Here is a 128,288-nt window from a genome sequence, read left to right as displayed (position 1 = left end):
GTTTTTAACAGTGTTCTATTATTTGCTGTTTAATTATCAAGAGCCATTTCAAATTAGAATGTGTGTTTAAAATGAATCTAGTCCTTTAATTCTTATTTCGGTATAATGCCCTTTACAGCCATGAGAGTCATGGTTGAGACAAGTGCAAAGTGGTGTGAACAGCACCTTCAGTCTTTCAGGCTGCCTTAGTTCTTTTGTTCATTAGGTCATGCAGAGAAATGGTAACACTGAGATATTTAGAGGTGAAAAAAGCTGGAATACAACCGCTCTTACAGAAACAGAAGTGCCAGTTGCAGGACTATGGCTTATTCTAATACAGGAACAAGTGGCTTGCAATGAAGTAGCAGCTATAGACAGGTGGGTTTTGGCTGTCCCATGGAAAGTGCACAGGGAAACAGTGATCTGAGCTAAGTCTTTTCTTGGACCTGTGCCCTTCCCAGTTAAGATGAGTGGAAGGGAAATAATACAGTAGTTTCTGTTAATTCTCTGTTTTTAAGCCATTGTGGGAATCAGTGTGTGCTGCATTCCCACAAAACATGTAGGAGACTTGCACAAGAAGACTCACTGTATACCTCAGCTTGGTTGGTATTTCTTGTTGCTCTGTGAGACCATCTGCTGTGATGCTTCAATGCAGTTGTACTACTGTGGCTGATTAACTATTGAGCCATAAGATATCCCATTTTGTTTACAAACTTTTAAATAGCAAATCATTCAGCATATGTTTTGTTGTCAGGCTTAGCACAATGAGCAGGATATGTTGGCCAGAGAGATTGTGAACACTGGTCAAAAACTACAGAGTTACTAAAAATACTAACTTGAAGTTTCTCCACTTCTGTATACATTTATGAGATGGTCTGTTTTAAATACTTGCTGTTATGTTTGATAATTCAGCATGTCTTGACTACTACTTTAAAAAAAAGAGAATGTAATGTGAGTGGCACTTTAACTTTGCAAAGACACATTTTGAGGTTAGTATATTAGTTCCAAAGTTGTTAGATTAAAATGCCAAACTGTCGTTAGTTGATTTACTGGAGACACATAATGCCAGAATATTTTATATTTGCTGGTTTTAAAAGGTGGTTTTCTTTTGTGAACAGCTCACCACATCAGTAAAACACACCATTTAACCATTAAACAGAGGAAACCACTTGCTCCTAAATTTTGATTCCAATTATTAAAAACCTCATAATTCAGGTGGTACATATATTTTTCTTTGTGAACACCTGTTTTAAGCCTTAATATCTTAATGTCTTCTTCCAGACTACAAAGTAAATTAAATCTCTAAGGATTATGAGAATGCTTGATTATAACACTCTTTTTAATGATTTCTGTTTTGAGATGGTGAATCAAAATGTGGGCAGACACACTGTGTTAAGGTTTCCAAGTACTCTGCGAACCTGAGATCTAGGTATTCAGGTGAGCAAGTAGTGGGTTAGTCATAGATATTATCTGCTTGTAGCTCATCTGATGGTGTTTGGCCTGACAAGGAATTAGTGTTTTTTAGCGAAAAGAATGTCTCTTCAAGGTGACTTGATTTTCCAGCAGAAAGCAGTGGAGACCTAGAATGAAGCATGAAGCTGAATGCTTTATATGGGGATGAATCTGGAGTTCCTCTGATGAATGCTGATGACTGTTCAGAAGAGAAAATTGAGATGAGGCTATGTGGCTAGAAACCAATGGGAATAAATGATGAGTTATGTTTGCTGCAAGTATTTAGTCCCTGGCCATGGGAGGGCACCACTGAAAGTAAGAAAAAATGGTAAGCATTTCAAATAGTTCTCTTGGGAGGGGAAGTGGAAAAATAATGCTTTCATATAAAAAAATTGTTACATATTTAGTCAGTAATACACATCTTACTGGACTTCAGCCATAGTTTAATAGCACTAAGTTTCTATCTACAAGAAAGGTCACAGTCTTCCAAAGCTAGCCTCTTGAATACTGCCATGTGGCTTCTCAGCAAAAGAAGGGAAAGGTGGTGCTGAAGAAATTCTGATTTATTACACTATTGGCATCCTAAAAGGATTTTTTACACTTAGTGATCAAGCTGAAGTAATGTTGTCCTAAGGTGGCAATTAGATCAAGATGGATCTTCAGGTGTTTTGCAATGAGAAGATTTTACAGTGAGAATGATAGGGAAATTATTTTTCCTTCTTTTCAAACTAATGTGCAAGTTTTTTTTGCTGTCTGTTTGGTTGCAGATATGAGGAAGTTTTTTTCAGTTTTGACGTTATGCTGTGCGTCTAATTCAAATGTATGAAGCCAAAAAGAATTGTCCTGGCAAGCCTAATTAATCCACCCATGGCAATGTGAACATTCAGAACTAAAATTATGAAGCAAAAAAAAAGTACCTTAGATCAAAATTGAAAGGAAGATGAATCTATATAATTTGTCAGCAATATTTATATGAGGAAGAACTTTTTACTACCTTGCACTTGGAGCTACATAGAGAAAACAAGCAAAAGTTCTTCCTTTTGTGAAGATGAACAGGGAAAGATATGTGCACCTAAGCTATCAGTTGTGGTATGTGTATGTCTCTGCTCATGTGCTGCCTCTCTATGTGCACTGTTCAGAGGATGAATATAGACGAGAGAATATCGATATCCTCCCTGAAATTGTAGACAACAGCTGTTCTCTAAACTGCAGCACTGTTTTATTCTCAGAAACAGTTAAGTATGTCCCGATCCTGGAGGAACATTGCAAACAGGAGTAAATCCAATACTGGCAGATTTTTGTATGAGCAAAGCACTTAAGCATAAAATTACATGTGATCCAACCTGTCTTACCTTTCAAGTAAGGATAATTCCCTGGTGCAAACCCTATTTGTATGTGTGGTGTCCAGTCTTACTTCCATTAGCTGGCATAAAAATGCATTCTGACTGTTATAGCCTGCTGCTGCTACTAGGTGAGGCCAAATCCCTGAGTGTGCTGCTGGCGTGCTTTCTTGACATATTTATATTCTGACCTATCTAGTATCAGCTCAGAGATCATCCTATACATCACTTCTTTTGAAGTGTGGTTTAATTTTTTTTTTTTCCCAGTGATGATGTTGGCTTTTGCTTCCTGCATGGGGGAGTTTTCTGAGCTTTAAATATAGGGACTCTCATTTACCTTGATTTATCAAAATCCCCAAATTTGAAACTTTTAACCAGTCTAATACTTCTTCCAAATAACAATTTCCTTGAGTAGCCACATTCCACTTCTTATTAAAATCCTGGAATAAGACACATAACGTGCTTGTGTCTTTCTTCGTGTGCTTTGGAGAGCCTTGTATGGTTGTTCCCCTGTGTGAACACTGTGTTATCACTGTGTGAAATCTATTTAGCTAGGAGTTAGATTCAGGGCCTATGACAAGACAACCTTCAGGGAAGGAAAAAGAGGTAATTTGCTGCAGCTGAATTTAGATGAAACACAGAGTTAGGAGAAGTTTCATACCTGTTCAACTGAGCAACTCACTCTGTCTGATTATTCAGATCAGATTTGGAAAATAAAAATACTTCTTTCTGGCATGTGTAAAGGCATTCTTGTACACTTGTGTAATTCTCAAACCCAGCACAGCAGCCAGGTGGGTATTTCTAATATTTGCTACCTAGTTTCTGGGACGCTGATAACAGAATTTTGGAAGCCAACACATAACTAGTACATTAAGGAATATATCAAACAAGACTACATGGGAAAACTTTACTTGCAAGAATGCAGAAGTCCTTGAAGGCATGTGTAAACTCCCTGGATGACTTGGGATATAAACAAATCCAATAGTGGTTTAGGAATCACTGTAGGGCTGGTTGGCTTAGTTTCTTTTTCCATAGCTCAGGGCTAAGGCACTGACGAAAATTCATTCCATGGAAAGCTGGACAAAATAGGTTTGGGGAATTATACGTCAGATGTAGTTGATTTGTGGGAGAAGAATAGATTTTAAATTTCCAGTTTAACATTGATAGAAAAAATTAATAATTTAGTATCAGTGATGTCCTGGGAGAGATTGTCTAAGTGGAAGATGGGTTTAACTATATGAAATGTTACAAGTAGCATTTGTGTGTGATATTAGGAAAGGTGAAAGTTGCTTGACTTTAGTGTGATATAGACTAGTCTACATTCTTTTCTCAAAAATTTTGTAGTCTGATGGTTAGACTCTTCTGTTACTTGAAGTGTTTAATTTGGTTACAATACTCAAATGGACTCCAACTATAACAGATACCTCCATGTTCATTGTGCTAATGCTATCTTACCAGTGTTTATTACAGGAAATTCACGTGCTTGTCTTGTATAACTATGCACATTTGATGTATTAGAAGTGACCTGACCTCAGCTAGTTTGTTTTGGGAGACTAGTCTAATCTTCTGTGAAAGGACAGGAAATGTAGTGGTCCTGCCTCATTTACAGATGGTGTGTTGTGATGATATCACCGTCTCATGGGTAATTTGAACCTGGCCTTCATTTATTTGAAACAAGAACATAAAATTCAAGAATCGGAAGTAAAGAGACAGTTTAATTCCTCTTTTGTCTATGGTTTATTCTTCATTTGAAAACTAGATGTCCCTGAGATAGGCTACAGTAAGAGCTCTTATAATTATTTCTAAATGAAAATATCAGGGAGCTGTATCAAGTATTAGTAATCCTTTATTCATAAAACACATGGGTCTGAATTATTGCTTTTTATAAAATGTAGATTTTTGTTGACATTTTTATATGTACTGATTTCAGTTGTGTTTTAATTAATTGTTCGATTACTTGTCAAGATTAAATGTTGCTTAGAGATTTAAATCTGCTTCCCATTTTCATCTTTTATTGCATAGTTTTTTTCTTCCTACTGACAAGGTTGCTTCACTGAACACTGGCTCTGAAAGGATAGATGTATTTAGTGTTTTTCTCCTTTACATACTTCTCCAGGATAAACTATTGGTGTGCCTAAAAATATTCTTGTGACTCTCTTGCATCAGTCTTTTAACATTTAAACTATCAATATGAGACGTGTGAATTAGCTTCTTACAAAGTGTGTATGGAAGAAGAGAGGACAACACCCACTGATATTTAAGACCTCTTTCATTTTAAAAACATACATGCCAAAGGCTGACTTGGCCTTTCTCTGTGAGTCTCCCATGGAGGTCTTCTGTGCACCAATCAGTCCTACTTGTTTCTTGAACTAGGAATGCTAGGTCCTGTCTTTCATTGTGAACTCATGCTCTTATGATAAAACTAGGAAGAGTTTTACCTAAAACAAAACAGTTCTAACAGTTTAAAACACAAAAATAGTTCCCAAAATTCTGTTGGCATCTTAATTTCTTATACAACTCTGTGAAGAAATGTCCTATATTCCTCCTGCATTCAGATACAGGCTGCTGCTTCTGTCAGTTATCTCTTCAATAGATAAGAATACAGAAGGATGTAATTCAGTGCTCAGTACAACTAACAAAGACTTGAAAATGTTACCAGGTCTCTATATGAGGCAATCTGCAGGTAGACATCTGATTTGCCATTGAAAAGTGCTGTAATCATGAAAAATGACATGCAAAAATTGTTCATTCTGATGTCTCAGATACATTTGATGTTAGGAGACCTCAGAGCAACAGAGCATAGAACAAATTTTGGTTTGTGGGCTTTGAATGAACCTGAACAGGACTACAGATCAGGCCATGCCAGCTGCTTGCTTTTTGGCAAGGCACATAGTTTCGTCAGAAGAGCACAAAGAAGAAGTTTTCTCTTTACATGCTATATTCAGTAAGGACCTTGCCATCTGAAGTTGAGTTAATATATTTCTTTGTAGGACCCATATCTTACTGAGTATAGAAAATAAGGAGAGGTCATGCAAATAGAATTGCATTAAGAGCAAAGTTTTGTACTGAGGCTTAGATTCAGCATCTGGGAAAGTATTTTGTAGTAAGAGCTTCAGGTTTCATTCTGTGATCAGCCGAAAGAACAAAATGCATCTGTAGGCAACTATTGCTATCATAAGGAAGAATACTACTGCTTCTTGCAGCATATCCTAACTGGGGTTACTATGGTCCAGCTAAAAAGAGAATCCAGCAGTTGATAACAGAACATGGGTGGCAATGCTATTCAAATCCCAAGACATTGACCTTGGGATGACTTTAGGTCTGCCCCAATCTATTTATGCATGGACTGAATACAGTCTTTGTGATCAGGTCCACACCTCCTTCTGTGCAAACAATGACCAGGATATTTTTCAAATAAGACTGTTACCTTCCTTTTTATCTTTAGTGTTTCATATGAGACACTGAATGGTGTTCTGAATGTTGATTGGTTATCAATGCAGTTATTAAAAAAATCCCAGTGGCCTATGAAAAAGGCTAGTATGTTATTACCATTTAAAGATAGATTGCAGAAAATTTTCAAGGATCCACTGATGACTAGATGTTCAGCTTAAAAAAACAAAACAAAAAACATCACCCTGGGCTTCACTTTTTCTTTCTTTTTAGATTTAGAGCACCTAGACTAGCACACTCACGGTGGGTTCTAAATATTGAAGTAGGAACTGTGGTAATAATACTAATGGATTTGCTCATAGATACATATATATATTTGTGTATATATGAGAAAGCAGTAGAGAGAGAATACAGATCTGGTGCTCAGTCTAGTTTATTAAAGCCATTTCATCATTGTCATTTGTTATATACCTGTTAGATCACAACAAAAAAAAATGTTTTAGGTGCCCTACAAATCTACTTTCTTCCTCTTAGGAGTGTTAGTCCATTTTATTATTAATTTATTGGTTTTTAGGGTGAAAATATGAGAAAATGATCTGTTTTCCTGCTGTGAGGAATGGCTACTTTACAGAGGCTTGTGCACAGTAAGTTACACTAAAAAATGATGTAATGTAGCACTCTTTTGCCCATATTTTCTTTTACAATTGGAATCACTTAAAATGAAGTATTTACTGTTCTTAAAATAGGCTTACTTTACTTCAGCCAATATGCCTGACTTAAGTGCAGCTTGCCTGTAGAGAACCAGCTCACAGAACTGTGTATCAAAACCAGAGAAAGATTTAAATTAGAAAGGATTTTTGGTGCCTATCTAATTCAATCTTCTACTCAAAACAGGGGTAACTTCAAAGTTGTATGAGGTGGCTTAGGACCTTGTCCAGATGAGACAGTCTCTGAGGATGGGAAAACCAGAACCTGTTTGGGCCACCTATTCCATCCCTTAATTTGTTCCAGTGCTTAATCCAATCTGATAGTATGGAATCATACCATGAAATGAATTAATTCAACGTTTATATTCCACTGCTGGATTAATAGTGCTATGCTATTTTGAAAGTTTCTCAGCATTACGAGAGTTAATAGTTACTTTTTAAAATGTTTGAATAGTTTATTTCATTTAATTCTTCTGACTATTTATATTACCCACTAGTAAATGATGTCATATTTGATAAACCTACATTATTGTATGTTGATTCTATGTAGTGACTTATGGCTAAGCTCTTTCATGATTCCTTTTGACAGCTAAGCTTTTTGAGAGCTTTTGCAAAGTCAGTACTGCGCATTATATTTTTAAAACCTTGTCAAGTACTATGTAAAAAAAGTCATCTTAACCTGACAATTTTTAATCTAATAATTAGCATCAGCCAGATGAAATATTAATTTGTACCCCCCAAAATATTAACAAGATGCTTTGGGGTTGATCATCCTACACTATCTTAGTTGTAAAGAAAAACATTGAAAATGGATAGGAAAATTACCACTGCATGTAAACAAGGCATTGCTTCACATTGTTTTCAACCATATCATAAGATGGAGCAAGAGATAGCTGTCACATAAGTAGAATTTAAAATAAATTACATTCTATATTTAGTTGAAATCAATTGATTTTGAGAGTTCAGAATCAGATTTTCATCATAAGTCTATTGATGGGAAGCGCATTGGGATTCAATCAGCCTCTCTTATGTGCCTCATTTAAGCCACTTTAGGTTGTCATATGTTATATCAAGTGCTAGTGCTTGATACACATTCTTCAAATCACCTAGATGAATGACTTTAGAACACATATAATTGTGCATAAAATGCAAGCTGAAAAAATCTTTTTAGATCCACGTGTGTGTGTGTGGTGAGTAGAGCCATGTTGTGTAAACATAATGTCATTGCTGAAAGAAACCCAGTGCTCCACTGAGTGGCTTCAAAATACATTCTGGTGTCAGATTGTTGGCAGTTTGAAACAGTAGTTTTTTCATTGTTTATAGACTAAAAAGAATTTTTTTAGTGACCTGTTCTCATGTGCTAACACAGATTTTAGGCCAAATTTTTAAGGTTTGTCATAGACTTTTTAAGAAAGAATACAAATGTTAGCACCTAACTTCTGAGACTAATATTAAACATCATTTTGCTACAGCAACTTTGAATTTGGAACTAAATGTGGAAGTTCTTTTGCACTTATTTGGAAAAAAAAAAGTGCTGTGGTGGAAATTCTTAGACTGAGATTTTTTGACTTTTAAGTCATGATAGAAACACTTATTTCAGTTTTAAATGAGAGTGGATTTGCACTTCAGATTACACGAGAGAACCTAAAACAATATCTTCTGGTAAAAATATTACGGCTACAGAAGCTGGTTTATGGTTTTCTGTAACTGTGTTCCCTCTGCAGTTTCAGTTGGCATTGTTTACTGATGTACTTGCATCACTTGCTGTCCTAAACAGATTTATTTCTGCTTTACAATGTCCAGAAGTTGTTGCTTTCTACATTAATGATGGATGAATTTAATTTCAATCATGTCTGTATCTTATTCATCCCTTTACTAGCCCTATGTTAGGAACCCATTATGTGAGAACATTTTAAAATCAGATTTCAGTGAATAAATGTGTTACAGCTCTAGTTGCTGTCTGCATTGCGAAAATTCTGTTATTGTCTTTTCAATAGCAAGCGTATTTCTTCCAGTGCCCAGAATGGATGTTTACCACATGAATATAGATCTTGTTATTATGAAGGTATAATTTATCTTACAGAAGCAGGACAAACAAATGTCTATAATATTCAATTTCATGCACATACAATGGTTGAAATGAAAATAAAACAATTGTATCTGGTTTATCAGTCAGTAACTATGAATCCTTTTTTTTTTTTTCTTTTGATACTAAGTTTATAAGAGAACTTTCTTTGAAAATGGTTACAGTATTGGGTGATGCCTCAACGTAGGACATGATTTTAAAGAGCAATTGCATTTTTCTTTTCAGAGCATGTCAGCTATAACACTTTGAAATTGTCAGATTTTTTGGAGGTACTCATAGTTTGTTGCTCTTCAGCTAATCATTTTACATCTTCTCTGACCATGCCCTGTACGTGCTTCCATTTGTATTTCCCAGATTCTTCTGTGTTGAGGAGAGAGTAAAAAAATCAATAACTATTTTTCTGTGACATTTTCTTAAGCTTAATTTGTTCCTTTGCTTCTTGATGATGCAGTAGACCTACTGATTATTTTCAAGGCTTTTTGCTTCTAATGTTACTTAAAAAAAGTGCCCTTGCTATTGTTAATTTAATGATATATCTTAGTCCTTTAACATTTCTTAAGCATTTGTGTCTTGTGTCTTGGCTGATATGATATAAAATCTCTTAATAAATTTTCTGTATTCTGAAGAATTAGCTCAAGTAATGATTGAGTTTGCGATGCTGTCTTTTTTTTCCCTTTTATCCAGTAGTAAATAGGACATTGTGATCCTTAGTGTTTGCCTTAGTGCTATTAAATAGTAGAAGGCAATTCACATTTCTTTCTTTCTTAAATAGGTTTCTTAGGTTTGCAAAATATTATTTTCAGACATTGTGTTTCTGTAATAGAGAGACCTTTTTATCCTCAAGGATGTTGAAATTAATGTTGTCACTGTTGCTCATCTGTTTCATATTATATAATTACTACTTGAACCAGCTACTCTGTGTTACTTAGGATTTAACAGAGAATAATCCCTCATCTTGTGTGCTCTGGAATTAGCTGTTCCAAGAGCATTTGTTTAAGAAATCACTTCTTTAAGCCTTGTTCCATTTAGCAGAACATGAGATACATTATAAATGTATTTACAATATGCTAGGAAGTATGTTGCCTTATAAGCACATGTTGTGAGATATTAAAATGTCACTTACTTGGTTTTATTTACAGAAGTGATGTGCTTGTGTCACTCTATACTAACAAAACATAATTTGTGGTGATGTGGTTGACCTCATAGGAAGCATATAATATCCTTCATAGGCAGCTAAGACAAAACAGCTAAACACTGTGTTTCACTTGTAGAATACCTTACTGGAAGCACATCAAAGGTCTAATTTTGCTAAAAGGTCGTTTATTTCCCGCTATAACCACAGGTCTGATCAAACGTACCTTTCCCCTCCACTCGAGTACCCACTGGCCCGACGGACGCTGCCTGTGGAGATCAGCACCCCGGACAGCTCCAGCGCCGCCAGCACCTGCAGCTGCCCTACCGTGCCGCGACGCGCTCCGCCGCCGTGCTCGGCCCCGGCGCCTCGGCAAGGGCAGGAACGGGGGAACGGGCATCGGGAACAGCTCGTAAAAGGACAGCGGCACTCCCTATGCATAACTACTGGCAGAAAGAATGGTGTCAGAACCCGAGTGTACATGTGCCATGTATACAGCATGAGCCCTGGTACTTCCTGAAGCCATGACACCAATGACAGTGGGCAGAAACATCCCGGCTGGTGGAGGCCAAAGGAATTCTGTATGCCAGAGCTGAGTGCAAATGCAGGCAGAGTAAGGGGAGAAGGCTGGTCTCTTCTTCTCGCAAAAATAGATGCTGAGTGTACAAAATTTTGATTGCACCCCTTATGAGTTGGCATAAGGTTAGCAAACCATTGCAGTAAATAGCTTTCCTCTTGGAATTGTGTCTCAAGAATTTCCTCGTCTTAGAGATGGCAGTCAATTCTGGAACAATCAAAAGGAAATACTGGCTGTTTGCATGGTGTATGAGCTGCAGCTGTTCCCATACTCCCTGCATTGCTTATATGTCATTTTTCTGAATACAGTTTTGGGTTCTTCTGTTCATTACAGGAAATACGATCTGCAACTTAATAACTAATGTCACTACATACAAAAGTTTCTTCCTTATGGCTATGTTCTCAGTTTTAATGGGTAATATTGGCTGTTTTCAGTGTGACATTCCAGAAACAATTCACTTTCACGGACAAAATTTCCGAGTTGTGAATAAAACCATCAGATTACAATTTTAGCACCATTAAAGTTAATACCACACGTCAGTGTTGAACTCAAGAGATCTGGAATTTCACTTTAAGTAATAACCCAACAAAAGTATATGTTTATATAGAGTAGCAGCAAGTAGAGAGACCATAATTATGTTTTTTTTATACATTCATGATTAAGGATACAATAAATGACAGTAAAGAAAAAAGTATATTCTTTGTGTCACAAAAAATACTCCCACTGTCAAATGAGCTTTTACAGCAGCAGAGGTCAAATATGTATCATGCCTATATCTGCTGATAATCAGTCCAATTAACATTTAAAAGCTTGAAACAAGTTATTTCAGTCATCATGTACATTCAGTATTTTTCGAACCTACTTTCTCGTAGGCTTTGGCTTATGAACAGTCTTGCAGTTGTATTATCTTATTTTCAGTCTCAATATATTTGCAACTTTATGAAACTGCACAAAATCTTACAAGCAGTTTGATGAAATGTATATTGACATTCAAAAGAAATTATTTTTTTTTGTTTTGTTCCTTTTAAGGAAGCCAGTATTGATTTCTTTTGCATGTTATTTCCAGAATGAGGCTAAGAATCAGTTACAGAGTTTTTCTCTAACCACCTTTCCCGTGGAAATAGCTGGGACAGCAGTACAGAACAGCCATGCAGAGTTAATATCAGATTGGAAAGAACACATTTTGTACTTCTAAGATGAGCTAGTTGGGAATTTTCCAGTCTTTTTCCCTGGCTAGTCTCCCATCTTGGGGACTCCTGAGAAACTACAGCTACCCAATTTCCAAAGTGCTCTGGCTGTTTAGGAAATAGAAGGGGAAAAGACTGCTACTGATTTTTGTGAAAGTAACATCTGCTTTTTTGGTTGGTGATTATATATGACTCTTTTGTCCTGATCAAGGAAAAAGCTTTTTTTCTTTCTTTCATTTTTTTTTTTTTCATGGAAGGGGAAGTATATTTGAGTGAAGCTTCAGGCTGCCTGAGTGTCTCTGCAGACTTCTGATATGTGCCTTGTGTTATTTTTAAAAAAATGCATGGAACCAAAAACTGCATCTGACCCTGGTGTCATGAAAACCCTTATTGTCAGAGCTTGAGAAAAATAGCATTTTTCAGTATTCTAGACTGTGAAAATATGTTAATATAAAGCTAATTGACTACAACACTTAACTGCGTGTTGTTACAAAATAATTCCTTTTTTTAAACAATGAAAGGAATAATATTAAGTTACCTCAGAAAAGATTTAAGAGGAAAAACTCCCACTAATTAAAATGTAAATAGAGTAGTATGGAAAAATGTCTTCTACTACTTTGTAGAGTAATTGTAAATGTGACTAATAAAATAGAAGAAGGGAAATAAAGAAATGGAAATTTTAAAAGTCCCAACAAAATGCACTTGGAATGCCAGAACTGTGCTGAAAGAAATTGGAAAGCAATTGGGTTTATTTGCAATTGTCAAACCACAATAGTTAGACAGGAACCTTTTGAACAAGGATTCAAGTTTCTAGCACAAACCATTTGCACAGTCTTGTAATGTACATTTATTTAGCCAGCTCAAATACTCTATAGCGTGTCAAAGCTGGGAAAGAGTGTGTTGTCCTGACCAAAATATTGGAGGTGGCAGGGGAATTGCATGGCTGCTTCATGCAGCACAGAAAAGTTGCTTCCCCACCAGTGAAACAGGAAAATGGTGGCTTTTCCAAGTAAACTGCTTTTAGACCTAAGGATGACAAATTGTGTCATGGGGCAATTAAGGCATGGATGAGGAAGTGGCTTCTTTGTGGTGCATGAGGCAGGCGTTGGGATTACATTAGTCATTAAAAATTACAGTTGGGATTACATTAGTCATTAAAAATTACAGTTGACATTTTTTTCGTGGATGAAATGGAGCTGGTTTGCTGCTGGGCCCTCGGGGGCAGCGGGGTGGATGGTGGTTTCCACACAGCGGAGGGACTCACCCAGCCCCAGCGGCTGCCCTGAGCAGAGCGGCGGCGGGAGGTCGACGGAAAGGCAAGGAAGCACTGTATTCCCCGAAAGGGCATTCAAATATACAACTAAGCCTAGGGGAGGGGGAGAAAACACGGCCTCGCTTCAAAAGGAAGAAAACGCGTCCTCGCCTCCGGGCGCGGCGGCGAAGCCCGTTCCGCCCCGCGGCACCAGCGCCTCCCCACGCCGTTCCCGCCGCCGGCCGCGCAGGCCCGCCCCGCCGCCTGACGGCGCTGCTCTCGGCGCAGGCGCAGGCCGGGGCACGGGGGGGCCGGAGCGGCGCCGCGTCGCGCCCTCGCTCCGCGTCCCGGGCGGTGTCTCAGTGCAGCCATGTCTAGCGGCGCGAGGCGGCGAGGCGGGCTCGGTCGGCGGCGCCCTCTGTGAGGCGGCGGACGAGCGGCGGCGGCGGGCATCCATGTCGGCGGGCAGGGATTAGCGCGGCGGACACCGAGCCGAGCGGAGGGGGCGGCCGACCCGTCGCCCCCTTCCCGCGGGGTCTCGGGCGGGAAAAAGCCGTACCCGGCTGGCGGGGGCGGGGGGACATGGCTGACCGGAGTGCGCCGAGCTGCCACCTGCGGCTGGAGTGGGTCTACGGATACCGAGGTCACCAGTGCCGCAACAACCTCTACTACACGGCGGCCAAGGAGATCGTGTACTTCGTGGCGGGGGTCGGCGTGGTCTACAGCCCCCGGGAGCACCGTCAGAAATTCTACCTGGGGCACCAGGACGACATCATCAGGTACTGCCGCCTCCGCGGGCTGTCGGGCCGCATCCCTCCGTGGGCCTCGGACCCTCCGGGCGCCCCGGCACCGAGGCGCGGCTCGTCCCCTGCCCGCTGCTTCCGCCCCCACCCCAGAACGGGACGCGAGTTTCCCCCTACCGCCGCCTGCCCCAGGCGCCGTCCGGGGCTGCGCCGGTAATCCGCCTCCCGCGTCCAGTCAGCGCTGTGGGGATCCGGGTAGCGGATCGAAATACATCAAGGACAGTTACCGCTTCCACACCCCCTCCACCCCCCACCCGGGCTTCGCCGTGGGTAGAAACAGCGTGGGAATGGCTTTTGGCTGTCGCGTTTAACGGGCCGTGATGCGCGGTGCTGAAACTTGTACGGGCGCTTGTGCGCTGGAGTGTCCAGCGCGGCACGGCACGGCGGCCCGAGGGTCACTGCGCGGCCCCCGCCCGCCCCTGAATGTCAAAGGGCCGGCGGGAGGAGAGGGGGTAATCTCGTGTGTGCCCTGAAGTACTTGGGCTGCGGAGGAGGTTAATCTGCAGCAGGTAGACCTTTGGCTCACGTTTAAAAGGCAACGATTACGTGGGGAATTAGCAGCGTGCTCCGTAGCTCATGTAACTTTCAGGGCAATCTTAAAAGAGCAACCTTCCTTCCAAAATTTGAGGCTTCTCCTGAAGCTCAGTAGATCACTTGGCAGTGAATTGTTATCAGGTGCTGAAGTTTATTAAAAAAAAAAATAGCGCAAACGGATGTTGCACAAGAAATGTGCTGGATTTATTTCTTCAATGTGTTTTCACTCTAATGATGATTTTGTAAGCCTGATGGTGTTCTGAGATCAGTGAGAGAATGTGAGGAGTGTGAAGGGCAGACGGGAGCCTGAGTCATCAATCCTTTCCCTTCCAGTAGGTGTCATTGCGGATGGATTTTAAATTCTGATTTCCTTTGCTCTTCCTATTGGGGTAAGAGGTAGCAGTAGGCAGTTTTGTAAGTGATTTACAGCAGAACTTTTTTTTTCTTCTGATCTTAGTACTCCAAGGAGTACCCTTCTCATATGAGTAACAGGTATTACCTGCAAAGAGGAGAATAAATGCTGTGTCTTTAAGACATTGGTCATAATGGCCACTTTTTCTTTGTTTAAATCTTCTTGAAGAAATCATATAGTTTTGAAGTATGATTGTGAATGTCCCTTAGAAGGGCATCATGTCTATAGTCTATTTCGCCTTGTTGCAAAAAATGTGAAGAAGAAAGTAGGTAGACAATGTACTAGTGTATATTGTCATACTAGTAGTGTTGAATCAGAAGCTTGAGTCATTGTTCTTTCCATCATTTAATGCTTTATCATTCTCATTTTGATCCAGGAAAAAGTATTCCTTAAGAGCTGCTAGCTGTCTCTAATGTCAGTTATTGTGAGAAATTCAGATCTGCAACTTCACATTGTGCTCATTACTTGTTACAATCTAAGGTCCAAGGTTGATATACTGTAATATTACACATTTAATACTGTGTATTCGTGAGTGCTTCTGAATGTTACAGTTTGTTTCAGTAGGACTTTTTATAGTATAAGGATTATGTGTCTTGTGCTACAGCTGAGGAAGTTGTTTATGTTTTCCCGTGGTAACAGTTTTTTTCCCCACTCTCAGTTTTGGTACAATGTGCTACATTTGGCCAAAATGTGACAGAACTTGTTATTCAGAATAATGCTAAACAACAACAACAAAAATCTGTCAGAAGTCAGCAAATCAAAGAGAAAGAGTATAATGACTTTATCTAGTTCAAATAGGGATGTGTTTTTATTTGTGTGGTACCATGACCCAGCATACTGGAGTTTCTTCTTTTGAGAGAATATAATTCTAAATGTGTTAGAACATTGCAGTTTTATGGAGTTAGGGTTTTGTATGTTTCTTACATGCAAAGCTATACAGAAATGTTAGTATGCTTAAAGAAAAATGCTTTATTTAAAAGTAACATGGCTGCTTTTAAAAGTAAGATTAGACTTGCAGTTGCCAGTGTTTCACTTGCTGCTTTTTCTAAAAGCAAGGTGGTACTATTTAAATGTCATCATCCTGTACTTTTCCTGAATAAACCTGGGTACCTGGAACCTGTTAGTTCTCAAAATGTAAAGCAGTCATAGTAGGAAGGTCAACTATTAAGAAATGGATTTTTAGAATACCAGAAGCAGGTATATAATATTATATATATATATATATATAAAATATAATATTATATTATATAGTGCAGTAGCTGGTGTTATTAAATTTTGTCTCCAAAGATAGCAAACTCAAATCTATGTTGTGTGTTCTAATAGGCTCAGCAAGTACCATCCGAATGCTGAGGCATTTGTAGTGTTTTAGTGAAAGCAATGGGAGGATCAAGTATCTTTTTACAAGTATGGGATCTCATTTGTGAAAGCAGGTCTGGTGTCTGAAAATCTTACATATTTAAAGAATCAAGCCTTCATGAGCACAGCTCCATAGCTACAAAGACTAATCAGTATAAATTGCATGCTATGTGGTGATATTATTAGTACACTTCATTATGAGAACTTTTATATCATTAGCATGCTTTGGATGACATTCTAATTTTAAGCATCAGTCAGGAAGAGAGAAGTTGCAATTCTTAAGTCAGAGGCCATTTCTTTAAGAACCGAATACAAGATTACATTAACAGACAGAGATTATTTTCCTTTGAAAAATGTACTTCTAGCATTAGCAGATAGTTTCTCTTCTATAAAGCTTCACCTCCTTTTATTAAACAAAACCTAGTCCCACCCCCCTGCCAGAGCAGACCACCTAGAGTGGGTCACACAGGAACTCATCCAGGTGAGTTTTGAATGTCTGCAGAGAATGAGACTCCACAACCCATCTGGACAGCCTGTTCCAGTGCTCCCTCTCACCCTCACAGTGAAGAATTTCTTCCTTGTATTTCTTTGGAATCTCTTGTGTTCCAGCTTGTACCCATTGTCCCTTGTCCTATCACTGGCCATCATTGAGAACAGCCTGGCTCCATCCTCCTGACACTCACCCTTTACATATTTGTAAACATTAATGAGATCAGTGTTGAGTTTCCTTACTTCACTTTATCTTAAGGAAGGTGAGAAAATTGGAAACCATAAACTTGTTCACCTTTTAAAGTGGTTGCTGGTAAAAGCCTTTGACTGTTGACTATGCTGACATGCTCTAAGGAGACTTCTAGAAACATTTTTCCATTTGATATGTCTTTTTAATTCTTCAGTGTTGTGACTGACTTTTTTGTGAGCTTCAGAGTATTGAAATTTTACTGAGAATGAATGTTTCACCTGACATTGTTGATGCTATTGGAAAGAAAAAACAAAACCTCAGGTCAACCAGTGCATCTTTTTGAGGTCTTTAGTAGACTTGGCAACAAATACATACTTTGCCTTCCATTACATCTGTTCTTCAGTTCAAACTCTAGCACTCATTCCTGTGTCTGTCCTTGTGCACCATTATCTCTGTGCTGGTGCAAAACAACTGTACAACCGTGCAGGTCAAAGAAAGAGGAACAATTCCATTTCTCTGTCAAAGAGAGGCAAATTATAATCCCTCTATTTTTTTTTTTTTTAATATCCATCACGTGAGAGGTGGCAAATAATAATGCTGTTGAATATTCTTCCTAGAACTTTATCACCAGTAAACTGTGACTACTTGATTAAGATTTCTGTGATATATTTAGATTTTGTTGCTAAAGGTAATAACCGGTGCATCTTATGCCAGAAAAAATGCTTGAATTTCTGCTGATAATGCCAGCTCTAGCTTTGCTGTAGAGCACCCATAGCTGTGTCTAATAAGATAATTTCCCTAGAAATTTGTGTATTTTTCATTGTCTTGGACTAAACTGTGGGGAAAAAATGTGTTATAGAAAGACAAAGGAGAAAGAAATTGATACTACCTTCAGTTTGGTTAAAAACGTCTGGTTCTTTCCTCCTTTGTGCCCCTCTGTATCCAAGGCTGTAGAGAGGTAAAATGCATGCTTAGAGAGAGAAGAGTTATGTTCAAGAGAGGCAGAAAGAATGACAAAGCATTTCTGTATTCCAATAGAGATAAGACTTATTTGTTTTAAGTAAAAGAATTTACATGTCTAAACCACAGCTTTTCTTATTTGTTACTGTGAATTCTGTAATTGTTTTGGACCTTGTTTCCCAGGAACAAAAAGCAGCAGCCAAAACTGCCTACACTGAATTGTGGTCTTTCTGGGCATTTTATTTAAGATTGTCATATTTTTACGTTTTGGAATTTGGCTCTATCACAAGATATTGTTCTGCTTGAGACTGTGATCTTGCTCCTTTATTCAAAGGCATTATAAAGCATTTCTTTCCAGTGTCAACATTTCTGAGGTTCTAGTGAAAATCAAAATCACTAGAATCTTGTCTGCCCCCTGGTATTAGCACTGTCCAACTCTGTTTAAATGAGATTTTTCTCCCTATTGTGGCACCCTCAGCATTAGTCTAACAGCATCCAAGAAATTGTTGGGCTCTGTCAGCTGCTTTCTAGGACTGAATGCTCTCCAGGAGACAGATCCAGGCTTCTTCTATGTGGCTGTCAAGTGTGGTTTGCAAACAGAAATTCTAGCAGTGCAGTGGTTAGTTACGTGGTAGTTTTGAGTGATGACTCTGATCTTTTCCTCATCCTCTCTTTTTGCTAACTCTGCATGTCTCTGCATGGTTATAACTCTGGATGACCAGCTATTGGATGTTTCCTGTAAAGATGTGTATTTCTGCTACCTCATTGTATCATTCTGCCTTGCTTTGTTCCTTTTTCGTTAGATCCGTGTTGTGAGAAAGCTTTATGAAGAAAGAGAACACCTTTTCTCAGAAAAAGAGTCAAACAGGTGGTTTTATGAGAATGTAGAGGGAAATTATTTCCATCTTTTCTATTCCATCAGTAAACTGACATCCTAAGATCCATCCTAGTTCTCAAAGACCTCAACAAACAATTCAAGTAATTAAAAGTCAGGGTATCTGCTGTCAGGTTTATTGTGTTGTTCTTCACTGGAATAAATGTTGTATGTCTCTAACCTAAATTCAGGTGACAGTCAAGCACAAATGTTAAGCAGTAGATACTATGTACGGATACAAAATTCTATCAGATGGAATTGTATCAGTTGACTTGGTAGCAGAACTATGGATTTTCACCAGCAATTTCATGATTAGTAGTATATTTTTTATTCTAGGGAATGTAACCGAATTAATACCACAGTTGCCACATGAGGAGAAATTTCTTAATTTTCCCTCACATATGCAACCTCTTTGGTCTTTTAAATTACTAATGTTGACAGAGTTAATACTAGCTTCAATATGTTCTGGTGAGAAATTCTTCGTATGCTCTTGGAGTTCTATGCAGTCCAGATCTTTCTTTCTAGAACAGAACTCTGTTTTTTATTTATTTGCAGAAATATAATCTCCCAAAATGTTTCAACAGTCGCAGTCTTTGAAGAGGAGCAGTTACCTCCCTTTGGATCCTCTAATAAACTTACTAGAGGGAAGAAAGGAGTAAGACCCATCTTGCAGTTATGCCTCATGTGAAACGGGTTGTGCATAGAAACACCTCAAAATGTTTCTTGTACAATACTGGGGAAACCTAGAAGGTGTGTATTTTTAGGGATAGTCCTGGGAAGCCAGTCTTTGTTCTTCATTCCAAAATAAAGTCTCTGGTAGGAGTCATTCCCTTCAACTCAGCATTTATGAGGCCACGCCTTGGAGTACTGTGCTTGTTCTGGGCTGGTACAAGAAAGAGAAGGAACTACTGGAGAGAGTCCAATGAAGTGCCACAAAGATGATTAAAGAACTGGACCATTTCTCCCGAGGAAAGACTGGGGTACCATTTAGCCTAGATAAGAGAAGGTTCAGAGGGGATCTTGTCAATATATATAAATACCTGAAGAGAAAGTGTAAAGATGGAGCCAGCCTGTTTTAAGTGATGTCCAGCGACTTTCCAACCAAAAATAAAAATTGGAGTTTTGAGCTGAACAGTGAGGCCTTCCAGAATTGGAAAGTCTGTTCCAAAGCTTCATGATTTTGACTGCGAACGTCCATTTAGATTCTTATTCCCACATACAGATTGAAAGAAAAATAATTTAATTTAAGTCTAGTTATGGAAGTTACTTTTGAAGTTATTCTTTCTTGAAGAAAATGAGACATTGAGAATAGATTGTGGGGATTTTTATAGTATGCAGTGACAGCTAGGGTTCATTCTCTGCTCACATTTGATGAGGAAACTGCATTCTTGCTTCAGAGGATGAAAACAATGTAATACTGAAATTGGATACTGTGTGCCATTCCAAGAGGTTTATTGCAGTAACCCAAATCACTTGACTAGATTAATTCACCAAGCTAATGCATATCTTTGAATAAGGTGTTTTCCATTTCTGAACAAAAAATTTTGAGGGACTGATTGTTTTTTTTTTTTAATCACAGAAAGTTTAGATTTGCAACTTACCAAATCTTCTCCTTAGCTTATTCTTATGCTTACGTGGTGCCATGTTTGTTTTGTTTACACTAGAAATAAAATCCATCTATTATCACTTTGTCATCTCCATATGTTCTATGAGTGCATAATCCATTCATTTCCCTCCATTAAAGACCTTACGACTTAATGGGAACTAAATTATATCATAATTAAACTAATCAGTCCTCCTATGAGCTTCTAGCTCATTTTTTACTATCAGTCAAAATGACATTTCTTACAGCAAAAGTAATTGCTAGGACAAGGAGTGAGATAATTATTCTGTTGACCACTTCATTTTATGTCATGATTCACAAGGACAAAGTCCTAGTTAAGCTCTGTCCAGTGTTTCATGTTAAATGATTTCAAATTATCAAATATGTAAAAGTCTGGAGGTAAGATTTGTGTTCATATCCTAAACAGATCAGAGAGAGTGAAGACAGAAAGTAGTTCTGAGTAGTTCTAGAGCTGTGCTGGAACACTTGTTGTACCAGCCTAGAAGATGCTCTTTGAGAGATTTATTTTGAATTTTCATTACATGATTTGGTTTCTTTTTTACCGAGAGCTTTGTGTGTTGACTTATTTTAAAATATTTTTTGTTTGAATTTGGTTTGATAAAATGAAAACATTTTAGGAATAGAGAACAAAGTGTTTCCTGGATTCAGTTTTGAAATGAGACTAGAGTGTGTCTGTTGCTTAATATGCCTGCATATTAAAATTTATTTTTCCTAATTGAAACTACATGAATAGAAATACCAAAAATATGCAAATGGAACTGAACATCTAATATATACTAGAAGTTGATTAAAGTAGATCAATGCTGCAAGAAGCTACAGAATTATGAGCTTGCCTTCATGCATTGTGTTTTTCATAGCTAGCAGTCTCCTCACCTGATTCTGTCAGCGCTCACAGGCAGGGTCAGTTCAGGTCAATACTTAAATGAGAAAACATCTTGGTGCTGTAGAAACTGCTTTTCTCATTTTTTTAGTTGGCTCTTTATCTCAGAGCTAATGCGACAACTTGAGGCTCTAGGACAGCGTCGGACAAGAACAGGAAATAGAACCAAAAGCTTAATAATGTTTGATCATTAAAAATTTTACAGGATTTTCTGAAGAAATTTTGAGGTCTCCCTCAATCTTTTGGCTTATCCAAATTGCAGTCAAAGCAATTATATTTCTGTTTACCAATGCTTTGTTAGTCATCCTCTTGATATAGGTAGGAAGGTAGATTATGTTCCAGGCTGATATTTTTTTAACAGCATTATGAAGTTAACTTATTAATGTGTTTACAATCTTGTTATGATAGTGATAGGCAGTAGGTCAGCATATTTGAGTAAAATATTTCTTTTGGAGGATTTGTCTGAAGTTAAGTGTTTGGGTTTTTTAAATGAAAAGTTTGAGTTTCAGTTATGACATAAAATCAGCTTCAGGTTTAAAAGTTAATTAAGGATTGATTTATTTCTTTCTGAATGTGTTTTACATTGAAAAATGAGTTTACATTTCACTGTAATTATTAACACAGATAAAGTCTTGTCCGATTTTTAAAAAACATACATCACTTGAAACAAAACCTGAAATAATTATAAAACTTCTACCAAACAACAAAAATTATTAAAAAAGTTAATTATACTCTTATGTCATGTACAGTTTTTGATTTTTAATGTTGAAGCTGATATTGACATAAAATGAAAAATGCTGAAGAATTTACTATTACGTTTTATAACATCTCAAAGTTTGTTTTTTTGTTTTTTTTTTACTTAAAATGTTGTATCATGGAGTGTCTTTAGGACAGCATTTTTTGTCTAGCATCAAAGACTTTAAAAGAAAAATAATGTATTACTCATAAAAGTGGTAAAGCTGTCTAAACTGGACTGATAAGTACCAGTCATACACAATTTAAAATTTAGATTATTTTTTTTAAAGTACACTTAGTATTATAATGCTGTTACAGTATTATTGAGGGAAATGGGTTTATTCACAATATAGTTATATGACCTAGAATAATCTATTGCTTTTCATACATTAACATGGTAGACAAAGTTACTGAGCACTTGAAAGAATTTGAAAAGAAAAAAGAAGTTATAATATTCCTTGAATTTGTGGCAAAGTGTGAAAGTTTCCCTGGCTGTTTTAATAGTTCAGGTTGATGTTTCATCTGGATTCTATTGAATATTCTCTTCAAAATCCATATAGTCAAGGTTTTTGAGATGTTGAGATTCTGGTGTTAAAGCCATTTGATGTAGTATAAATTTCCTCTGGTGCATCAGTGAGGCATCTTGTAGAATGTTATAGATAGATATATATTACTTGTGTTAGGACAAAGATTGCTCTAATTACTCCATTGTCTCCAAAAGACTTTCATTTCTACAAGAAATAACTACTATCATTATTATTGTTGCTGTTGTAGCTATTACGACAGTAATATACTTTCTTGTGCTTGATTTACACAAAAAAAATCAGAATCAGACAAGATTGCCTTAACTCTTGGTAGCAAAAGCTATGATTGCATTTTTAAGCCAGGTTTATGATACCTATCAGTTATATATTGCAAAAGATAGAAGGCACAAAGAATTCCAGTGTGTGTGCCATCTGATAACGAATCCCTGGGACTTTGTTGGTGTTGACCACTTTTACTTTCATTTCAACTTTTTGTCTTTCTGCTTCAATTTCAGTCAGGAAAATGCCAAAATTGATGTCAGCATTCCTAAGAGAACAAACTTTGATTTTCTTTAGTAGCTGAAATCTGAGCAAAATTAGTCTTGGAGACATCTTCATTTTCATCAGCCTGTCTGTGAACGTGAAAAAAAATCTGTCTGTTGAATACCTCATGCTGACATACCTATTACTTTGACCACAGGTGAGGTATTGCACATCTGCCTTGGATTTAAAGCAAGATGTCTTGACCATTTCTGTTAGAATAGTATTTTTTCTTGTTATTTGCCTAGCTGCCAGCAGTTAGCTGTATTCTTAACTCTCTAGAAAAATATTGTATCTCTTTTTCAGAATAACTTTCTTTAGTCTAGTTGAAAAAGACTGCTTTAACTACAAATCATCATTACTGTTGAGAGACTTCCTGGTAGCCTCCTTTTCCTTTGAACAGTATCTGTAAGGTGATGCCTAATGCTTATCCTTCTATGAAAGACTTGGGTGTTCAGATATTACCTCAGAAGATACACTGGACAATCCTGACAGCCGTTTTTCAGACTTTTCTAATTTTGTGTCACTGCTTGCTCTTGCAAAGGTTTTCCAGGAGAGTTTTCCTTATAATGCCTATTGCTTTGGCCTGCAGACAGGATAGATCAAGACTCTGTTTTGTATGCCCAATCTGTATCAGTCTGATTATGTTGCTTCAAAACATACATTACTTCCTGATTTTATCTCCACAAATACCTTATTTTAACTCCCATCCTAACAGCGTTGTCCAACATTGTATTGCTTGAATATTCATTAAGTCATCTTTAACAAATATGTTTGGGGTCTCACTGTTTTTGAGATGTCTTGGTATTGTTTATCTGTGGATTAGATTTTTTTTTTGTTTTGTTTGCATCACGATGATATTCTTATGCTGAAAAGAAGGCAGAGAGTGGTGATCAGTGGGGCAGGGTCTAGTTGGAGGTGTGTAGCTAGTGGAGTCCCTCAGGGATTGGTACTGGAACCAGTACCGTTCAATATATTAATTAATGACCTTGATGAGGGAACCAAGGGCACTGTCAGCAAGTTTGCTGATGATACTAAACTGGGGGGAGTGACTGACACACCAGAAGGCTGTGCTGCCATTCAACGAGACCTGGACAGGCTGGAGAGTTGGTCAGGGAGAAATCTAATGAAGTTCAACAAGGGCAAGTGTAGAGTCTTGCATCTGGGAAAGAATAACCCCATGTACCAGTACAGGTTGGAGAATGAACTGTTAGAGAGTAGTGTAGGGGAAAGGGGACTGGGGGTCTTGGTAGGCAGCAGGATGAGCATGAGCCTTCAATCTGTCCTTGTGGCCAAGAAAGCCAATGGCATCCTGGGGTGTATTGGAAGGGCTATGGGCAGTAGGTCAAGAGAGGTTCTGCTCCCCCTCTACTCTTCCCTTGTGAAACCACATCTGGAATATTGTGTCCAGTTTTGGGCCCCACAGTTCAAGAAGGACAGGGAACTGCTGGAGAGTTCAGCACAGGGCCACAAAGATGATGGAGTGGAGCATGTCTTATAATGAAAGATTGAGGGAGCTGGGGCTCTTCATCTTGGAGGAGGCTGAGGGGTGATCTCATTAATGTTTACAAATATGTAAAGTGCGGGTGTCAGGAGGATAGAGCAGGCTCTTCTCAGTGATGTCCAATGATAGGACAAGGGGCAGTGGGTACAAGCTGGAACGTAAGAGATTTGAGAAAAACATAAGGAAAAATTTCTTCACTCTGAGGGTGACGGAGCACTTGAATGGACTGCTCAGATGAGTTGTTGAGTCTCCTTATCTGGAGACGTTCAAAACCCACATGGATGAGTTCTTGCGTGACCTACTCTGGGTGACCTTGCTGTGGTAGGAGGGTTGGACTAGATATTTTGAGGTCCCTTCCAACCCTTAAGATTGGGTGATTCTGTGATTTGCACAACAGGAGCAATAACTCCTTTTGTGCTGTGATTTGAAATGCCACTTCTTGTGAGCTGAGGTAAGACAGTTTGTTTGCAGAATTTTTTTACTTTACACTGTCCAAATATAAACAGAGTTGCTAGGTTCTAAGATAGGTATGTGGAAATAGAAGAATATTAGACGTGCTTTAGTTTAGTTCCAAGAGATTTCCCTGTGTTAAATTCAGTTAAGAAACTTTTGGAATGAATATCAGTCTCAGAACCAGGACCCAGTATTCAGAAAATTCTCAGCTACACATCCTTTAGAACAACCTGTGCCTCAGCAGTGGATAGTGAGTGGGCTTTGTGGCTGGCACCCCTAGCATTCTCTTCCTCATAAGGATTACTGTTACTGAAGTGGATGTTTCTTGGGGGTTTGAATTCAAGAGAAGTGGATCCAAAGAGTTAGTGGCATAACTTTGGTGTGAATAATGTAATTTTTAGCAAAGTCGTCAGCTTTATAGGTACCAGAAGTGGTACTTCCACTGGTAGGTTAGCCAGGTATGTGGCAGATGACATGCATGGAAATTTTTCTTTTGCCTTTTATATTGCATTTACTATAATATGTATTACAATTTAAACATTCTTTAGTTTCATACAAGGTATATTGTTTAGATATTTGTCATAAAATTATATGTAAATAAAGTACTTGATTCAGGTGAAGAATTCAACTGATCAGACAAGAAACAGAAATGAGACCGAGGACCAAACCTAATAATAACGCAAATGTGTTCAAACTGAAGATCATGTTTATGAAGTGCACATAGTTATAGTGAAGTCATTGTGTCCTCATCTGTAGCTCAGAGTTTTCACATATTTCTTTGCCAAAATTGGAGAATGAAAGCTGTAGATATGACATAACCAGTGTTCTAAAAATGAGATGGAAAAGGGTTGTGTCATTGTGTTGCTTCCTTCTGTTTGGGTGGAACATTTCTTATGACTGAACCTAGTTGGGATGCATCCAAGAGTGCTGAGGGAACTGGCTGATGTGATTGCTAAGCCACTCTCCATCATTTTCGAACACTCATAGAGGAAAGGCGAGGTGTCTGAGGTCTGGAGAAAGGCCACTGTCACTCCAGTCTTAAAAAAGGGCAGGAAGGATAACTTGGGAGACTACAGGCCGGTCAGCCTCACCTCCATCCCTGGAAAGGTGATTGAACAACTCATCCTGAATGTTATCACTGAACATACGAAGAAGATAGTTACCAGGGGAAGTACTCTCGTCAAGTTCCCTGATGACACCAAACTGGAAGGACTGGCTGATTCCCCAGAGGCTGTGCTGCCATTCAGCAGGATCTTGACTAGCTTGAGAGTTGGGCAGAGAGGAACCTCATGAGGTTCAACAAGGACAAGTGCAGAGTCCTGCACTGGAGAAGGAAAAACCCCATGCACCATACAGACTGGGGATTGACCTGCTGGAGAGCAGCTCTGCAGAGAGACCTAGGAGTGCTGGTTGATAATAAACTGAACGTGAGCCAGCAATGTGCCCTCGTGGCCAAAAAGGCCAGTGGCATCCTGGGATGCGTCAAGAAGAATGTGAGCAGCAGGTCAAGGGAGGTTCTCCAACCCGTTTACTCTGGCCTGGTGAGGCATCATCTGGAGTCCTGTGTCCAGTTCTGTTCTCCCCAGCTCAAGAGGGACAGAGAACTGCTGGAGAGAGTCCAGTGCAGGATGACTAAGATGATCAGGGCACTGGAGCATCTTCCTTATGAGGAAAGGTTGTATGAACTGGGACTGTCTGGAGAAGAGAAGACTGAGGGGGGGATCTCATTAATATTTACAAGTATATAAATGATGGATGTCAAGAGATTGGGGCATCCATTTTTCTATTGTATCTAGCAACAGGACAAAGGGTAATAGAAAGAAATTGGAACACAAAACCTTCTATTTAAACATAAGAAAAAGCTATTTCACTGTTCAGGTGAGGGAGCTCTGGCACAGGCTGCCCAGGGAGGGTGTGGAGTCTCCTTCTCTGGAAGTTTTCAAAACCTGCTTGGACATGTTCCTGTGCAATCTGATCTAGGTGGACCTGCTTATGCAAGGGGTTGGACTAGATGATCTCCAAAGGTCCCTTCTAAGCCCTGCCATTCTGTGATTCTGTGGTACATTAAAAGTAACAGTAACCCTTCAATTTTCTGAATTACAGGGTAACTTATTTTAATAATAAAGCACCTGAAAGTGTCAGACTGTGATATAGGTGCATGGGAACATTATATATACATACAATTGGGAAAAAAACCCAAACCATACTTAAGAGTGGAATAACTTAAAAACATTTTGCAGAATCATAGAATGGTAGGGGTTAGAAGGGACTCCTAGAGATCATCTAGTCCAATCCCCCTGCTAAAGCAGGTCCATGCACCCTGTGTCAGGGCTCCCACACCCTTACAGTAAAATAGTTTTTCCTTATGTTTAAATGGAACTTTCTGTGTTCCAGCTTTTGTCCATTACTCTGTTTATGTGTTTTAATTATTTAAGGTGAGTTTTGGTGAGATGTCTCCATTTTTTTTAAGATGGCATACATGCAGAATGAGTGGATTAATTCTATGTTTTTGTTAGCTAACAGCTGTATAAACCTTCTCCTGACTTTGAGAACTATGTTAATCCTCGTTCCCTGCTTATAATCTCTGTACAAGAGCAAGCAAGGTGAATGATGCTTTATCTTAGATCAAGACAAGACATCTGACAGTATTTGGAAATTACCTGGGGATTTATTGTGGTGAGTGGGACATTTTCCTCTAAATAGTCTTCCCGAGTACTTAGAGAAATAACAGGAAAATTTGAAAAACCGGTAAAAGTTTGGTTTGGTGTCTATTTAGATCGAGGTTGTACTTTAGATGATATTTGTATTTTTAGTTACAGGTTCCTCTTACTGCTTTATCAGTTGCTTTATTGCTTTATCAGTTGGTTTATTCTACCAATGAAATTAATACCATAAAAATGAATAACCTTTGAAACATTCAGTAATAAATTTATGAATAATTATAATTTTATGTTTTGCAGGTTAAAGCATATGATTATGATGATGAGTATACATTATATTACCTCATTGGGAATAGTCAACTGGATCAGTATTCTATAAACATAATTTTAGAGAAGAAGAGTTGTATTTTCTTGAAAGTGTTGCTCATAAATACTCTTTATACATTCTCTCCTCCTTAGTGATTTTTAGTGATTAAGTTCATTAGTGCACATGTGCAACAGCTGTCATTGCATATCAAATACAGATTGACCTTGGAGTCTCTTTAGTATCCTTGTATTTTCCCATACTTTTTTCCTGGTTTTTATCTGCTTCTGGTATATGTGGGAGTTCTGTTTGTTTTATCAGTCTCTCATGGAAATACTTCTTTGCCTTGCATTACATTTCTACAGTTTTTCTAAATGATGGTTCAAATGTTGTCCTGGCTTATTTCACGTTTCTGGGCATGAAGTTAGATGCTGAGTTGGTAAATTTGAGACAAGCGTTACAGATGTCCTTGGCTTTACTTTTCTGTAGGAAGGAACTTTGACTAACACCTGCAGGCCTGGTGTTCTCAAAAGCTCGGGAAGAAATCTAATGTATCTACACTATCCAAGGCTGGCAAGATTGTCTTAGTGCTCTCTTCTGCTCTAAACCTTTTTTGATTTTTAATGAAATACAGTTAATTGAAGCACAGAATAGTGTGCTTATGTCAGTTTGTTTCACTAGCAGCCCTGCCATTGCCTTCTTCCCACCATTCCTTATTTTAAGCCGGCTGTTATTTTTATCAGGATGACCTTTCTATATACAAGAAAAACCTTTCAAAAGATGTAACTAATTATTTTGTGACTCCACTCTTGAATATTCAGATGATAAGTTCTCACATATTCTGGTAAGTTTTTTGTAATATATCCTATGAAGACTGAACTGCTGTGTAATCTACCTGTTCAGAAATAGGAAAGAAAATGGTACAGTCTGTGATACTTTTATTTATATGTATTACTAGAAGATGTAGTATAAATTCAAAGACTAATACAAAGAAGGTTAATCTAGTAGCTAAAAACTATTGTAAATATCTTATGGAGAAGAAACAAAAAGTAATGACTGGATGAAGGATGTTTTGAAGGATTTTTACTGTAGTAGTGAACAGTTGAGAAACAATTCAGTTTTGTACCTGAAGCAAGTTCATTTAGTTAACTGGTGAGATCAGAACTATCCAAAAAAACCTTTTTCTTGAAATAATTTTTAAAATTTTTCCTGCCTAAAAGATGTGAAGTAAATGCTTCTTTGACCTTAAATCATTTATTCTGTATACTTCTATTTTAAGCAGTGCAGTGAGTTTTCATGTACTGAAAGATGAGTGATTTTTTTTTACTGTAATAAGATTTTTTTTTTCAACTCTGTTTCCCTTTCTAGCTTGTGTTTCATTGCAAATTTTATTTGAAATTAAATCAGTTTTGATTTTATAGCCATATTTATCTTGGTGTCCACTTAATCAAGTGTCTACAACACAGTAATCTTTACTTAAGCTAATTAAGTAGTTTCTAAGCTTGTAAACTGGTGAGAATGGAAAAAAATTGTTTTTTCCATTTCAATTTTAGACTGCCTCAGTTTTAAATCTGTGATAATTTTGTAGGTTTGTATACTTTTCACCACTTGTATTCAGGAGAGAAGAACTGCTTTCTAACTTTGTGACTGGCAGATCCTAACCAAATCACTTAATTGTACTTGCTGGTTTGTTAAGGAATCTCTTTTGAGTCATCAAATGTAGTCATCCATCTGAATAGCTGGACTGCCTTCCTCTTAAGGTATTGTCAGCTGAGTACAGTACCTCTTCCTTCCATAGATCTTACTTTTCTGCCTTTTTTTCTTTTTTCTTCCTCCTTTTTTGTTGTTGGTGCTGGGAGGCAGATGTATGTTTGACATTTTATATCTAATATTACTGTAAAGAATGAGTCTCAAGTCCTTGTGAGGAAAGAAGGAAGTTGGATTTTTTTTCTTTAAGTGGAATTCCATTTGCTGGTTACCCAGAGGCTTTAGTGTATTACTAGATTTTACAACCAGTCATTATAATCAGAATTGCTTCTTTTGTATGAATTGCTAGTAAAGGATAATAGGACATTGTCTTAACAATTTGGAGATAAATCTGTTATGGAATATGTGATATTTCTGACTTTTATGTAAGAAGTTTTTTGCTGGGAAAATACAAGTAATTTTGCTGCATTCTTTGTCAAGGGACATACTAGAATAACGTAGTGAAAACCTGGTCATGAAAGCATCAAGTTTAAGTAGAATTTGGACAATGAAAAGTTGGCTCCCTGCTCAGTCAAAACATGAGTTCTGTTGGCACTGGCAAAATCAGTCACATTTGGTGAGGAAGAACCTTATTTTTAATCTCTTTTCTAGACATGGCAACTCTTTACTAGAAAGCTTAAGCCAATCCTTTCCTCAGCAGTGGAGGATGTGGCTATGCAAGGCAAAAATGGACATCAGCTTGAGATACTCCCAGACTGTTTTTCCTCAGTTTTCATATTTGAAAAGGATTGTGCATCACTGTTATTGTATTTACTCTCTGCATCAGTGCTGCTGTACTGACTCTCCTTCTCTTTGAAGTTAATCTCGTCCTTTTTTATTGTTGTTGTTTCCCCTTCCTCCTGAGTTCTGGAACCGATGGGAAACCAAAGCAATTTTTTGGATTCTCTAGGTTGATGGTAAATGTTTCTTTTTAATCTAAAAATGTTCAGATACAAGAGGGGAGAATGTGGAATAGTAATGAGATAAACTGCAGCTGGGAATAATTAACGTGCAGTTTATCCATCCTCCATCTCCAGTTCAGACTCTCTTACTTTGAAGTTTACTACTTGTGCCATTTAAGGAAGCATCGGGAAGCTATATTGGACATTATTGGTGCTGCGACAATAACTATATGGAAGACCCAGTAGTGGTGCTCCGTTATGAGTACTGCTTTGTTTTGTATATAGGAAGTGTGTTACGACTTGATCTGTTAAACTTTCATGAGAGATGTTTCCTGATTAACAACTTAAATAGTATGACAGAAATGGTTTGTAGTTTCCCCTGTCATTCCTTCTGGGGAAATACAGATATTTGCTGGGATAAATGGTAGCAAATAAGAAAATATCCTCAAATATATCTTAGAGTTTCTTACTGTGTGTAAGAAACATACAATGAAAATATTTTTATTTGTTTACTCACAGAAACAATTTCACACTTAAATCTTAATTAATAGATCTTTGAGATGCTGTTATTTTACTGCAGTATTCTTTTCTGCATTTTTACTGGTGCCCTAGTTTTAAGAAGCTCAGGAGCAGTCACATGAATATATTCTTGGATTTTCATCCAATATTGTTGCTAAGGAAACATCATCTCTAATACTGTATCCTTGTCTGCAGCTTGTCTGTATTAATCAGTGCCTGTTAATGTTCAGCACAGACCAAGTAAAGATGGAAAAACCTTTATTTCCTTTATAAAAGTGTATTTTATTATCGACTGTTCTCCTTCTGGATCCCATATCACTACAAACCTGACACAAACTGGAGGATCGTGTCCATGTTTCTGGTGGTCTCTCTCCCCGACAGATGCAGTATAGGCAGTTTTTATACTTCTTTTTTATAAGCTGCTATTAATATTTAATATCATTAATATAACGTAGAGAAAGCTTACATGCTGCTGTAAAAGGGAGAAAGAACCTTTTATGTATGAAGTATAACTGAGAAGCTTGTATGCACTAAGTTGAGACACATACCTCTTTTCAGTATACTGTTAAAACTGTAATACTGTATTTCAGCCTGAGTATCTGTCTAGGAAAAGACTTGTCAGTTAGAGATACCAGTGGAAATCTCAGTTTTCTCCAGGTGCAGCTATTTGGTTCTGTTGCAATAGTGATAGGCAGATTTTCCAAATTTTCTACTTCTGAACTCTTCTGAGAAGTATCAAATTTTATAGCCAGTCTCAAAATTAAGCAAGCAAGAAGGCCTGAACTTGTCTGATTAAGAATATTTGTTTCCTTTTTTGAACAAGCAGCAATATCCCATTCAACAGCTTGGTCATCCTTCAAGGAAGAAGAAAGAAATCAGGCAGAAGTTTACAGTCTAGCTGTGTGGGCTAGATACAAGTACAGTTTCAGCAGTCTAACCTGGATAGAGAATTCCAGCGTTCATTATCAGGGCAGGAAAAGGGACATGAATTCTCTCCTGATTGCAGAGCTTCTTATTCCACTAAGCAATCTCATCCTTCTTCCTAGGAGAAGAAATGCATGAAAAAAATGTGTGAGGAGATCAATATACTCAAGTCCACATAGCACACACAAATTGATTTGGAAGCTGTCTTAAGAGCTGAGCCACACTTGTGCTTTTCTGCCTGTCCTTTGGGACTGGCTGGATGGATAGGATCTCAACTGGCTTGAGAGTTGGGCAGAGAGGAACCTCATGAAATTCAACAAGGACAAGTGCAGAGTCCTGCACTTTGGGAGGAACAACCCCATGCACCAGTACAGGCTGGGGATTGACCTACTGGAGAGCAGCTCTGCAGAGAGAGACCTGGGAGTCCTGATTGATGATAAACTAAACATGAGCCAGCAATGTGCCCTTGTGGCCAAAAAGGCCAATGGCATCCTGGGATGCATCAAGAAGAGTGGAGCCAGCAGGTCAAAGGAGGTTCTCCAACCCCTTTACTCTGCCCTGGTGAGGCATCATCTGGAGTCCTGTGTCCAGTTCTGTTCTCCCCAGCTCAAGAGGGACAGAGAACTGCTGGAGAGAGTCCAGTGCAGGATGACTAAGATGATCAAGGGACTGGAGCATCTACCTTATGAGGAAGTGCCACTGGAATTGGAGCTGTTTAGTCTGGAGGAGACCTGGGGAGAGAAGGGGGGGAAGTCTCATTAATATTTACAAACATCTAAGTGGTAGATGTCAGGAAGTTGTGGCATCACTATTTTTCTATTATATCTAGTGACAGGACAAGGGGTAATGGAGAGAAGCTGGAACACAAAAAGTTCCATTTAAACATAAGAAAAACTATTTCACTGTTCAGGTGAAGAAGCCCTGGCACAGGCTGCCCACAGAGGGTGTCTAATCTCCTTCCCTGGAGGTTTTCAAAACATGCCTGGATGCGTTCCTGTGTGACCAGATCTAGGCAGCCTTGCTTCAGCAGGGATGTTGGACTAGATGATCTCTAAAGGTCACTTCCAACCCCTACCGTTCTATGAATACCATACTAACAGTTGTATACTTTTAATACATCTATAGAGTTTCTTGGAGATCTTACCAGAGGTATCCAGAGATAACTCTTGATCATTGTTTGATCCTGTTAACTGTATCAAGCCCATGAGTCAACTGGTCCCTGTACAGCAAACGCTTATGGTTATCCATTTCCAGACACTCGTTCTAGTTTTATTTTTTTCTTTCCACACAAAAAAGCTATTTACAATGAATTGCTAAAGACTGTTTTGTAAATGACAGTTCCTGAATATGTGAATTGTATCAATGACTTTACTATAGAGATTAGACCAAGATTCTGTATTTTTTTTGTATTAATTACTGTGCCTGTAAGGATTATTTATTCACTTACAGACCAATGAAAGAACTGAAAACAGTTTCCATTGCTTAAAACTGTAGTCTAATCCTTGAGTTTTGATCAGTACTCAGAATTTCAGATCCAGAATTCTGCATGGTGCCTCTTAGGTATAATAATAGCTAAGACTTGAATATTAAAGAAAAATGTCTTCTTATCACATAGTCTCATGACCTTGAAATTCATCCAGTCCAACTTCCCCCGCCAGAGCAGGACCACCTAGAATATGTCACACAGGAACTTTGTCCAGGTGTATTTTGAATGTCTCCAGAGAAGGAGAATCAACAACCCATCTGGGCAGACTGTTCCAGTGCTCCCCCACCCTCACAGTGACGAAAGTTTTCCTTGTGTTTCTTTGCACCTCTTATATTCCAGCTTACACCTGTTGCCCTTTTTCCTATCATTGAGGACAGCCTGACTCCATCCCTCTGATATCTGCCGTTTACATATTTGTAAACATTAAAGAGGTCACCTCTCAGTCTCTGCTTTCACAGTTATTCTGAAAATCATGTAGAGAAGCTTGGCAGTTTCTTTTCTTAGTGTTGGTAATAAAAATAGCCATCCCTTGACTCTTTCTACCCGTCTGTTTTCCATCTGTCCTGATAGTGAGATAAAATACTTGCAAGCAGTACTTTAACCTATCCTTCACAACTTGGTGTGGTAGAAATAGTGAAGGAATATGTTTTCAGGTAAGTATTTTGTCAGCTACTGCCAAGAGCTGTGCTGGTCAGTTGCCCTGAAATCTCTGCTTATTGGCATTTTTGAAGAAGCTTGCTGTTTTAAAATATTTATTGTATATTTACTTTCTTTTGCTTTCAATGGTTGTCCAGAGAGATTGTTAGCAATTAATAGTGACTGAAAATAGAGATTGAAGTGATAGCAGAAGGACGTAGGTAATTCTAGACTGTTGTCTTAGCTTGTGCTGCATTATCCCATAACAAGGCAGAATTTGAGTTCAGTTATTTAAAACAGTATTTTATATCATGATATAGAAAGAAGTAATACTATGATGTTGATATTACTTACTGTTAAAAAGAGAATAAACATTCTTTATATTCTAATATGCTTTGAGTGGAATTATTTGGCGTATTTGGGCTAGGACAGTGTTTTCCTGGCCCTTGGTAGTGCCTTCACTGTTGTCCCTTTCATCTCTGATGCGCTACATTTGTAACTTCCGGTCTTTAGTTAAAAACATACTAAGCTAATTTGTGTTTGCAGGAAAGTGTTTTGTAAGGTGTGGCATGGGAATACTTTTATGTGTATGTGTATTTCAAGGTGCTTATTTGAGCTTTTTTCAAGGTTGCAGTTGTGGGATGGTTTTCACTTGCCTGAAACTGCACAATGCACTAATAGTAGATCTAAACAGGGGACTTAAAGGTCATGAATCGGTTGTAGGACTACTGTGGTTTTACTTTTAGTTTCAGTCTGTCTTTTTTTTTTTTCTCCTTACTTATTCTTTTCACTTCCTTTCTCCTCTTGAATTTCTTCATTGTCCATGTGGTCTTATCTCTCCCTCTCTGTTCTGTCATTGTAAAAATTAGTTCATTTAGAACGCAGCATTTTCTCCCTGTGCAGATGCTTTTCCTTTTTCCCTGTGCATACACCATCTGCTTGTGTGTGGTCTGGGAGATGGTCATGATTAAGTGGCAAAAGTGAAGGGAAATATGATGAGTTTTGCCTGCCAGCATATTTCTGCAATGGTTTTTAATTATGAAGTTGCTCTGTCAAATAGAGAAGGAAGGGAAGAACCAGAGAAGTAACTCTGGAATTGAAGGGAAGCAAAAATGGAGAAATGCTGGTTGCTTGATCCCAGTGCTGAGGATAATGTGGCATAGCAAAGAAGAGGAATTCCCATAGAAAAGTTGAAAGGTCCTTTTGTAGAAACTTTGAAGTTAAAGGTTCCTCTTAGAGTTGTGGATGTGGAATTTGTCAAGCAATATCAGCTAAATTAAATGTTATACTTAAATAGAAAAAAAGTATATAGCATAGTATAGTATGACTTTGTGAAATACTAAGCGATTTCTAACATGGTTTCCTTGTGTTCTTTTTGTATATGTAAAATATACACATCCTTTGAGGTAGATTTTTTTTTTTTTTCTTTTTTTGTGAGGTCATTTCCTGATTAGCTTTGTCCTGGCTTCCTTTCTATGTCAGCTCGCCTTGTCTCCACCTTTTGAATTTCATGTATCAAAATGTGTGTTCATGTGTAAGATCATCTTACCTTTGCAAAGTGCTCAACCTTTCTCCTTTCTAACTGATGTTGAGGAGATAACATTTAGCACATGTTTTTAGTGATTCTGTCCACCAGTCTCTCAAAATCATTATGATTAATTAGGAATGGAAATTTTGTTGGTAAATTAAATAGGTTTTAAAGTTTTATCTTTCCCACTCATGGTATTTCTCACATCATAGACTGTACCTAGTCTATGTAGAATGTCATCGAGTAGCTCTATTAGAATATATTCTTACTTAGTTCTCTGTATTATGAAATATGAGTCTTCATCCATCCAGGGAAACCTGTGTGTTTGATTAAGCCCTTGCATTGCTTCTACACCAACGCACGCAGCCTAGGCAATAAGCAGGAGGAACTGGAGATGTGGGTGCGGATGCAGGGCTACAACCTCATTGCAGTCACAGAGACATGGTGGGACAGCTGCCATGACTGGAGCACAGCCGTGGAGGGCTATGGATTGTTTAGGAAGGACGGGCCAACAAGGCGAGGAGATGGAGATGCTGTCTATTTGCTGAGGGAGCAATTAGAGTGCATTGAGCTCTGCCTGGGTGGGGATGAGGGGTGGGTTGAGTATTTGAGGATGAAAATTAAGGGGCAGAGTAATGTAGGTGATGCTGTTGTGGGAGTTTGTTACTGCCCACCTGATCAGGAGGAGGAAGTGGATGAGACCTTCTACAAACAACTGAGAGCTGCCTCACGATCACAGTCACTGGTCCTAATGGGAAACTTCAACCACCCTGATATTTGCAAATATCAGGGCAAAGCCAATCAACCAAGAACATGCAGCCCAGGAAGTGCCTACAGACTGTTGATGACAACTTCCTATCACAAGTGGTCAAGGAACCAATCAGGAGGGGTGTGCTGCTAGACATTGTGCTAGCAAATAAAGGGGATCTGGTGGGGATGTGAAGGTTGGAGGCAACCTTGACTGCAATGACCATGAGATGGTGGAGTTCAAATTCCTATGTGGAAGAGGCAGGGCACCAACCAGGATTGTGACCCTGGACTTAGGCGAGCTGACTTTAACCTCTTCAAAGCACTGCTTGGAGTGGACTCATGGAATAGGATCCTCGGTGGCAGAAATGCCCATGGTTGATCTTCAAGCACCACTTCCTCTAAGCCCAGGATCAGTGTGTCCCCACAAGTAGAAAAGCAAGAAAAGGAGGCTGAAGGCCTCCATGGATGAGCAAAGATCTACTGGGACAACTCATTGAGAAAGCAGCCATCTATAAGAGGTGGAAACAAGGCCTGATTTCTTGGGAAGAGTATAGGAACGTTGCCAGAGCATGCAGGGATGCAGCCAAGAAGGCTAGAGCCCTTTTAGAATTAAACCTGGACAAGGAAGTAAAGGAAAACAAGAAGGGTTTTTCAGGTACGTCAGCAACAAAAGGAAGATTAGGGGGAATGTGGGCCTGCTGCTGAAGATGATGTGACTGAGGATGCAGAGAAGGCCGAAGTGCTGAATGCCTTCTTTGCTTCAGTCCTTACAGCCAAGGCTGGCCCTTGGGAAGACCAGTCCCTAGGGGATGGTAAGATGGTCTGGACAACTTTCCTTTTGTGGATGAGGAAGGTTAAAGACTTGTTGGGCAAGCTTAATGCTCCTAAGTCAATGGGGCCTGATGGGATGCATCCAAGAGTGCTGAGGGAACTTGCTGATGTGGTTCCTAAGCTGCTCTCCATGGAGGACAGGCAAGGTGCCTGAGGACTGGTGAAAGGCCAATGTCACTCCAGTCTTCAAAAAGGGTAAAAAGGATGACTTGGGAAACTATAGGCTCGTCAGCCTCACCTCCATCCCTGGGAAGGTGATGGAACAACTCATTCTGATTGTTGTCACTAAACATATGAAGGAAAAGAAGGTTATCAGGGAGAGTCAGCGTGGATTCACCGAGGGGCAATCCTGTTTGACCAACCTGATAGCCTTCTATGAGGGCATAACCAACTGGCTAGATGAGGGGAGAGCAGCCAATGTTATCTACCTTGACTTCAGCAAGGCTTTTGACACTGTCTCCCACTACCTCCTCATCAGAAAGCTCAGACAGTGTGGCTTGGATGAGTGGACAGTGATGTGGATCAAGAGCTGGCTGAAGGATAGAGCCCAGAGGGTGGTGATCAGTGGCACAGAATCGAGTTGGAGGCCTGTGGCCAGTGGAGTTCCACAGGGATCATTTCTGGGGCCAGTCTTGTTCAACATCTGCATCAACAACCTGAATGAGGGGACAGAGTGAAATACAAACTATAAGAAAATTTTCGACAATGTTAGAAATGTGGAAAAGCAATCATTACTCAAAAAAAACTATTCCAAATTTTCCTATATTAAGTCATTTAGGATGAACTTAATCTCACTGGGGGTTGACCTGCTGGAGAGCAGCTCTGCAGAGAGAGCCCTGAGAGTCCTGGTTGATAATAAACTGAACATGAGTCAGCAATGTGCCCTCATGGCCAAGAAGGCCAGTAGCATCCTGGGTTTCTTCAAGAAGAGTGTGGCCATCAGGTTGAGGGAGATTCTCTTCACCCTCTAGTCTGCTCTGGTGAGGCCTCATCTAGAGTCCTGTGTCCACTTCTGGAATCTCCAGCTCAAGAGGGACTGAGAATTTCTGGAGAGAGTCCAGCGCAGGGCCACCAAGATGATCAGGGGACTGGAACATCTTTCATACGAGAAAAGGCTGCGGGAACTGTTTAGTATGTTTAGTCTGGAAAATAGGAGACTGAGGAGGAATCTCATTAATATCTACAAATATCTAAATGGTGGGTGTCAGGAGGTTGGGACATCCCTTTTTTCTATAGTAGCTAGCAACAGGACAAGGGGTAATGGGATGAAGCTGGAACACAAAACATTCCATTTAAACATAAGAAAAAAATATTTCACTGTTCAGGCAAGGGAGCAGTGGAACAGGCTGCCCAGGGAGTGTGTGGAGTCTCCTTCCTTGGAGGTCTTCAAGACCTGCCTGGACACGTTCCTGTGCAATCTGATCTAGGTAGACCTGCTTTGGCAGGGAGGGTTGCACTAGATGATCTCTAAAGGTCCCTTTCAACCCTACCATTCTATGAATCTGTGATTCACTTCAGTTTAGTCATCTGAAGTGTGGTCATAGCATCTAGTCTAAGCTAGTCATGCTTTGCCTTGCTGTATGATCAGCAGAGAAATAGCTTCAGAAGGCTATTCAAGCCTTTCTTAAAAAGGACATTAAATAGTGTGTAGAATGAAATACTTCTGGGTATGCATGTTTCTCCCTGTTGATAGATGTGTAGGTACACTAACTTTTGTTGTTGTTTTAATTATGAAGACATATAAAGAAAGGGAAAATAAGTTGATTTTTTTTTGGTGTGTGAAAATCTGACCTAATTTTAATAAACTCTATGTTTTGTAATGGAAGTTTAGTGACTATCCTGCATTTAGTTTAATTGGTGAAGGCTTGAAGGTTTAAATTCAAGAAAGATGATGGTTTATACTTTATTAAGAGGAATTTTACAACTATTTTGGAATCTCTTTTACAAAATTGACTTAATATCCACTGTCAATGGGAAAATATTGTAATACTTTAAAAGTCAAAATATTAATGCAACCTACTAGGCAAATGGGAAAATTTAATGCAAAAATCTTTTGTATCTTTTTATTTGACAGCCTTGCTTTGCATCCTGAACGTGTGTTGGTGGCAACAGGTCAAGTTGGAAAAGAACCATACATCTGTGTGTGGGACTCATACACTGTGCAAACCGTATCTGTTCTGAAAGACGTTCACACACATGGTATAGCTTGCCTGGCTTTTGATTTAGATGGTCAGGTATGTAATTAATATTATTTTTCAATCAAATAAATTGTTTATTTGTCAGAAATCTTGTTACGTAGCTTTTTCTTTATTTTTAAGAAATGTATTGACTAAGGCTTTATCTGGCTATTCTCAAATTGAGGAAAAAAGGTTGACATTAGGAGTGACTGACAATATTCACATTCGGCAAGAGAAGTAGAACTTGAAAAGAGTTTTGAATGAGGATGAAGTGGCAGGGAGATTCCTGTGGTATATGGGACACAGTTCAGGGTTACACCAAATGGCTGGAGACAGTGGACCTCGCCTACTCAGGGCCATGTCTTGTGCACACAGTCATGGCAAACCTGTTGTGTTACTCATCTTGGACTCTGAAAGTCTGCAGGCAGTATCCTCTTCTCTGTCATGTATTTTGCATGTGTTGGTTGCTCTCCACACTTTGATTGTTTCTTCCAACTCATGTATCCTGATCCTAAGTCAAGAAAAAGGTTTTATTGGATTAGAATTTTGTGACTTTAAAACATTCTCTGAGTAGTAAATTGATTCTCAAGCTGTTACTTATAAGGGAAATAATTTTTAGTGGACACTTGCTTCTATGAGCAAAGAGGCTCTTACGTATTAGAAATGGAAAGTGCACATTAGATAGCAGCTGAAGAGGTATTAGCCATGAAAATCCTTTCTGCAGTTGTGCTCTTCTGGTCTTATGTAGCATTTCTTCCCCTCCCACTTACCCTTGCAAAGTGATATGCTCTTCTGGTCTTATGTAGCATTTCTTCCCCTCCCACTTACCCTTGCAAAGTGATATTAAGATTTTAGCTGTATTCTCAATTCCTTTTGCTTGCTAAAAAGGTTTATAGCTGTGATTTACCACTGATTTCTCAAGTAAGGATGTATTGCAGAAACCAGTTACTGTCCTTATTAAGACAATATCAAATGAACCTCTATTGAACACAAACAGACAAAAACCTAGCTATAACTTATTTCTGTTAAAACACGCTGTAGTTGTTGTAGGGAAGTTTTATGTTTGTTGAAATGATCTACGTATTTTATCATTTAGGTTTCTCTTTAGAGTGTCAACTTCTAGAGTCAGTTTCTTTCTAGAATATCATTTCTACTGGACGGCATTTTTTCTTATATTGTTCTTGTCTGTGTAAACTCGTGTCACTTCCTCACTTGAACAGCCTTAATAATTTAGGGTCAGAATGTAGGTAGTTAGAATTGAAGTATCCTAACTCTTTTAGAATGCAATTATGCATCCCCTGTGTGTATTGGAGAGATTTGAATGTAGATTGTGATTTGTTCAAGGAGCACCCAGTACTGATTGTTATGTTTAAAGCCATAAATGGTCAAAAATTAGGCTGTCCACTTTTCTCAGCATTTCCATACAATCATTTTTTTCATTGCATTTGTTAGAATTCTGTGGTCTCAAGGGAAAACTGGATACAGTTTTTTTCAAGATCTGCATCTTCACAATTATCTCCAGGTGGAAATCACAATTCCAGTTCAGAAAGATATGCAAAATATGTTTGTTTACATCTTGCCTATCCTTTTAAATCCAAATTTGTCAGAGTCACTGACCAGGTTCTTTTAGAGGATTTAATGTTTGATATTAAACATACTTATTTTCATATGTTTGGTGTTATATGCGATTTTTATTTCATAGAGTGATAGACCAATATACTGAAATCGCAACACAAGCAATTGCAATATACAGATGAATCACAATAAAACACGGTTCCTATTTAGTGGTCTCTGGATGATCCCCATTAAGATGCTCCAGTCACCCAGGAGGAGTATGTGGGTTGTGGGATGTGGGGATGTGCTGGTTGTTACTGGTTCTCTTATAAGAACATAATTTAATTTCCATTTTTAAGAAATTTGCTTGTGTCTGTGAAGGCATCACCCAAATTTTTCTGTGATGAGTATGCAGTAGTTGTAAAACTAGCCTGTATTTATGCCTGTCATTGAAAGTATAGCTGGAACTGAAACTGATGTACCTCCCAAGTATGTTTTCAAAGATGGAATAGAAAGGACTTTGCAGTACCTGAAAAATTGAAGTTGACATTAATAAATAGGTAGCATCGTTAGCAATTGTATTTAACTTGTTACTTTTTCTTCTCATAATCTTTAGCCTTCCAAACAGCAAAGAAATGATGTTACTGGGAAGAGGTTTCTGGTTTTGGGAAAAATACTTAAGTTTGGTATTTGCTTTTGCAAACTCACTATGGTAATTTACATAGGAAGTCACACTAAATTTGTCTTTAATGTGTCTAGATATTAATTGCTGAATACTAAAAAAACTCTTTTGTCTTAAAGATTTGCAAAGCTTCCGTGTCTCAAAATTAAGATGTCAAAATTAATTCATAAACTGAACAAAAATACTTAATTTTCTTTGCATTGCCTCCCTCCTCAAATAATTAAATTTCTTTTAATCCAATATTATAATTTTATATATATATAATTATATATTGTAATTATAATATTAGTCTTTCTGTTGAGAATTTCTACAGAAAAAATTCCTTTTGGCTGATTAACAGGTACAATAAAAGTAGACTGTTGGCTAATATGGTCAAGGATTTGTGTCAAGAAATCTGTGCAAAATATCTTCACAATTGAAGGCAAGACATGCTGCAGAGTATGCAAAGATCTCAGACTTTTTTTTAATATATATTTTCATGGAACTATCTTTTTGACCTTCCTGGTTTTGCAGCTTAACTGGCTTCAGGCTCTTTCTGAATATTAAAAACTTAATAACATTTGAGTGTTCGGGGTCATGTTGGATTCTAGTTGGAGAAACGATTCAGAAAGGAATACATCTAAAGGACCCTTCCAACCCCTACCATTCTATGATTTTATGATATGTATTTTGATGAATCAAGCAAAAGACTGTTAAAGCTTTAATTGTTTATAACCTTTTGTTTAGAAAAAGACTGAAGAAAATTTTGGTTTTATGTTTCCCGAAGTTGTAAAATAAGTACTTTAATTACATGTAACTTGCAGAATTTAAGGTAAATGTGTATTTTCATTACCTTCAGTGAGATTATTCCTTTATGAAAATGTCTCTTTGCTACTCCTTGCCATGTGTGCTATATATGATTATAGATATTAAATGTTATAAATCAGAAACATATTTTTGTCCAAGAAGACCTTACTACTTTATGATCATGATGTTGTAACTGAAGAGACAAATCTGTGGAAGCTTTAGAATAAGATGTTGTATCTTTAGCTTTCTTCAATATCAAACTGCAGCTATTGCTTCTTTATAGCGAAATATAAGCTGTATTATGTTGTGAATTTGTTATCGCTTCCTGCAGCTACCTGAAGAGAGATTGTAGCAAGGTGGGGGTCAGTCTGTTCTCCCCAGTAATAAGCCATAGAACAAGAGGAAACAGGCTCAAGTTGTGCCAGGAGAAGTTCAGGCTGGATGTTAGGAGTTTCTTTGCTTGAAAGGATTGTCAGGCATTGGAACAGGCTGCCCAGTGAGGTGCTGGAGTCACTGTTCTTGGAGGTGTTTAAGAAATGAGTGGATGTTGCATTTAAGAAAATGGTGTAGTGGTTGATAGGGCTGGGACAAAGGCTGGACTCTTCCAACTGAAACAATTCTATGATTCCTTATTAGCATTCAAAATGATGACTTCAGCTTTCATTAATATATTGAATTATTTCTATTTATTTATTTATTTTATTTGAACATTTTTTTTTATAGCGCTTGGTATCAGTTGGTTTGGATTCAAAAAACACAGTCTGTATATGGGACTGGAGAAAAGGAAAACTGTTATCAATGGCTCCTGGACATACAGATAGAGTAAGTATAACTAACTGAAGAACTTGGATGTCAATGTGATTTTAGTTTGTTAAACCATGTCTGTATATACCTACTAGAGCTATATCTGAAAAAAAACCCTTTTATATCTTGAATATGTATTAAGTTATGTAAAGCTATTTATGTACTTTTATTTCTAAAACAAAATGAGTAACTTACCATTTAGTTGCATGTCGTTTGTTGAGACTGTAAGCATGCAGGGGAAGTGTAAAGTTAATGCACTTCCTAGATGCTAATCCCCATGTGGGAAATCAAAATGCAAATAATTGCTTAAATTTTTCTAGTCTGTAAATGAACCTTAACGTTGTTGTATCATGTGTTGTAATTACTCTAGGGAAATAAAAGAAACAGAACTAAGATGAACTATAAATTGCAATTTCAGTAGTGACTGAGGGGATAAAAAAGTAATTCCCAAGTTCCATATAAAGCATTTCAGACTGACTGTTAGTTTGCTACGAGTTTTTGTTGTTTTAATTGTCCCATGCTAGGAAGGCCATCTCTGCTCACATCCTTGCTTTTTTTTTTTTTATGCAGATATTTGATATTTCTTGGGACTTATACCAGCCAAATAAGCTTGTCAGCTGTGGTGTAAAACACATCAAGGTAATGAAATAAATGATAATTCATAAAATATTTAAGCTGCTGCAGTAGTTTGTAAAAATAGAATCCTAAATGAATATATAATTACAATATGAAAGGTCCTCTGAAAGAGTAATATTACTTGTTAGGAACTGCTGTTGTGGATCACACTTTACTACACTAGCCATTTTACAAGATATATATATATATATATATATATATATATATATATATATATGTGCTGGAAAAGAGACCATCCCAAGAGAATTCATGCCCTGACAGAAGGAATGCAAAAGGAATGAAACAGTTGTCAGCAACATTATAAGTAATGATAGTACTATAATTTAAAATTTAAACATGCTGTTTGAAATCCCAAGTAGCATTAGACACAAAGCACATGTTTAAGGTGAGTCTAGGTACTCAGGTTTCTGATTTGTGAACAATTAATGGATTGTGACACTGCAGAGATTAAATGAGTTGAAAACCCATTTCTTACAGTTTGAGAGAGTAGGGATATAGTAAAAAGAGAGAGGAAAATGCTTGATCTTTCTTTCAGTTCTTTTCTTTTCCCTGCCTTTGTAATTTTGAACACTGTACCTGTTACAGGACTCATAATTTGGACAGTTCATGTCTTTTTCAAGCAAATAATTCCACAGAACCACTCTGCTTTGTTTGATCCATGTACCAACTGCTGTGCAGAAACAGCTGCTTCTTCAGGTTTAACTCTGTCAGCAGGACTATCAATGCTTGAATGCCATCAAATATGTTTCCTAAGGTCACTGCCTTTTCCCGTGCATTATCTTACCATGTAACAGCAATATATGGCAGCTTGAAAGTTCTTTATTGCCCTTATGTGTAAGTTCCTATTGTGGGAAAAGTCTGTTGCTTTTAATAGAATGAACTTTTACATTAATATGTGATGGTTTATTAGAAAAAGTGTTCAATGTGTTGACTAGATTGCATACATCTTTGATTTAGCATGGTATTTAGTATGCCATTTACAGATTTCCATGAGCTTGATTAATTACGATTTTTCTTTCTACTTCAAAATCTAAAAGGACTACTCTGCCAGTAGTGAGATAAAATTTGCCAGCAGGGATTTAGTATATTTAAGGTGGCTTTATGATATCAAAACATTTGTTTTAGACAAGCAAAAGTTAATTTGAGCAACTTTTAAGGCCTTTTTAAATAACAGTAGCATATAAAAATACTTGATGTTTTCTTTGAGGAAACAGTTAAGTAAAAATCTGAATCCTAGATATTTATACGCATTTGGATCAGATGAGAGATTTTTGTTGGTGTGTAGTTTTTCTTAAACCATCCCTTCTTATTCTTTCAGATATTAATAATTACTTTCATATTTCCAATAATATAATATTTTTCCTCACATGATATCTTATGCAACAATGAAGTTATGTAGATAATTCTAGTGAACTGATATTGAGGAATTACTTCTCGTAGGTACATTACTTACTTCCATATTGGAGCAAGGTTTTTGATTTATGCAGTGATTTTGCAGTTACTTCTCAAGCAACAACATAATCTATGGCCTGTGTACTTTGGTTAAAGAAAAACTGGTTACAATACAGGGATTTATCTAATCAATATATGGTTGTTTCCGAATTATAGTATTGCCAGTACAAAAATCTGTTCATTGTAACTGCTTAGATTATCCTATGTTAACTGAAGTCTCTGCTCAGAATTTTGAATATATTATTGATGAATAGAGAGACTTGCTGTGAAATAATTTCATAAGCATGTACAAAAGGAATATTCTGAGACTATATGAGTAACCTGTCAGTCATGATGAAATAAATGCTGTCAACAGTTTGCACTGAATTACTCCAACGGCTTGTTGACTTTCCAGTGCACATTTGGATGTTTGGACAGAAAGGTTTGAAAGGAATATGCAAGTGCTGCTTGTCTGCAGAGATCTTGGAAACTAGAGCGTAGCTGGATATTGGTTTTGCGAATATGGTACTCTGACAAGTGACTTTATATGTCTTTAGGAGTCCTTAGTATGTGTTGGATCACTTAGGAGGAAATTCACTCTCATGCGATTGCTGTAATCACATGCTAATGGTTTATTAGAAAGTTCTCAAAAACGGGCGCCTTAGATGGTTGCTTTGCATGATCAGTGGTTCTGATGAGTAAGCCTATAAAACAAAGTCTACTTTCAAACAGAGCAAATTACAACCTTACCAGAAATTTACATGCTTAGATTGCATCCTTAAATGCTTAAAGTAATATTTAAGTGGAATCTTACATCAAAGAAAGCTGGGATTATTGTATTATAAGATGCATGTCAAAAATGTCCGAGAATACAACTGACTTGTAACTTTCAATTTGAAAGAATCTCAGTTTGATTTAATACTAATACCCTGAAACTCCTCCCCTACTAGTCTGCTATGCTGATTTTATAGAAAGATAAAGTTGGTTAATAACATAAAAAGTCGTTAACCAACTGTAGAAGTAAAGCAGGAAATGGCCATGAGAAATGATATCTTTTGGAGGTAAGGTACTTGTTTCAGATGTATATATTAAATTACACGATATTAGTGAAATACCAATCTTTCTAAATCACTTTATATTGCAGTTCTGGAGCTTGTGTGGCAATTCATTGACACCAAAGCGCGGTGTTTTTGGCAAAACTGGTGATCTCCAAACTATATTGTGCCTAGCCTGTGCAAGGGATGAAGTGACATATTCTGGTGCACTGAATGGAGATATATATGTATGGAAAGGAATCAACCTTGTACGGACAATACAGGGAGCGCATGCTGTAAGTATATCTCTTTAAATGAGTGTAAAATGTTAACTATATTTCTGGAGAGTTGGAAGAGGCAGTGCAAGATCACCTGGTTTGTGTTCCTGATCAGTTTCAGTGATGGAGATTCAGTATGTCTAATTTCATTTTTTTTTGTTCTCTCCTTTCTTTCTGTTGCTTAAGATCACTGTTACGGTACACAGTGGATGCTAGACTCAGAAATATATTTAGGTGTCTATTTATGTAGTTATGTCCAAGTATCACTTCAAAAATGAAGCCAATCAATTTCTGGTTGTTTTATCTTAGGAACTGTAAAACTGCTAAGGTCACTTTATGAAAATATATTGTTGAAAGTTAATTTTAATTTCATAAAGCGTTGTGCTTTCTAGGTAATATTTGAAGTTCCCTTATTAACAATTTAAAATAGTGTGAAAATACCAGTGTATGTGAGCTCCTATATATTGCAGCTTTAAAATTCTAGGTTAGAATCGAAACAGCTAATTATTTTTTAACTGGCAGTATTGGACTGGATGGTATGATGTACTGAAGTGTTAAACTGATATGATAATAGCACTATTGAAATTACTTGTTGTTATTTGGTCAGGTATAATAGAGGAGGCAAAAAGGATTGAATAATATGTATGTGGGAGAGGTTACAGTGAATCTGTAGTAGGGATGATTTAGAAATGCATGTCCAACATAGTTGCAACTTACTGAATTAATGATTTGAAAGTGATTTGACTGCTTTTTTCAGACAGCTGTATAATGACAGTGCTTATAAACAAAAATAAAGTTATAAAGAACTTAAGTGTGGGAAACATATCTTAGACTGTATTTTGCATTTGAGATTTTTTTAATCTACATAGAAGCAAATGGATATACAAAACCCAAATATACACACACACACACATGTACCCTCCTCTATACGTCTATAGAAATATTAACTGTATTCAAGAAGGCCCAAATTATAAACCAAGAATATGAGAGAATATTTTCCATCTTAAAATATTCCTATATTCTTACTATATACCTTCAGATCTGGTTTTAGTGTTCCTATTTAATGTTCAGTATTCTTCTATTCTATTTCTGAGATGATATGGACATTTACTTTTTGATGTTTAAGTTAGTGAAATTAAGTTTTTAAAATGCTTATGTTGCGTATGCAGACCTGGATTCCTGCGGGAAAGAGGACAGTCTGTGTCATCCAAAACTGAATAGGAAAATACTCTCCCACCCAGTTCATTGCTGTAGGAGACACCTGTCCTGTATATTCACGTATTTGTTACTCGGAGTATTTAGATTTGCAACGTATTGTTTGTCAGAATAATGCAATGCTACTCAGCTGCCTCAATGTGAAATGACCCAGCTGATAAAAGTAGCACCATAGAGTCATTGGAAAAGACCTTTAAGATCATCAAGTCCAACCACTAACCTAACACTGCCAAGCCCACCACTAAACTAGACCAAAAGTCGGATGATGAGAGCTTGTTGCTGTATTACCTTATGTGCTGTGTCAGTTCTTTCTTTGACCACAAGATCAAATTCGAAGTGCTCTGTTCCTTATCTTCAGTAGTGTCAATGGATGGAGCTCAGGTGACCTTGGAGTAGGTCTCATCTAGCCATCTATTTTTGTCTCTGTCCTTCAGGCTCAGTGGAATTGCACTTTGCAGTACTGAAAATTAAGCAGTCCATGGCTTTGGAAGTAATTTTAACAAGAGATTAGAGTCACTACAAATCTCACCAATTTCAGAGGAAAAAAAACCGCAATAAAAGCTCTTGTGGAAGCTTACTTTCCAACAAAATGAAACCTTGTTTTTCAGTTAAATATTACCTTAAAGGATAATACTGTCAGACTATTGTAAGTGCAAAATAAGGCAGCTTGGAATAAGAGTGCCTCTTCTGCCATGCTAAACCATTACCATAGTATTTTGCAGTTATTTTGTGCATAATTTTATGTCATGTCCATCTCATCCATTCTTTTAGAAGAAAAAGCAAATGTAGATGATGTTTGTGATGTGCATATGTTGTTAAACACGTGCTCATAGTAGGGGATTGATAGAAATTTCTGTTTAGTGTACTGGCATTGGAATTCTCATCCTTGCATACCTGTTTATTCTACTGCATTATAACTCCTCAACAGGCTTGGATTAAACTGAAAATTATTCAAGGAAAAAATGTCTCAGTATTCGCATAAAGTACCATGTATTCCTTTTGTGCAGCACAAACCACAAATATCTGAGATGCAGGGAAACATTTTCAAAAGCATATTATTGGTGTGGGGATGTAGTCCATCCAGCTGGCAGTGGTGTGCATGAGTATAGAAAATGGGTTCTTTTCAAAGGTTGGCTGTCTTTGTTACTGTTATCCTAGCTGAAAAGACATTTTTTTTTTAAATTTTAAGTGTGATTCAATGTGAAAATAAACCATACTGTCCCAGTATAAGCAACAGAGGAAACAGCAACACTAGGAAGCAGAATTTAAGTTCACAGTTAAGACAGATTATCTGTCTTCTGCCACAGAAATACTAAGAACTGTAGACAGAGGAAGGGAGAGTTTCTGGCAGATTCCTGAGTTTGACTAGAAACAAGAAGCTGAAAGCAAATAGGTTGACATGACTGGAAAATTAGTTGGAAGAGGACTGGAGAATTCCCATAATGTAGAAGTAGGAGTGAAAAGCAGGAAAAGATGAAAGTGAACAGAAATTAAGAGTAAAGCCATAGACTTCATGTGCAGGGAACACTGGATAGAAATGGGAAACTCAAATTCTAGTTTTGCTAATCTCTCCTAAATAATAATAGCAAAAGTTTTAAAAGTGAGAAAGGAGACCAACATGAAAGCATGTGTAAGTTCGCTGGTACTGGTAGTGCTTCAGAAGGTTATTTGTAGGCAGTGCATCTGATTTGGGAAAGTTAATAGCAGTTTTAACACTTGCAAACAAAATAAGGATTTACAGCTAAGATAGATTATCTGTCTCCTGTCACAGCAATAGATTCTTCTATTTATTGTGTCATCTTACATGTTCTAAATTAAAGGTAGTCCTTGACTATTAAGATACAAATACAAGGTGTTACTTGGGTATTAAAATAGTATGCTTATTTTAAACACTTTACATTTTAAAGATTCTTGTATGCTATGCCTTTGCCTTGCATAGTAAATGTACATAAGATGCTTTCTCAGCAGCTGAATAATTTATTTTGAGATAGTCTTTCAGAGGTACACATTAAAGTTGTGTGGATTGATGTCAGAATCTGAGGTTAAATAACAGTCTCAAGGTTAAATAACATGCACTCTGTTAAAACTATTGCACGCCTGTGTCATTTGTCTGCATACTAATTAAATATAGATGGAAACAATATAATGAACTTAAACGAATGGTTTTAAGCTGGTGTCATGTACCAACACATTAAGTCATGCAGTATTTTTCTCCTACAACTGAGACTAGTCATGGATTTGAGAGGCCATTTTCCAATGAGGGGCACATAGGCAACTATATAAAATATATTTTTATAGTACCCTGCTCATTTTTAAACTATTATGTGGGTGATTTTTTAGATAGATTAAATGTCACAGTAGTGAAAAACTGTAAACTTACTGACTCCAACTTCAAATGTTTGCAATCCATTTCCTTGCTATGTAGCATATATTGAGGAGACAAAATCTTAGAATAACTGCCCAACATGTGTGTTCCTTCACACGTTAGTATCTATGTCCTGAATTGTACCTGGAAGTAGAAGGGAGGCACAGTAGTTCTTATTAAACAGTTCTCCACATTGCTTAGTAGTAGTCAGTTGCTTCTGAAGTTTCCACCTGATTGATCTTTTTAAGTTTGGTCCTAATTATAGCTAACTGAAATCATGTGTTTAGGAATTGCGTAGTCATAGTGTGGAGAATTTTATATAAATGACAGCACTTAGATTAATTGACACTTGATTTTTGTCCAGTGGAGGCAAGACAGGTGCATCAGCAATAGAAAACCTGAGAAGCTTACTGTTGGAGGCTTCTTAGGTACAAGCAATGGCAAAATATTCATGCAGTAAAAACCATCTTTCTCAAGCTATTGTATATCTCCAGCTTTCAACTGTAATTTCTAAGTAGATCTGGGCATTTATTTGTTTGCTTCCATTCAACTCTTTTTTTTTGGTTTTTTTGGGATTTTTTTGGTCAAAATTTGAGGGAAACACAGTTGTGATACCAGCTAGTTATACTGGAAACCAGGAAATACTCTACATTCTGAGCAGAAGACTGATCAATTTGATATGTTATTTCCAGAATTTTCCTGTTCATTATGAAATGTAAAGAAAAACTTGTAACAAAAGAATGCAATCTATTTGTCAAACTTTGTAACTTCTGAGATGGAAGACATAGATCTATACCTTTTATTTTGCATCAGAAACATAATCAATCTTTGTTGCAAACATTATTCAATTGGATCAAAGTCAATGCAATTGTTTGCCTCTCATTACTGCTAGAAGGCCATCAAGAATCAAATTATGTTGGTGACAATTTCAGGCTGACAGATTAAGAGGAGCATGAAGACTCTAAAGTTGATTTGCATTAACAGTCTTGACAGTTTCTAAAAGGGGAGATTTAGTGGAAGAACTGTGACTGTCTAAGCTACCAGAGTAAAGAATTTATCTTTTGCCCATTAAGTATGGGCCTAACAATTAAGTGAAGCTTCTCCCATTAGGTACTTACAGTTCCCATTAATAAGGGACCTTTTTCTGGTTTTCATCTATTTCTTCTATTCCAGTGGCACATAGACTGAAATGAGAATGTCCTATTGCATTTCAAGAGATTGAGCAAGCATAACATCTGCCAAATCTCCTTGACAACCAGTAGTCCCTTTTCAAGATAAGGATATTCTGTGGAATGGAAAACAGATCAATCCTGGATCCACTTGATCTTATCTTCAGAACATTCAGCCAGCTTCCCACATTGACAAATGTCTGATTCTTTTTTTAATACTGGCTAATTAAATAATGGATTTTGGAAGGAGTTAATTAGAGAAAAGACAATAATTCTATTATCAAGGTTGTTTTCCAAAAAGAACTTTGAAATATTTCAGTATGCCAGGACTTGGACAGAATTCGGTATATGGTACAAAATAACCCAAATTCCTCTAGCCTTTAATTTGTTCAACCCCACTAAAGGATTGATGCAGTAAAACAGACAGACAGACATACAAAGAGAAGCAAATACAGTGTGAGTTGCATTTTCAAAAATCTCTAGGCTCCTAAAGAAATAGAACAGGAATTTCAAGATGTTAGATAAAATAGGAGTTAACTTTCTAATCTGCTTATCATTTAAAAAGTCCAATACATTTCTGCTTAAGCATATATTACTCCTGAAAACATGGAGTGTCTTAAAAACCTATATCTGAATTATGGACATGACACTTCAAAAATTTAAGTCCTATCACCTCAGTCTTTCATTTTTCATTGTTGTTTAACATTCTGGTAATAATTGGCTTTTTTGGTGAAAGCTGAGTTAAAAATGATACCCTTGTGATCTGATGCTAGAGAAGCAAGCAGAGTCCATATTGCATTATGATGAATCCATTATGATATTTTCCTCCTCTCTTCTTTTTAAGAAGAAAAATCCCTTAATAGGAGAGAATAGTCATGCATGCCTGCCATACTGGATGATACTTTATTCTGTAAACATGTAGCTTTGTTTTCCTCCAAAAGCCAATCTTTCCTTCACAAACTGCTTTCACTTTTGGGGTTAATGTGCTTCATTACTGTAAAAACCAGACCCCCAGTCAAAGAAACTATGAGAACTTTAAATGCACTTCTTTACATAACTGAAATTTCAGAACAGTACTATAGAATATATGTGTATGCTATTGGCTCTTCTACCTTGTTTTTACAGGAGTTAGAGACAGACTTTTCCTTCAAGTGTTCTTAATGCTGTCCTGTTTTCTTTTGTCATAGCTGAATATTAAACATTTTCAATAAATGTAGAACTATTTTTAAACTTCTTTGACTAATAGACTTATTAGACAACGTTGCCCTTTGAGTAGCTTTGTTTCCTGAAATGTGTATGGTGCTTCTGAAAATAGGTATATTAAAAAAAAAAAGTTTATGTGCTGTTTAGGTAATGCATCATGTTTATATCAAATGTGGTAGCTATGTGAATATATAGTATCCTTGTTTTAATAATAGTTATATTGTCCTTGCCTCTTTGTTGTCTTGAGGAAAACATGTATCAAGTCAGTTAAAGAAAATGTGTTAGGTTTTGTTTCTTGATGTCTGCCTTTAAAATAAGAGCTTATATTATGTATGTTTTTAAATGGTGAAAAGCAATCACTGTTTTTCTTACATTTTACTTCTAAACTTAAAATTTGTATCAATCTTTATTGACTTAAAATGTAACAAAATCCTGGATGCTTTTTGCCTGCTTAACTAGAATCTGAGTTAATTGCATCAAAGGCCCTGAACTAAGCCTAATGGCAATCAGTGGAAATCTTCCTGCTGACATTTGTGAGAGTTGGACCAGGCCCTATGGCAAGAGAATATGAAGTTAAACACTTTCTAGGGATAAAAAATAGCTTCTCTACAATCATCATCATGGGGATGAAAGCAGTATTTGAGCAATTCCCTTATCTTGCTGTTTGTGACTGAATCTGAATTCTGCTCTTCTGAGTTTATTTCCATTTCTGACTCTTTCACATTCAAAGCTTGTATAAACTGCTTATGTTTATGCTATTTTTAACAGGGTAGCATGTAGGAAGACAGAAGGACTATCAATACCGTCATAGACAAGTGTTTCATTTTCCACATTGATATCTTTAATGTGTGTATATTGTTTAAAATAACTTTATTCTCTCTTTAGGCAGGGATTTTCAGCATGAATGCATGCGAAGAGGGATTTGCCACTGGTGGCAGGGATGGCTGTGTTCGCTTGTGGGACTTAAATTTTAAACCAATTACTGTGATTGATCTCAGGGAAACAGACCAGGGATATAAAGGTAAAAACAAGTTTCTCACTTTTGCTGTACCAATAAGCTAAGAAATTTCCTAGCTCTTGGAACAAGAAAAGGCTTGAAAGAAAATTAAAGAATTGTTCTATATATGTTGCTGTGAAGTATTTGGTAGAAAAGAAACTTAATCATGCCCACTAGTGTGAACGCCATGTAGTTATTCAAAGTTACTGTAAAACATGGAGTGAAGTTGTACACAAAGAGATTTTTTTTTTTCTTTTGAACCAATCAATGCACATCTTTTCTATAGCACAACAGTTTTTAACAAGGAACAGTAATACTTTAAGAGAACTAAGAAGAGACAGTGAGATCTACAACATAAAACATCAGAATACAGAAATTGCACTTGCTAGTTACTCAAATTTTCATTAAAACTATTTGGAAGTAATCTACAGTTTAGTAGTACTTAGAATGCTGCTTAAATATGCCTGTGACTTCAGCATGACATAAACTGCAACTGAAATTTTACATCTAGCAACCTGTAGCATGTTTTGTCTGTATTCTGTTGTTACTGTAGAGATTTGGGAAAGGAATGCAAACACTGACTGAAGAACTAATGTCACTTAAAATATTACTTTTGTTGGCATTTGATTTACTTTTTCTAAATATCTTTAGAAAAATATTTTCTAATATCTTGCCAAGAATTTGACAATGTGGTAGAATGTCAGATGGCAGTCAGATATTCAGGGGCAAAAAATAGCTGATTGCAAGTTAAATCTTTATATTCTGTAATTGACTTGTCATTCCCACCAAGATGGTGCAATATTGCAACAAGATGGAATACATTCCATTTTAAATTCTTGTAGTACAGTGATTCTATTTTAAATTTAAATTTACTCTGCTGCTGTTTCTCAGCTCTGTGGCCTGCAGTTGAAAGTTGTGTTTCATGCTATGTTTTGTTTGATTCTTTTAAACTTGTTCTCCGCTCCGCATTGTCTCCTTGTCATGGTTTAGGCCCATCCAGGGACAAAAGACTACTGTCAAACTCCCACAGACTTTGGAATTCCCTGAGGACAGGAAGGGCTCAGTTGGCACTTATGGTCCTGGACAAAACAGACCAGGCTACTCAGCTTGGGGAAGAAAACAGAACTTAATGTAATCTGCCTCCAATCAAACTTAACAAACAGAAATATCCAACCAGAAACCAGTACAGAGTAGTGCAAATGATGGAAGTGCAACCAGCACTTTAAGATCCCCTTTCCTCTACCCTTCTTCTCTTCCTGGGCTCAAAGCCCCGAGCCCAGTGTCATTAGCTCCTCCCTCCATAAATGGCTCTAGGGCCAAGGAACGGCGGTGCAGTCAGTCCTTTCCTGATGTCTCTTTCCACTCTTCGGACTCCTCAGAAGTGCTCCTTGCCAGTCCTCCCTTGCTGCAGCTTGGAATCTCTTACATGATGGGCAGCCCTGCACAGGCTACTCCAGTGGGGCACTGCAACTTCATCTTGTGTCCTTCGAGTTGGGGTCCAAACTGCTCTCCCTCTCTGACCTGGGATCTCCAACTTTCACTCCTTCTGTCATGGGGTCTCTATCTCTTGTCCCCTCCGTCACAGGATCTCTGTCTCTCACTGCAGGCTGCAAGAGTGTCTCTGGTCCAGCGTTGCTCTTCTTTCTTGACTGCTGAGTCCTCATGGCTGCCTCCATCTTGCCCTACCCCTCCACCACCTCTCACACACTTCAAATTTCTGTTTTTAAACAGTGCTGGCAGAGGTGCGAGATTGGCCTGGCCAGGCCAGAGGTGGGTCCAAACCCAGAACCAGGGGGAAAATCCAAGAACACTTTACAAGGGCCGCATTGCAGCCCCATCCCCTTATTACCAAGCAAAAGCAGCTCCTCACAAGCCCATGACACCTCTTCACTTCTAATGGAACAGATTCTTGCCATGAAGTCTTTTGGTTCTTCTTGATCATTTTCCTGACCTCCATTCTCACATTTTGACTTGTTAAACATCCATGACAGAGCTAATAGCATTTAAAAAACCTTATCTTTAACAAAGTCAATTTCCTGAATATTTTCCCTTCAATTTTTTCTTCTTATTGTATCCTTTATCACCAGTCCTTCTACTTGTTTTCGTAGTTGCATTTCCTGCTCCTCATATACCTCACCTCTTGGTAATTTTATAAATGAATATTAACTCAAGTTCTGTATCCCTGTTAATGGCTTGCAGAGCAATTAATTAACTCTAGATGTATCTCCTATTAGTCAATTTGTTTTTCAAAATACCTTCCTCCACCATAACAAATTCCAAATTACTAAAACAGATGTCTTAACCAGAATTCTTGATGAAGGATGATAGTTTCTGTATTTTTTAATTATTGTAGGGAATATAGCCATTTAATGTCTGTGTTATAGAATGAAATGGTAGGCTGGTTAAATTCACCAGTGCAGCACAGTAGGAATAAATTTATAAAGCAAAACAGTTGGTGTAGAGGGTTAGAGTAGCACTATATATATGCATTTTGAGGGTTGTTCAAAGGATGTTAGCTCCTGTCTGGTTCAGTGGACTGAACATTATGTTGAAGTTGTAATACACCATGTGCACTCCTGGATCACATCTTCCGATTCTATTTCATATATAATTCATACGTAATTCAGAGCATGGTAAACAGGCACTATCAGAGGCTTTGCTTTGAAAGCTAGCTTTGTCAGAGTGGAAGTGTCACTGTACATGCAAGAGATGGGCCTACTAACCCACCCATTTACTGTTTCTGAGTCTTGCAGGTTTTTTTCAATGTAAATAATTAAATATTTTTGGTTCATACCTTTACAACATTACTTTCTTTCATCTGATAGATATCATTTTGTCTCACATATTAATCCAAAGTATTTTCTCAAAGATCACTCTTGATCTACTCTCAACAAAAGTTAGTGTTTAGGCCAAGTGAATTAAGTTAGGCATCGCTACCATCCACGTATCTACATCAGAAATTGTCAAAAATTGAGTTACACTGTCAGAATCTGAGTAGTATGGCCAGTTTTAAAAGGTACATATTCCTGAAGATGGGCACTTGAGACTGAGTTCTCAGTGCACAACTGTCTTCTGTTTTATTATTCCCAGCCTTATCTACAAATAAGTGCAATCTGTGAATTCTCATCTCCACTATAAGCCTAGAAACTTAATTCAAGTGTTAGAAATGCATGTTAAGTTCCTTCATAAGCTGTTTTCCTATCTTTATATGTTGTTTCAGCTTGATTTGTTTTTATGATTAGTAGGAAAAATCATACTACATACTATTAAGATGTTACAGAGGTTTGTTTTAAGAGGAGCGTCTTAGAAACAAAGTGGGAAGAGTTGGGCTCTTTGTCTTATATACAATGCATGCTCTACTGGTGCTTGCTTCTATCACTTAAATAAATGTAGGTTCATCTAGCTGGTACCAAGGTCCATGCTTTGATCAAAATTGTAATTCTACTTTCTGGTACCTGTGAAATTTCAAGACATTAAACGTGTATTTTCAGTTGAAGATTCAGTGTTATCTCTCTGTCAAAGCTTTTGTAATACAAGAACTGGCTACAAGTCCTGTTTTAAAATAAGACTCACATTTTATTTCAGAATTTTTTAAATACTAAGCTTGAAAAGTTGATATTCCAAGGGCAGTATGTGTTAGGTGGAATAGATAAAAGCAGTAAACAGAGGAGTAAAAGAAGGTATATGGATACTTCTTGACACTTTGTGGCTTTTATGTTTTGTCATGTGCTACATTAAGCTGTGTTTCACAAATTCTAAGGATGTTTTTCTCAGTAACAGTCTCTTCTACAGGTTTGTCTGTAAGAAGTGTTTGCTGGAGAGGAGACCATATACTCGTCGGGACACAAGATAGTGAAATTTTTGAAATTGTGGTGCATGAGCGTAATAAGCCTTTCCTGATAATGCAGGGGCACTGTGAAGGAGAGCTGTGGGCTTTGGCTGTCCATCCTACAAAACCACTAGCAATGACTGGAAGTGACGATCGATCAGTCAGGTTAAATCTTGTTTGTTTAACTGCATAGATTTATACAAGCAGCTCATTTTGTAGGTAACCTATTTGAGATGTATATGTTTCAGTATTTCTGAACCAGTTAAGTTATGCATGGAATTAGTACTCTTCAGTAATGAAATATAGTGAAAATGTGTATTTCACAAAAACCGAAATGTACAAAACTTGAACAAATTTCACAGAATGATCTAGAAGTATATATTGTCATATGTTGTCATTCTTTTTATATTAAGAAAGTAAAACAAAATTAGTCTGTCCTTTCATTTCTCATTAGATGATTTCTTGTGATTTTAAATATAGGAATATTCTTTGCTGTTGTGGTTTAACCTGAGCTAGCAACTAAGCACCTGCATCCACTCACTCAACACACACCTCTGCCCTCTGCCCCTGTCATAGAATGGGGAGGAGAATTGCTGAGGGAAAAAAAGGCAAATCAAAACTCATGTGTTAAGATAAGAACAGTTTACTAAAATGAAGTAAAATGTTAAAATAATAGTAATGAAAAGAAATATAACAGAGAGAGAAACACAACCCAAGTGGAAGAAAACCAAACAAGCCAAAACTAAGTGATGCCCAATGTAAATGCGCACTACTCACTGCACCCAGCCAGCTCCTTCCAGTTTATACACTAGGCATGATATCACATCATATGGAGTATTCCCTTGGCTAGTTAGGGTCAGCTGTCCTGGCCATGCTCCCTCCCAGCTTCTTGTGTCCCCTAGCCCACTCACTGGCAGGACAGGGTGAGAAGCAGAAAAGGTCTTGATGATGTGCAAGCACTGTTCAGCAATAACCAAAACATCCCTGTCTTGTCAATGCTGTTTTCAGCATAAACCCAAAACAGAGCCATGTGCCAGTTACTAGGAAGAAAATTAACTCTATCTCAGAGGAAACCTTGTGGAACAATATTTTAAAATAGAACACTACCACATACAGCATTTTGCAGAAATTGCAGACTTCATGCTGTCTATGTCACAGCTACAACCTCTCCTTACATTTGTAATTATGACTTGATTTTAGAATTTGGAGTTTAATAGACCATGCTTTGATTGCACGATGCAATATGGAGGAACCCATTCGCTGTGCTGCAGTTAGTACTGATGGAATCCATCTTGCTCTTGGAATGAAGGATGGCTCTTTCACTGTGCTTCGAGTCAGGTATGTTACAAAAATTAAAAATAGATACATTATTATCTCTTTCAAGCATGTTATCTAATTTCTTTTATAAGTTTTATATGTATTGACACTCTAGTGACTGTACATAAGATCACTTACATTTCTGTTTTCAATTACTGATCTTGAGTGTGCTTGGATTTTTTAAAGTGTCTGCTGCATGTGTTCATGTTGTTCTGTAAGAATGCATGTGAAAATCTATATTAGTCTGGTTCTAGGAAGTGTTTTAGTTGAGGTTTTAGCTTTAATTATTCTTCAATTATTAAGAAATATATTTTCATTACTTCCTGAATTGTTTCCATGGGTTGGAATGTTGCTGTCAGCACATCACTCATACAAAACCACTGCTACCTCGTTGCTGCAATCTCATAGTTTTAAAGGGAAAATGAGATCTGTGTCTCATGTCAGTGAAATTTTCTTCTCCAAGTGAACAAAGATCTGGTAATCTACTTGATTTATTTTTGTGAACTCACATTGAGCAATTGTTTTTGTTTGCTCTCCCTTAGCCTGGTGCAGCACCTTCTTGCATCGCTGTTCTCTTATTTTGGCCTTACCCGACTGAAAAATAGTGTTGTGTTTGCACATACAGTAGTACAGTTCACTTAATTTTCTGGTTTTGGTTTGTTTGGTTTTTTTAAATGAGAACTTGACAGTATGATAAAGCTCTTCTATACTTATGACATGCTTTCTTTCACACTACAGAGATATGACTGAGGTTGTTCATATCAAAGACAGGAAAGAAGCTATTCATGAACTGAAATATTCACCAGATGGGAATTTCCTAGCTGTTGGTTCCAATGACAGCTCTGTGGATATATATGGTGTTGTTCAGCGATACAAGAAAGTTGGGGAATGTATTGGATCTTTAAGTTTCATCACTCATATGGATTGGTCTTCAGACAGTAAATATTTACAGACCAATGATGGCAATGGGAAGAGACTTTTTTACAGAATGCCAAGTAAGATTCTGAGTTGTCTTTATGATATTTGTTATTACAGAAAGAATGTATAGTGGTTTTGTAAAAACAGATAAATATAAATCCTGGTTCAAAGCACTGGGTTGTGGAGAATTTTTTTCTAAGTTGGTGTAAATATTTGCTATATCTGAAGAAGTATGTCAGTTTCTGGCAAAGTTACTTAAGTATTTTTATCCTTATATGTTTACTTTTATTTATAATGTGTCTTTTCATGGTAGAGATGTTGGCTTTTAATTTATTTCTCAAAACTAAATCTTCACTCCTGCTTTTGTAGAAAAAGAAAAACATTGCATTTAAATTCAGTTTTGCAAGATCTTAATAACTTTTTACTTACCAAGCTTGGATAGTAGATGGATTATCATTTGCTTGCACTGTATTTTTTTTTTAATGTCTAGGAAAAGCAACATGTTGTGTCTCAGAGTCATCTGTTTTTCTAGACCTGTGTTTGCAGCAGGACTGAGGAATTTAACTTAAAAGAGATTTTACAGTGAGAAATTTGTAACAGAATAATAGGGATGCAAATTAATTTGGCAGTATAATGGGATTAGTTAACTGTTGAGAAAAAAAGACCTAATGTAAGTATGCCAGAATGTTAGGAATTACTCACTGGAAGCAAAAGAAATATTTATGCTGTGATACATGTATGATTCAGTCCTACAACTTTTGAGATTAATAAAAATATCAGGAAGAAATTTAGTTAGGCAGTCTGCTGATAAAGCAAATTCAAATGTGTTTTTTCCCTTTTATGGCAAGGGACTATTAAAGAAAATTAGTATACTACACAATACTAAAATACAGTTTTCAGATGCAAAGTTTGTGACAACCTCATTATTGTAAGTATTTTCAAGACAACACTTGGATATGATTTCTGGTGACTTTCAAAAAAATTACGTTCTTTAGAATTGCATAAGTGAATGTTGTTAAAACAGCTCTTTATTTTGTTGATAGGTGGAAAAGAAGTAGCAAACAAGGAGGAATTAAAAGGTGTTCAGTGGGCATCATGGACCTGTGTTTCTGGACTTGAAGTTAATGGAATATGGCCCAAATATTCAGATATAAATGATATAAATTCTGTGGATGCAAATTTTATTGGGCAAGTTATGGTTACAGCTGATGATTATGGAATAGTAAAGCTCTTTCGTTACCCATGTCTAAGAAAAGGTAGTACCTTTAAATTCAATTAAAATGTTCATTTTTGAATTTTGGTTATTCAAGAAAACTGTGGTTTTTTTAGTTATATAAATGGCTAATAGTTATTCTTAGAAATTAAGTTAGACCTCAAAGGTGGAAAGCAACAGCAGGCTGCTGTATTGACAACTGTAATAGTAGCAGTATTTTATTTGCATTTTGAATAGGATAGTCAAAAGTTTTAGATATATTTTATTTATTTTGTAAAATATTTCTTTTTAAAAAAATAGAATGTAATGAAGTGATGCACTCCCTATCCTTTTGTATATACATAAATATGTATCTTTAAGTATTTCACCTTGGTCTTTCAAGCAGTATTCTTCTTTCTTCTGGATCTATGATGGAGATTTGGGATAGGAACCAGAAAAAATAGCTTTAGAAAATGTTTAGAGGTGATAAATAAGTGAACAGCAAATTGATCTTGTAATCAGAATATGGCACCGTATTTTACTTGAACTATAAATTTTTTCCAACACATCTTCCTCAACATTTTACTAGCAATAATGACAAGTTCCATGTGACATTTTAAAAACTGAAGCCTAAAACAAAGTATCTCAGTGAAATATTAACTAGATTTAGTTACACTATGACTACCACTACTACTACAAGAGGTGTGGATATATGAATTTCTAGGAGTGCTTAACACTCAAGTTGCTCAAACAGTGAGAATCAGTGCTATGAAAACACATATGGGAGTATTTTCACAGAGCTAAATATACATCCTTTAACATTTAAATAACTGCATCCTTTCAATATAGAAATAACTGGCAAAATCTTAGTTTGTAAAAAATAAAATTAATACAATATTTAAAAAAAAAATATTCCTTTAGTACACCTTATACAGCACCATCCTGTGTCTTCTCTCCTTGCTAAAGATATTATATCCTGGAAGTGAAATTTCAAAATTTATCTTAAATGCAGATTAAAATTTATGAATACTAAAAAAAGTTGCTGGAATTAATGAAACTATCTCTAGTAATTAGAATATCCTAATTAAACCGTTGCTTGTTACAAGGGGTCCTTGATATGTTTTCCTAAGGTGTTTCTGTATACAAATTCTAGATGTATTGAAAGAGATTTTTATTCTTCTTCTAGGAGCAAAGTTTAAAAGATATCTTGGTCATTCTGCTCACGTGACAAATGTCAGATGGTCTCATGATCACCAGTGGGTTGTTTCCATTGGGGGAGCTGATCATTCTGTCTTCCAATGGAAATTTGTCCCTGACCGGAAGTTGAAGGACTCTCTTCATATAGCACCCCAAGGTAGGTAACTTACTTAAAAAAAGGAAGAGTGAAAGGAGAAGAGACTAAAAGAGAAGTAAATTTACAGAATCACAGAATGGTTGGGTTTGGAAGAGACCTCTATAGATCATCTATTACAACCCCATTGCTGAACCAGGCCCACCTAGAACAGGTCACACATAAACGTGTCCAGACGGGTTTGAAAACCTTCAGAGAAGGAGACTACACACAATCCCTGGGAAGCTTGTTCCAGTGCTCTGTCACCCTTGCAGTAAAATAGTTTCTCCTTATGTTTAAATGGAACTTTTTGTGTTGCAGCTTTTGTCTGTTACCCCTTGTCCCATCCTTGGACACTGCAGAAAAAAGCACCACCCCATCCTCTTGACATGCACCTTTTAAATAATTGTAGGTATTAATGAGGTCCTTCCTCAGTCTCCTCTTCTCCAGACTAAACAGCCCCGGTTCCTGCAGCCTTTTCTCATAAGGAAGATGCTCCAGTGCCCTGATCATCTTGGTGACCCTGCACTGGACTCTCTTCAGCAGTTCTCTGTCCCTCTTGAGCTGGGGAGCCCAGAACTGGACACAGGACTCCAGATGAGGCCTCACTAGGGCAGAGTAGAGGGAGTACTGCTCTCCAGTGGGTCAATCCCCAGCCTGTACTGGTGTATGGGGTTGTTCCTCTCAAGGTGTAGCACTTGCACTTTTTGAACCTCATGAGGTTCTTCTTTGCCCAACTCTGCAGCTGGTCGAGATCCTGCTGAATGGCAGCACTCTGTCATTCAGCCAGCTCTCGATCCACCTTACCGTCCACTCATCCAAGCCACACAGCCTGAGCTTTCGGCTGAGGATGTTGTGGGAGACAGTGTCAGAAGCCTTGCTGAAGTCAAGACAGATGACATCTGGTGCTCTCACTTCATTTAGCCTGCCAGTTATGCCCTCATAAAAGGCTGTCAGGTTGGTCAAACAGGATTTCCCCTTGGTGAATCGATTTTGACTCTCCCTGATAACCATCATTTTCTTCATTCGTTTAGTAATAACATTGAGGATGAGCTGTTCCATCGCCTTTCCAGGGATGGAGGTGAGGCTGACTGGCCTGTAGTTTGTTAGGTTGTCTTTGCCTTTTTTGAAGACTGGCATGACATTGGCCTTTTTCCAGTCCTCAGGCACTTCACCAGTCCTCCAGTATCTTTCAAAAATGATGGAAAATGTCTTAAAAATAATATCAGCCAGTTCCCTCAGCAGTCTTGGATGCATCCCATCTGATGCCAGATTTGTGAATGTTAAGCTTTCCCAACAAGTCTCTAACCCCAGCCTCATCCACCAAGGGAAAGTCTTCCATTCTCCACACTATCCTACTTTCCCCAGGGACTGGGCTTCCTGAGGGCTAGGCTTGGTAGTGAAGACTGAAGCAGAGAAGGCATTCAGTAGTTCCACCTTCTCTGCATCATCTGTCACCAGGGTACCCTCCTTGTTCTACAGTGGGTTCACATTCTCCCTAGTTTTCCTTTTTGTACTGGTGTATTTCAAGAAGCCCTTCTTGTTTTCCTTTACTTCCTTTGCCAGGCTTAATTCCAAAAAGGCTTTAGCCTTCCTGGTTTCATCCCTCCACACTCTGTTCCTCTACTCTTCCCAAGCAACCAGGCCCTTTTTTCACCTTACATAGATTTCTTCTCCTTGAGCAGTTCCAGTAGTTCCTTTTTCATCCATGGAGGCCTCTAGCCTGGTTGCACTCTTGCATGCTCTGGCAAAGTTTCTATACTTTTCCCAAGAAATCAGGCCCTGTTTCCACCCCTCACAGATGGCTGCTTTCCCCCTGAGTTGTCCCGGCAGCTCATCCATGGTGGCCTCCAGCCTCCTTTTCCCGCTTTTCTACATGTGGGGACACACTGATGCTGGGCTTGGAGGAAGTGGTGCTTGAAGATGAACCAGCTCTCTTGGGCACTTCTACCATCTAGGATCTTATCCCATGAGATTCTTCCAAGCAAGTCTTTGAATAGGCCAAAGTTAGCCTGCCTGAAGTCCAGGGTCACAATCCTGCTTGGTGTCCTTCTTCCACACATGATCTTGAACTCCACCATCACTGCAGCCAAGGTTGCCTCTGACCTTCACATCCCCAACCAGACTCTCTTTATTTGTTATTGGCTTCTTGACCACTTGTGACAGGAAGTTGTCATCAATAACCTGTAGGAACCTCCTGGACTTGTGTGTGCTTGGCTGAGTGACTTTGCCAGCAAATATCGGGGTGGTTGAAGTTCTCCATGAAGACCAGAGATTCAGACTGTGAGGCAGCTCTGAGCTGTTTGTCAAAGGGCTCATCCACTTCCTCTTCATGAGTAGATGATTTGTAGTAAATTCCCACAGTAGTATCACCCAGACTATCCTGCCCCTTAATTCTCACCCAAGCGCCCCAGTTCTCACAAGTGCAAGTGCTGCACCCAAACACTCAACCTGTCCAGGCAGAGCTCCATGCACTCTAATTGGTGCAGGAGGATTCTCCCTCAGGGTTGTCAGCCCTCTCCTTTTCATCTTGGTGTTCAGCTGAGGAGCGGTCATAGTGTTTCCTGCCCTGACCTATTTCCCTGTTAGATGGTATAGGACATAATTTCCCATTTTGCACCCCCGCCTCCTCCAAGTCCTTCAGTTTAAAGTCCTCTTGGTCAGGTTGGCCAGTCAGCCTATTCCCAAAGATTCCAGTGCCCTGGTGAGACAGATGTATTCCATCCTGCTTTATCAGAATGCAGTCATCGAAGAAGGTCTCATTGCCATAAAATCTGAAACCTTGTCGGCACCAACCTCTAAGCCAGGAGTTAACTTGTATAATTTTCCTATTATTGACTGTCCCCCTTTCCTCTGGTAGCCAAATTCTTTGGTACAAGTATAGCAATAAATATTCAGAATTGTTAGTCTGCACAAAATTGTTGTTCTTTAAACTTTAGAGCTGCCCGTAGTACCTGATAGCATTGCCTAATATTTGCCTGTACCTTCTATATTCAGTCTAGCAAGACTGTGAAAAAAATTACCTCTGTGTTCCCTGTGTAAAGGGAAAGTACAAAAGTTCACATCAAAGATACATATCATCCTTTACTAAATTGATAAGAACTGTATCCTCAGATTTCGCTGGAAAAACAAAGATATTGATACAAATTTGAATAAAACATTGAAGTGTTTAGATGCTGACTTAAGCATTGTAATAGGTTTTTTCCCTAAAGCAGGCTATAAGTGTTTAATATTTGGAAAAATAAAATAGATCATGTTTCCCCCAGTGATTAATATAGCAATTATTTTCATGACTGCCTTTCTCAAAATCAGACAGTTAACTAGTTAACTAGTTTGCTTGGAAATTCCTAAAGGAATTTAGAGAGTCCTTTGGGGAAATAAAAGTTGCAATGAAATAGGCTTTAATTGCTAGGATTAGATGAAGATGTATCAGCCAGCTGATAGGTAAATAAATGCTGATTTGTTGCTGGCCTTGTCAGTGCTAAATGCAGAAAGAAGCAATAGTTCTCTTTATCTCCTTGATGAAGCCTTGGAAAAGCCTTTAAGTGATTTGATCCTTCATTATATTAATTCACTTTCAACTAATTATTTCCCATGACCCAAATTTCTCATTAGCTACTGCTTCCCAAGAGAAAATGTCTCTGTATTAAGTATTTAGATTCCTTGTTCCCGGATAATATACCCTTACTTCTGACTATCTGACCATGTGTGTGACATACAGTGGTTATGTCACACTATTGATGATTATCCTGTTAATGGCTTTTCTAACTATTTAATCTGCCACCTTTATTGGTAGCAGTATAGTTTTTCACCAGATTACTGATAAAAATGTTTGATAATGTAACTGCAAAGATTGGTATTGATTACATATTTCTAGAAACGTTTTTTTACCAAGTGTTGATTCTTGCTTTGTAGTTATATTTTGAGATCTGGTTTTGTTATTGAATAATTTTGTACCTGGTTTCTTAATTAAAAAAAAATGCAACATACAATCAAATGTTGCAGAAAGTTTCAAATATATTATTAGTTATCAGCCAGGCCATTTTTTTCAGATTCTGTTGGAATGAAACTCAGTGCTTTAACATTATCAGACTTTATTCAGGTGTTAAAACAGAAACATTACATGACTACTCTTTTTCTCCACAGTCACTTAAAATTTTACCACTTCCTTACCATATCTGATTATTTCTTTCCCTAATATACCTGAATAATTTCTACATACTTCAATGGCTCACTTAACCATAAATTTCTTTTGAAGCCTTTTAATTCTCTTGTCAGTTTTCTGCAGGTCTTGGTTCCTGCTTCATAGTCATTATGTTATTTTCCTTTTTCTTCCTTTCCTCCTAACAGTAATGTTGATGAAAGAATTTTAATGAATGAAAACTTACTCACTCCTAATAACAAACAAAATTATCATAGATGACTTATTTCTACTGCATCAGCAGAATTGATCCTGTCAGTCTGTCAGTTATTAGCAGTTTATGTTGTAGTTAATGTAAGCATCGATTATCAAATTAAGAAACATTAAGCAGTTACTTTTAACACTTTCTGGGTTTTAATTTAGGTTGCTTCATTTTCTGTTTTCTTCGTGCAGAGAGTCTGGTCGATTCTAACAGTGATGAATCGGATTCAGATCAGTCTGATGTTCCAGAGCTGGACTCTGAAATTGAACAAGAGACACAGATCACCTATCGTCGACAGGTAAATAGTTTAGTTTTAATGCTTCCCAGCCTTTAGGTATTTAGAATGCTTCCCAGGGTTTAAGTTGGTCTTTTATGAAGACCTGTTGAAATCTGAAAACAGGAGAGTCAGCGAGCTGAGTAGGAAGTGACCAAAACCTTACAGAATTTTTATTATCTGATGTATTCAAAATTTTTAAGATACAGAAAAAGGGGAAAAAAGTGATTGCATGTATACCTAGCATGTTACATTAGAGTTTTGATCGTAATTTAAAAAACAGTTGCACTATACAACAACCAGCTACAGTTATTGGAGACTTATTTCAATGATATCAGTATAACATTTTGGTGGGTGTTAACTGTGAGAATTCTGAGAAACATGCATTACTTAACGAATCTCTTAAGTGATAAATGTACACTTTCTTAAAGGTTTACAAAGAAGATCTACCTCAACTTAAAGAGCAATGCAAAGAAAAAAGAAAAAGTGCAGCTTCTAAGAGACGAGAGCGAGCTCCAGGGAACAGTATAAGATTACATTTTGTTCACGGGTATGAAAACTGGGATTCTTTAAATATATAAGCAGACTGTGTTTTGCAGATTGGTGCTATAATTTAATAATCTGATGAAAGGCTTTTAGGTCAGTTGCTTTGTGATTTAGTGTTTTCATTGATTTCTGTAAAATTAAATAGACACTAAATGAACAGAGATTTTTGATGCCCAGCTAGACTAAATCTGATCGTGAATTCTGAAGTGAAACTTTGGCTGATACCTATTGTTTGAATAGAGATGACTAGATATAATATTTGACTATCACCCACATTTTTCAGTATCTGGAAAGTTGATCTCCAGATCAGATTTAGATTTAGATGATATAGATTTCATTGGCATATTAGTTTGAAAGCTATGACAGAAACTTGGTGTAGTTGAAGATGATTGGATTCTGTACTAAGTGGTGTTTCTATTAATGGTTTGGTTTTTGTTAAAAAAAGTAAATTTGTTTGTAATTGTACCTAATCTGAAATAATTTGTATATTCCTCTGTTAGTTTGGGAATTTAATTCTTAATATGTCCTGTAAGTGTTTTAAAAGTCAATTTCATTCTCTTTTTGGTGCTAATTTGCATAACAAAATTACTTTCAGATCCATCCCTGCAATCTTACAATTCCATCTTTAGGACTGATAATCTCCCATAACTCTTCATAAGTGAAGACTTCTTCAACAGGACAAAGATGTGGTGTTTTAAAGCAAAGTGAAAGTAGATATTACGACATTAGAGTAATTGTCAGAAATATAAATTCCCTTGATATAAAACAAACCCAAAGCCTTTATTAAATTAAGGCCTTGGAAATCAATGTTGTGTTTTCCTATTAAAAGATACTTCACAAGAATACAGCTTCATTTTAGAGATATATAAATGCACAGATAAGTAAATTATACTATATTTATAATGCCACAAACAATTTTTAAAGGGGTCCACATGGAATGCTTAATAAATGCATTGGCTAAGAATAGCTAATCATTAAACTAGGCAAATTTGTCTGGAGAAGACACGGAGTCTGAGGAATAGCTTTGGAAATAATGACAACTGGGAAACTTGGTACAGTGTTGGGATTTTGTTTCTATTTTTGGTGCTCCAGAATTCTCAGTTGAAGAGACTTATGTTTGTGTAGAAAATGCATTAAAGTGGATAGCTGTATGTAGTCTTTAAAGTTTGGTCTAAGAATCAAACCAAATGATCCTGAAGATGTAGCACAAGAAAGGGCCCTGGATCTTTGGGATTATTGTTATTTCCTTCACAACAGAAGTGAAGCTTGACCAGAATATCCAGGAATGACCAGAAGTAGAATGTCCAGTTGAGTTCTGTCTGATTACCCAATGGGCATCAAGGAAACTAATGAAGAATCCATGCTGAGCAACAGATTTTTCTCAATGTCCAGGCTGTTAACTTTAAAGTGACCCACATCCAAGTGAGTAATAGGCATATTCTCTGATTCAGGAAGTCTGCTTTGCTTCACTTTCTTTAGCTACAATGGAAATGTCTTGGATTTTCCTTGAAAGTGTAAAAAGTGATGATTTTTTGAATTAGGGGAGTAGGAAGCTTTTTTTTCCTTTCTTTGTTTGAGCACATTGGTTTTGTATTTTGAATTTGTCAACTGCCTTGAAAGATGAACTTATCTCTTCGCATCCTTTAAAAAATCTTTTAAACCTCTCATTGCTTTCTGTTTTGAAAGGGGATAAAGAAAATAATTCTGACTATGAGAGCCAGCCATTGGTGAACACAGATAAGAAACCAAATTTCTATTAATGGGCTGAACTTTAAGTGCACCTTTCTGTAAGAGAACGGATGCGGTCATGATCAGAAACGTGTTATTAAAGGGATGTGTACTAGTTTGGCCTCTTTCTGACTATTCTTATATTTTCTTTCTGCCATGTCTTTGACAGTGGTGGTGGTTCAGAAACGTTAGAAGGATATATCTTTGGAGGTATTCAGAGGAACCCCTTTGTTAGACTCACTTCTTGTAATACTTTCTTTTTGCTGGCAGGCAGTCAGGATGCAAATATAATACTTAAATAAAGCTATGATGCTGATCTCACAAGAATCATTTTGGGGGACTTTTTTTAATTTTAATATTCAGAGGATTTAAGAAGAATCTAGTTTGAGTTTCAGGGTATTTGTTGAACTGACCTTACCATAAGATGAATTTTGGTTATGATTTCAAGATGACATGGCATTTTTTATGCTCTTGAATGAAAATCTTATGACACATTATGACACCTTGCATGGATTCCTACCGGAAGGCTCCAAATAACATCTGAAGATGGTAGGCTGTGAGTGTTCCTGTTGAGAAAACATTATTCACATGCAGAAGTGTGAGGGTTTTTTTTTTTTTTTTTTTTTTTTTTTTTTTTAATATACCTACCTTTGTGCTAAAAACTCTGATCTCAACCATGTTTAATTTGATATTTGGCTTTTCTGGAGTTTTTTAGGGGAGCATTACACTATTTAGGAATTTCCTATATATACTTTGAAGTGTAACATACAAATTTTGAAATTCATACAGCATCAGACAAACTATGGACATTGACTCTTTTACCAGAGAGGACATTACTTAGGAAGCTACCTCTTACATATATAACTTGCAGCTGTGGGTAGGATCCAGCTTCAGGGTAAAGAATCTACAATTATGTGCCTAAAAGTAAGGGGCTTATGCATGTATCTAAACTTTTGTCACAGTGAACAAAGATCCAGTCAGCAGTCAGTGGAATGTAATGAGTGATTTGGCTCAAGTAAAATGAAGTGCTGATTGGTAGGTCAGATGAGTGGCTCTGCAGGCTCCACTGACTGCATTGACTAGAACACTGTTGATTAAAATATAGGTGTTAAAATATCTAACAAACGTGTGAACACCTACGTTTTGGTGTCTTGAACTGGATCCAATCCCTGTTCTTCATGGCCTGGATAATGGCAAAATTTTTGTCCTACATAGCATTAAGGTGACTATCCTTTCTTCTAAAAGTTTCTTTCATATTAGCTTGAACCATTCCTAGATTGATTGCTTGAATAGCTGTTGCTGAAGAGCCTTTGAAAACATCAACTACTGTAGAATGCAGCATTACCTTTATTGTGCCTTGTTACATATTATCCAGTAACTATGATGCAGAGCTTGCTTCTGTTACCAGTTTCTAGTTGCTAATCAAGTTACCTAGTAAATTAGTTCTGCATTTCATTTTCTGCATGCGAACAAATTGTTTCTCTTTGTGCTTCTTCTGAGACTGACTAATAATCTCAGTTTTAAATTGGTTTAATAATATGGAAATGTAAGTACTTTGAAGCTGTATAGCATATTCTGAGGGAATGATCATCTACACTGAAACATGCTGATTTTCATCTCTACTTGGACTGTCTAAGCCCATCAGTTTATCCTTCTGGCAAAAAGTACCAATGTAGTCAGGAAGTTAGTAAAGTGACATGAGAGAAACAGCATATGTACTTGACTGGGTTACAATTGTCCTTGCACTGCTTGGTATTTTGTAAAAATATGTTATCTTTTCATTGTAAACAACTGATTGTACATCTGTTTTTTATGTGTGAGTGAGGAAGAGAACTAAAATTTAAACTTCTGATCACGAAAAGTTCCAGATATGAGTAATAAGAACTATTTTCCTGCATCCTGTGTTTTGAGTAGTCCCATAATATATGACCATGTACTTGGTTTTACTATGCATAAGTTGGGGTATATAGGCAGTTGTTACAGGAAGAGCTGGAAAAATTCTGAATTGCTTGCAAGTAGAAGGATCTGAGACTCTCTTTCTGTCTTAATATTTTTTACTTTTATAGGTGACTACTAAACTTGTAAGAAATTGCTCCGTCTCCAGTGTTTCTAAAGCATTATTTCTTTCAGTGTATTTTTGTAGCTGCTTTTAAAAATGTTCTCGTTTCGGATACATATTCAACATTGTAAAAATTTTTCTGTGCTTGCTAAGGAAATCCAGTATTTTTAACAGAGCACAAGTGCAGAATAAAGGACTGGCATGTGAGCAATGATAGATTCTTTGGCACTATCCTTGCCTTTATAATCTCTAGTTGTTTCTGAATGTTGTCATGTCTTTAAACTGTTGATGTTACATACTGTGGTAGGTTAGTTTTGTTTTCTTTCTTAATAATTACTATAGGTCATTATATATTATATCCCTTTAAAAAATAGTGGCTGAACATCAACGAAGCAGGCAGCCAGGCAGGCCAAGAGGCAGCACTTTGGATCAGACAGAAATTAGCTTCAAAACGTCTGCACATGATCGTCCTGGGGGAGGTTTTTAGTGAAGGATATGGGTGAAGGGAGAATTAAACGTCACTGAAGATTCTGTACCTGTATTGCAAGTCAAGTTGTTGGTCACTGAAAAGAGCAGATACATGACTGAGACCTAATGGAAAGACACAGATAATTCTGGAGTTTCTAGAGTGAAGGCACAGTAAGACCGGAAACACTGAAAAGTTGTTGGACTGGAACTAAGGTTTAGTTAGTTAAGAAGCTGCCTATGAGTATCAATAGAAACAGTGAGTTGGAGGGAGCCTTAGTAAAAGCTTTTATTTCTGTACTATCACAGTTTTTTGCTGGTTTAAGAGGTTCACTTTGCTTGTTTGTGATCTAATGAGACCTAGCTTTAGACTTCATAGTATTGCAGACATTACAAAACTGGGAGGAGTGGCTGGTATGCCAGATGACTGTGTTGCCAGTGAGAGGGACCTGGACAGGCAAGAGAACTGGGCAGGGAGGAATGTCATGAACTGCAAAAAGGTAAAATATGGTGTTCTGCATCTGGGGAGGAATGGCACTGGACCATCTGTTGATCTGTTTAAAAACTTTGTGAGATAATTTTAGCAATCTTTCTCTCATCATGTATGATCTGACGATTGATCTGATGATCAATAGACATCTGATTGCAGGTAGTGTAGGTGTGTCAGCAGAAATGCAGCATATTTAAACCTCCTCCAGATATGTGCAGAGGTGTTTTCCAGTGATGCATAGGTCTAGTATTTGTGAACAGGGATCCATGGCTGGACATTTCAGAATAGTATTCATTAAGCCAAAGTTGGTCAACTGCCTGAAAGATTCATTACTTGACCAGTGTAAGTGATTGCACTGTGTACCCAAGGAAAGCTATATGTAATTATATCGGAGACTTTTCTACCTGGACTGTGTAATATCTGTGTCATTTAAACCTTTTAAATGTTTCATAAGCAGCAATTGTTTTAACACTATCCCACTCATTTTATGGAGGACACGTATATGTAGATGCATCTTTGTCTTATGTGGTAATTTAGACTTGCACTTTTGCAAAAAGGTTTTGCATTTATTTTCTTCTTAGAAGTAACAATTTGTTCTTATGATACATGCTTTTAATTAAGCAAAGAAAGTAATTTCATGAGAAGTATAACATAGCCATTAGACATTCCTGCTAGTTTGCAGTTACTGATGGTGAAAATTTACTTATTTTGCTTTCCAAGAATGACTTTCTGATCATCTTCAGGGCTTTTTTTCAAATTTTTTGAATGCGAAATTACTTAAGTAGAGCCTCATGATTCCTAAAACACAATTCATGGCCAATTTAGACACATTGAAGTGTTATTCCTTTCTTGAAAATTGAACTATATATTTAGAAGTGCAACCAAACTTTACCTGCATGTTTGTAAAATAATTAAAGAGTTGATTTAGTGAAGGTCTGTAGGAACAGAAGAAGGAGCAGAAAGAGGTTAGCTGGTGAATTAAAAGTGTAGAAACAGCATGTGTAAGGAGTAATGGAGTGTTGTTTATACCAGAAGAAAGGAAGGAATGAATTTAAGTTACATATTTTTAAATCTCCATTTATCTGTATTGTCAAGGTTAACATTGTTAAAAATAGAATTTAAAATGTGCTTGCTTGCTTAATATTTTTTTTTTTAGGTTACTGAGCGTCTTAAATTACTTTTGAGAGTTGCATTCTAGCCTTCTTGAAAATACCACTTTGGTTTTTATGGGATACTGAATCCTAATCACACCTAGTAAAAAGTGTGTATGTTGTGATAGTGCAGATAGACATCAGTTGGGAATTGGCCACTTAAACTGTATCAATACAGAAGAGAGAGAATTTTTCCTTGAAAAAAGAAACTGATCTGGAAGAAAATGTATGCATTTGTTTTCTATTAGCAAGTTCCAGAAATTTTCAGTTTTATGATATCTGTTTTGTCCCACATTCTTGTGTAAATCTTTGCAGCCTGATTTTTGAGCAGTAACAGATAGTTTGGAAATTTTCTGTTAGCTTTGTCTATTTTGTTTGATTACATGTTGCATGTGCGAATTCTCCATGTGGTTTGAAAAAATTACTTCCTCTTCTAAACTAGTTGTGGAGAGTAACTATTAAATAGCAGTCACTTTCAAACTAATGCTAGTAGTACTGGTGTCTGAATAGTAAATAAAATTGATAAATTGATGTTCCTTTGGGAAAATGTGTTAATAACCACCCAAACAGTAATTGGTAAGTAGTTTCAGTTTTTACATGTGAAAGATGCATCTTGCATAATTTTATCTCAAAGTTTGAAAATACATGCTTATGACCTTGAACAAACTTTCTTTCTTTAATTAGTTACAGAGGTTACGACTGTCGAAGCAATTTATTTTACACTCAGACGGGTGAAATTGTATATCACGTTGCAGCAGTGGGAGTGGTGTACAATCGACAGCAGAACACACAGCGCTTCTATCTCGGTCATGATGATGACATTCTTTGCCTTGCAATTCATCCCTTAAAGGACTATGTGGCAACAGGCCAGGTAGGATATGTGTTGATCTGCAATAAGAATCTGAAGTCGTTACTACTGAATTTAGAAAAGCCTAATTTGGGGCAAAGAAATCCAATGTACATTTATTCAGGTGAAGGAATACATTTCTATTGCAGATGGAATCATTTGTATCCTTGCCCATGGCAGGGTTTTGGAACTAGGTGATCTTTAAGATTGCTTCCAACCCAAACCATTCTATGACTCTAGGTTAAAAAACTGCAACATGAGGGATTTTTCCAGCACTTTATGTTAATTCTGATACGGACCTTTCGTTGTTAGGGGTTTCTTAGCCTCTTTTTTATTTCAGAATAGATTAGTATTTTTTATTCAGCATTATGTTGCTTCTTCATGACAAGAGGAAGAAATGTGCAATGAAAATATAGGGGTTTTTAGTGACTTAGTTGTGAAGTTATGAATGAGCTATATTCTATTCCTTACCAAATTCTAGTTAACTGCATTAATAGCTTTGTAGTGGAGATTGCTTTTCAAGTATTAATATATTAGAATCTGACTTGAAAGTACTTGTAATGACACCAGAAATTAAGAGAAGTCACCTTTATTTCTCAAACATGGAGTAGCTTACATACTATTAATAAATACAACCTTTTATTTTTAGACAGCTACCGATTGATAGAGAATTTATGGAATAAATGTGCCACACACTGCAATAAATGAACAGCTGCTTTTTTTTTTTTTTTAGTTCCCCAACCCTTGCTTCCCCCCTCCAAGAGGACTCCAGTTAATTGTGATTAATGTAGCCAGTTCTTTGGAGGATAGAAAGAGCCAACTGGGGAGTGGTGTCTTAAAGTGGAAGAAGGATAATATACTGCTAGCCAGACAGAAATAATACCTGCGGCCTTTAGTCACTGCTTATTTTTTTCGAATACTTTAAAAAATATTTGTCAATATTATACTTTGAAACAACTGTGTGAAGTAACTGAGAAATGAAAAAATTGATTACAAATATGTATACTTCCAGGTTGGCCGAGATTCCTCAATACATATTTGGGATACAGAAACGATAAAACCACTCTCGGTATTAAAGGGCTATCACCAGTATGGTGTGTGTGCTGTTGATTTTTCAGGTAATAAGTGTTTATTTATATATAATTTTCCTTTTCTGTATGAAGATACAGGCTAGTCAACTCTAATGAGCAATTGGGAATTCCTTTACACTGAAGATTTGGTATTAAAAATACTTTCCAGTCATCAACATCAAATGTGAGAGACTGTCTTAGTCATTCATTAAAAAGAGCTCCTGTGGAGTCTTGCACATCGGGAAATGTGAGAACAAGTTCTGTGACATTTAACAGTTGAGCTGGTCACTTCAAAATTTCTTTTGGTTATATGAAGCAGGTGCACGGATCTTGAGTATTGTGTCCATGTTACATCTGTTTAAGCAGATTTTTGAGAAAATTGATTAGGTGTGCACTTTTTTTTTTACTGTTACATAGTACAAGCCAGTTGGGTAGCACACTGATCAATTCTGTGAGTCTAGTTATGGAGTTGTTCTGGGCAGAACAACTTCTCTACCTTAGGCTAACATACATAACTGTCAGCTAAACCTTTTGAGGTTTTTGCACCCTGTATATGAAATTCCTGTACCAGTGTTAAATTTCCTCTTTTCCACTGGCTTCTATTTATTATTTAATGGTGTGAATTTACTAGATAGGATCTGTAATCTTACAATGAAGATACATCATCACAAAGATAAATATTTTGGGATCTTTGATGCATCTTAGCTTTCTTTGGTTCTTTTTTTTCAAGATCTAACTCTCATTTCCCAAATTATAGCATGGATGTGTAACCTTTTAAAGACAGATACTTGTCAGAAAGTCATTGATCATGAGTGAGCACAAATAACTTCTTTCTTGGAGGTTAATGTGGGATATGTGTCAGTACTTCCCAAAGACTTCACACTATTAGTAAGTTTATTTCATAAATGTCACGGCATTGAATCAGTATTTTCCTGTTTAGAAATCAACAGGGATTTTCAGAGTGAACAGAAATTTCTCACAGTACAACCAGTCCACAAGTAGCTGAACAAAGAATTTGATACAAACATGAGGATTAAGTGCAGTTTTTAGACAGGGTAACCTAAAGTCCTAAACCTCGTCCAACTGACCACTGAAGTTTAAAAGCAAACAGATGACAGATAATGCCTCTAAGCACACATCATATGACTATTTACCTGTTTGTACATTCTTGCAATGCTTGTGAAGTTATAATCTTGTAAGATGGTTTCTTATTGCAACATAATGTTATCTATCTACTCTCTTAATCATAAATTTATTTTTCTAGCGGATGGGAAACGATTGGCTTCTGTTGGAATAGATGACAATCACACTATTGTACTCTGGGATTGGAAGAAAGGAGAAAAGCTTTCAGCAGTAAGGTAGGAATTTTAAATTTGTTTTAAAATTTTTAACTAAATTTGCTCTCAAATGACAGTGAGCAATATATATTCATTAAAGAATAATAGTTCTCTAATAAACTAGCAATTTCTGTCACTTAAGTGATAGACGTAGTAACAATTATCACAGCCTTGAAACTTTCTTTTGATGAAAAAATAAAGTTCTGGTAGAGTCAACAAGAATTATTACAGTGACAACTCAACTGATGAAGAAAGGAGAGAGAACACAGTTTATTTATGTTTATTTGATGTGCTCTCAATAATTTATTTAAATCTCACTCTGAAATTCTGTTGGTCTTCTCAAAGATGGTGATGGATGCTCTGCTTTTCAGATATTTTTTCATCAGAGGTCATGTCAGAGGTCATCTTTTTTGCAATAGTAGTTTGCAGAAGGTTTTAGTCAGTTCTTACTTCTTCAAGGGTATTTCCTTTTCCTTTCTGAGTCCTGAGCAGAAGTTAGCTTTGCTTTGAAGAGAGGTTAGACTAAATGACCACTAGAGGTTAAATATTTTGGAAGTTTCTTTGACTCTGCATGGATTATTTCATATACTTTTATTAAATAAAGTCTTAATCTACTAGATGGAATCTAGTTTCTAACATTGAGTAATGTTTTTTGAAACCTTTGCTTTAGTTATTTCTAAGAATTTATTGCTTCAAATAGAACAATAATATGAGTGGATTTCTCCCCACTCTGGATTCAGTATGCATACTCTAAATTCTAGGTAGATTTGAAAGGGATTTCTTATTTTCTGCAGATACAATTTAGAAAATGTTAACTTCCTTTTTATCACTTATTCTCTCCAAGAACATTTACTGTCATTTTATTTTAAACATGATTTGAGTTTCTTAGCCATTAAGAAATGAAAATCCTAAATAGATGATGTAGAGAGTACTCTCTTCCTGCTATTTCATACTTTTTGCTGCTAGTTCGTTTAATAGTCTGAAAATGACTGAAGATAAAAAATTATTGTCACTCTTGAACACAAAGAAAATTTGGGGATTAGAGGCTCTTCTGCTTTTTAAAGAAAAAACCCATCTACCTAGTAAGCACTTCTTTCCTTGTTGAATAGCAAACATAGTTTAAAGCTGTTCTTCAATCTGAAGCAAGATATTTGTTTTTATAGAAGCACAGTAAGAAATTTAAAACAAACAAGTTTTGATGTTTTCATAAACAACTGAAATTTCCACTTCAAATTATTATAGCAGCATATGTTTTATTTTAAGAAAAAAAATAGAAAAATCTATTAGAAGGTGAATGAGTATGAGTATGACAATTTTCAAAAGGGGAGACTGTAAAATAAGATTTAGAACTTTACATCTTTAAGTTTCATTATGAACTGTTGTAGGTTTAAATGTCATTTATACCCAAACTTTTTGCCAGTACATATTCTTTTGCAAAGAAAATGCCACACAATGGAGTTTGTGAAGTAAATAATTACTCACCTACTTTGGAGACTGAAGAGTAATAAAAATAGAACAGAACTCAGTATGTTAGTTCTTTGGCTTTCTTCCTCCTCATAACAAATTATTGTTAATGATTTGGAGGTAAATGTTAGCTATATAGAGAAACCATATATTAGAAAAAAACCTCTGAACCCGAAACCTATTTAACTGTATGAAGTAGTTATCTTTATTTACGATATAATGCTTTGCATTTCAGGGGAAGCAAAGATAAGATTTTCGTTGTTAAGATTAATCCTTATATGCCTGATAAATTGATTACAGTTGGAATTAAACACATGAAGTTCTGGCGTAGAGCAGGTAAGGAAACTTTTCAGAATCACAGCATTTTCTGTTACCTAAAGTACAAAAATTACATCTCTTATGGTATAGTTCATGCATAAAATGCAAATGTTTTCTCTATAGCTCTCTAAGTTAGCTTTGTCCTAGTATAAATAATAATGCCAATTGGCATTGTGGCCCTAGTGGGAGTTCTTTTTAAGATCAATTTGTCGTAGAGCTGGAGCTGCACAACTAGAATGGACCGTGGATTTCCTACTGTCTGTTTTTATGTCTTGTGATATAGCACATCTGAAAAGTTTGCAGAACTACTCTAAAATCATAGAACAGGTTTGGAAGAAGGACCTTTAGAAAATGTGTATTATGAAGAGGCAGAAATAGAAATAAATTTAAGATGATAAAAATCCCCATGCAAAAATTCAGACAAACTAGTTTGTGTCAATTGAGACCTGTTAGTTTGGATGTCTCTGTTGAACTGCACAGTTATAAACCAAGATACAACAGCTTACTCTATCTGCTTGAAAAAAATTTTAATAGTGAAAGAATCCATTCCTTGAATCTGGTGTGAAAATCAGTGTTTCAAACCTCAAGATGTGTATAAAAACACATGTGCTATGGAAGACTTGCTTGTCTGCTAAGAGTCTTCTAATTATTCCTGCAGAATTTATGCACATCAGCTCACATGAGTCCCTGATAAATATTAACTGTGGAGAAAAAAAGTCTCTGGTGAAAAAAATGTCATTAGTTTTCTCAGTTTTGGCTCCAATAGAAGTTAATCAAGATGGCCTGAGAGCAAGCTATCTATACAAATGATTAATTTTTACAATTATGCTTACTATCTATAGACAGAACAATGTGTGTCAGAACATTTACTGAACAAATTAGTAGAAATTCTTTAGAGAGAAATCTCAGCTATGATAAAAGCCTGGAGATGGTGATTTTGAATAAAGAAATTAAATTGTTTAAAATGCTTCTATTCTCTCTGGCTTTGCTCAGTCAACAGGCATGAAATATCTCTTACGTTACAGCCTACTTGTGCAAAATTGCAGTGGCACACTGGCGAGGCAGTCACTATGAAAGACACTTAGCATTGTTCATATGAGAAGTAGAGTATCAATAACAAAGGAGTGGAATACCTTAACAAATGCCAAAACTCTGAAATATGCACTAGAGCAGGTGCATTTGTTGTGAGAAGTGACACCAAAGTATATGCCTTGGTCTAAATTTCCATTGGTGCCAAGTGGTGGCCGAGAGACTGAGAGTCATGCCTCTAAGTACAAGAACAGTATGAATTGTTAGATCCTGAGGGGCTTCTGTGTTATACCACATGAAGTTTGTCTGAATACTGTGAAAACAGAAATCCCTCTAGATGGAAGTTACTGTGTGTTATACTTGTCAAATGATTGTAGGTATGGTATTAGAAAGAATTATAAAATTTATATAACTGTAACGTTTCTATTATCCAGAGGCAAGTATAGCAAATAAAATTGGAAAACCTCTCACTTAAAGCTTATCATTGAGAGGATAGGATGTCAAGATTTAAACTTTTTTTTCCTTTAAGGTTAATTTCATTAGGAACTGTATGGTAGATGCTGTGTAGATATGAGTTTACAAGTGCACTTTGTATGTCTATGTGGATATATGTACATATTAAAGTCTAGATTTGAGTAGTAATTTAAAAGTAAGGTTTTGTTTCTTGAAAGGTGACAAATGGTCCTAAAATTTCATTTTCTGAGAACTCCTCTCAGACTCTTTTTTTTTTTTGGGGGGGAGGGAATGTTGATAAACCAGAAGAAAAGTACATGCTACTCTGGATACGGTTATATAGTTTTTCGAAAATAATTCTAAGCACACATTTGATGATTTGTTTTTGGTTTGAACCAGGTGGAGGACTAATTGGGAGAAAGGGCTGCATAGGTGCTTTGGGAAGAACTGATACGATGATGTGTGCAGTGTATGGCTGGACTGAAGAGATGGCGTTTTCTGGAACTTCCACGGGGGATGTGTGTATTTGGAGAGATGTGTTTCTCATAAAAACTGTCAAAGCACATGATGGTCCTGTGTTCAGCATGCACGCATTGGAAAAAGTAAATAAACTGCTCATTGCTTTTTGATGTCCGGACAAAAATGTCTAATGAAGTTAGGCCTTTCCTGAATGCAGGAATCAATGGCTTTATTTCCATTACAGAAAAGCCTTGTGAGGTCCAGATTCAGATAAGGACATATTGCTAAGTCTTGAATACCATGGTATTTCTCAAGCCATTGTGGTCTAGTGACATAGAATCATAGAATGGTAGGGGTTGGAAGGGACCTTTAGAGATCATCTAGTCAAACCCCCTTCCAGAGGCAGGTCCATCTAGATCAGATCGCATAGGAATGTGTCCAGATGGGTCTTGAAGACTCCACACCCTCCCTGGGCAGCCTGTGCCAGGGCTTACTCTCCTGAACAGTGAAATAGTTTTTTCTTATATTTAAATGGAACTTTTTGTGCTCCAGCTTCATCCCATTACCCCTTGTCCTGTTGCTAGAATCAATAGAAAGACATCTTCAGTAATTTCAGCAATTTTCAAGTCATCTGGCCAAAGAAATAGTAGTAATTTAGGATAAATACTCTTTGATGTAAGCATCAATTAAGTTTAATATGAGCTTATGAGAGAGGAAGAGATTAATGTTTTTACCTTTTTTGTACCTTAATTACTGTCTACTGGAAGGAGAATTCAGTCTGTAGAACACTAAGTACTTTCTGCCAATTCTTGACTTCTTTTGATTCAGAAAAGCCTTTAAGCATGTGCTTAAATGTGAATTCCAGTTAGATTACTTGTATGTCTGAATTTAAGTTTGTGTTTTGCTAGGTTAAACCAAGTTACTCCAACTTCTCATATTTGAGGTTGAATATAGTAGCTTTGGACAAAGCATATGTTATTCATACTGCAGGAACTAAATTCTCTGAAGGAAAGTACTCTCAATTTCAGTATTAAGTATACCTATTGCTTCATTAAATAGCTGTAAATAATTTTGAAGACTGAATGTCACAAAAGTGCGTGTGTTTGAACAATGTAAGCACTAATAAAGTTTTTGTGAGTAGTACTAAGTTTAGCTTGAAATAGTGAGGTGAAATGCACAGGGATATTGAGGCTAAGAAAGAAAAACATTTCATTGTCACAGAATCTCAGAGAGCTGAAAGGGACCTCAAAAGATCATCTAGTCCAACCGCCCTGCCAGAGCAGGACCACCTAGAGTAGGTTACACAGGAACTTGTCCAGGTGGGTTTTGAATGTCTCCAGAGAAGGAGACTCAACAACCTACCTGGGCATCCTATGCCAGTGCTCCATCGCCCTCACAGTGAAGAAATTCTTCCTTGTATTTCTTTGGAACCTCTTATGTTCCAGCTTGTACCCATTGCCCCTTGTCCTATCATTGGCCATTACTGAGAACAGCCTGGCTCCATCCTCCTGACACCCGCCCTTTACGTATTTGTAAACATTAATGAGATCACCTCTCAGTCTATTTTTCTAGTATCGTAGAAGCTTATTGGTTAGAACTTTTAAATTCAGCCTATGTACGTGGGCTGTAGAGAAATATGCTGCCTTTGTCAGGAGAATTAAATCTGTTTGTTGCACTGGATGTTTTAATCTCTTAACATTTGTAGTTCTGTGCATTACCATGTTGGATGTAATCTATTTTCAGTAGTGGCAGAAATCACTGGAAAGTTATGGAAAGATAATAATTTACTGTAACTTGTGATTTTTATTTGTTTTTCCCCCTAGGGATTTGTCACTGGAGGAAAGGATGGGGTTGTAGCTCTCTGGGATGATACCTTTGAACGTTGTCTCAAAACCTATGCCATTAAAAGGGCTGCTTTGGCCCCTGGGTCTAAAGGTAACACAGAATTGATCCTGCCTTTTGATTCTATCTAAAATACTTTCTTAAGAAAACTCATTCAGAGGAGTTGCTTTGTCCAATAGATGGAAATCCACATTTGACATTGTCGTGGTTTAGGCCCATCAGGGAACAAAGGCCACGATTAGCCTCGAGTACCGAAGAGGCTGAGGATTGCTCGAGGGCAGGGAGGGCTTAATTGCCGCTTAAGGTCCAGGACAAAACAGACCAGGCTACTCGGTTTTGGGGAAGAAAACAGAAAATAATTTAATGCAAAATCAACCAAAACATAACCAAAATGAAACAACCCAGAGTAATACATCAATGGAGAGTCCAACCAGCCTTTTTAAGAACACCTTCTTGCCACCCCTCCCCTCTTCCCGGGTTCAGAGCCCTGATCCCGGGGTTTTTACCTTGCCCCCCCCCTGAACGGTTCGGGGGGGCAGGCAGTGGGGGGTTCAGTCAGTCGGTTTCCGAGAGCTTCTGCCGTTTGTCCCTCCTCAGGACGGGTGAACTCCACGCCAGTCCTCCCTGCAAGTCCGTGGGGTAACTCACAAGCATGGCAGATCTGCACGGGCTGCTCTGCGGCGCGCAGGCTCTCCAACACGGCCTGGGCCATGGCCATCTCCCCGCACAGTCCCCCGCCCGTCCGGGCTCACCCACACGGAGCTGTTGGTGGCTCTCAGTCCTGCCACGAATCTCCATAGGTTTCAGGGGCACAGCTTGTATTCTCGCCACGGCTTGCAGAGGGGTCTCCGGTCTACTGCTTCTCGTTCCTTCCTCCTTCTCTGGCTGAAGGGTCCGCGTAGTCGCCTCCATCTTGTATCACTCTCCACCTCCCCACTCGCATTTCAAATTCCCGTCCCCTAAATAGTGATCGCAGAGGCGCCAGATTGGCCCAGCCGGGCCGGAGGTGGGTCTGAACCTAGGAGCCGGGGGAGGGTCTTCACTGCAACCCGCTCCCCCTGTTACCAAGCCAAAAGCTGCTCCTGGCTAAACCAGGACAGACATATACAACACGTTAACAAATTTTTTTTTAAAGCTTTATTTAAAGTCAGTCATTATTATGTTGGGAGGGGAAGAGTATATTGGAGTGTCTGTTTGCACATTTAGTGGGTGCAAATTGTAATATTTACCTAACCTAACTGAATAAATTGATTTCATCTTGAGTCTCTTAGTATCCAGATGATTTGGGTTTTTTTTAAGTGGCAGCCAAAAAGCCTATTCCTAATCATGAAGTATCTGTCTGATCTTTGTTGTTTTGGAGGTTGAATGAAATTCAGAATTGTGGTTAGTTTTGTAAAGTATGATTATGTTATATAACTTAATTTCCTGTAATTGCATATGTCTTGTGAAATTATTTAAGAACATACTAATTCCAGTTTCTTGCATTTATTCTTGATTTTAGGTACTGCTTTACAGTTTCCTATTGATCAGACATTTGACATTTAGGATAGCCTTTCCCCCTCATTCACCCTCCCGCCCAATTACATTCGCTTTATTCTAATGTATATGGTTTGATTTTCAAAAATCATGACTAGAAACACCCATTAGCTAAAACATTGTCTACAGAGTATCTCATTCCCATACCTATTTAATAAAAAACTATATTTGAAGATACCCTAAATGCTAGCAATATAGTAGTGTAGTTGATACTTCACATGCACATTTTTTCCACTGATTGCCAGAGAGTCAGATTGATGAAACTTGAGAGATACTCAGATGAGAAGAAAGATTAGGTAATTGTTACATACTCCCAAATGAATCCAAACATGTACATTTTTTCCTGCAGGTATATGTTTTAACTTGTTTAGAAAAAGATACTCGGTAGTACAGTGAAAATGTAATGTGCATATATGTGAAAGATCCTCCTTAAAGCATACTTGAGAATCTTCTGTCTTTTATCGTTTAAATGTTCTAGGTCTCCTCTTAGAAGATAACCCTTCTATACGTGCCATATCTTTAGGACATGGTCATATTTTAGTGGGCACAAAGAATGGTGAAATATTGGAGGTGGATAAAAGTGGACCAATAACTCTGCTGGTTCAGGTACATGCTAAACATCAGTCAGATGTTCTGTGCTGCAAACACGATTTTATTTTTCAAGTAAAGACTGTTGTGAAATAGCAAGCGTTTTCATTATTAAGTGAAGTTAGTGAGCTGCTATCACTTCATGGATATTTTTACTGCTAGGCTAGGTCATTATGACTTTTTAATATGAAAAGCAGATTTCACAATTTCATGTACTAATTAGTTCAGCAAGTTTATCCTTCCAAACAGACCAAGATCATAGGTCTTTTTGGGAAAAAAAAAAGTTAAAAAAAAGTGTGAAACAGTACATCCTTCACCAAATTCCTTACTCACTTTTTCTGAGTACTGTTATTTTTGAAAGTTGTCTTCTTGAGGTTTATTTTGGATTTTCTTTGGAATTATGTAAGGAAATTTCAGACTTTTTGCCATGCCAAACAGAATACATTCCTTAAGCCTGACTACAGAACAGATTTCTTACGTTGTATCATCATATGATTTTCTTTCACATTTAAATAAAAACCTGTGGATCTTTAATTCACACTTCTGAGTGGCCATTGCAATGTGTCAAGAACTAGATGTTTTAAAAGAATATGTTACAATCTGAGGCAAATTAAAAAAGTCTAGATTTTAGAGTAGTTTGAGTAGGAAGGGACTTGTAAAGGTCATCTAGTCCAAACCTATGCAATGAGCAGAGATATCTAAACTATATGAGGTTGCTAAGAGCCCCATACAATCTAACCTTAAATACTGGGACATCTACCACCTCTCTGGGCAACCTGTTCCAGTATTTAAGCACCCTCATTGTAAAAAACTTCTTTATATCTAGTGTAAATCTACTCTTAGTTTAAAACCTTACCCCTTGTCCTGTCACAACATGCACTGCTGAATGTTCATCCTTGTCATTCGTCCCCCTTTAAGTACTGAAAGGCTGCAATAAGGTTTCCCTGGAGCTTTCTCTTGTGCAGGCTAATCAACCCTTACTCTCTCAGACTTTCCTCACAGTAGAGGTTTTCCACCCCTTTAAGTACTGAAAGGCTGCAATAAGGTTTCCCTGGAGCTTTCTCTTGTGCAGGCTAATCAACCCTTACTCTCTCAGACTTTCCTCACAGTAGAGGTTTTCCATCCCTCTGATCATTTTTGTGGGTTCTCTGCAGGACTGCTCTCAATCCCTTCTTTCCCCAGCCTGTATTGATACAGGGAGTTGCCCCAACCTGTGCACAGGACTCTGCACTTGACCTTGTTGAGGTTCACATGAGCCCACTTCTTGAGCTTCCTCAGGTCCCTCTGAGTGGCATCCTGACCCTTAGGCATGTCAACTGCACCACTCAGCTTGGTGTCATCTGCAAACTTGCTGAGGGTGCACAATCCTACTCATTGTGTCATTGACATAGATGTGTGTGAGGATGGTTTCTTTGAAATGGTTTCCCTACTACTAATTACTATCATTTGCACTTTTAGTGTAAGTAGCAAGGTGAGGCTTTTTCTAGGTGTTCTATGTTTCTATTCAGGTGTTTCTTTATTGTCATCTACAGATACACCTGTTCTGTGTGTTTTAGGGTTTTTTTAAACTTCGTTAATTGTATTATTTTCTATTTCAATTTAAAATACATCATCTGATTCTTTGTGGTTTCTTTTAGGGTCATATGGAAGGGGAAGTTTGGGGTCTAGCTACTCATCCTCATTTACCTATTTGTGCCACTGTAAGTGATGACAAAACCTTAAGAATATGGGATTTGTCTCCTAGCCATTGTATGTTAGCTGTTCGCAAATTGAAGAAGGGTAAGATGCTTAGTATGAAAAAATACTTAACTTCGGTTGGCATTTACTAGGATTAAGAATTTTTCAAAAGCAAGACTGAATAAATTCCTTTCTTTGCTAAAATTATTTTATTGACACTATGTTTGAGTTATGTAGCCCTTAAGCTAATGAAACCGTATGAAATGTTTCGATGTAACACTGTTCTTAAGATTATTCACAATTGTAACATATTTAAGTCAGTGAATTTATTATAAAAGTTGAGTCAGTTATGTAAATCTGCCATATTGCTTATAGCATTGCAAGCTTTTTTCAACCATGAAGGACTTAAAATCTAGAATTTTTTGGAAAAATACTTAAAAGTATGATTCTATCATTCTGTGAATCTATAAGTAGTGTTAACTTCAAAATGTTATATGATTCTATAAGTATTATTAACTGTCACTTTTTCGTGAACATTTAGAAGAATCTGGAAAGATAACAATCATAAATTTCTTATTCATTGTGTACTACATAAATGAATTCTATTTTGACAGATATAAAATCTGTTTAGACGTCACATAAGGAGTCGTGTTTTAGCATTAGACCAGACTGGCCTTAAAAAGCTTTTAATGGTGTGTATACGTGTGCTTTGTTAGACAGAAGAATGCAATAGGCTTTATCTGTTTGGCATTCAGTGAAGCATTTTGATGCAAACCTTACAGGAAGCTTAGTTGAAGATTATTTGGGTGGATAAAGTAAATGTAAGTAGAGTCATGAGCTGGCACAAGCAGGAATTAAACAAGGACATTTCAAATTGGTGGTCTGCTCAAGTCTTAAAGCTGATAATTCATAATATTTTTAAGAGCTGTTCTGGCAGAAGAATAAAGGATTGTGATGACTTAATTTGCTGATGAGACACATTTTTAGATGCTTTGGTGATCTTAAAAAGCACATGTTAACTGTACAGAAAGAGCTGGATACTTCTGCAGACTGCAGTAATGGAAATGGGATATTTGATAATTAAAAAAGGCAGGACATGTTGATTGTAAGAAAAATGTGTGACCAAGGAGTAACTGAGGAGCACAAGGCTCAGGATATTCTAGCTCATTACGGGATGACAGTTACATGTGATAGTGAAGTTTTTTTTCCCAGGACGTATTGAAGTATTCCTGTAATTTGCAAGAGACTAAGAGGAAGATTTTTGGTGTGCACTTCTTGTCTGTGTTCCAGTTTAATTTCATTCAGCTGAAGTAGAGTGTGAAGAAAGAGGAGCTACAGAATAATGAATAAGCTTTGTAGTGGAGTAAGCTAAATAAAGGATTACTGTCTATGATTTAATCAGAGGAACAAATACTAGAGGAAAGTGTTTATGCTAATGGAAAATTCTGTCGTGGAAATAAATCTATATAAACTGACCATAAAAAATTTAGATTGGAAATAAAACTGTTTTTTAAATGAAACTGGACAGGTTTGTTAAAAGTATTCTGTGACATAGTGGGTATGATAAAGTGTCATGATAAAATGACTGGATTGTATGAGTCCAGAAGATCTTTTCCAGCTATGTTCTCCTTACCAGAGCAGACTGTAACAAACAATGGGCACCAGATAGTAAGGAGAGCAAATTAAAAATATATAGGCAGTAGTGATTAATCTGTTACTAAAGTAGAACATATGTCAATTACTATGCAAAAGAAATGTAATCTAAGATTCTGAAGTTGTATACTTGTTGATTTGCCGAGAGCTTCTGTGTGCTATCACAGATGTAGAGCTTGGAAATTATTTTGGCAGCATCTAAAAGATCTCATTGTACTATATACTGTAAGAATAGCTTTCCTGCTGGAAAAAAAATCTAATATAGAAGTTATGGACTGTAAATGTACCTGAATGCTATTTCTGTATTCCTCATAGGAGGAAGATGTTGCTGCTTTTCTCCTGATGGAAAAGCATTAGCTGTTGGTCTCAATGATGGAAGTTTTTTGATAGTTAATGCAGATACCCTGGAGGATTTGGTCTCTTTCCAGCACAGGAAAGATGTTATTTCAGAAATCAGATTTTCTCCTGGTAAGTGATTTTAAAATGAAGAAGTTTATTTCAAGATTGTTCAAGCAAGCTTTATAACCCTTAAAAGATAAAAGATATAGCAATTTATAGTACTTTTACATGTAACAAATAAGCCAGCAAGACTAATGTTTACATTTTGAAAAATACTCCATGTGAATTTCTACATTGTTCATCTAAGGATGAGATTATTGGAGTATGTTTGCTCATCATAACCTCCACAGTGTAACGATTAATTGTGAACATCCAGCAGCCTCTCAAGGTCCCTAGGGTTCCATTTTACGAGATGCCTAAATTTGGCTGTTCACTGAGATTACTGTTAGCTAATGAGAATGCTTGAAACTGACGTGTCAGAAGATTCTGGCATTTTTTATTTCTTTTTCCCTGTGCAGTGCTTAGCACTTCTAGTGAAGCTTGGCATTTTCAAACAGTACAGCTCTTATTTACGAACTCCAGTGTATGAGCTAAACTAATAATGTTACTTCAGTGAAAATATTCTTCTGTAGGAGAAATTGGATGCCAATTACTGATACTATTCTCATGCAACATTACTTTTCGGCCACATGTTCTGTACTACTCAGAGTCCAATAACTGTTTAAAATGTCATCATTTTTTTTGTTTGAAGATGTCATGGTTGTATTATTTCAAACTGATTTTGATTACATGATGCAAATATTTGCCTGTTGCAGACTCTTAGCAAGCTCATTTCAGAGAAATTTGGATTGCATATACCTTAATTCCAGAGTGTACTTGTGTTTAATATATAGGGCACCACAATTTTTGAAAGCATCTTACATTTCTCCTGATGCATTTTAGGGGCTGGCAAGTACTTAGCTGTGGCATCCTGTGACAACTTTGTAGACATTTACAATGTAATGAGCAGTAAACGAGTAGGAATCTGCAAGGGAGCCTCCAGCTATATCACACACATGGACTGGGACATTAGAGGTAAGTAGCATTCTTTCTAAAAATCTACTGAAAGATGGACAGATTTGTTCCTTTAGCTTATGGATATGCTCACAGCATCTGAGTAAATAAAAACCCATGATTTTCACTGCTATTTATATATTTAGATGTCGTGCAGTTTGAAGTAAAAAAGATTGGTTTGGGTTGTTTTTTTTTTCTTCTTTGACTTCTGTGTTTATTATTTGATTTCTGCTTCTTGAAAAATGTACTTCATAATGTGATTGCATTTGTAGCTCAGGAATATGTATCCTTGTTGTCAAATATAGCAGAAAGATTGAATTTCCTGTCTTTGTCATCTTAATATGTAATTAATTTAAATACTAACTTTAGTCTTATTTTATAAAAAATGAGGCAGTGCATTTGTGCCTCATGAGTCTCTTAGTTCCTCTTCTTCTTCCTCTATGTGAAACAGTCCAGTTTAGTTTCAAAGAGTGTTATAAGCTAGCTTCATATAGGAATTTTGAAAACAGTGTCATGGTTTAACCCCAGCTAGCAACTAAGCACCACATAGTTGCTTGCTCATTCCCTCCACTCCCAGTGAGACGGAGACGAGAAACAGGATTAAAAGTTAAAACTTGTGGGTTGAGATAAGAGGAGCATATATATATATGTGCTTCTCTGTCCCAGGAGCACAGGCATACTAGATAGTTGTCACAAAGAAACTCTGAATTAGACCTTGTACATTATCTGCCACCTGATGGGACAATGGTAAATAGGAGAGAAAAGTGGTGCATTATTACAGGTTTCAAAAGCAGAAGGAAGGACTGTGGAGGGATCAGAGGACTCAAATCTTCAGAAGCCAATACTTACAGATCCATTGTTTATGTATACAACTTTTTTCCAATGGAAGCAAATAATTTGTGTAAAGCTATTAGCAACAAAAATTTCTAAATAACCTGTTTTTTTTAAAATGAAATCTTCTATTTAATGTTAATATACAATATCTAATATGTTTTGTAGGGAAGCTCTTACAAGTCAACACTGGTGCTAAAGAGCAGTTGTTTTTTGAAGCTCCACGTGGGAAAAAACAGACAATTCCTAGTTTGGAGGTGAGGAAAGGGACTGCCTTCTTAACTTGTATGCAAATCAGAGTTATGATACAGCTGTCTATACCACATGAGAGGGAAGGATGTATAAAACTATAATTTAACTGATCTGTCAAAAAAGCTTCTGTTTAGGCATTTGCTGTCATTTATACTTTTTTGCAGCCTATTCAATTAGATAATGTGATCAGAATGATAAAATACATAGATGATATCACATTTGTCTCTTCTGTTGAGAAATGGACGTTTGAATGGTTTAGGCACTCATGAAAATCTCACTGGCCTTCTGCATGCCTAACCGAAATGCATTTGAAAACCTATTGCAGATTGTTTACTCCTAACCTTGCTGTGGAATACCTTGTGTCCATCTTTACATAATGATGCAATATAGTATATATAATACACATAGACGAGTGTAGCATATTGTAACTATAACATTGGTTGTTTTCTCAGAGGTGAAGCATTGTCACAGGGTGACAATGGGTATAAATGAGTGAAAACGGGTAGTTTTCAAATAACGTTTGCTATGAGATTGAAAGGCACTGTTGAAAAATGTGATTTATTTTTCTCTAGCCTGGAAGGGCAGGTATGGTCAGACTTTTTAAAATACTTCTATAGGTTTTGTAACTGGAAGTTCATTGAGTTAAAACTAAGGGTCTTGAATGAAATCATGAATAGTCAGAAAATAAGTCGTTAATATGTTAAAATGCTGCCTTTTAGGTGTGATGTTTCTTTCAGTGCAAGGACTTTTTCTTGAAATCAGATATGGAAGTAAACTGCCTGGAAAGAAGCATTCTCTGTCTCAAACTGATTGTCTTTGTAGGCAGAAAAGATTGGCTGGGCATCTTGGACAAGTGTTTTGGGCTCTTGCTGTGAAGGAATCTGGCCTATAATTGGTGAAGTCACAGATGTAACGGCTTCATGCCTCACTAGTGATAGTAAAGTATTAGCCACAGGAGATGATTTTGGATTTGTGAAACTGTTTCGATATCCTGCTAAAGTAAGTAACTACCAACTGCTCATAGAGAAGATTGATTAATCAAACTAACTTTTTAATAAAAATTCATCACTCGGTTATTTATAGTTTTATCCTTATGTTCAAAGAAGACATTCAATATTAGACTGCAATTTGCAATGGGTTAAACTTTCAGTTAGTAAGAATAACCATTCTAGTCAGACTAGAGAGCCGTTTTGTGTCATCACTGACACTTGCAAATGCATAGGAAAAACTGTCAAGAGTGGGAATGGGACAGATGTCCGTTAGGCATGAATGTCCTTAGTGTGGGGTTTTTTTTAGTGTTATTTTTAGCCCCTTAAGCTCTTATTTTGGAAGATGATGAACATCTCTTTCTCACCTTGATTTCATTCATGATTTTATAGACCTTCATTCTGTCCAACCTCAGTCATTTTTCTGTAAAATGAAGGGCTTTGATATTATTTAATCATGCATTGTAGAAACGCTTTCTTTGATGTTATTTAGTCATGCATCATAGAAAAGCCATTCCAGAGCACATGATATTTTTACTGCTCTCCTAGAACCTTTCTAGTTTTCCTGTATATTTATCAGGAAATGTGTCTTAAATTTTGAATGCTTTGCAACACTAGGGATTATAACAATGTACGAATATTGACTCAAAATATTCTATGTGCATTTTATTCTTAGTATATTGGATTACTTTCTCTCTCAAGAACAATACAGTGTTTATTGATGGAATCTATTTAGAAACAAATTCTTGCATGCTTGATGTGCAAGTAGGTTAACATTTCCTGGAGCTGCTATAGAAGTTGAACTTGGCAAATGATGTAATGCATAGAAATGCAAAACAACTGAAGTGTAAACTGTAAAGAAGTTAAGAATACGTTGTTGCACACTGGCGACTCATTTCAATTTTACCTAGCAGACTGGTGGCATTTTTTCTATGCCTTTTCTTCTCCCTTCTTAGGGAAAGTTTGGAAAATTTAAGAGGTATGTTGCTCATAGTACCCACGTAACAAATGTCCGTTGGACCTATGACGACAGCTTGTTAGTCACTGTTGGAGGAGCAGACACCTCTTTAATGCTGTGGACTTACGAGATGGAAGGACATCGGGATAGCAGGCAATGTGACAGTGAAGAGTCTGATCTAGATTCTGAAGAAGATGGAGGTCAGTAGTAACTTAGAAAACTATCTGGGTTATGCTATCTCACTAAGACTTTATTAATGGAAATTAACGTAGAGATAATTGAGTTTTATATATGATAATATGTAACAGTCATAAATAGTTAAGACGGTTCAGAAGCTGTAAGTAACATTTAGATTTTGGGAAAAGACTGATAATGAAGTCACAGAATGGTTGGGATTGGAAGGGTCCTCTAGAGACCCCCCAGCCCAACCCTGTGATCTTCCATTGCCAGATACCTACCTCATTCAGCAGCAGCCTCACATTCTCCCTAGTCTTCCTTTTGCTGTGAATATTTTTGAAGAAACCCTTCTTGTTGTCCTTTACATCTCTTGCCAGATGTAATTCCAAGAGGATTTTAGCTCATCTTTGATTTACCGCTTTGAATCAAGAGTGTATAAAAAGAGTCTTGAGATCTCTTAAATGAAAAAATATTAAGTACCAATTACAGGTAACTTCCAACTATCTGTATAGAAAAATACATTAATCACAGTTTAGAAAAAGGCACTAATTCTGATGGAATGGTGTTGAAATATGTAGAATATGAAATCATAGTTATCTTAATGTTACAGCATCTGTTTCCATAATGTGAAGGCATAGTAGACTGAAGCAGACCAGTAGTCACAGATGGAACAAGATTGCAAGATCATAATGTCAGAAGTTAATTATCAGTAAAGTGTTAGTTACATTCTGTAGATTTAAGTATATTTCCATGCCTATTGTTTTCCTTTCCATGTTAAAATTCCTAGGGTTCATGACCCTCCAAACTTGTTCTCTCTGCTCCCACGTGCAATTATTTCTCCTTTACAATTCCTCAGTTTTCAAGCATTTGTAAACTGTCACTGTTAGTGTTTAAATAGTTCTGTGTAATAAGTTAACTTCAATTTCACTAAAATCTGCTAAATGACACTCAACTGTTAGAAGCATATTAAAAATCCATTGGAGAAGAATTTTTATGCACTATTTTTCTGCTTAAAAATATTGAAGACTACATATGCAAAGGAATATAATTGCCTACAGGGAGACTTGCTTTCGCTTCCTGAGTCCAAAATCACAGTCTTCAGTTTTTGTTCAGCTTCTGCCCATGACTTGTTGGCACAGCTTTGCCCAATAACCTTTCCTAGGCTCAAAAATAAGACATATCTGTTAAGCTTTACAAGACAAGACATTGACATTTTCCAAACCCTACCATTCTATGATTCTGTGATCTTTTTCCACTAAAGTTTCTCTCTCTTGGGTCCTATTAATTTCAGTTAGAGTTATGGACTATCCATAAAGTTAACTTTAGTAGTATTGATCTTTGAAGAAGGGAAAAAATCAAAAGAGGGCAAGTAACAGCTCTGTCACTATTCAGGTTTTTTTTGCCATGTTTTCCATGGTAAATATCATCTTGATGTGCCTGACTGTCTGTAAGCATTGTGGAGGAACTCTGTGCCAACCTGTATATTCCATCCTAATGGATGGATCCTGAAATTGAGAATAGCCAGGCATGAAGTCTTCCAGAACGTAGCAACAGGTGTCATGTAGCTGTAGGATCAGCAGAAATGAGGTAGCTTTAAATGTCCTTTGAAACTTTGTTAAAAAATTTTCCACAAAGATATTTTAGAGACTTTTTCTCTTAGAATGTCTTTATTAACAATATTCATGATTCCCAGCTACATTCTTTCCATTGTGTATTTATATTACTAGTAGTACATGGTGTAATTCTTTTTGTAGTCTAGTATATTTTTGAAACCTGCACAAACCAAGTTTGTTTTCTGGGTTTTTTTTCTGATATCTTATTTTGTTTTGATATTGTTCACTCTGATTTTGTTAGGTTATGATAGTGATGTAACGAGGGAAAATGAAATTAATTACACCATCAAAGCCTTATCAACAAACATTAGACCAATGTTTGGAATTAAGCCTCATCTGCAACAAAAGGAGCCAACCTTAGATGAAAGGTAATTGTTAAATTACAGTTGTAGCCAAGAAAGGAATCTGGAAAGATAATTAATAATAAAACATCATTATAAAGTAAAATTATATTGACATATGTATATAAAAGGATATGTATAAAAAGAGTGGAAATATTTTCTTTGGAGGGGAAAAAAGCCCCAATAACTGAAGAAGAGTCTTGCCTAAGGACTAAGGTCTTTGTATCTCTCTTTAAGAGAGCACAAAAGACTAGAAATGATATATGTATAACAATGTTGGAGGAATTTCTTGGGATAATTGAGTCATTTACTGGTGTTTGGTAATGTGTTCTTTTTGTAACTTAAATGCAAGTGGTATCAATGACATTAAAGACATGAACCCATGTACAGTTGTTTTATTGAAAGGTTTCTCAGTGCTCTCAGTTTTTTGGTTTTGCCCACAAACTAATATAATTCGGTGGTAATTGCTCCTTGCATTGCTTCTGTCTTCAGCTAATTTCTACATTTGAAAAATATCATTCAAAGTGGTTCCGCAGTTTCCATTAATGTGTGTTAGTTGCATCGTTCATAGTTGTATGCTTTAGAGGAGAAGGAGGGTGGAGGAAGGGAGCAGAGTAGAGTAAGATCAGCAGGAAGAGTAGATATGAAATAAGAAAAATAATTTATTGCTAGAACATAGTTTGTTGTAGAATCTACAGCTGAACATGGGGCCCTGAAAGTTACTTGTTGTCAAAGTAGATGTATAATGTGAGGGAAAAGGGAAGAGGGATTCCGAACACAATACAGTGGCAACTGAGGAATGCTAGCATTAGAAGAAGGTGAAGAAAAGGCAATACAGTTTAATTAGGTGTAAACATGTAAAGAAATAGCAGATTACAAACTTTCTGCAGGATTCTGAGGAGTTCTTTGTGATGTTGTTATGATGTACATGCTTATTTCTGTAGTGAAGTGCACAAAACTGTAATGTTCTTGTTGAAAGATGCAGCATGACTTTTTTGGGAGTTTCTATGTAATCTTATATTTTTAAGTTGTGATGCTGAAGGAGAGAATGGGTAACTGTGTAGAAAGTTGTGTCTCCCTATCTTGCATTTAAAATGAGAAATGGTCTTTCTGTTTATTAATTAGATGTGTTTTAAAGGAGAAATAATGTGCATGGTATCCACCTTTTGAATTTGTATTTATGCTTGTTAATGGTAGTCATGATAAAGATTTTATTTTATTTTTAAGTGAAATTTCAAACGTCTTGTATTTCTTTCAATAATTGCTTCTAGAAGTTGTGGGTTTTGTTTCAAATAAAATATTAAAGAAAATTGATTTTGTATAAAGTAACTAGGTTCTGATTCAGAATGCATAAAAGTTCATGAAAGAATTCCATTGCCTGCATTGTTTAAAAGTTTAGGGCACAAAACTTGAAAGCAAAGTTACTGTGGAGAATAAAATCAGAATATGGTTACTGTATGCATTTAACTTTTGCTGAAGTGAATATTGTGTAGATTGATAAATGTTTTAGTAAGTCTACTTTCATAGATATTAATTTCTGTTTTATTTTTATTTCTGTTTCCTTTTGCTTCCTATGAAGGCAAGGGATAGTGAGGTAAGTTCATTTACACAAAGTCCAGCATCAAATGCATTTTAATAACTTAAGCTACTTAGGAAAGTAGTTAGGCTTTGAAATAGAAACGAAAGCTTTAACTCTTTACTATTAAATAGTATCATGGTAATGGATAGAAAAGGATAAGGGACAAAAAATAAGCCCAGTTCTCCACCTGGCTAGACATGAGTGGATGCTAAATAGAATATTTGGGAGGAGATGATCAAATCTCATCCTCTGTTCCTCAGTACTTTAGAAGTGGCTAAGGAATAGCTTAAGTGGCTATAGTCAGAGAGCTTGCCTAATTTTTTATGGACTTCTGGTAAGACTATATCACAGTGTTTCTATAGAGGTCCAACATAGAATAAAAAGTGCAGGGAGCACATTGCAGAGATGTCCAAAGTGTCTATACGAGCAGTATTGCAACATCAGCACCACTGTGTTGGAGCTGATAAAAGTTTGGGGACAGGAGGAACATTATTGACTTAGCTGCAGCATTTTACCAATACACTTGTACTGTTTGAGGACATGAGCTGCTAGATCCTCATAGCATTCATATGACATGCAGAGTTGCTGACTTAGTTGCCTGCAATAGGTAAAGAGTTTTTGCATGTACTCTATTTAGAATATATGCAAACTCAAAAACACACTCTTAAATGTGTAGCACAACAAATCCCTAGGCTGTAGATCACCCTTCAGACTTATAGACTGAGCTGCCAGGACTCTTTGACCTACAGAGGTTAAGAAAGAGAAACTTCTCTCATTTCCACAATGAAATCACATCCCTGTGGTGGCAGATTATAGAATTGTGGTAATCATTGTATGTTCATCTGCAGACAACTTGACATAATCAAGAAAGTTACTGTCTTCATCTAAATTTTAGATCACACCACTAGCAACCTTTATAAAATTCTGTAAGTTAGACAGAATGTGTATAACTTACACAGACTTTTCTTCTGTATTTGTTCATTTACAGGGTATTTGGGTATAGTGCTGTGGTGGTTTAATCCTGACTGCGTTCCAGGTGCCCACCAAAGTCACTCTGTCACTCCCTCTCCTCAGCTTGAAAGGAGACAGAAAATATAATGAAAAGCTTGTGGGTTAAGATAAGGACAGGGAGATCACTTACCATCACGGGCAAAACAGACTCAATTTGTCCAAACATTATAAGAGATACATTCCTTGTAGTAACACTTTAATGGAATCCTTGTATTCTCAGGATCCCAGGTACACACACATGTAGAACGTGCTTCTGAGAATTTCTTTCAAGTAATTTTTATTTCGTGTGTAAAGGAGATTCAGAAAGTATCTGAACCTCTTTTACTACTCAGTATAGGAAGAATTTAATTCTCTATGACAGAAAGTGAAGATAAATATGACTGGATAATTGAACTCTAAGGCTATATACAATAAAGACTTTAAAGACCTTATATAAAAGGTGGTTACTACTTAAGATTGTTGTACCTGACAGCTGAAGTGGAGTTCATAAAGTCCTCTCTATATAGACAAAATATGGTTTTTAGTATCCAGAGTATTAAATGAGACAATAGGAGAAAACCAGAGTAAGAAGCATACCTGGAATCTCATCTCTTTACTATTTCTATCTCACAAAAGCTCATCTGTGAACCATGAGTTGTAGTCTGAGATGATGGCCTGGACTTTAGAGTCATAAGTTACTCAACTGGCTACCAGAAATTGATTCACTAAAATTATTTTGATTCTAATATTATTAGAAAGGTTATGTTGATCTCAGATTTAATCTTGTAAGTAGTAGGAAGACATAAGAAATCAGAGTTTTTCGAAACTTATTCAAATAGGCATCACCAAGTAGATTAAAACAATGTAACTCATTTTTGCTAGTGCTCTATAGAAAGGAATGAAAGAATCTGTAGGGATCAGAAAGGGAGAGTAAGCAGTCGAGGCTATAGAACACTGCAGTCCTGGCAGGCAAGAAACTTCTCTGCTCTGTGAAATATGGAACACGGGATTCTGCTTTTGGTGTAGCATAATCATTTTCTTCCAGTGTAAATGCAGTTCCCAGAATGTGAGTCTGAACAAGAGATTGTTTTTACTCTCCAACAGAAGTGTTGTCCTGTTCTCAGTTTTCTGGTTTGACTCATAAATGACTCTTTCAATAGCAGAAATTTGGGAAAAAAGTTATCCTTTCACAACAGCAATTTGACTAGGAACAGTGGACACTTGTGTTTTAATCATTTTTTATGGTTAACACATCAGCTTGGTATGAGTTGCATCAACTCATACTTCTAGGCAGCTTTGTCTTTATTTTTTTTCCTTCAAGATAAAGATGATTTTCCCCTCTTTTTCTAGACTTTTTTTTTTTTATAACAATATCTAAGCAATTCAGCATTTGAAAGAAAACAGGAGACATGGGCATTTTCTGAAAATAAGAGATGGTAGTGCTACAGAAGTTGAAACGCTGACTAGAAACATGTTGAAGTCTTAAAATTCAGACACATTTTTTAAAAACTTAAGGATGCTAGAACTCAAGATTTAGTTCAGATTCAATTGATGTAATGTCTCCTTGCAATGTAGTTTAAGGCCACCTCTGCTAAATGATACGCCGTTCTCTAGTACTAAGATTGCCATAATACATCGTTGATGTTGGAACACTTCAAACACAAAATGACATGGGCTGTGAGGCAGCACTTATGTCTGTAATTTGAATTCTTTATAATTTCTGAATAATAATAATTAAAAAATATTATTTTCTATGAAAAAATGTCTACTGTGTGCATAATCTGTTTCTATAATAGCTTTATCAATACTCAGCAGCCCAAAATACTTTACAAAACTGTTTCTGTCACTTACTAGAAGTGCTTCCCTAATAGGTTTTTGTGCTGAGTAGATTGCAAAGAAGAAAAATCCATCATTGATGGTTGATTTTGTAACCATTTCTGTCTCTGCTACTCCCTGAACTGCAAATCATTGGAGGCTGGGAGAAGAATCTGGAGGATATCACTCCATTCTTATTCTGTTCTTATACTCCCTGACATGTTCACTTTTTGTCAGTCTCAAAGGGATAATGCTGTCAGTAAGGTAGATAAGAATAGCTGTACCAAGAAATCTTAAAACTAAACAAGCAGGAATTCTGGTTTAATTCTTCACCATAAATTACCATCTCAAAGATATCCAAGCACTTAAAACAGCTGAGTTTGTGTCTCCTAGTCCTTGCTACTGTGTTTACTTAAGACATGCTATGGCACAGTCCATATTCTGAGATCTGTGGTATGGGAAGATCCCAGTGTTTTATATCCTTTGGAAAATTCTTTAGATGCTCTACATCCATTCCAAGATGCAATTCCAAACCAAGCATTGTGACCAAATTGCTTCTGATTTTTTCTTCTTTGTCTTGAGGATTTTTGTGTGTGTGTACAAACAAGCAAAAATATATAACCTAGTTTAGATCCATGTGTGTTCATAACGGGAAGTGAACTATCAAACTGTTTACAAACTAGTCCTTTACTGGTCCACAAATGAGTAAGGGTTTTTTTTTTTAACCTGACACAAACAGTAAATAAATCTAAATTGTACCTCCAAGTGGGTGAGAGAGGAAGCTACTGAAATGAAACTTCCTTTATCTGACTTTCATAATTTCTACGTTGTAATTGCCACTGAAAGACAGAGATTTTGTAGAAACAGCTTTCATATATTTTGGATAAATGGAATGTAATTAGATTTTTCTGCTTACCAGATTTGTGATATGAATATAAATAGCACAAATTTCAAAGTTCTTTTTTGTAAGAAATGAACTTTATCCTCTCCTTTTATGCTGTCAACTTGTGTGATTTGGGAGAGGGGAGAAGCCTGGAATCAAAATGAAAAAGTATAGCAAGGGACTTTCTGTTATCAGCTTCTTCCCTCTCTCTGTTCACCCTGTTTGCAGAATAAGTTAGATAACAGGAAAGTTTAAATTTAAAGTTGACTTTAAAAAGCCGCCAACAAAGCAGTTTCAGAATGAAGCAGGGCTTTTTGAAGCTTACTTTTCTGTGAAGCATTTTCTGTACATGGGAATGTACATTATTGCGGGACATTAACCTTGAGATGGAAATCCCAGAAATTTCTGTAGATCTCATTCTTCACAAGCAATAATTTAATTATCATTAATACTTGTATTACTGTGTCTCTGAACATTAGTGATAGACAGAACAATATTGTTCAAAGGAATTGTCTCCTTTTACCAGTTGGAGGTCGTTTTTATTTTTTCCTCCCAAAGCTGAGCTAAACTTTGTGTCTTTGAGGAAATCAAAAGGCCAATTACCAAAGTATCAAGGTTTACAAAATAACATCTAATTTTGAATGCAAGAAAAAAATAATCTCTCAAATAATCAGACGTGACCATGAAAGAAATGTCTAGAGGATTGATTGCTTAGCTTAGTGAGCAGGCATGGAAGATTTGTGTTTGAGTTGTTATCTCTGCAGACTGACTTTATCACCAAAACCTGAGCAGCTATATGAAAAATACACACTTATCAAAGACCTGAAGAAAAGAGTAACTGAAAAACTGAAAGTGTTTGCCAACTCTTTGAGTACTTAATATACTTCACAGGCTTTTTGGTCTGCTTCTGTTTTCTTTCTCTATTTACAGTAGGAATCGTTCCTAAGAATCATACTCTCATGCTAACATATGCTCATAATTCCCATTCAAGTGAATGGGAGATTTCTGTACAAAGAATAGATTTACATAACCTGTGAAGTTATGATCCCCTTGTTGTAAAAAGAAGTAAACAAACCAGAAAGTCAATAATAGTTATTTCTGTGAATAATTCATTGATGCCTAGCTTTCAGTTAAACTTGCATAAGTAATGCTCTTCTCTTTCCCACCTGCTGCTGAAAAGAGGTTCCAGGTAATGCTTTTATTTTGCTATCTAGTCTGTATTTTACTATCATCCCCTATTTTCTTTAAAAAGCCATCTGTCATGTTGGGTGCTATACCGTGCTCTTCAGAATAATGCTCTATTACAAATTTCAAGTTTGTATGTATTCATTGTAGTTCTGTTTCATACAATAAGCAAAATATTTATTTAAGTAACAATATAAAATTAAGCAAGTTTGATGGTACATTTTGTTATGTTTTACAAATAGTGTTTGTCAATAATATTTATGAAAATATAGATATTAGCACTCTCTCCGTTTCCTAGTGGACAACCTCAGAAGTAGATAATTTTACATTTGATGCGACAGTCTCAGCTGAGTGTATATGTTGCTAAGTTATTAGATTACCTATACTGACATTAGTGTGTACAGAATGGCACTTATACATGAAAATAATTATGACTATTCATTGTCAAGAAGCAGTATTTGAATACCATCAAGTTTCATTATTTTCTGAACGAAAACAGAGCTCTAAAATTTCACAAGTGACTGAAAATCTTACCAAGAGTAAATGAAAATAATTCCTCCCTATTTTTAAAATTAATTCTCTACTTCAAGCTTTCCAACACCTTTTGCAAAGGGCAGTGACTGCCAGTTCATGCTAAAGACTAGGGCAAAACCAGCTGGGAGGTTCTCTGCAAGTCCTCCCCAAAGTAGGAGGTGCTGCTAGGTGACACAGGGAGGGACTTTTGTACCAACAGCTGTGATTTGCTCTATGAAATCATGCACAAACTAACATTTGTATTTTTGAAACAGAAATAGACGTTGTAATTGGCATTGTCATAAGTTACCTTGGAATTGAAATAATTGATGGCAGTTTATATTAACCACAGAAGACCATCTCTTGTTCTGTTAATAACTTTGGAAGCTCAGTATCAGTAATAAAAAGAGAGAGTGAAATATAGCATCATACAAGACAGCATAGGTAGCAATATCAGTAATATCAAGCTATGTCTAGAACAATGAAAAAGGGATCTCACAAATTGCTTCAGAATGCTTTTGTTCCATTTTTATGGTCTCATACCACGAAATATTAAACTATATATACCAGTTCATTTTTAATGTTGAAAACAAAGTGCAATATTAAGATATTGTATTTCTTCTATGATAGATGGCTTGGCCTTGCCTTCTGCATGTTCAAAATGACCTTATCCATGTGTACATTCACCCCAAAATGATACTCATGCTCTTGTTCCCATCTTTTGCACACAGTTTTTGAGCATGCAGCCACGTATACATGCCGGTATATGAGCACTATGTGTGGTATATGCTATTAGTCACTTTCCTGCACATTAAATAGCAAATTAAAAATATCTTCAGCTTTCAGAGTTCTAAAAAAAACACTCAGAAAATGAGTTCGTATTCAATACTCCAGCTTTTAAGTGCATAAGTTGTCATCTTGCAACTTCATTGAGGAAAAAGAAATCCATCAGTGCTTGTCATTTGCATTGCAGTTCCACTGTTCTGAATCAATATGGAGTTACTTTTTCATAGATGAGTACCTGTATAAATTGTTTAGGTGATCTGTGAGATAATATAGCTGAGTATAAATTGTCAAGTTAAATTTTATTGACAAATGTACATTCACTGTATTCTTTGGCATGGTAATGTACAAAGGTAAATGTTCTCTATTGATTGGCTAAAGATGGATATCAACCTGTATTTGTATCTGTTTCTCTGTACAATCTTTAAGTATAGATGATGTTTTCAAGCAGTTGTCTACTGTGAAATAGTCTTACCCCTTCTCTTAATTCTATCACAAGGGGTTACCAGACAATTAATGTTATAAAAATACCACACTCTATATCCAAGCAGCAGAGAAATCACTGAAATGCGTTCCAAAAGCCTGCTCCCCAAACAGAATCTGTGCCTTTAAATTTTTATTCATGCAGTTCAGTGATTTTACTTGATTGCATTTGTTTCCATTTCAGTAGGGCAAGGCTACTGTGGCACTGGGAGATACCTGTTACCTATTGGTCAGTGTATTTGTAACTGAAATTGATCAGTTACAAATTGGAAGTGGGGAACAAATATGGCCAAAGACTTTTTCCTCCACAAAACTTTAGGTGACCTCCCTCTATATATGTTTAATATGTTAAACATTGTGACCTATTGGAAGTGTTGTTTTCTGTTGATAATTTGGAAACTTCTAAATAAAAGTGTAGTATCTTTATTGTTTTAAATTAAAAAGTGAGAATTTTATTCATACTATTGTTGTAATATGACAGACTAGATGAGAGGAGGCTAAGAGTAAATATTGATAAGACAGAAGAGAAGAAAGGACCTGGAAAGCAGCTGGGGAAGCTAGGAATTTTGTATCAAGTGTAAGACCTGGAAAGAGCAGAGTGAGAGTCAGCAGTGATTCAAGAGCAGTCATGAAATTTTATGTTGAGATTGGCAGAAGTCAGATGTATTTCATGCTTCCTGTACTGACCAACATACTTCTGTAGATGGTGAAGGCAGCTGAGACCATGCTTGCTTTGCTTTTACTCATCTTTCCCAAAAGTTAGGAGGTTACTTTTTCTTCACATGGGATAGTGTGCTCTGACTGTGAGCTAGGTCTGGGGTCTAATTGAAAAGGAAATTCAAATGCTTTGCTTTTCTGTCTTGAGATGTGAATGCTTTCCAACTAGAGACCTCAGAGAGGAAAAGATCTCTAACTGAGGTCCTTTGAGAATGAGATCTGAGGGTAAATTCCCACCAGACGTATTTCAAGCAAGCCTGTGAAAGAGTGTATTTAAATGCTAGTATCTTTTACTATTTGTCTTTGAATGAGGAGACCTTTAGTGCAAGTCCACATTACACTCCTTTTCTGACCTGCATGGTAGATGTCCCCAGATTTTGCATTTAATTAGATGTTGGTTTTCCCAGACTAAGAATTTTGGAGTAGCAAAAAGCAAATGCTAAACTACTATTCTTTGTGAAGTCATAAAGTCATTCTCCATACTTAATTAGTGTTCTTTCTTTTAATTTGCACTGATTTGTGAATGAATATGAAACATGAGCCTTAGCTATTTTCCTTCATGCCTTGACATTTCTTTTTAAGTTCGCATTGTTGTTTCATACTTTGCTGTGGTAAAAATTTGTTTAATAGAGCCCATATTCACTCTCTATGAGAAGACTCCTTGTATTAACTACCCAATGTAAAGCAGCAGTATTACTTGTTACATCTGGATTTGGATTTTCTTCTGTCAATATTCTACATTTCATAAAATCTGGATTTATGATGCAGAATTAAGTGTTATATAAATACTTACCCCTGGCCCTAACTAACACAACTGCAGGTTTTTAATAAATTTGATCATGTTTGGCTGATCCAGGCATCTGAGAGACTCTACCAGTCAGAAATTTTTCATCATCAGTTTTTCTTTAGTATCTTTTTTCCCATAGGTACTTTACAGTTTTCTAAGCATAGAGAAAGTAACTGAAATATCTCAGAATACAGTTTATAGTTGCAGTATAATTTGTATTATAATATGTATGAATCTTTTGATTAATGATGTGACATGATATTTTACTAAAATTAAGAGGGGAAATAGAGGCATAAAGCTCAGAAAATGATATTTTGTTTGAATAACTGAAAAAGATACTTATCAAATGTAGTTCAAAATCTACAGTGTACAATCAAATCGTAGTGTACTGTTCTTAGAAAAGACATGGAGATTTTTGCTTCATTGCTATCATTCAAGAGCAGAGATGGAATTTGAAGGACTTGATACTAAAAAAAGGAATGTGAAAGAGACCTGACCTGTTGCTTTATGTGTGATCTGAGTTTGTCACACTGCCTGGTGGATTAAATTGTCTGGATTTCATTGAATCTATATGTAGAATTTATTTTTAAATTGATTCTTCCTATTAAGGGGGAGACTTACAGGTTTCTTTTCATGGCCACGTGTATCAATAACAGTTCTCCTGCAAATTGCTATAAATAATTGCATAATTTTGATGACTAAAACTTCTTTCTGTGTATATTTATTTGTATATGAACAGTTGAACATAAAGATATATTACAGATATTTATAAAATATATCTAGTTGAGTTTTCTGAAATATATCTCGGCTGTTCAGAGCAGTGGAATGTAAGTTATGACTGATACTCATGCGTTTGCATGGTGAATGGTCAACTTCCAACTAAGCAATGATCAATAACTTGTTTCTGTTGATGTAAGAGTGAGTGGGCAGGTGTACTAGGACTTCTTTACAAACTATTAGAAAACCGGGAAAAGTTAGGGTCTACTGAAGGCATCGGGAACAAGAATTATTATCTCAAGTATTTAGATTAATCAGATAACCCTTTAAAGTTTATCCACTGAAAATTGATACAGAGAGATAGAATTACCGTAATAATATAACATGAACAAGCTAAGAATATTGTATCCATGGTCATTCATTGTAAAACAGGCTTTTACATTAACCTCATGGGTTGTTGAAGAATCATCAGAAAACATAATGTTAGGGTTTTTTTCCCTTTGACAGCTACTTCTTCTAAAGATGAATACAAATGTCAGTTAAGTATTTCAGGGCTGTAAGTTTGCCATATGCAATAGCAGGTTGGAAGGTACTGTGTTAGTATGGAATGGGTGACGGACAGCCTTCTCTTATTCACAGTTCTTTATTTCAGACCACCAGTTAGTAGGGCATTGCCACAGCCGGAGAAACTTCAGACAAATAATGTTGGGAAAAAAAAGAGACCTATAGAGGTAAGAAATACATTGATTTTGTTTTCCTCTTCTTCTCCTTTCAGGACTATTTTTTTTTTTTCCCCAGAAAGTTATGCTTTTGTGGACATGCTGATTGTTTCATTTTTAAATGCATCAAAGATGAAAATACTAAATACTGAGTAAATAGAAAAAAAAGGTGGGAGATAATTATTTTTTTGTAAATCCCCAAATGTGTGATACTACTTTTTCTTGCAAACAAAATGGAGAAGATCTTAGGTTTTATTTTTACTAAGAATTTTTTAATGCACTGTGGAAAGCAGTTAAATCTTCTTGTGGTTTAAACCAGCCAGCAACTAAGCATCACACAGCCACTCCATCACCCTCCTGCCCCCAGCAGTAGGATAGGGAGAAGAATGGCAAGGGAAAAAGTAAAACTCATGGGTTGAGATAAGAACAGTTTGCTAATTAAAATGAAATAAAATATAACAAAAGTACTACTTTATAATAATTATTACAAGTGTCATGAAAAAGAATAGAAAGAACAAAGAGAAACATCAGACCCAGGTGAAAAAAACAACCAAACAACAAAAAACCTTCCAAGAATAAAACAAATACTGCCTGATGCAGTTGTTCATCATCTGCTGACGAGTGCCAGAGCAGTGATGTACCCTTCCCAGCCAACTCCCTGCAGTCTCTATACTGGGGTTCTATGGTATGGAGGCAACCCTTTTTTCTGTAATATCCAGTGATAGGACAAGGGATAATCGACAAAAGCTGGATCACAAAAAGTTCCACTCACAGTAAAGAAGATTTTCTTTAAGTTTAAGGGTGATGGAGACCTGGCACGGGCTGCCCAGGGAGGATGTGGAGTCTCCTCTGGAGGTTTTTAAAACCCACCTGAATGTGTTCCTGTGTGATCTTATCTAGATGGACCTGCTTTAGCAGTGGGATTGGACTAGATGATCTTTAGAGGTCCCTTCTAACCTCTAACATTCTGTGATTCTATGATCTGTTTAGATAACTGGATTATTAATGGGTATATTATTGCTAATTAAGCATCTTTTACTGCAGTTTAAAAAATATTTTAAAATGTTTAAAATTCATTGTTGACAGCTTTTTTTATTAAGTTATTTTTTAAAGTTATTAATTATGTCTAACTCAGGCACTTGTGTTATTTTTTCATTAAATGGCTAATGAAAACATACGTACTCACTTTGATTAGTCTGAAGTTGAAACTTCATCTAACTTTGGAAATTGCATTTCTTCATATAAACACAAATATTTTCTGTGATATGAAACAAAACGTTTGGTGTAGCGTAATAAGTAGCCCTTTTTCGTCAGTATTCTAGAAGTTTTAGGCTATAATTCAGCTTCTTAAATTGCCAGTAGGAATTCAATTGTGAGCCAATGTTTGTCATTCTCTGTTTTGTAGTATCTACTGCATCAAAAGAGCTGTATTCCTTTTGATTCACTGTAATTTATTCATTTATATGCATGTGTGTGTCTTTCTGTATATATATATATATATTTGTGTGTGTGTACACATAAATATTCTACAGCATCCACCAAACAGAGATGGTAGGATGATATGAGTGTGTACAGTAAGATGGAGCAGCAGTGTAAGCTGGCAGCGGAGACAGGGTCTCAGTTTCTGTTGATTTGAGACATTGTTAAACTCTTTACTGTGTAAGGACATAATTAAAACCAAAATTCTGGAAAGGATTGGAAAGTTCATAATTGCTTTAAGGTTTTGAGTATCTAATAGATGTGAATGTCTTTTTTAGGACCTAATTTTGGAGCTGGTATTTGGGTATCGAGGCAAGGACTGCAGAAACAATGTGCACTATTTGAATGATGGTGCTGATGTAATATATCATACTGCGTCTATTGGGATCTTGTATAATGTGGCAACAGGTAGGAGAAAACCCACTTGAGGAAAAATGTGTCTTCACACACATTGAGTTAAAGTTTATGAAGTAACCGTTATACTTCAAATATATTAAAAGTGTGTGAGGAAAAATAACATTATTGTTGCTGAAAACTCCATCTGTAGAGATGATTCAAAATAGCTGCATAAGCAAACTAAATATATTGAGATATTTTGGTTTTTACTAAGTTTTAAAGAAAGGAAATATTTGACTATTTTATCATTAACTTTCTGACATTTGCTTGTTAAAATGATCACAGAAGCTAAACCAACTGAACAATGGGGTTGCTGTAGTTGGTTAATGTTATTTCTAAGACTAAGTTGATTTTTAATTGATTTACTTTTCAGTCCTCCTTATCACATACAGTTATTCCCAATAACCAATTTAATTTAGGTAACAGACCTTTTAAAGAGTAACACGATGCCATTTGGTTCTGTGATATTTAAACAACTTGATATAGAGAACTACATTATTGGAGGGAATAGTTTGGAGTTGTTGACTATGTGTTAAAATCAAGGTAACAAATCAGGAGTTTCTGTTTCCTGGTTTTAAGCTCCAAACTGGTTTTAAGCTCCAAACTGCAACTTCACCGTAATGCTGCTTTCTAACAAATAGGGTAAAATTCAAAGATTAACCATGTCTATCTGTGTATAAATGTTGTAATTAAAGCTTGACATTTAATTTTTTTTAGGCTCTCAATCTTTTTACCAGGAACACAATGATGATATTTTGTGCCTCACTGTAAATCAGCACCCCAAGTTTACCAACATAGTGGCAACTGGCCAAGTAGGTATGTTTGTATTTTTCTAAACAGAAATTAACATAAGAGCATGCAATTAGGGCCTTGTGAGTTCATGATAAATCACAAAAATACTTGATTTTACTATCTCTGTTTGTATGAATGTTACTCAGTTACCTGTCCTCTTTATATGTTTCTTTGGTTGTAATTTAATAAAGTTGAACAAAAACCATTGAGGCATGAAAGATGATTAAGCTTATCTCTTGTTTGGAGTGTTATCAAAAATATTTTTTTAGAATTCCTAAGCCCCTTGAAATTAGTCTGATTTTATTTCACTATCAGCTTCTGTTAGATCTTCCAGAGCTCTAGCCCATCTAAAGAAGCTTAATTGAGTTATCCTTCGTTTCTATACAGACTAAACCCAGAATTCTTAAAATAGATGTCACTTCATGTAGGTTTTAGCTCATCAGGCAGATTTATAAGATGTACTTGGTGTTTTGACAATACATAGCTAGGTAACGTTCTAGCTAGAACCAAAATACTAATGATGTTTCTTTATAGATAAATTTAGTTTTAGGGGCAAAATGTGTTTCATAGTAACATTAAAATTGATCTTTGAAATAACCAGGTTTAAAAGCCACCCAACCAAACAAAACACCACCAAGGAAAAACCCACTATGCATCTGCATAGCTGCGCTAATACTGCTGTGTCTAAATTTTGCTGAACAGTATGATTTTGTAGTCCTGCCAACCCAATTGCAGTTTTCGTACCTTCAGTTGTTTCTCAGCAGATTCAAAACCATGTCCTTCTCCTGAGTGCATTGAGTGCAAACAAAACTCCTTAGTTTATTTTAGCTAAAATAGTTGGGTTTTTGTCCTGTGGGTTTGTTTTAGATGTTTCATCTAAATGTGTTCAGTTTGTGGGAGTTTATTACCTGCTTACTTCTCTCTCTTGGATTTTTAGGCGCATGTCTCATTGAAATTGACTCATTGATAGTAGTAACCACTTAGCTAAAATAGCTTCATTTCTTGATGAGTTTCTTGCCTCACATCAATTTAAAGAAATTACCAATGGAAAAAATATTAGAAAATTTGTGCTTTGATTTCAAAGAACACTGGCAGGAATCACAGACCACTTGCTGTTTGTGGGAATTTGCTTTTTCACCATTTTTCTTAATCTGTCCCCATTTGCCTTTCCAAATATGATAGACCATACAAGAAGAATGTGGGCATAATGTGAAAAATTGTTCTTCACATGAATTTTCTTCAGTGTTGAAGAAACACAGCAACCTTACTGCTTTTTTATTTCATAATCATTTTTACATCAACTAGCAGTAACTGTAACTGTTTTCTCCTGTGGATTAAGGCATACAAATGAGGAGCTGATGACAAAAATGAAAGGAAAAAAACATTTTTAAGGAGAGAAGTAAATTTTTAAAATGAGCTGCAAGCAAAATATATTCAAGCAACACTTATTTTTAGATTCTGGTGTTAAGTACATACTCCATGAAGACCCTGCTTAACTGCTGCTTCTTTTTCTACTGATGTGAATGGCACAAATGTAGCTTCACCATAATAACTTAATTCTTCAAAAGATTTACAGAAGCAGTACTTCAGGTGCTTTGAAACTGTAGTGCTGTTATGCAGAGTCTTAAGTAATACTTCCTAGTACTTGAACCTTTATAATCCCGATTTCTTAATGCTCCTATAGAGTAACAATTGTTGTGTTTGCCACTTGTCAAGGTCAGACTCAAGCATTACTATTTAGTAGAATAGTGCTCATCAGGGATTTTTTTCACCTAATTTGTTAAAATATGAATAACACGTAAAATACATTTTTGGTTTAGAATGACAGAGACCGACCTGACATACACCAAAATTAGATTTTTGTGCCTTAACTCAGAATGGAAATTACATTAATTCTATCCATTTTTGTTTCTGTTGTGACTGCTTTTTATCAGTAATTGTTCATCTTTAACACTAAAAGCAGTATTGGTGCTGCTGCGATGCAAAGAGACAACATCAAGGTGTGTGTTAAGAAATTACACTAAATGTGGCATATATTTTCTTTAGCACTTATCTTACATCTGGTCTAATTATTTTTCTGCTGCTTTTCCATTACAGGAGACTCAGCAGATATGTCAGGTAAGGGAAATAAAATTTTAACATCTTCAGGTATAGTTAGCCTATCTAGTAGCCATCTATAACTTTATAGAGCAATAAGTGAATTAATTTTTAGTTTATTAAAACTTGGTATCAGTCATCTTACTGTCAGCACTGAATATAAACCACAACAGCTCAGCAAATTGTAAATATAGGAAGAATACAGTTAAACCCACTTTTGTTGTAACTTGTTCCCTTCTTCCTCTCCTGTGGTTAGTGAGTTCTAAGAGATACTACTATTGTAGCATTGCTATGTATGTTTGCAGGTCTTATAGACATATTGGGGCTGACAGTTAACACTTGGCTTTGACACTCAATTGAGTATAATTTTAAATATGCATTTCTAAAGTAAATTCCATTGAGGAGGCCTAGGTGACTGAGTGAAAAAAACAATCACCTTTCACATTGATGTATGATTGTCGCACAGTTATTACCACTGATCCAAAATGCTTGTTATGATGTCATTTTATTTTTTTCTGTATCATTTTGGGTCTTTGACAGTTTGACAGTCTTGACTGACTGAGCTGTTTTTTACTAATATGTTGATTTTTCAACTGTAATCTTAAAAATTCATCACCATCTTGTGTGAGTGATTTCATCATTGAGCCATAATTGTCTCGTGACACATCTTCAAAGATGCATAAATGTGTGTTTATGTGTACCTAGAAAGTATGATAGTTTTCATGTGGATCTAAAGTTTGTTCTGTGAAGAACAAATGTAAAATGGCATTTTTAGTGTGTGTTGACTTCTTTTAAATATGCCAAATTGTGCTTGCTCTAAGGATGGGAGAAAGAATATAGGTACCTTTTCCCTACACTTTTATACTGTATAAAAGAATCAGTGATGATATGTTTGTTTGTATGAAAGAACATCTCTGGTCCTGAATATAATGTGTGGAAATTTTCTTCTCTCTCACTTGCCTTCTTCCTGCTACAAGTTCAGTTTGAGCATGTATATATTATTAAATCATGTTGTCACTGCCTGAAACCAGCACTCTTACCTTTTTTGTCTTGATGGAAACATTAGTTTGGAATTCAAGCTGATGCCTGCCTTCATTAGAAAATTGAATAGTTTCACTCAAAATTTATCAGTGGCTATTTGGCACCTTTCTTTGCCAACAACTTTTGCTTTTCCAGTTCCAATTTTCTGTTGTCTGCAGTGATGCAGAGGTTCTTGAAGCAGTAATGTTTGTAATGGGCTGGGATGGCAAATTAAGTTTCATAATGACTTAGTATAGATTTGCTTAATTTTACTGAAGATTTACTTTTTGTCCTGCCAGCCTATGGTAGCTTTATCTAACTTCTCCCAGAAGGAGATGACATATTAGAAAATCTTTCTTGTCAGAGCAGACGTTGAGAAGTTGGAGTAATCCACAAGCAGCATGCAATGTCAGGACAGAGGCTTTTAGAAGAGCACCATCAAGCAGGAGGACTCGAGTCCATATTCTCTGTCCTGAGAATCTTGCTCTAAAACATTTTGACACTTCTTCATGAAAACTAGGTGAAAGTTTCTGTATGCCACCCCAAAGGAAAATGTTGGCAAAGGTTATAGGGGTGGTACACAGGCCAAGGGCATTACAGAGTTTTACCAAGAAGAGTGCTAATGAAGGAAAATCAGTTCAGTGCCATAATAAAGCTTTCCTCTCCTTCAGCTTTTCATAAGGCAATAGGGAGTTTGCTAAAAAATTTGAGACATACCAGTTGTTGCCTCCTGCACTGTCTGTTTTACTGAAATGTACTGTTATGCTACAGTATCTCTCAAAAGGTGAGAATAACAGCATGCCGGTACCATGAGAAGAAATTCCAATGGGAGAAAGAAGGAATTAGGAAGATTTTGCTAAAGATTGGTGTAGAACAGATGTGGAAAAATTAAAAGACATAGTTGTTTGTACACTACCTAGGTCTCTGTGCCTCCTGTTTCCCATTATACATGTGCCTTTGAGGGACTAGATCTAGCAGATTAGAAACACACACCATGGAGTTGAACTAGAATTTAGTTTATGTGAATCTGAGTCTACTACAATAACCAATAACCTCAGGCTCTGCAGTCAGATTTACTAGAGATCAGAAGTAAAGAAGTTTGAGAGAGAATCCTACTGTCCTAGAAATGCCCTAGATGCTGTTCAGGGATTGCATGCTGTACATGCATTGCAAGATCTTTGGAGAAGACATTGCAATTGGAAAAAAAACTAGCTGTCATCATAATAGAAATAATCACATACGTGAATAGCGTGGAAAGACGGTTCTTACTGCAAAGAGCTTGCAGTCTAAACAGTGCAACCTAAATTAAGTACCCTAGTTCTTCTACATCAGTGAGCAAGCAGATGATTTAGCTGATGCTCTCCTAAGAGAGGCATTTCAGACAGATGGCCATTTTGGAGAAAAGGGAGATTTTGGCCTTGCACTGTAAACTAATTTCTCTGTAGTTATTGGTTGTCCAAAGCTCCATGTAGACATTAAATTCTAGATGACCCACTGAATATTTATGAAGATTTTTGAGTTAATATGCTGAGCTAACTTTTACTTGGAGAAAAATGTAAGATAGCTTGCTTTCAGAGCTTCTGCTGTGCTTTGGGACTCCAGTCTTACTTAATGATCCCATTTGCCATAAATTGGTTTCCAAAGGGAGACCACATCACCTTTTTTCCTATTTTCTGTTTCGATCTGAGGAGAACAGTTTATTTGTCTTACAAAGAAAATATTATGTGCTTATTGAGGCAGTTATTGAAACATTTTTAAAATGTATACTAATTCTATGTTTTTACATTTGTGTAGCTACAGCTCCTTCTATACATGTGTGGGATGCAATGAACAAACAGACACTGTCGGTGCTGCGGTGCTACCACTCTAAGGGCGTTTGCTCAGTCAGTTTCAGTGCCACTGGCAAACTGCTGCTCTCTGTAGGGCTGGATCCTGAACATACCATTACCATTTGGAAGTGGCAGGAAGGTAGGGAAGTGATTGTTTTTGTGGACTGTGTTTATATTGTTAGAGGTATCTTGGCTTGAGTTAAGAGCAATTGTAACATCAAAATATCAGCAGATTGAAAATTACTACAATGAATGCTGTATACTTTGTTCCATACAAGAGAAGGTAAAATATGTAACTGCTAAATATATCTCTTCTGGAACTGCTGTGTAAAGATCAAGATAGTTCACTGATTTCAGTTAGAATAATTAAAGAAGTTTAAAGAAATTTCAGTCATTTCTTTGCTGCTTGATAAAAACTCTTTAAAAATCTTTTTTGCTCCCTGAAGAAATTTTTTATTCTTCGCTAAAGTCTGATTGACTAGGTGGTTGTACTCCTAAAATTATTGTCCCAAAATTGCAAATGGGAGAAATGTGATGCCAGTATAGCTCCTACATGTACCAATACCTGTTTTCAGATTGACTTTGACCTGAGTTCAGAATTTAGGTGGTCCTGCTCTGGCAGGTGGGGTTGGACTAGATGATCTGTCCCTTCCAATCCTTAAGATTCTGTGATTAAGCTAAAGCAATTTGGTCAGCTCCTTTCCTCATATTCTTTCTGTCTGGCAAGCAAAGCCATGCCCAGATTATGAAACCGATTCTCTGTTCTTAGTGATTTATTTTGTCTCTCTTTAGAGATTTCCATTGATCAACTAGTATGTCTCAGAAGTTTAAAGATCAGCTAACAAGTTAAAAAGCAACCCTTCACAGCTTGTCTGCTAGATCCTGTAGAGCTGATCACAATGTCAAATGAGTATTTGTATAATCTCAGATAGTGGGAATGTTGTGTGGTAAAAGTTCTTACATTGGTTCACTGATGTTTCAGTCAGAATGTACCTGTGCTTATTAAGAGTTGATACAGATTCAACATGGTAGCTAAGGATCCAGATCAAGGAATCTTCATGTGGGTCAAAATGCCTGATTTTAACACATCTGAAGAGACTGGAAAAGCAGTACTTTTAATTCTAAGGCCATGTGTAACAAAGTCAGTTTCTGCATTTTCTGCAGAAAGAAGGAAATTCCTGAGGAAACAGAAAATCATAAGAAGATGGCAGGTTCATTTGATACTACACTTTGCTGCTAGATCCTGTTAAACTACTTTTTAAAAATTGATATCTTAATTTAGTTTTAATTTAGGAGCAGTTTGTGCTTTTCTTCCTGACCTGTGTAGTCTTGGGTGACTTGCCATTCTCTGTAATTTTATTTTTTTAATCATAAATGTGTATTTTTCTGAGCAAATTCAAAACCTCCGTTTTCTTTCTGCCAGGTGCCAAAATTGCCAGCCGAGCTGGTCATAACCAGCGCATATTTGTAGCAGAGTTCAGACCAGATTCAGATACCCAGTTTGTTTCTGTGGGAGTAAAACATGTGAGGTTCTGGACACTGGCTGGAAGAGCTCTTCTCAGTAAAAAAGGGCTACTGAGCTCCATAGAAGATGCCCGAATGCAAACGATGCTCTCTGTAGCTTTTGGAGCGGTATGTACCTTAACAAACTATTTTAAAATGCATACAAACAAATATTTTATTACTCTTATTTTATTAAACTCAGCATTTCTAATACTTGCCTGCTATTTAGAACTATTACCAGCTTTCTTAAGAACAGAAAAGAAAAAAGATTATGGATTTATCTGTTTTCAAACAAACAGAAGTGCTTTGGACTGATAACATGCTGCTTGTTGTTTAATCCAGGTGAAGCTAAGCTGACTCTAGACTGCAGGACCTGAACAGTAGGAACAAGGTTAATTTTATGCCCACCTGGGGATGATTATATTATAATCTGTATGCATTACTGCTCATGGTTGATCAGAGAGCAGTATTGTCCTGGGGCATTCGTTAACATCTATGGCTGGTAGAGAACTGCAGCAGGCTTTTGGTTTGCTTTGGGGTTTTTTGACAGATGCAGGCCTTGTTGCCAAGTTCCATGGTTTTGCCGTTTCTGGAGTTGCTCTGTATGAGCAGCACAGTAAAGAAGAAGTAAAGAACAGGTAGCTTTTAGTCCTGAGTTAAGTCCAACTGTTTTCTTCATAAACCAGTGGTTACTGTAATCCAATCAGTACCTTCCCCTAGCAACAAAAATGTCTGCAAACATAACGTGCATATCAAAGGGGCACAATAATTGCCTGTGTGTGTGAAATGTCAAAATTGTTCTGAATGTTCTACTTTTTTATCACAATTTTCACACCTGATAGGTCTCTATTCAAAGATCACTTTTACCAGGCTCAGGATTAGAGCATCCCATTGGGTAGGAAATCAAGAAAGGGAGCCAGGAGACCTGCATGGTTAAACAGGGAACTGTTGGGTAAACTCAAGTGGAAGAAGAGAGACCATGGAAAGAAGGGATGGCCACTTGGGATGAATATAAGACTGTTGTCAGAGGATGTAGGGAGTCAACTAGGAAAGCTAAAGCTTCACCGGAGTTGTGCCTTGCAAGGGAGGTCAAGGACAACAAGAAGGGCTTCTTCAAATATGTTGCAGATAAAACTAAGACTAGAGGCAATGTAGGCCCACTGTTGAATGAGGTGAGTGTCCTGGTGACAGAGGATACAGAGAAGGCAGAATTATTGAATACCTTCTTTGCCTCTGTCTATACTGATGGAAACTGTCCTCAGGAGCCCCAGACTCCAGAGGAAGTGAGGTTAAAGGAGGAGTTTTGTTTCCTTGATGAGGACTGGGTTGAGGATCAGTTGAGCAATCTGGATGTGCATAAATCCCTGGGCCTCGATGGGATGCACTCTGGGTGCTGAGAGAGCTGGTGAAGTCATTGCTAAACCACTCTCCATCATCTTCAGTAAGTTGTGGAGAAGAGGAGAAGTGCCTGAGGACTGGAGGAAAGCAAATGGCACCGTAGCCTTCAAAAAGGGCAAGAAGGAGTAACTGAGTAACTACAGACTGGTCAGTCTCACCTCCATCCCTGGAAAGGTGACGGAGCGACTTATCCTGGGTGCTGTCTTCAGGCATTTAAAGGACAAGAGGGTCATTAAGAGCAGTCAACATGGCTTTACCAAAGGGAAGTCATATTTAACCAACCTGATAGCCTTTCATGAAGCTGTAACCAGGTGGAGAGATGGTGATAGTGCAGTGGATGTAGTTTATCTTGATTTCAGGAAAGCATTTGACACTGTCTCCCACAGCATCCTTGCAGCAAAACTGAGAAAGTGTGAGCTGGATGATCAGGTAGTGAAGTGGATTGTTAACTGATTGAATGGAAGAAGGCAGAGAGAGTGGTGATCAATGGGTCAGGGTCTAGTTGGAGGCCTGTGTCTAGTGGAGTCCCTCAGGGGTCAGTGCTGGGACCTGTACTGTTCGATATATTCATTAATGACCTTGATGAGAGAACCAAGGGCACTGTCAGCAAGTTTGCTGATGATACTAAACTGGAGGGAGTGGCTGACACACCAGAAGGCTGTGCTGCCATTCAACGAGACCTGGACAGGCTGGAGAGTTGGTCAGGGAGAAATCTAATGAAGTTCAACAAGGGCAAGTGTAGAGTCTTGCGTCTGGGAAAGAATAACCCCATGTACCAGTACAGGTTGGGGAGTAGTGTAGGGGAAAAGGATGTGGGAGTCCTGATGGGCAGCAGGATGACCATAAGTCAGCAATGTGCCCTCCTGGCCAAGAAGGCCAATGGCATCCTGGGGTGTATTACAAGGACTGTGGGCAGTAGGTTGAGAGAGGTTCTCCTTCTCTACTCTGCCCTCGTGAGAACAAATCTGGAATGTTGTGTCTAGTTCTGGGCCCCTCAGTTCAAGAAGGACAGGGAGCTGCTGGAAAGAGTTCAGCGCAGGGCCACCAAGATGATGGAGTGGAGCATCTCCCTTATGATGAAAGGCTGAGGGAGCTGGGGCTCTTCAGCTTGGAGAAGAGACTGAGGGGTAATCTCATTAATGTTTATAAATACACAAGGAGTGGGTGTCAGGAGGATGGAGCCAGGCTGTTCTCTGTGATAGGACAAGGGGCAATAGGTATAAGCTGGAACATAAGAGGTTCCAAAGAAATACAAGGAAAAATTTCTTCACTGTGAGGATGAGGGAGCACTGGCACAGGCTGCCCAGATGGGTTGTGGAGTCTGTTTCTCTGGAGACATTCAAAACCCACCTGGACAGGTTCTTGTGTGATCTACTCTAGGTGGTCCTGCTCTGGCAGGAGGGTTGGACTAGCTGATATTTCGAGGTGTCTTCCAACCCTTGAGATTCTGTGATTCTGTGAAACATAGCCCTATGGCTTAAACTTAAGTCATTGCATTTCCTCTCACAGTGCAGAGCTTATTTGCTACACGGACGCGTGTTTTAGACTTCAAGAAGGAATATAGTAGCTCATTGTTTTGCCCCTACAGGTTCTTAATGCCCCTTCCACAATTTGCTCTTCTACTGCCTCAAATCCAAGCAATCTCCCCTAAATGCAAATGGTGACAATCTTTGCTTCTGAATGTTTTTTCTTCCTGCCTTTCTCAGAACCAGATGATGAGTATATTTTTCCCCTTTTCAGAATAACTTGACATTTACAGGTACTATCAGTGGAGATGTTTGCGTTTGGAAAGATCATGTGTTGGTACGAATTGTGGCCAAAGCTCACAATGGACCTGTTTTCACAATGTACACCACACTAAGGGATGGTTTGATCGTTACAGGAGGCAAAGAAAGGCCGTGAGTTTGCTTTTTTTTTTTCCCTGCATGCACATTAGTTCTTTAAATATGGTTTGAATTCACCCCATCTCACACTAGGCAGATGAGACATCAAAGCTAGAAGAGTAGTGACTTTTAGACCCCTGAACAAGTGGTAGGATAAAAAGGTAGCCACCACCTCTAAAGTGCAGGTAAGCCCACATAAGGTTCAAGTACCCATATTTTTTTCCCCCAGTGATTAAAAGAGAAAGCCCAGAGTCACTAGGATCCTGACCTGAGTGCCTTGTTGAAGTACCTGAAGTCAAGAGGGTATGAATGTTATACAAGCAGTTCATCATAATTTTAGCTTTCAGATAATGGTCATTTTTGTAAAGCACACTTGCGAACTTCTTTGGCCATTTCATGATGACTTGACATTATTTTGGCTAAAAATAATAGGCAAATGCAAAAAATTATGGGAATGGATTATCAATTTCATTATCAATTACACTGCATTACATCAGCCAGGGAATGTTTCTTCAACTACAAATCACAATTATCAAAGAGATGATATGGATCCCCCTCCTTAAGCTGAAAAGTGCTTAACTGTTGCAACATTAGCCTTGTGCTACTAAAGGGTTCAAAGATATTTAGTACAACAGTATTATTTTTGAGAGAAGGCAAAAGCATTTAGTTTGAAATATAGCTTTGAGTATTAAACAGTTACCTAGTCCTTGGTGAGTTAGTTCCTTTTTTCTGAAGTTGAGCTGAGGTTGTTCATCCAAGTAATTTGCACAATTGTAGTTAAATAAATGAATAAAATATTATAACAGCGTAACACACAGCTTCTTTTGAAGGAAGGATCTGTTTAGTTATGATGGCAGAGACAAACTGTCTTCTTCCAAATCTAGGGTACAGCAACATCCTTTGTTTCTGGGGTTGTAAACAAAATAGCTCTTTGATGCTACAAGAGAAAAAAATGCTTCAGCTGTACGACAGTCCATGTGATGGGATGATAGTCCCCTGTTTTGTAGGACATAGGCTACTTACTACCTTTTCATTAAATAGTCTTTAAATATTATGGTTGATATTCAGGTCCAGTTGAAAACTGATTTATTCCTGTACTTGGAGTATTTTCTTCTAGTATTTATAAAACATCATGATGATTTTACTTGGACAGTGTTCTCTGTACCGTTTAGCTTCAGAATCTCTTAATAATTAGTATTTGACCTGAAAGAAGTGTAAATGACAGTAAGAAACAGTTCTTAGTTTCCTGGGGGAAAATGGGAGTATTGAAACTATTCAAAACAACTTCCACGTTTAGGAAAACGGCATGTTTGCTTCTGCCTTGGTTGGTAAAATCTTTTTGCTGGGTGTGATGACCAATCGTGTTTAAAACAGTGCGATTGGGAAGCAAAAAATACTTGCATTGCAAGAACTGGCAATTTATCATTCGTTACAGTTCTCCTTGTACAAAAAGCAGTAATTGTCATAAATTTTCAGGAGTTCTATGTCAGGGTTTATTCAGTAATCAAAATTATAACGATGGCAGCTCAGTAATGTGGAACATTGTATTTTCTTTTCAGTTGAGGGTGCTTCTTTTCTCTTTGAAGACAGGTAAAACATGCCCCAGCTCAACTGGAAATGATGGATTTTTGACATTATCTCCTTTATACACACTTTTAAAATTTGAATGTGTTCTTTATTGAAATACCAGTTCTCTTGGAAGTGATTGGGAAATAGTGCTTTCACAGTTAATGCATATTAGTTGGGTATCTTGTGCAATTAACACTGTGTGATTTTTCTCTCATATCTTTGTCATTTATTTCACAGCAGGGAAAGCAGTGAAATTTTCACAAAAGTGAAAATCTTTCATTATTTACTTCACAGTACTAAAATACATCTCTTTCCTGTTTCCCTTGACTATATTGTGATAATCTCTGCCTGTCTTAATAATAAGATGGCAGTTTGTTCACACACTGAATTCCCTAAGAGCTACTACTTGAGACTGAGCTTAGCAGTGACTGTCTACTTGTTCTGTGAGGAAGTATGAGGAGCACTTTGAATCAGTATTTCTTGCTTGTCTGAGAGACTCAACATATTACCATCACCTGTTGAGTAAAAACAAATGGAGTCTCTAGTGATTTAAATGCCTCATTTACAATACATTACGCTAAGTAATACAGTTCTTCCATACATGCACTGTCTTTTTTGTGCAGCTGTTGTACTCATGGTTGTTCCTGATTTCTTCATAGTTCAAAGGAAGGAGGAGCAGTTAAGCTATGGGATCAAGAGCTGAAACGATGTCGTGCCTTCAGACTAGAGACGGGACAAATGACCGACTGTGTTCGCTCTGTTTGCAGAGGCAAGGTAAAGAAAGCCTCATGTCTTTAAAATATGGATTGATCCATAGCATGAAATGTATGATAATCTGCTTGCACTTTTTCTTGCAGTTAGTTTTTGAAATTAATTTACTGCAGAAAAACATCTACTTTGGGAGATCTTAAGATAATACTCTGTATCTTTTTATTCAAGACTAAGGATTTCTTTTCATACTTCGAATATCTGACAAACAGTAACTCAGCTGCCATCACAATTTGTATAGTGCTTCCTACTCTAATTAATCATAGATGATTAAAAAAAAAGTATATTGATTACTTGATTTCAGCAAACCTTGACAGAACTACAGCTATTGGACGTGTCTTTATTACCATTCAGCACTGGTAGTTAGTGTATAGAAATAATGCTTTTACTGTTGTTCAAGGGGAAAATTCTCGTTGGGACAAGAAATGCTGAAATAATTGAAGTTGGAGAGAAAAATGCTGCATGTAATATTCTAATTAATGGTCACATGGATGGACCAATCTGGGGCCTAGCAACACATCCTTCCAGAGATTTTTTCCTTTCTGCTGCAGAAGATGGCACAGTAAGACTCTGGGATATTGCTGAAAAGGTAGGTGTGAAAGAGTAGTTGTTGTTTAGGGGGATTAAACAAATTCCTAGATTTGTGTTGATGTCAAGGACTTGAAACTTGTTTTTTTATGTATTCCAAGTATAACTCATCTGACAATGACAGATCTAGATATGCTCTGTTCCATATTTAAACAACGGAAAGACTTATAAGACTATCAAATAGAAACAGAAGTCTAAAGTATTTTTTGTGGCAAACTGTTAGTATAAGGTACTTTTGAAATATGAACAAATAGAAATATTTACTCCTCTGGTTTATTATTTCCTCACAGAAGATGCTGAACAAAGTCAGCTTAGGACATGCAGCTCGTACTGTGTGTTACAGCCCAGAAGGTGATATGGTAGCTATTGGCATGAAAAATGGAGAATTTATTATCTTGCTTGTGACTTCTCTCAAAATTTGGGGGAAAAAAAGGGACAGAAGATCAGCAATTCAAGATATCAGGTCAGAAAATACGATGCTTTTTGTCTACTGTAGTAGTCTAGAAATCTGAATTATTTGTTTTTTTCAAAATGCAGTTATATGTTGTGAGGAGCATTGCAATGGTACTTCAGAGAGCTGGAATCAACGTGTGAACTGTGAAGTTTGTGTCATTACTCTGATACCAGGGAAAAAAAAATGAAGGAGTACTTATTTGAAGATAAGAGGTAGCAATCAATCTTTTGACAGGCAGTACCATGGCAGGAGTGATGATGCTGCCAAGGATTAATTAAAAGGAAGGGTGAATGGGGAAGTAAATGGACAACAGGGAGAGATCCTCCTAATCAGGGGGCAAATGAGAAGGTGTGAAAAAGAGTGAGATGACATCATGTATAGGAAGTAAAATCAGAAGTTTACAGATGAAGACTGGACTGTGAAAGGCAACAGAAATACCTGACCTTTGTTGTGTTTCTTTAGAAGGGAGTTAGCAAAAGTAAAATTTTATTTCTGTTTACTGAATGGAGGACAAGACTGTTCCTCCTGTGAGATAAATTGATTGTGATCAGGGAAGCTTCTGGAGAGCAAAGTGGGAGAAATATGAGCAATGAGGGACCTTGCTGCAGGAAGGCAGGAGAGCCCTGCTAGGAGTTGAGGGGCTGTTAGAATCAGAAAACTGTCCCAAGGTATGTCTCAGAGATAGTAGAAATAAAGAAACTTCCCTAATAACACAGAAGGCCTGCAAGGAATTTGTTCATCTTGGGAAGCTACTGAGTTTCAAGACTAGAAAGGAAAACTGGAGGAAAGAAGCCACTGGGCAGATGAAGGATTTGATTTCATATCTCTTTATTCAGTACCCGTTATTGAGAAGGTCTGGCTTCTCTTCATTTACAGCATTTCACTTTTCCAGTTTATAGACTTGTAAGTGTACTGTTAGGGAGTCAAAGGTCACAGGAGCATGTCACAACCTTGCTAGACCATGGAGATGGAAAAGAGATCAGATCATGAGCAGAGTTACTCCAGAGACCTTTTCCGTTCACTTATATGTGACAGGTGTACCAAAAATCGATACCACCTCCTACTGCATGTACGTTTGTTTCAAAAGTAACTTTGCTTAGCAGATGAAGTACTCTGCCTCCTTCTTTAGTTCTGGATAGCAGATACTTGAAATGCAAATTTACCTGTGCTCCTCAAATATTAGAACCTGTTGTAAGTGCCCTGTGTTGATAAACCCCTTTCATCTGTTCAGGTTTAGCCCAGATTCTCGTTACTTAGCGGTTGGTTCCAGTGAGAATGCAGTGGATTTTTATGACCTGACTTTGGGTCCCACACTAAATCGAGTCAGCTACTGCAAAGATATCCCAAGTTTCGTGATCCAGATGGACTTCTCTGCAGACAGCTCGTACCTCCAGGTATCAGTTATTAATCATTTGAGATACTGCATGGAAAATATAGTCGGGACAGATGCTCTGCAAGTATTCTCCTTTGACAACTGCTGAATTTTATGCTGAAGTGATGGAGTGGAAGGTTATTGTTGCTAGACTGTTACTTTGTCATAGTGGTACGTGGATGATGAGAACAGTTATCCTGGATATTAAATATGAGAAATAAGCATAGAAACATGAAACAGATGTCAAAAATCCCTGCCTTTTTACCTCTGTGGTGCTGATGGGCTATCTGAAAAGAGTACATGAAAGAGTACAATCTGTCATTCTGTAAGCCCCAGTGACCTGCCAGTTCTTCATATCCCTGCCCAGAATGCAGTGACATAGCGTGCCGTTTCAGTGTCAGGCTTCATGAAGCAGCACCAAAATAATGGTTTACAACTCCCAGCCACAGGGCTCAAAACATTTTTTAAACCCACACTTTACCTGCTATATTTTGTTCACATCTGAGGGATGGAATAAGCTTCTTTCATTATAAAGTCAACATCTCCGGGCTGAGAGAGGTACCCTTGTGTCCGTTTGAAAGATATTTTATTCTGCCTTGCTTATTTATACACACACAATATACAGAGAGAATGACTAGTGAAGGATGTAACATGTTGCAATTATGTCTTTACTATTTAGGTGTTTTAAAAGTGAAGATTTCCTGCACTTTCTCACTATTGCTTTGTGCTTGTATATACATTTTTGAGAAATTTCCACTCATTGAGCAAGCTTTACTAATAGCCAAGTTACTTATAAAGTAAATTAACTTTTAAGAAAATGCTTTTCAAAGCACTTAGGAATTGTATTTTCACCTTATCAAATGGGTTCATGCGTTCTAAATTCTCTGTGGTCATCTCAAAGGTCTCCACGGGGTCCTACAAAAGGCAAGTCTATGAAGTGCCTTCAGGAAAACAGCTTGTGGATCAGGCTGTGATTGACAGAATAACATGGGCTACTTGGACAAGGTAAATGATTCACACATTTACACCTGTTAAAACACTTGTAACTTCCAGGAGAGGCACCTAGTGTTTAAAAGCATATTTCATTTTTTAATTGCCCTTTTTTATTCAGATTTTTGCAAATGGCTCACTGGACAATATTAGTGCTATTGATTTCATCTTTGCTTCTTAGTGTTGTTGTGAGCCATGTTGGTATTTTGAGAACTGTATCACAGAGTCAGTTTCAGAAGTAATTATGGAGCGATGCAAAAGTAATTTTACAGAGTAAAACCTGGATGAGATGTATAAGAATAAAATGTCAAAATTGCAGTCCTGTGGGAATAGTTACAGCCTGAGAGCTGCTTACTGTTTCCTTACTCTGTTGGTTTGGATGGAGTTTACAAAATGATCTCCTGCTTTTTTTCTTTCAGTGTTCTAGGTGATGAAGTAATCGGAATCTGGTCCAGGCACGCTGAAAAAGCTGATGTAAACTGTGCCTGTGTGTCTCACTCGGGAATCAACCTTGTAACAGGCGATGATTTTGGCATGGTCAAACTATTTGACTTCCCGTGTCCTGAAAAATTTGTAAGAACTTGCTTTTGCATCATTACAACAAGAAGAACTGATGATACTGTGGTCTTGCACTGTTTCTCTAGAAGATGGATGATGGAAATATTTCCTTCTCTAAATTTGTAGCTTATCAGTGCATCTATGTAGCTTTAGCTGTATGATCTCATAAGCATGCTTGACCTCAAAGTTTTGTTACCACTTTTGTGCAGTAGCTCTTGCTATAAGCTCTTGCAGGTGTTAACCTTGTCTGTCAGTCTGCACTCGCGTAGCGCCTTTGTACTGAAAATCTCAAAGCACTTAGTTTTATTTATCCACATCTCCAGTCTTCATTTGACAGAAGAGAAGGACAGCTGGTAATTTTAGTCCCATCTGTGCATTTCCACGGATGAGGAGTTGCAGATTTTTTTTGCTAACACTAGCACTGTTAATTTTCAGGACTTGAGACTGCTGAGTGTAAACCACTTTTAATGAACAAAAAAGGTTTTCAGTGTTAGGAATTTGACACAAAATTGAGAGGTCAATCGTGTTATCTTGAGCATTGTTCCCACTTTGCAAGTGCAAATCATTGGTAACAATTTGACCTTCATTACAGCTCAATAGCAGTTCTCCTTCAGGAGACCTTTCATGCTTGAAAACCTGTATAATGCTCTGAACGATACAAATATGTGATGCAGGAAAAAGATAGATTAAAAAAACCCATGTATGCCTTGCTTGATTTTGGGGGACATGGAGTAGTTAAATTCTCTCATCTTATTGTTGGGTTGTTTTTGTTTTGGTTTTTTTTCCAGGCAAAACACAAACGCTTCTTAGGTCACTCTGCCCACTTAACGAATATTCGATTTACCAGTGGAGACAGATACGTGGTCAGTGCTGGAGGGGACGACTGCAGGTACGTGTCCTTTCCCTACTGTCCAAAAATGCACACTGCTGGATGTGCACAGTCCGTAACAGCATGAAGCTCAGGTTCAGAGTCCTTGTCTTTTTATCTGTGTGCTTGGTTTTCTGTTTGTATACAAGAAAGTGAATAGCCTAGATGTTAGTTTGTCAGGGTTCAATAAATGAAATGCGTTTACACCTGTATTCAGAGCATCGTGCTTTTAACTGAAGTTTCTCTTTTGTCTGCTTTAGCTGTTTCTTTTAACAGTACTGTAATCCTTTATATCTGATATTTAACATCTTTTTTTAAAAAACACAGCTTATTTGTTTGGAAATGTGTGCATATGCCTCATTGAGAGGGACATGGAGACTTGCAAAGGGGACGCTGCGTGAAGTGCCAGGCATGAAATACCCAGGACTGCAATGTGACATTCTTCGGTGCCCCGCATGCGTAAGAAATGGTGCTGATCCAAGACACAGAGCAGTCTGCCTCTGAAAGACAAGTCTCTGGAGTCTGTCAGAAGGGTGGACTGTAACACATAACGCCGAGGCCCTTAGATTTACTTCAGTGTCGGGTAATCCAGGTTTGTATTTCACTCACTGCCAGATGTTGAAAATGAAGCACGTGGGTAAAAGGAAAAAGTGAATTGTTCGTCAATGTACAGTTTCACAGTAAGGTCCTGGGGTTTGAATCAAGAGAAGCTCTTTCTGACCTAGTGCTGTACATTGATCTGTTTTCAGCGTGAATGTTTCTCCTTTGAGTTTTGGGGTCTGAATATCATTGAAAGAAGAGTATTCCATATTTTATTACTGAAAGAAACCATATATATACTCTTAAATACATAGTATTTTAATAAATGTCTAAATATTATAATGTAAATTATATTTCTATGACTGATCAAAAGGAAACATAGTCTGGTGAAGCAGAAAATAATAGAGCTGATTCCTTAGGACTTAAATTCTGTATTTAGAGGCCTGGGTCACAGTCATGTCTGGTGAAAGCCATTGGATATGCATGATCTTCATGGCTAATTTAGTGTTTTTGTTGCACTTAAACATTAAATTAGTTCTGTGAGCAAAAATAGATTTGCTCACTTTGCGAGTGCCTTGCCCATAACCTAAAAGTCTAACTCAAATTTTTGCCTTGTGAATAAAAGTGTTCTCGGTGGAAGAGAGATCATTGCTGTGTTACTTAACTGAGCCGTTAGCCTCTGTGCTGGAAGAATGGACTAGGGGGAGGTTTTTATAGTGTTCATAATGGGTAATGCTTGGGATGTCACCAGTTGCAAAAATAGAATTTCATAGCAATATGAATTGGTTTTATTTTCTCAGCATCATAGAGGGGATTCAGAGAGACTATAAACTTTCCAAACATTATATTTTTTACATTTGAACTTTTTAACAGAGTTAGGACTATCTGGGAGAGGCCTCTACTCGGGTGTCTCTCCTGATTGTAAAAAATGTTCAGTCATATGCTTCTTCAAATGGACCTGCTGTCACAAGTGCGTTTCTTCTATCCTGCAACGTAACTGAGACTCTATATTGGAGAAAAAAATCCCATTTTGGTGACAATGAAAACCTGAACAAAGCTGTGGTTTGAGTACAAGCAAGAAAGATTTCATCATCTGTTTGTCTAAAGTGTGTCCCACTGTTCTTTAGTCAGTGCAGTTAATTTTCATGCAACATAGCAGGGAACAGGAGTCACTAATTATCAGTGAGGCTTTTGTAGTGACATTCTGCTGTGAATGTGGTACTCTTTCTCTGTGTAAGCCAGCACTGATTTAATAGTGGCATTTGCTTAGGTCAGTCAGTAGGCTTTGATATCAGTCACCTCTTGCATTCTCTTATGTCAGATGAAAGTAAAAAAGAACTAAACCTCATCTCCTTGTAAGCATCTTGTGGGCATGGTGGCTAAAAGGGGAATGAGAGGGCTTGCATCTAGAAGAAATGGGGGAGAAGAGCTAACGAGCCAAACCTCTGTGCTCTCCTAGGTCCAAAAATGCTTGTTATGTGCTATACAAAGCTGGTTGCCCAACCACTTTAGGTAGTATGTTTCATATACCAATCTGTGACTAAATATTTGTTGTAAAGAAGCTGATGACCTAAACAGTTACTAGGTTTCTGGGCATGATGATTCCTAGCAAAGTCTTGCCAGTCATGCAGCTGCTACTATACAGGAGCAATAACTGTGCATTTGGGTGTGAGTGGGCAGGGGTATCTTCCCAGTAGAGTGTTTGGCTTTAGGGAAATTCTGGAGATTAGACCTGATCTGTCTCACAACCTCATTGCCTGCCTGCCTGGTTTATATGAAAATTAGTGTCTGCCATTTAAGTCATATGTATGCCAGAGAAATCAGTTGTGCTAGTCTTGTGCTATTCTGTAGCCCTGGTTCTGTCCCTTACTAAACACATATGTGCAGGACTTCTTGGCTTGAAGTAAGGTTTGTCCCGCCTCTCTTTTAAAGTTGCCTTTTGTTGGTTCAAGCTGGGTGGCTCTTAAGAGCTCTCTCATAGTCTGTCCTGCTCAGACTGCCAGATCAGAGTCCAGATTTTTCTGCCTACTTGAGTTTTCCCATCAAAGTCCTAGGCTCAGAGTCTCCCAGCCTCACCATCCTCTCGATGAAAGAGGTCTGTGGACTACCTAGAAGTTTGCTCCTCGATCACTGTCACTGGTCACCTCATCTCTTCCCTCCTCTCCTTCCCCTTGCCCCCATTAATGATGTGCCTCTCCACTGGTGGTTTGCCTGTTGGTGCTTTTGCCCTGAGGAGCCTCATTTGCAGCCAGGCCAGCAGCGAGGAGGCAGCACATGGCAGGAGTTAAGTCACAGGGCTGATGGCTGCAGTGCAAGGGCTGAGCCTCCAGACTCCCCGCTGCTTCACTCTGCCAAACCTCACCACTGCTGTAAAGGGCTGGGGTGGGAGCTGGAAGTTAAAACAAAACTAGCAGCCTTGTTGCTCCTGTTGCAGCCAGGACTGGTAGCCAATATATTCCCTGGGAAAGTGCTCAGTAGTTCACCAGATAAAATGGGCTCAGCCAGCTGGGAACAGCCATGAACTTTGGTTGAGCAGTGAGCAGAGCCTCAGATGCAGCTTTCTTCCTGAGGACAATTTGGAGCGTAGTTTGTAGGACAAGCTGTGATTCTGTGCTGAGGAGAACAGCTGGCTGTAAGCATGGTTAAGGGTGGCAGCTTCCTGGGGTTTGAGGTCTTTTTGTCTGTGATGGTGCTCGTTACTGTGCCTCATTTGCTGTTTACATGAAATGCTACTGTAGTAACTCGCTAATCGTTGCCACTTGTGCTTAAAGCACGTGTATAGGGGAGCAGGCTCCCTGTCTCAGTAGGCAGTGGGAGCTTGTGACTGGTTGCTCAGCAGAAACATTAGAGGACAACATAACCCCGTAAGATAGGTCAGGAAAGAAGCTGGA

General features: G+C 37.1%; 1 protein-coding gene across 2 annotated transcripts; it reads left to right on the top strand.

The window, feature by feature from the left end:
- The first annotated feature begins 13,574 nt into the window (after positions 1 to 13,574).
- On the top strand, positions 13,575 to 125,680 carry EML5 (EMAP like 5). Of its 2 annotated transcripts, XM_061997742.1 has the most exons (44): positions 13,575 to 13,881; positions 39,341 to 39,500; positions 43,189 to 43,287; positions 43,840 to 43,908; positions 46,481 to 46,666; positions 53,486 to 53,621; positions 57,390 to 57,591; positions 58,627 to 58,764; positions 59,482 to 59,738; positions 60,705 to 60,917; positions 62,040 to 62,207; positions 66,778 to 66,884; positions 67,292 to 67,410; positions 73,984 to 74,170; positions 75,159 to 75,264; positions 76,481 to 76,574; positions 78,253 to 78,353; positions 80,217 to 80,419; positions 82,100 to 82,211; positions 84,133 to 84,260; positions 85,880 to 86,021; positions 87,888 to 88,040; positions 88,854 to 88,985; positions 89,964 to 90,052; positions 90,870 to 91,046; positions 91,990 to 92,191; positions 94,023 to 94,149; positions 95,702 to 95,716; positions 100,570 to 100,578; positions 105,227 to 105,305; positions 107,051 to 107,180; positions 107,886 to 107,984; positions 110,058 to 110,078; positions 112,872 to 113,045; positions 114,330 to 114,538; positions 117,548 to 117,705; positions 119,919 to 120,033; positions 120,428 to 120,616; positions 120,906 to 121,078; positions 122,301 to 122,463; positions 123,343 to 123,446; positions 123,851 to 124,004; positions 124,778 to 124,878; positions 125,185 to 125,680. In XM_061997742.1, exons 1-44 carry the CDS (start codon positions 13,685 to 13,687, stop codon positions 125,219 to 125,221), a joined length of 5,934 nt encoding a protein of 1,977 aa, XP_061853726.1. In that variant the 5' UTR covers positions 13,575 to 13,684; the 3' UTR covers positions 125,222 to 125,680. The 2 variants fall into 2 exon arrangements, with proteins under 2 accessions (XP_061853726.1, XP_061853725.1); XM_061997741.1 differs by lacking the exons at positions 95,702 to 95,716; positions 100,570 to 100,578.
- Positions 125,681 to 128,288: the final 2,608 nt, after the last annotated feature.

Source organism: Colius striatus, chromosome 6, assembly GCF_028858725.1.
Source record: "Colius striatus isolate bColStr4 chromosome 6, bColStr4.1.hap1, whole genome shotgun sequence".
NCBI lineage: Eukaryota > Metazoa > Chordata > Aves > Coliiformes > Coliidae > Colius > Colius striatus.
Note: the sequence above shows the minus strand (reverse complement) of the source record. Positions and strands in the feature narration are given on the sequence as shown.

Coding starts and splice junctions, on each gene's coding strand:
- EML5 (XM_061997742.1), top strand. CDS start 13,685: ATGGCTGACCGGAGTGCGCCGAGCTGCCACCTGCGGCTGGAGTGGGTC. Junction 75,265..76,480: donor GTGTGCTGTTGATTTTTCAG/GTAATAAGTGTT, acceptor TTATTTTTCTAG/CGGATGGGAAACGATTGGCT. Junction 88,986..89,963: donor CATGGACTGGGACATTAGAG/GTAAGTAGCATT, acceptor TATGTTTTGTAG/GGAAGCTCTTACAAGTCAAC.